The sequence below is a fragment of the Schistocerca americana genome, chromosome 3 (assembly GCF_021461395.2).
Source record: "Schistocerca americana isolate TAMUIC-IGC-003095 chromosome 3, iqSchAmer2.1, whole genome shotgun sequence".
NCBI lineage: Eukaryota > Metazoa > Arthropoda > Insecta > Orthoptera > Acrididae > Schistocerca > Schistocerca americana.
In genome coordinates, this window is record NC_060121.1 from 600,875,610 (window position 1) to 601,019,788 (window position 144,179).

Sequence of the window (144,179 nt, forward strand, 5' to 3'; positions counted from 1 at the left end):
AAGAGGTTCCCAGTGAATGATCATATATAATTTCAAGTGCACGCTTAGATGCGTAAACGTGTGAAGTGATGCGTTTAGGCAGTGAATCATGAGTGACGGTTAACGCCGCAAAGATAATTTCCCGCGCAAAACAATTGACGTCGGCGCGAGAGTTAGAATCGATATAGACGACACAGATATGCTTTGTAAGAGACTCGCATCAAACGCGAGGGGAAACTGATTGATGTTGAACTTCAAAAAAGTGTCATAATTAGACGTTAAGAGTTCTTGATTTATTGTTGAATGTCAAAAGAAACTAAGATTCATGGAATTAGTAGTTATTTAATGGGTCTTGTTCACTTTGGAATTTTGTTTGAAAATCCATTTCCATATATGTGCATGTATGAATGCCGGATGAATCAGAGAATAAATGAAAGAAGTGAATCCACATTCCTCACTACTAATAACTTTTACATTACAACAATCAAGCGGAGAAATATATGTATTTAGGATAAAAATTTTATGAGTATAGATAAATGATATGACATTTCAAGGAAATGATGGATTATGTCTTTGTGTAAAATGAACCACACTTTCCATTATTCGATGATTTGAATCCAAAATCTACTGCAAGTTGCATGAATCCTTTAAATTACGAAGAATAAATCATTGACAGAAAATGTGTCAAAATTTTTGGACTTACAACCACAAGTGGTGATGCGAAGTCCAAAAGAAAATTCAAACTAGAGTAAACATTATGATGTTTTCGGCAACAGCATTAGTCAATCGATAAATGGAAACCTTAAGTCAATGGCTAAATTCCTTGCAGTACATCGTAAGAAAAATGATGCATGAAGCCATAGTGATTTTGTTTTCAAAAGGGAGAATCTTGGACGGTGCAACCTAACCAGTTCTTTTACAGGAAGAGTTTCCCTTTCGGTCATTGCTAATTCTTTAGGAATGAATGTTGCATGTGAAATCTGGTATCCTTGTCCCTTCTACTCTTCCCATTGTGGGCCGCGTAGAAGACCGACTACAAATGTGGACGTCGGGGACATGCAAGATCCGGGGGAGTTTCAGCACCGCAAGATATTGTGCTGGGAACAAGATTGAAAAAAAAAAAAAAAAAAAAAAAAAAAAAAAAAAATAAAAATAAAAAACTCGAGTTATTTATTGTAAAATTTTTTTTAGCTAGAGGCACAAATCACTCTTCTCCACATCGTTATATAAATCGATACCTGTCTTTCATTTAGAGATCAATTTCAAAATTATTTTTTCTCTTCTGTAGGCTTTCCTATCTTCTATGTACCGTAGGCTGGGGGTCTAGGCTTAAGAGGTTTTCCAAGGCTTCCCTGCTTAAGAAAGTTACCGAATGGGTAGACCCCGATAACAGTTTCATGAAAGATCATCTCCCTTGGTTGTGCACAGCAAACATAACACCTTGATGCACGTAAAAGCAATACAGCCGCGGTACCTGTCCCTTCATTTCTTCTGTTTTCAATGTTTCTTTTCTTCGTCTGTCTTAAACATAATTAATTTTTTTCAGTCGGAGGACAGACACTCATCACTTCCGGGTTACCCACACTAATAGATAGCTCGCGAAGTGTGTTCGGTAAATCAAAATTAGGCTCACAAACTTCGCTCGCTGTGATGGGCATCGTAATGTCCCCACAAAAAATACCGTCTACCACGCACCAGTTAATCATTGTCAATCAAACCATCCACATTCATTCACTTTGGAAAAGTATCTAATCTGATTTTCTCGTAACATATGCGGCGACAGCTCGACGACGCCAAAGTATTTTCTAGCGCGTTTATTCTTTGAAATAACAGAGATGCATATATGCATTCTCCATGGTTGTTAGAGGGGTAACTAAGACAGGTTCTGGAGTATCTGTTGAGGGATTGACGTGTTTCTGAGAGATACATATTGTGCTTTTCTTCTCGCTAAAGCGATCCAATTAACATTTGTGCCGCTAGCGGTTTGTTTGAAGAGAAAGACACTGTAAACGGAAAATAATTAAGACGTGGAATCACCGGAGATCTGGACATGTAATGGAGATGGATTGACTTTTTTGTTCTGGAGTGAATGAGCGAATGAGTTTTTTCTGAATCATTTGATGATCACGTTGGCCCTGTAATTAGTGGGGAAGTTTCCGCTGTGTCGAAGAGAGCCTGCAATCACTGAGTCTGTGTTAAATCGTCCAAAAACGCTTCGCACACATCTGGAATTCGCAATCTTTCGTAAAAGGAACAAATTGTCCACACGATTGATCCTCCCGACTGAATGCAGTGTTTAACAGTAATAATAAAAAGTTAAAAGTTGTTTCCCGTTCCTGTTGGCCTCCATATCCTCTCCAAATTTACCCATAACCTTTTCATGCCCTTCTGTTCGATTTCCAATCCTGGCGTTAAAATCACCCATGAGCAGAACACTGTCCTTGTCCTTTACTCTAACAACTACATCACTGAGTGCCTCATAAAAACTATCCATCCTATCTTGATCTGTCCCTTCACAATACGAATATACTGACACAATCCTAATTTTCTTGCTAGACACTGTCAAATCTATCCACATCAGTCGTTCGTTTACATACCTTATTGCAACTACTCTGGGTTCCATTTCTTTCCTGATATAAAGCCCTACACCCTATTGTGCTACTCCTGCTTTGACTCCTGACAGGCAGACCTTGTATTCTCCCACTTCCTCTTCTTTCTCACCCCTTACCCGAATGTCACTAACAGCTAAAACGTCCAGTCCCATCTTACTTGCAGCCTCTGGCAGCTCTACCTTATTCCCAGAGAAGCCCCCACTGATATTAATAGCTCCCCATCTCATTACCATTTGTTTGCCAAGTCGTATCTTTGGAGTCCCTGGGCAATACAGTCATAAAGATCAAATTAAAAACTCGTCTGAATGCATAAAAGTGTAAAACAGTATTTCATCTGAGGTTTCTGAGTGATAATTATTTTTTTAAAAAGTTTGTCAAAGAAGATGGTGCAGGTAGGTGCGGACATTATTTTCTTATACCAAGGAATGTAACGTAGCTAGAAATACAAGGTATAAATATAATTTATTGGATGAAAGAACAATGAAAATATACTGCTACTCTGGTAAGAAGTATATTTATTACTAAATGTAGCAGTAAAGAAGTATAATGTTAAGGTACACACGAATAATGTTGATGACTCACGTTAGACATCAGGTATATCTCCTTCCACCGACAACCGATCCGCCAAGGAATTGCGCGCAGTAACTAAGGCGGTCAGCATGTTTATTCTTGACTAAAACTGGTCGTAAACAGTATAGTACCTCTCTTTTAATCCAACAGATCACTTTCCAGACTCCATAACATGAACTAAAACAAGCTTGATATAGACTTGAAGTCATCCATATTGGTCCAGATAGGTGCCCATAAATCAAGAATACACTTTTTCAATAGCTGCCAGCAACCATAAGACACTTATTTTCGAATAGAGTACAGCGTAAGGGGACATTTACTGGTGGCCAACTTCTCCTACACCACTGATGAAATTCTCAGCAGCAAAAATGTTGATATATTACCATATTATCATACACTGTAATATGTATTCTGTGTAATACCTGCCTTCGGCGCAGCTTAAGCTCAGTATTGTTATCTGGATAAGTAAGTCTTGTAAACTGCTTTTGTTTGGACAATGCCACACTATCGTAAGAATAACGTTGGTATGTACACCCTTAATGTTTGCTCTAATCTTTTCAATTAATGTGAAAATGATTTTTTCCAGATACTTGACTACTATCACACTTAGGATATTCATCTGAAATTTTAGATGGTGAATTTTTATTTTCATTTTTTATTTATTTAGTTGTTTATTTTGACATGGTCTACATTGTCTAAGATAATTTCTGTATGAGTCCACGTAGAGAATAGTGGATCTGATGTAAACTTCAAAAACACTAACAGACAGCAATGGTACAAATATATGGAAAGAGAGCTCAAAGAATTGGAGCAATCAAATCCACAGGAAAGCATGGAAAGACAAAGCGTCGAAATAAGAAACAGGAAAGACCATTGGAATTACAGGAACATGTCGCGTTCCCCTAAATGATCCATTCGAAAACAGTATAGAGAAGTCTAAACGCTTCAAATTTGTGACGAAACATAGGAAGACCTGTAAAGTATGTATGCTTGGTGCAGGAAGTGGAACAGAAAGGTTCAGGAGTGGAATGGTCTGTTAAATGGAATTAATAGTCTAATGAGTGCAGAATATGGATTCAGAGTAAATTGAAGAAAGACGAAAGTAATGAAATGTAACGCACCCGAATGCACAGACAGAAAGACCCCTTCATGACAATCGGTTGGAAATATAATCCATCAACAAAGAAAGTAGCTTACAAAACGCCCGTTCGATTAATATCGGAATATTGCTCATCAGTCTGGGGTCCGAACCAGATAATATCGATAGAAGAAACAGAGGGGAAGAAGAGCAGCAAGTTTCGTCACAGGTTCATTTAGTAAGCAGAAAAGTGTCACAGAGATGATAACCAATTCTACTGGCAGAAGCTGCGAGAGAGGCGATCTCCGTCACGGGAAGGTCTAGTATTAAAATTCCGAGAGTATGCATTCCTAGAAGAGTCAACCAATATGTTGCTTCCTCCCACGTGTATCTCGCGGAAAGACCACGAAGATAAAATTAGAGATTCGAGCTTATAAGGAGACTTAGCAGCAGTCGTTCTTCTCCCGACTGGAGCATGTAAACGAAGAAGTGGCAGTGGCATACAATGTTCCCTTCGCCACACACCGTAAGGTGGCTTCGGGAGTATAGCTGTAGATGAAGAAATGTTAAGTCCACTCTTGAAACACTTCAGTAACATACAAGTGCTGTTCGAAACGTGGCAGTAGATGGTCATCTGCGCTATTAAGTAGACTTTCCCGTGGATATGACACATCAGTTAATATTATGATGCAGCGCTGCGCACACAGATAGAGAAAGAAAAAAACTCTATCTCAGTAGCCTCGCGCAATTTGTCAAATTAGTCAGCGCCATTTATCTGCTACCGTTTTCTACGCAAGACTATAGAGTATCAGTTATGCGAACTATTCATACACGTTGTGGCGTGGTAGACGCGTAATTTACCACTGGAACGGTGAAACAACTTTCCAATGCTCCAACACACACGTTTTCGCCTGAAGCATAGCTTTTGATAGTTTCACTGCGATAGTAATGTACCCTACCACTTTTTTGTCAATATACACGTAGAGGATATGATAAAGAGTTCCGCAGCAAAAGAAAATGCAGGTCAGAAATCACGTTGTTTGAAATTTTCTGATGATGATTCTCCTGCCAAACAATAAGATGTATTTTCAGAAATATTGATGGGAAGACTGTAATCTCAAGAAACTCATACATAAAAATCGTTGTATGGAAGACGAAAATTTTATAAAAGATCTGGTGAAAACTTGAAAATGAACTAGAACCGGGGAGAAAAAATTGGAGCGTGTTCGAGAATGCAAATGTCGAAGAAGAGTAATAAAGTGTGAAGAGAGGTGGGCAGCAAGGCAAAAGTCATGCAAACAGTAGAAGGAAAACAATGGTAAAAGGAATATTGTGGAAAGAGTACAGTGAAGGCCTCTTTGAGGGGGAAGATTTGTCTGATTTCATAGAAGAAGGAACAGGAGTCGATTTACAAGAGATAGGGGTTCTGTATTAGAATCAGAATTTAAGAGATCTTGGAGGACTTAAGATCAAATAAGGTAGGGATGGATAACATTCAATAAGAATTTCTAAAATCATAGTGGAAGTGGCAACAAAACGATTATTCACGTTGTTACGTAGAATATATGAATCTGACGACATAGCATCTGACTTTCGGAAAAATATCATCCACAAAATCCCGGAGACTGTAAGAGTTGACAAGTGCGAGAATTATCTCCACAATCAGCTTAACAGCTCATGCGTCCAAGCTACTGACAATAATAATATACAGAAGAATGGAAAACAAAATTGAGGATGTGCTATATGACGATCAGTTTGTCTTCAGGAAAGGCAAAGACACCAGAGAAGCAATTCTGACACTGTGGTTGATAATGGAAGCTAAATTAAAGAAAAATCAAAACACTTCAAAAGGATTTGTCGAAATAGAAAAAGCGTCAGACAATGTTAAATTCTGCAAGATGTTCGAAATTCTGAGAAAAATAGGGGTAAGCTACAGGGAGAGACGGGTAATATACAATATGTACAAGAGTCAAGAGGGAATAATGAGAGTGGGCGACCAAGAACGAAGTGCCCGAACTAAAAAGGGTGTTAGACAGGGATGTAGTCATTCGCTCTAGTGTTCAATCTGTATATCGAAGAAGCAATGATGGAAATAAAGCCGGCCGCGGTGGTCTAGCGGTTCTAGGCGCTCAGTCCGGAACCGCGCGACTGCTACGGTCGCAGGTTCGAATCCCGCCTTGGGCATGGATGTGTGTGATGTCCTTAGGTTAGTTAGGTTTAAGTAGTTCTAAGTTCTAGGGGACTGATGACCACAGATGTTAAGTCCCATAGTGCTCAGAGCCATTTTAACCATTTTTTTTTTTGATGGAAATAAAAGAAAGGTTCAGGAGTGAAATGGTCTGCTAAATGGAATGAATAGTCTAATGAGTGCAGAATATGGATTAAGAGTAAATTGAAGAAAGACAAAAGTAATGAAAAGCTGCAGAAATTAGGACAGTGATAAACTTAATATTAGGACTGATGGTCACGAAGTAGACGAAGTTAAGGAATTCCACTACCTAGGTAGCAAAATAACCAATGACGGACGGAGCAAGGAGGACATGTAAAGCAGACTAGCACTGGGGAAAACGGCATTCCTGATCAAGTGAAGTCTACCAATATGAAACATAGGCCATAATCTGAGAAAGAAATTTCTAAGAATGTACGTTTTGTGTACAGCATTATATGGTGGCGAAACTTGGACTGTGGGAAAACCGGAACAGAAGAGAATCAAAGCACTGGAGATGTGGTGCTACGGAAGAATGTTGAAAATTAGGTGAACTGATAAGAAGGAGGGGGCTCTACGCAGAATCGGCGAGGAAAGGAATATGTGGAAAACACTGACAACGGGAAGGGACTCTGTGATAGGACATATATTAAGCCATCAGGGAATGACTTCCATCGTATTAGAAGAAGCTGTTGAGGGCAAAAACTGTAGAGGAAGACAGAGGCTGGAATACATCCAGCAAATAATTGAGAACGTAGGTTGCATGTGCTACTCTAAGATGAAGAGGTTGGCACACGGGAGGAATTAGTGGCGGTCCGCATCAGCAGACTGATGACCCCCTCCCCCCCTTCCAAAAAAAAATTGAATACAGCATTAACGGACGTGTGCAGGAAATTTCAATGGCTAGATTGGCGTTGCACCGGGGGATATCTAGGAACAAATTAATCTGAGGAATCGACTGATAAAAATATTCTACAGGAACCACGGGAAAAGACGAAAGGGATTTTACTCCTTTTTTGTTTTTGCCATTATGCGTTATGGGGCTACGCTGCCTGCTTGAATTTCAGGAGTGACATTTCTTCGTTTGGTAACCCAAGAATGCACCTTTAGCTTGGTTAGGCAGTGAAGAAAACACTTTGTAATGATAGTGCTCCGGAGCTTTCACCAGTTTCTGGACGACATGGTGGACAAAATTAATAAGATCAATGAGTCTATCATTACATCTTTTTTTTGTATTCCTCAGTCTCTTAGTGATGCATTTAAGTTCGTTTGTAAGCAGCAACAAACTTTGTTCACAATATGTGGTCATTGCAGTTCCAGTGACGATAGGCTAAGCATGAAACGATTCAATAAAAAAAGTTTTTAACGCAACTGCGAGGTATTCTTTGATATAAGTGATCGTTCCTGATGACAACAAGACTACAATCAGACTGAAATGTGGAAGGACCGAAGGACAGAAACAATGAAATGGTGATACATGAAGCATTGCAAAGAAGGGTGAGATATCAAATTATTGACAGTAACAAAAACAAGAAAGAAGTACTGTACTAGATCAGACGTATTGTAAGAGGAAACCAGGAAATAAAAACATTTATTAAAGACGTGTAGGGGAGAGGAGACTAGCAAGATGACGAAATATTCGGCTCCTGCTACACATGTGTTTTATCGTCTTGCTGCAGCAGTTTTCTTCATTGCTTGTTTCAAGGACAACTAAAAAGTTAGAAAATTTCTGTCATCTAACGACATAAGTTTGATGTCAGCCTTGCATGAGTAGCCTCTTATCTCTTAACAACGTCTATTAGCCACCTGTTCTGTGGTATTTGAGCTAAAAGTAAATGAATCTGTTAGTTTTACCACTCCCATTTTCCACTTTGTTTTGCGGAATGAATCACTACCGGTATGTTTTTATCATTATAGTTTTCCTTTTATGGTTCTCGAACTTTAATGAAAATAATACCATCCATTTATTTTTGCAAGTGTAATTATTAATGAAGCTGGGTAGATAAACAAGTTACAAGAATGAACCACACATAAAAAATACTCACGTTTTTCTATACTGAGACTTGAAGAAACAGTTCCTCTACATACGGATCTGCTTATGGAAAAGCGTACCAATAAGTTGCAGGAGAGGGCAACTATCTTCCTACCCAGTATCTCCTACATAAATAAAACAGATAAATAAAACCGAAGTCGCGTGCTGCATACCTAGCAGAAGGAGTAGCGACTCCATTTTTGTGTGAAGAAAGTCAGAGCTTGTAACGGATATTGACAAGCAGAGTCATTTCATGTAAACTTACCTGTCTCCCTGCTCGACCATCACGGATTTTTTCAAATTTTATATGAACATTCACACATGTCTCCGAGGAACATTTTTAAAGTTTAACGTTCGTCGTAGCAAGATATAATCACTGGTTTGATTCCACACGCGACCTTGCACAGAGCGACGTGAATTTCTGGCGACTTTGAGCTGTTAAATTTCGACTGATATTTTGTTGAAAGAAATTAAATTCGCCCAACTTTTACGACTTCGTAGGTTCTCTCAAGTATAATAATCACGTGAATTTGACGAGCCATATTTATCTAGAAAATTTTAGGCAAAATCGCCCAAAAAAGTCGACACCTAAACAAATTTCAAAGTTTGGTTTCTTGTATATTAGGGAATAAAAGTATATCGACGGTGAAACTGGGCATGTAATAATGTAAGAAACAGAATGTTCTTAAATATATAGTTTCGTTTGTGTACCACTTTCTAATACTGAATAAATTAAGTGCAAATTTGAAGATTTTTCTAAAAAAGTAAAAAATACGGAACTCTCGACCTGATTTTGCAAAAACTATGTTGTATGAAAGCATATTTTATAAGACCATGGTGTTAACCACGAAGAAGTGTATTTGATTAGCCAATGCGTGCTAACAACGGTAAATAATGTGAATCAAGGCTGAGCGCGAAAATAGCTGCGCGGATATATATAAACTTCAGATGCTTGTATCTCATAGAATGAAAGCATGCTGAACATGAAACTTAATTCGCAATTGCTCGGTGGCATGAGAATCTGGAATAAAAAATTTCATTCATATACTACGTTCCAGTAATCTAAAAATTCGTCGAAAATATGACGATTTTTATGATAATCTGAAAATAGGCTATATTCGACACTTCTTTCACAAATACCGTTTTCTATGAAAGCTTCAAGATCAGCCTCATTCCAGAGAATGTGTTGTCCTCCGGAACGGTGGGCTTAATTTCCAGCACGAACTAAGAATCCTACATAAACTGAGACAACGTAGCCGGAAAAATAACAATTAAAATAAAGTTTTAACTTTTGACTCCTTATCTCGCTGGTTAAAGGCATGATAAACATGAAAATCTGGACACAACAGCTTAGTAAAGTAAGAATTTCCAACATAAGATACCATTCACGAATTGTTTTCCTAATTTCTACATAAACAGTTCAGACTCGTTTTTCGTAAAAATTACATGCAATTTGCTTGCACAGGATCTGTTTCCATCATTCATTTCAAACAACGGATGGTTGGCAAGAGCGTTCTTATATCTTTAGGAGTTTCTCACCATGGCGATAAGGAAAAATGTAATATCAATTTTTAATTTAAACTTCTAATCATTGTAATGTAGATATTTCGAAATTTTTTAGTCACTTTCTGCAGTTTATTTTCTAGAGATTGGTCAAGGCACAAACTGTAAACAATATCACCGTGGATCAAAGTGAGTTACTAGCTGTCAGTATACAAATAAAAAATACTTACAACAAAACACTGTCAACAAATTGTCTGAATTTAGCCTCTTGCCATGGTACATTCCCTTAAATTTCTCCATCATTTTCAGGTACTGTTAGCGCTCATCGGAAACTAGTACGTGATTTTCTGGATGCTTGTAAACATTCACTTTTCAAATGACATTAGTCTGAAATCAGTTATGGAAAATAGGTTTTATAAAAGTGGACATATAATCTGTTTTGTAGCTTTTACATATTTACGTTTGAACGGGTTTTGTAGAAATTTAGAAAGCAATACGTGAATGAAATTCTGTATTGGAAATTCCTGTGTTGCTAAATTATTGTTTCCAAAATTTCATATGTGTCGTGCCTTTAATCAACGAGATACAAGAAGCCAAAATTAAAACAACTTTATCGGCAGCACGATTTTTCCGATAGTTTGGTTAGGTTTATTTAGCATTTATAGATCGTGTTGGAAGTGAAACCTTATGTTTAGCGGAAAAGATGAGAAGGGGGGTGGAGGGAGGAGTTGGAAATTTGTGGTAAGATCTTATTGGGCCAAACTGCAGAGGTCATCAGTCCCTAAAGCTTACACACTACTTAATCTAACTTAAAGCTAACTTACGCTAAGGATAACACACATACCGATGCCCGAGGGAGGACTCGATCCTCCGACCGAAGCCTCAGGGACCGTGACAAGGCTGCCAAGACCGCGTGGATACCCCGGAGAGAGGGGTTAAAATACGTTGTTTCGAATGAGATTGGATTTGAAGCATCAACAGAAAACAGTATTTGTGAAAGAATTGTGGAATATATCCTACTTTCTACCGACAAAAATCCACATCTTATCGACAAATCTGGAACATTGGCTAGTAAAATATTGTTTTTTACGTACTTGTGCTACCTAATTATTGCGTACATACGACATGTGAAACCAGCAGTTAACCAAACTGAGCTTCGACTAGTAACTTAAAGGTACCATCCGTAAAAGGGGTAGACAGTTGCTTACTTGCTTCATTTCTCACACCGACAATGGGTTGTCTCATCGAGTCATTTAACAACATTTCTAAGGGGCGGACAATTTCACTCGAAGGGCCTTTCAGTGTGGCTGAAGCTAAGTGGAAAATTCTCTCAACAAAGAAGTGTCACACACCCAATATGAATCGGCACGTCAGTTAAGGACCCCGAGAGGAGTATTCTCGCCGTGAATGGCGATTATTTCTGTTAAGTCCAGAAGCCGGAACTGTTCATCACTTCCGTTCTTTGTCCGACCACTTGCTAGACGTTCTCCGCCGCGTGTGAGAGAATACTCGGACTTCCGGGTTACCAGAAAAGGGTGGGACTCGACACACTCGAAGAATCACAGCGCGCCGCGACAATCGCGGGGCTGTGGTGCTGGAAGAGGTCGGCTGTGGAAGCGTGGCCATCGGGCGCGCCGGCTGCGAGGTAATCCCGGACAGGGTGGGACGCCCGCTGCGTCTTTCTGGCGACTGCTGGCCGCAACAAAGGCGCGAGGCGGATAGGCAGCGCTCCCCTGGTGGTCCGCCTTTAGGGGCGAGTGCGGAGCGTGGGCGATTTATGCGGCAGCTCCGGCGCGGCCGCCCACGTGGCGCGCACGCCGCCGATGCTTATCTCTGGCGACACGGCCACGTACACGCCTCACTCCCACGCCGCGCACCGCCCCGGGCACGCTTCTGCTCCGCTGGCCCCGTCACTCCCAAATTTCCAGCGAAGGCGGCGCAGCACCCAAACTGATCGAGCAGCAACGATATCACCGAACAGCTTTATCAAACAAAGGCCCGAATGGGGATCGTCACTGTCATGTGAAACAAACTGTTCGTGATTCACAGCAGCGACAAGACTCAAATGTATTTTAGCTTAGTTTGTTCAAAAACTGCGAGTCCGGTTTCGAATTGATGCAATTTATCATCAGACGACATTCATGCTTTCTTCAGAACACATATTCCTCTCTTTCTTTCTTCCAAGGCTAAGGCCTATTTCCTTCAGTAACCCACACTCTTCCCTGATGTTGTCACCCTATCTTTTCCTTGGACGGCCAACACTTCTTTTACCAGCAGGTGATTTCTTTCTTATCATTATTCACAACCACGTGATTACCTCCTTTTTCGTGCTACATGTGTTGGTTTCCACCATCTTGGCAGTAGCTACGTACTGTTACGTTCAGCTTTTGTCAAGCCATACGCGATAGATCGCTCGTGGCTCATCAGTCGGCAATTAACATGCAAATACGCGATTTGCACCGTGGAAATCATCATTACGGATAAATCAACGTTAGAGCGAAGAACTTTTTCGCAGTCCTTCTGTCTGCGTCCACACATTACGTGCTCATTCGTGGCACATTAGTCTTGTTCACGATTCCAATTTCGAGATATTCGTCTCTTGCTTTCTGATGAATAAGGTAGTCCTGAGGTGCCGACACAGTAGCTCAGAATGTTCGATCAAAGGTCTGGCTGCACTCTTTCATAAACAAAATTGAGTGAAGTATTTAAAGAAATATTTGAAGGGGCGTCATGTGGCGTCCGTCGAGACCAGATGCAGAGAAAAATGACGAACAATAATGAATCGAAGGTAAACAAAACCTGGGACCCGGGCTCGAACCCAAAAACTGTTTAAAATCTGCATAAAAACCACCAGCAATGGCAGCTAAAGATTTCCAGCATAAGAGGCCACCTTCGCTCTGTCAACGGCCTTGCAAGAGAGGGCGGAGGAGCAGATAGAGATTCAGAACACTCTCTTGCCCTGGGTGCGTGAACTGTCCAAAAAGTGGGAAGAATCAGCAGTGATCAACGGCGTGAGGATTCAGATGGCAATGGAAGCCACTGCATGAAAGACAGATAATGTGTATATACAGGACATGAGACCTGTAATAGAAAAACTGTTATGATGAACTCTCCATTGGCAAAAGATTCCAGGTTAATCCTTCATTCAGATCTCCGGCATGGGACTGTCAACGGGCAGGTGACAATGAGAAAAAGATTCAGTAACTAACAGAGGAATAATAAGTACCAAGTCGGAGCATGGGACGTCAAAAGTTTTAGCGTAGTGGGAAAGCGAAAAATTCTGAAAAGGGTAATACTAAGATTCAGTCTGAATATAGTGGGTCAGTGAAGTGAATCGGAGAGAAGATAAGGATTTCTTGTCAGGCGAATATAGTGTAATCTCAACAGCAGCAGAAAATGTTATAACGGGAGTAGGATTCGTTATAGGTAGGTAGACTAGAGTGTGAGTTACTGTGAACATTTCAGCGATAGGGTTACACTCATCAGAACGACAGCAAACCAACGCCGTCAACAACAGTTTAGGAATACATACCGCTGCAGCCATCATAACATGAAGAGACAAGAAAAGTATATGAGGGTCTTGAAAGTGCACGTTAAGGAAGGTGAAACTCTAATAGCTGTGGAGGACTGGAGTGCAATTGTAGGGAAGGAGTAGAAGAAAGGGTTATGAGACAATATAGTCTTGGTAGTAGGAATGAGAGAGGAGAAAGGCTATTTGAGTTCTGCAACAAATTTCAGATGGTCATAGAGAATACTCTGTTAAAGACTCACAAGAAGAGAGAGAATACTTGCAAAGGACCACAGACACGGGAAGATTCCAGCTCGATTACATCATAGCGAGAGAGAAATTCGGAAGTCAGATACTGGCGTGTCCAGTAGCAGCTATAGGCTGAGACCATAATTTGATAATGATGAAGAGTAGACCGAACTTTAAAAAAATCATTCTGAAGAATCATTGCGAAAGGGATTGGGTTACTGAAGTACGAGAAATGATGAGACGCGTTTGAAGTTCGCGAAGGATGTGGATACTACAATAGGGAATATCACAGTAGGTAGTTCAGTCGAAGAGGAGTGGACACCTCCGCAAAAGTACAATCACATATGTTGGACAATTGGACAGTACTAGGGAGTTGGCTCTGAAGACACCTTGGATAACAGAAGAAATACTTCAATTGATCAACGCAAGGATGAAGTACTAAAATGTTGATTAAAAGACATGATCACATAATACGAATCAGTTGGAATGATATAAATAGGAAGTGCGGAGAAGCCAAGGCGGAATGGCTGAAGGAAAATTGGAAGAAATCTAAAAAGAAATGCTTGTCAGAATGACTGACTCAAGATATAGTCAAGTCGAAACAACCTTCGGTGAAGCTAAAAGCAAGGGTGGTAACATTTAGAGCGCAATGGGAATACCACTTTTCAAAGGCAGAGGAAATAGTGGATAGGTGGAAAGAGTACATCGAAGGCCTGTATGAGGGGGATGACTTGTCTGACGACATAATAGAAGGAGAAACTGGTGTCGATGTGGAAGACACAGAGGATCCAGTTTTAGATTTAGAACCTAAAAGAACTTTGTAAGACTTGGGATCAAATAAAGCAGAGGGGATAGATAACATTCCATCGGAATTTCTGAAGTCACGGGGGGAAATGGCAAGCTAAATGGTTATTAGTGAATGAATGGTTATCTGGAAAATGATTTGCAAAGAGAAACGGGGGGAAGTTAGTCACTGTGAAACTCTGCAGTCTACTGTAAGTTTCGTGTACCATAAAATTTTATTGGGTCTCCACCCAGTTTAATTCAAATTGGGAAAATTTAATATAAGAACTGAATTAGTCACTGAAGTGGTAAGCACAACTAATGCGTTAATATTAACGAAAAGATCGAAGTGAATATGTAGGAACAGATTAAGCACAAACGATAAATCAAATTATTCAGAGCAAGCAGAAGTTTAAGTCTCAACAAACAAATAATTATTTGTTATATAATATTATAATGACAATTAAAATTAGACAAAAGTCTACAAATATAAGGCCTGCCTTTGGCGCCAGGTAGCATGTATTAAAAATAACACTACACAAGGAGGCGGAGGGAGGTTGACTGAGAAAAAATTTTTGGAAATTTGTGGTAAGTTCCTATGGGTCCAAACTGCTGAGGTCATCGGCCCCCAGGCTTACACACTACTTAATCTAACTTAAACTAACTTACGCTAAGGGCAACACACACACCCATGCCCGAGGGAGGACTCGAACCTCCGACGGGGGAAGCCGCACGATCCGTGACAAAACGCCTTAGACTGCACGGCTACCCAGCGCGGCTCACTGACAAAAAGTCACCACAACTCAGCATAGTTTATTAAAATAAAACATCATATTAAAAATTGTCACAGTAATTCTAAATTATGATCTGTTACTTAATTAATTAACTCACTAATAAAGTTGAGTGCTTAGGTACTTGCGGTGATAAATGGAAAGGAAATCTTAGGCTTGCACTGGAGAAGTTCACACAAACATACACGATTCACACACACACAAGAATAGAGATAAAAACAGTCTTGGCCATCATAATAAGCTAAAGGCTGAGAGGTTCATCCCTGTCGCTATGACTGGCTTATTGTGGATAAGCACACTATGGAATACTTTCCGACAAAGATATATATCTTCGTCTCCTTGCATATTAAACTAAGATAAGGTACCCGCAAATGTCATGAATGTTCATGAACAAAACAGAATTACTAAGACTCGTGAAAACTTAAGAACACAAATGTAAACCCTGTAGACAAAATAGCAATATAATATCACGCGGAATTAAGAATAAAACTTATTCACGATGGCACTGAAATTACACACGGTGAAATCACCACCATATGGTATGAGAAAAAGAAAACTACACAATCTTAAAATTAAAACGAAATGAAAAGTAGAAGAAATAAGACACACACACACACGAGAAGAGTTCACACATGCATTCCAGTTAAAGGTGGAGTCAGGCAACTCAATTTTGAACCTGTGCTGGATTAACGAATTTCCTACATCAAGTGTTCTGGTTACACAAAGCAAGGACAAGTAAAACTTACTAAATACAGAATATGTACTCGTGACCACACTATGAAAAATATAAGGATTCGGCTACCGAACTTTAAAATTGCAAATCAAACGTGTACATCAGAATAGCTACACGCCATCACACATTAACACACTCACAAACACCAGGTCGCTCTTAAGACTACCACTTCACTCATCCATGGTCCAGTTCCGAGTGCCAATAGCACTCTCTCCCTGCAATGAACTTACCCCAGGTAGCCGAAAGAGAACAGAAGGGCCCTTTCTGCCACCAACTTAACTACCGAAAGAGTACAAATCTCTTTACCTTGACTGAGAAAGCCACGTTAGCTACTCTGTTGCTACGACACCAGACAACCAGATGTTGTACTGCTACCATATAAAAAAATAATGCAACATAGACACTCACTCACTCATTCATACAGATGATAAAGAGAGAAAGGAAATTTGGGAGCACAAAATGTAGGTAATGTACGTAGGATTAAGTGTTTATTGGAAAATTGATACTTTAATGAAATTGTGTGCCACTGAATTGGGACAAACAAGAAGTAAAAAATTAAGTTGCAAATAGCTGATCACGAAATACAAGTTAAATGGTGTGAAACAAATATAACAGAGACCTTCCATAACTCCCATGTCCAGTGAAAAAGGGGATGCATGGAATGTAATTGCCATGTTAGTGCATTATCAAGCAGTCTTTCAAAATAAAATAAAATCGCACCCTACAAACTAGACAATTAACGAATACGTTGACAAAAAGGAAGAAAAAAAAACAGTCTAAAGCTAAAGTGTATGTCTGTAATTTGAATTTGCTCTGTGAAACTGCAGTATACTGATTTAAACATGGACCTCTTCTGTTCACCAAGATAAATGCAATGTTCAGTCGACGAGTTGCCCAAGAGCCAAGAGAAAATACAAGTATTTTATATGTACAAGATGAGAACACAATGAGTTAAAAGTGAATATACTAGCGTCACAAAAAAAAATGATTTTAGACAGAACATGAATGGAAATTATAATGCATTACATAGTGCAACATATCAAAATATATCAGAATAAAAACTTAGCCTAGGAAAAGACATAAACAAATCGGTTGTGTACGTATATACTGGATAAAGAGAACAATAACATAAAAAATACCACAACATTATTTAAATTCAATGGGTATCAAGAGAATTATGAAAATAAGAATAAAAAAGAAAGTAGTTCATGGCACCATTGTGTACAGTTCCATACTTCAACGAAGGTAATACATTACACATGAGAAATAATAATAGTGTAAAAAAATTTGAAAAAAATGTTAAAATTGAAAATGTAATCTATTACTGAAATGTTATTCCGTTGTCGCGTTTTGCTGAGTATGTTTGTGAGACAGCAGGTAGCCACGACCCTTAAGCAATATATATACCAAGAGCACTATAATACGTAAAAATAAAATTATTCGTCCATTATCATATTCTCTCCCACGTTTTCGGCACTTATCACTCAGTAAATGGTTTAATATAATGTGATGGAAGCCTTTCGACTTTCGTGTCCGAAGCGTCTCCACTACCACTTTCCACAAGGGATGCGATTCACGCGATATGGTCCACCGCACAAATTGAAAAATTTTTTGCACAGGGCAAACTGCTTATTGGACAGTTTCGGTTCCGGATCCAAACCTTTTGCCCAATATGAAACTAAATCTTTCTAATGTTCTTTCTGTAAGCTTTGATTCTTGTGCCGGCTGTACGTTTGATGTTTCGGTTGCAAAGTCCACAATTTCAGTACGCCTTCCTCGGTTCAGTAGACCAAGGAACCAAGTCCTTTACTTTACTTGGCGACACTTTGTTTTTGAGTACCAAAACAGGAGGGAGCATAGTCATCCAGTTACGAAAATCATCCAGTATGTCCTAAAATTGGGTTATGTGTGCGTCCCACGACCGGTGTCCACGATTGCAGTATATACGACGAAGCTTCCCAATTTCCTTCATCCAGCGTTCCCTACGATTAAAGGAAGCACGATATAGATATACACTGATTTAATTTTTCTCCTGGAAATCATATGCTCCCAGAACTTCTACCTAAATAGTGGTGCGTTATCAGAAACGACTTTCTTCACTGAACCCATCTCTCGCAGAAAATGGTTGGAGAAAGTAGCTGCAACTGCCTTCTCCGTGGCTTGCGTAGTGGAGTCAGGCGCACAAATTTCGATGTGGGCTTCACTGAGACAATGACATACTTAAAAACTGTCCCAGAGCGTACTAGAGGACCGAAAAATCCAGTGCAGATAGATCTCGGAATTTACTCGGAATAATGAGATGCAGAGATGCAGTATTCGACTCCGTGGGCGGTTTCGCTTGCTGACAGGGCCCGCATTCTCTAGTTACTTTCGGAATACGATATAGCATATCGTTAAAGTAACGGGTTTCCCCCAACTTCAGAAAACACTTACGTGATCCGAAATGGCCGTAGCTTAAATGCACCTACCAAACCAGTTTATTCACGAGTTCCTCCGGAATTATAAGCAGCCACCTGGAGTTTTCCGGACTCGTTGTTTAAACAAAGTCCCGATCTTAGCTAAATACTACAGACGAATCACCGCATTATCTCTATTGTACCATTTCTCCTTTATGTTTTTCAACACACTGTCCTTATCCTGTTCCTCTCCGACGTTACTGAAGGATGTGAACATGAAGTTTTCGAAAGCAACATTCTTCAAGTATAAAACACTGAAGTTGTTTTCGCCAAGACCGTCCTCTTCCGCATGGTCAAATCCCATCGGCACGTCGACAGCGCGTCTGCGACCACGCTCTTTTCCCCAGGAATATACTCGATAATAAAATCAAACTCTTGGAGAAATAAAGTCCAGTATGACAATCTCCCGTACCCCAGTTTTGTTGTCATTAAAAGTTGCAGAGCGCTGTGGTCCAGGAACACTCTAGTCGTTCGACCAGAAAAAAAATATCGAAATTTCTTGAACGTCCAGACGATTGCAACTGCTTCGAGTTCCGTGACAGAGTGGCTTTTCTCCGAGCAATGGAATGCCAAAGGAAACTGTCTTCCAAGATGGTGGGCCATCTTCATCCTCTGTTTCAAAGGGAGTTGCGCCTAAGCCAGACAAAGAATTGTCCGCCATGAGACAAAATTCCTTCGTCAGATCAGGAGCCGGCCGAAGTGGCCGTGCGGTTAAAGGCGCTGCAGTCTCGAACCGCAAGACCGCTACGGTCGCAGGTTCGAATCCTGCCTCGGGCATGGATGTTTGTGATGTCCTTAGGTTAGTTAGGTTTAACTAGTTCTCAGCTCTAGGGGACTAATGACCTCAGCAGTTGAGTCCCATAGTACTCAGAGCCATTTCAGATCAGGATGTGACAGAAGGGATGCATTGATTAGTGCATTCTTTATCTTGTTAAATTCCTCTCGTGCCCCTTGGTCCCACTCACACACGGTGTTTGTGCCCGTCAAGGTGCACAGACGAGGGGTGGCAAGTACGCTCATGTTTAGAAATCGCTTATAGAAGTTGCAGCGGCCTAAATGTGCTTCTTATTTGTTGGCGTTGCACAGTCCGCTATCGCTTCAGTTTTCTCAGGATCTGGTCGTATTCCATCGGCCGATACAGTATACCCTAGGAACTTTATTTCTTTCTGTCCAGATTGACACTTATCTAAATTCACAGTAACACCTGCATTTTTGAAAGCCTCCAACAGTCTACGTAACACGTTATTATGTTATTCCCACGACTTTTCTGCGATGATGACATCATTGACATAAAGTGTTACTCGCGCCCATAAATCGTCAGGTAAAATGCTGTTTAGCCCCCTAATAAATGCGGCCGAATATAGGTTCCGCCCTAACGGAAGGCGCTGGAACTGGTACCGATTACCGTATCAGGGAAAGGCCTTGTACTGTCTACAAGAAGGATCCAAAACGATCTGCCAGACGCTGGCTCGAAGATCGATCTATGACAAAAATTTTACACTGTGGAAGCGCTGCAACATTTTGTCGAGGCTGCCCAGTCTGCCCGTCTCTGTTATGATGACAGTATTTATCTGTGTGGAATCCAAAACAAGGCGAACATCACCATCACGTTTTCGTACTGCAAAGAGTGAAGAATTGTAAGAACTTACGCCATGCTCTATTACACCATCATCCAGCATTTTATTTAGTTCATGGTCAACCGGCTTCTTATGTGCTAAGGGGATCGGATACGGGCGATCGAAAAACTTCTGATGTTCTGTACCCTAAATCTGTAGACAGATCTTTATTGCACCTGGTGTTTCGGAGAGAACCCACTCGTGTTCCCCCAAGATCCGAAACAATTCCTTTCGGGCTCCGACTGTGGTACCCATGTAGACAACATTCCAACACAAATTACCAACAAGGATGGCATTCCTCTCGGTGTTCGTTATTCGGGCAACTCGACCAGTTAATGCAGCAAACTACGACCTCTTGACCCATTCGAGCCTCAGCAGCGGACTTCAGATTCGCGACGGAATAAGCATTCCTTAAATACAATATTCACATATTTACCACCAACCTGGACCATCATAGTTCCACGAGCCACGTCAATCACTGCGTGGTGATTATACATAAAGTCTGTTCCCAATATAACAGCCACATTTAATGTGGGGGACAATATAAAAATTCAACTCAACCTCTTTCAAGTTTGTTTGTATGGCCATCCTCCGCAGCAAGCATGTAAGTATTTGATTTGTAAATAAAGCTGCCTTTTCCTGGTGTTAGTTACTTTATTTATCCCATACGCGTTACGCCTTCTCCTGCTCTAAGGCATCATCAGAGGGTTCTATAACGATACAGTTTAGTTAGTTATAGATTATCAAACAGTTCACTTCGCGATTTTTTGTAAAAAATATTAATTACTTACGATTTGTTGGTCTGCGTTTCCTCACATCTGGTCTAGAGGTCGCACTACCACGTTTATCACTACCACATAGTCACATCTTTGTGTTCTCGCCTTCCACACACTGTTCACCATGTTTCTCACTTTTTTGTGGTGGAATATTGTTCTTTTGTCACTCGATACAACTATTTCGTCGTACACCGCTTTTCACAGCGTAAATATTGCCACTCCATTACGTGTTTCATCTTCTTTGGTATGTTTATCTATTTGTTGCCAACCTAAAGAAGTATATATTCGATACCAACTTCTATTTATGATGTTTATACCGTGTGTGTGTGTGTGTGTGTGTGTGTGCGTGTGTGTGTATGTGTGTATGTGTGTGTGTGTGTGAGTGAGAGAGAGAGGGGGATAGAGCCCACTTTTCTTTTGTTTTTTGGGGGGGGGGGGGGCGGGTGTACTAATACTTCTTGTGAGCGTTATTCTATTATTTTATCTGTTAGTGTAAATAATGAATTGCCTGGCATGTGCACTTGGTCATTCAACAAGATTTTCCCTTCTGCTTTGGCTTTATGTATGTGGTAATTTTCTTACATGGTCAGGAGGTGGTTTTTATTGTTGATTTTAATTATTTTCATGTCATCTTCTCTAGTGGTTGATTTGTGGTCATTTTCTCTTGGGTGTTCTGCAAATGTGGAGTGGTCTGTCCCATATTTCCAGGCTCTCATGTGTTCCTTGCATCTGACATCAAATGTTCTCCTTGTTTGCCCTATGTATGTGCCTTCTTTCCCCTGACATGTAAAAGTTAGTCGAGCCTGCCAGCGTATTTCAATGATCTCTCCATGTAACGCTCCCTTTACTTTCGTTCCCCTCAACCGAAAAATAGTCCAAGCACTGTCTTCCTTACATTTCCGAAATGCCACCACTCTGATAATTGAGAAAGGGCTATCGGTGTCGATAATACACTCAAGATGCACTGACCTTCCGCAATTGTAGTTACCGGGCTGATTGCCGTAACATTCCCGCTAGAGACTTCCTGCAAAAATTCCTCCCTAATGGAATCCTTTGATGCACATATAATACATGCCCGTGCGGCCTTGCCACGGTCTGCTCCAGAGCCTCGTCCTCCGCATTTGCTAATCAACATTGCTGATTGTGACCGCTGGTTCACAGCTGGCTGTGGCTGGGGTTTGCTGGCCTGATCTCGACTCCAGGAGGAGGATCTCGGTACACCGTTGTTAGCACATCTTTCACCACGAGATCGGTCACGGTTCTCGTGGTAAGTACATTAATTCCGGTTTCCGAGATTGTCATGGTTGCTGTAATTTTCTTGGTACCCGAAATGCAGTCTGTTTCAGTAACTTTGCCAGTTAACGTAATTTTTTTTAATTACCGTAACGACACCTGTGTTCCCTGTTGTTATTACGCCCGCTCTGATACGTCTTACGTGTTTCATTCTCGTACCGGCCTCGCTTCCGCTTACAGTCACGTCTCCTGTTTTAGCTGCGGCCGTGACTACGGTCGCGACGCCTCTGTCCACGCGTATATGATACGCTATACTGCATGGCATCACCTACAATGTACTGCAGTTCCAGAAGGATCGTTCTAAATCCCTCTATGTCATCTGTACATCTTCCTGCAATGATGACGTGGCGCAGGTTCATTGGTACCTTCATAATGAAAATGCGAATTAGTTCTGCCTATCCGAAAGGATCGTACTAGAACTGATTTATATATACATTATCTTCGAATAACTGAGGCGGGCTTCAGAAACCTGAATGATGCAAGTTCGCCATCACAATTAACCCCGTGCCTGACGCGGTCTTGAGCCGCTTGGGGCCAGTAAGCCGATAGAAAAATGTGTTGGAACTCCTTGATGGAGTCGTAGTCGCGTGCTGCTGCTCTCGTGCCAATAGCTGGCTCACTCTCGAGGTACCCACACATGTGTTCAACCTTGTGCGTGTCCGCCAGCCAGGAGGAAGGGAATATCCCGTCTGGAGCTTTCGGAAACACTTAGAACTTTCTCATCGAGAGGAAATGTTCAAAATCAAATCTGTGCATTTCCTCCCGTGCAGATCGCTAGCGAGTACCCCCAATTCGCTTTCTTCTGCCCCTATCCTCGTCCAAATCGGCATCGTATCCAGAGTACCGATCTGTACTCTCCCGGCTGTGTTTACGGACACCGTCGCTAGCCTCTGCATTGTCCTCAAGATTCTCTCAGTGCTCCAAATGCTCACACAATTCGGTCGTAATGTCCGTTTGTCGCTCATTTGCTTCCCACTGACCCCAAAGAGTTTTCAGTGGTGAGGTTCTAGCTACGCTGATCGTTACAGTCTTGTCGCAATTTTCGTCAAAAGACAAGTCCCCTAACTTTCTGGCCATGGTTGCGACCTCAGCCTTCCAGTATCTGGATCGCTCCGCTTCCACTCGGCCGCTAATGCGCTCCCGTATCTCTGCCACCGGACTTCCCACAAGCGTTCGCGGCTTCGTGTGTTGGTGCTTACACGATTCAGCTAGCACACGGCAAATCCCCGTAAGACGCTCTTAGTGCAGCTTAAGTTACTCGCTAGGGTGCAGCTGCTCCTCTTCCAAAGTGCAAACGCGCTGGTCGAGAATTTGGACCTACTCCTTAAATTCCGCAACTATATCGTTATTCATCTTTATTGCGAGACCCGCCAGCTTCTGATCCATGTCCTCATTTTCTCACATAATTTTTTATTCCTTTCTTCTAACGCCTTACGGTTCTCCTAAGATAATTTTTATCACTTTCTTCTAAAGCTTTTAGATTCTGCTCAGATATCATTCTTACTAGCTCTCTCATATCAAACTGATGGTTTCCTAAAAGGTTGATTTGGGACTCAGCCGTATTTCCAGTACTATTACTTAAGGTCTTTCCTGCACTTTCCGACACGAAAGCAAAAGGCGTCATGTCTGAAAGAAGAGACACCACGCATTCATATAGCTGAGGCGCCTAGTTGGGCAATGGATCCACCTCCAATGAGGATGCAAAAACACGTCCGATCTACTGTGGGAATCTCAGAGTAGCGAACAGTGAGTTAATGGACAGGAACGGAGGATAGGTGGCGTTCAGTGGGACTGTGGATCGGCCGTGAGGCGTAATGGGGTTACTCAGCGCACTTCTGTAACCGAGAGAAGTTTTTCTGTCGCTATGGTCCAAGAGAAATACTATTGATTTCATCCTCGTTGGTAATTAAACCTGCTGAGACATTGAAAAACATTCCGAAATAGCCCCCATTCGGATCTCCGGGATGAGACTGCCAAGTGGGAGGTTACCATGAGAAAAAGATTGGATAATCAACGAAAAGGTAAAGTTCTACGAGTCGCGGCGTAGAATGTCAGAAGCTTGAACGTGGTAGGGAAACTAAAAAATCTGAAAAAATGCAAAGGCTCGATCTAGATACAGTAGGGGTCAGCAAAGTGAAGTGATAAGAAGACATGGATTTCTGGTCAGATCAGTATAGGGTAATATCAACAGCAGCAGAAAATGGCATAACAGCAGTAGGATTCGTTATGAATAGGAAGGTAGGGCAGAGAGTGTGTTACTGTGAACAGTTCAGTGACAGGCTTGTTCTTATCAGAATCGACAGCAAACCAACACCGTCAACGATAGTTCGGGTATACATGCCGACGTCGCAAGCTGAAGATGAAGAGATAGAGAAAGTATATGGGCATATTGAAAGGGAATGTAAAGGGGATGAAAATCTAATAGTCACGGAGACTGGAACGCAGTGGAAAGGGAAGGAGTAGAAGAAAAGGTTACAGGAGAATATGGACTTGGGACAAGGAATGAGAGAGGTGAAAGACTAATTGAGTTCTGTAACAAGTTTCAGCTAGTCATAGCGAATACTCTGTTCAAGAATCACAAAAGGAGGAGGTATATTTGGAAAATGCCGGGTGATAGGGGAAGATTTCAGTTAGATTACATCATGGTCAGACAGAGATTCCGAAATCAGATACTTGATTGTAAGATGTACCCAGGAGCAGATACAGACTCAGATCACAATATGATAGTGATGAACAGTAGGCTGAAGTTTAAGATATTAGTCAGGAAGACTCAATACGGAAAGAAGTGGGATACGGAAGTACTAAGGAATGGCGAGATATGCTTGAAGTTCTCTAAGGCTATAGATACAGCAATAAGGAATAGCGCAGTAGAAAGTACAGTTGAAGAAAAACGGACATCCATAAAAAGGGCCATCACAGAAGTTGGGAAGTAAAACATAGGTACAAAGAAGGTAACTGCGAAGAAACGATAGGCAATAGAAAAAATACTTGAACTGTTTGTTGAAAGGATGAAGTACAAAAATGTTCAGGGAAACTCAGGAATACAGAAATACAAGTCGCTGAGGAATGAAATAAATAGGAAGTGCAGGGAAGCTAAGATGAAATGGCTGCAAGAAAAAATGCGAAGAGATCTAAAAAGACATGACTGTCAGAAGGGCACACTCAGCATAGAGGTAAGTCAAAACAAACTTCTGTAACATTAAAATCAAGGGTGATAACATTAGGAGTGCAATGGGATTTCAACTTTTAAATGCAGAGGAGAGAGCGGATAGGTGGAAACAATACATTGAAAGCCTCTGTGACGGGGAAGATTTGTCTGATGTAATAGAAGAAGAAACAGGAGTCAATTTAGAAGAGATAGGGGATCCAGTATTACAATCAAAATTTAAAAGAGCTTTGGAAGACTTAAGGTCAAAAAGGCAGATGGGACAGATAACATTCAATCAGAATCTCTAAAATTATTGGGGGCAGTGGCAACAAAACAACTATTCACTTTGGTGTGTAGAATATATGAGTTCGGCGACATACCATCTGACTTTCGGTAAAACCTCATCCACACATTTCCGAAGACGGCAAGAGCTGACAAGTGCGAGGATTACCGTACGTTCAGCTTAACAGCTCATGCATCCAAGTTGCCTACAAGAATAATATAGAAAAGAATGGAAAAGAAAATTGAGGGTACGTTAGATGACGATCAGTTTGGCTTTAGGGAAGGTAAAGGCACGAGAGAAGCAATTCTGACGTTGCGGTTAAAAATCTAAGCAAGAGTAAAGAAAAATCAAAACACGTTCATAGGATTTGTCGACCAGGAAAAAGGTTTGGACAATGTAAAATGGAGCAAGATGTCCGAAGTTCTGAAAAAATTAGGGGTAAGCTATAGGGAGAGACGTGTCACATACAGTATGTACAACAACCAAGAGGGAATAATAAGAGTGGACGACCAAGAACGAAGTGTTCGTATTAAAAAGGGTGTAAGGCAATGATGTAGCCTTTCGCCCCTACTGTTCAATCTGTACATCGAGGAAGCAATGATGGAAATAAAAGAAAGGTTCAGGAGTGGAATTAAAATACAAGGTGAAAGGATATCAATGATAAGATTTGCTGATGACAGTGATAGCTTGAGTGAAACTGATGAAGAATTACATGATCTAATCTGCTGAACGGAATAAACACTCAAATGAGTACAGAGTATGGACTGAGAGTAAATCGAAGAAAGACGAAGGTAATGAGAGGTAGTAGAAATGAGAACAGCGAGAAACTTATCATCAGGACTGATGGTCACAAAGTAAATCAAGTTAAGGAATTCTGCTACCTAGGCATTAAAATAACCAATGACACGGAGTACGGAGGACATCAAAAGCAGACTAGCAACGACAAGAAGGGCATTCGTGGCCAAGACAAGTCTACTGATATCAAATATCGGCTCTAATTTGGGGAAGAAATTTCTCGGAATGTACGTATGGACTACTGCCATGTATGGTAGTAAAACATGGACTGTGAGAAAACCGGAACAGAAAAGAATCGAAGCATTTGAGATATGGTGCTACAGACGATTGTTGAAAATCAGGTGGACCGATAAGGCAAGAAATGAGGAGGTTCTGCGCAGAATTGGAGAGGAAAGAAACATGTGGAAAACACTGATAAGGAGGAGGGTCAGGATTATAGGACGTATGTTAAGACATGAGGGAATGACTTAGCTGGTACTAGAGGGAGCTGTAGAGGGTAAAAACAGTTGAGGAAGACTGAGATTGGAATACATCCAGCAAATAATTGTGGATGTAGGTTGCAGGTGCTACTCTTAGATGAAGAGGTTAGCACAGGAGTGGAATTCGTGGCGAACCGCATCAAACCAGACAGAAGACTCATGCAAAAAACAAAAGGGACATTGCAACATTTAGTAGGCCAGCGCCACTAACCGTTTCCATTCGCGAATGGTTAAGGGGAAAGACGACTGCTGGTAAGCATCTACGTGAGGTCAGATCTCTCTGACCTTACCTTCGTGGTCCTTTCGCGCAACGTATATAAGAGGAAGTAATATATTGGTTGACTTTTCCATGAATGTACCCTCTTGAAATTTTAATAGTAACCCACGCCGTGATGCACAGGCCTTCTGTTGTATCATCTGCCACTGGAGTCAGCATTTCCATGACATGAGACGAGACATGCCACGGTTCTTAGGATATTGTCCACTTCATTTGTCAGGCCTATATGTTAATGGTCCTAGACGGCGGAGCAAAATACGAGGGTTTGCTGAAAGGTAATGCTAATTTCTATTGAGTTATCAATATCGGTAGTGGTGTTAGATGTCAAGCAAAGTACGTGGTCGACTTCCCCATTTCGCTGGCGCAAGTTGCAACTGTCTGCTGCTAGAGGGCTCAAAACTGAGCGGTAATATGGCGGTGTGTAGCATGACCACGTCGGTGTGTGTGAAATAGGGTGCTGTGATCTAGCTGCTAACCGCAGGAAATGTGCCGAAGAGTTCGTCCACACATAGAGCAGCCTCTCCTTCAGCATGACAATGCCAGACGACACACGAGTTCTGCAACATCTGCAACTATCCGACACTTTGGCATAATTGTCATCGATCTTCCTACACACATTCCCGGCTTCGCCAAGATAGATTTTCGTCTGTTCCGAAAACTTAAAGAACATATCCGATGACTCCGCTTCGATAGTGATGAAGCGGTGAAAGCAAAGGTGAGGTTGTGACTCCGTCGACGAAGTCAGACATTCCGCAGGCACGGTATCAACAGACTGGTCTGCGTCGCCAGGGTGACTATGTTGAGAAATAAATATGGAGATTTGAAGACTAAATATGTAGAATGTTAATAAAGTTTGTTTTGAAACTTCCTGGCAGATTAAAACTGTGTACCGGACGGAGACTCGAACTCGGGACCTTTGCCTTCCGCGAGCTAGTGCTCTACCAACTGAGCTACGCAAGCGCGACTCACGCCCCGTCCTCACAGCTGTACTTCTGCCAGTACCTCGTCCCCTACCTTCCAAACTTTACAGAAGCTCTCCTGCGCACCTTGCAGAACTAGCACTTTTGAAAGAATTCTGGAAAGTTTGTTTTATTTAAAAAGCTGTTACAGATTTCACACAAGAATTCGGAGACATCACTTTTCAGCACTTCCTAGTATTAGTTCTTCACTCGAAACTCAGCCTGGCATCTGCGTTTCCTACGGTTAGTTTTATGTGATTGTTCCCCGTTAATTCAGGCCGTTCGCGTATTCTCACATTTTTAATGGATACGACTGCTTCTAATGACTTCTGGATCTAGTGAACAAACAGAGCGAAGTGGGTTTCATACCATCGTCTTTCTTTATTCCTACACAAAGAATTTTGGTCTCCGTGAAGGTCATAATGTGAGAATATAAAATGTTTTTCGAAATCCTACAACAGACAGACATCAGTTTGGAAACTAGTTTATGGAGACTCACAAATATTTCGTCAATATTCAGTCACAGTTGTCTGTATCTACACTGATCGAAAACAAAAAGTGAAGCTGTTCACAGAATGAAGGCTTTCACGGCAGGTGTTGTCATCACTTAACACTTCCGGGCTGAAATACCGTGGTCCATACATAAGACTCTCCCCTGACGTTTCGCCTTCGACTGCGGAAGGCATCCTCCGAGGACAATCGGCGAACTGCGACGAGAGCGCGAGTGAGCGCCGTACATGTAAGACATCCAGAGGGCGCCACTGTCAATAGCCTGACGTCGGCTGTGCTATGATCTCTGGTGCTGCCAACTCTCTCAATTGAAATTAATCGATTGTCACACTGTTGGTGTAATGTTGACATCCATATTTTATCCAACTTAATGCCTTCATCTTTTCTATTAAAATTATTGCAGTGTTTGGCAATCTCAATGGCCTCTCTGTACATTCGCGCATAATAATGCGACGTCTTTGCTGTGACGGCCGTCTCACTAAACTTTATTTCATGATCACCTTCCTGAAACACATGTTCCGCTACAGCCGATTTATCAATATGTTCGAGGCGGCAGTTCCTTTTATGTCACTAGGAACAAAGTCCACTATACATGTGATCGCTTCATTCACCGGAATGACCCCACATCAATGTCGGACATTGTTCCTAGTGATATTTTGGCGTAATTCAGACATTGCCTTACAGCAACTTATTTCCAGTATAATAATGTTTTTTTATGAACAGGTTGACGGGGTGGCTATGTGAAGTCCTCTTGGTCCAGCTGTGGCAAACTTGTTCATGGAGAACTTTGAACAACGGGTGCTGCAAACAGCTAAAAAAAAGACCAGGCAGATGGTATCGTTATGTAGACGACACATTTGTTATATAGCCCCATCGGGAAGAGGAACTGGATGCCTTCCTGTTACATCTGAACAGTATTAATCCAAGAATTCAAATCACTATGGAAAAGGAAATCGATGGTCGCCTGAACTTCTTAGATGTGACCGTAATAAAATGGGAGGACGGATCATTGGATCATAAGGTTTTCAGAAAAGACACACACACTGATCGTTATCTGCAGAAAGATTCCAACCACCACCCAAGACATAAAAGAGGGGTGATTAAAACATTAATAGACAGCGCGCACAAAATATGTAAACCAGTTCACTTAGATGATGAGATTGAACACCTTAAAGCGACCTTCAAGAGGAATAGGTATTCTAACAGAGAGATAGATCGTGCACTGCGCCCTAGACTGACTACCAGGACGGTCGAGGATCGACACCAACCCAAGGGGAAAGTGTTCTTACCATTCATCAGTAAGGTTTAAACCTTCTCGTCTCCTCTATATCTCTGTTGTTACGCAACCTTCGCTTTTACAATAACCTGTGGAACCTTCCCTTAGGATTTCTATCTCTTGCTTAATAATAACAAATGAAATCTTCCCTTTTAAATTTATTCTCTTTCTCAATCTTCGCATACAAATTTAAATGCTGCTTATTAGAAGTGATTTTCTGATTATTTCGACGAAACGTAGAATGCGTCGTCGTCGTGGCCCTCAGTCGTTACCTGCAATAACCCAAAACTGTTCCTTACCTTTTTTACTGTTACTGGATCGCCATCTGACTGCTACATCGAACTGCGACATTAATATACTTACTCTGTTTTACTATACTCTATTAGCTGCTGGTGGGCTGTTATAATAAGAGGCTGACGTTATTCTTTAATAGCAAAGCTGACGTTATTCTTTAATTAATTTGACTGAAGTTACGTAATTCATAGTTAAACTTTTTCTTGACAACAATAAAATTTTGCAAAGTTTTACGTTGATGGTTTTTGAGATGGATTATAATCAGTAATGCAATATTGCTGGCAAAAAATAATTATATTCTTAATGGAATTATTTTACAAACGTTCAAATGGGACTTACTTTTCACAGTAATCTTACAACTAGCAATGCGCAAACATACCTTCAGTAGTCTTGAGTTTCCCAAAAAATTAATTCAATAATATTAGTTCCTTTTATGATAATAGTTAGCTGATGTCTCTGTACATCCGTTTATAATCTCTTGTAAATCATAGCTAGTGGCTGGCAGGCACACCGCTCCTCTCAACCTCTCGCTTCAGACCTGCTACCGACTCGCTTCACATCTCGCTTTCTACTGACTTCCTACGAACGCTAAAGTGCGATCTCTACTGCCAACAATGCTTTCTGGTGCAGACAATCCCTGCTACCATTACAAAATGTATCAATGCGCGGTCTTTCTCGCTCTTTTCTTAAAATGTATCCATACGCGGTCTCTCCCGCCCTTTTAAAAATTATATCAATTTGCGGTCTCTCTTGCCAACAATACTTTGGTGCAGACATTCCCTGCTACCACAATTATGACAAATATTAATTATTCCTACTTAGTCCTATTAGTAAAATATAAACATCTTTCATAAATTGTGGTTTGACAATAGACAATAGAAATACACACATCTTACAAGGTCACTGACCGCATTGGAAAAATTTTAAGTAAGTACGATGTGGAAACTGTCTTCATACTCACCACGAAAATAAAAGAATGTTTAACATCCGCAAAAGATAAACGACATCCTCTAGCTACACCCGGCGTCTATAAAATTCGGTGCAGTTGTGGAAAGGTCTATATAGGCACAAGAAAAAGAAGTGTCAACACCCGTCTGGGTGAACATAAAAGGAACAGCCGCCTCGGACATATTGATAAATCGGCTGTAGCGGAACATGTGTTTCAGGAAGGTGATCACGAAATAAAGTTTAGTGAGACGGCCGTCATAGCAAAGACGTCGCATTATTATGCGCGAATGTACAGAGGGGCCATAGAGATTGCTAAACACTGCAATAATTTTAATAGAAAAGATGAAGTTAGTAAGCTGGATAAGATATGGATGCCAACATTGCAGCAACAGCTTCACAATCGATTAATTTCAATTGAGAGAGTTGGCAATATCAGAGATCATAGCACAGCCGACGTCACGTGATTGACAGTGGCACTCTCTGGATGTCTTATACAGGGTGAATCACCTAACATTACCGCTGGATATATTTCGTAAATCACATCAAATACTGACGAATCGATTCCATAGACCGAACGTGAGGAGAGGGGCTAGTGTAATAGTTTAATACAAACCATACAAAAATGCACGGAAGTATTTTTTAACACAAACCTACGTTTTTTTTAAATGGAACCACGTTAGTTTTGTTAGCACATCTGCACATATAAACAAATACGTAATCAGTGCCGTTTGTTGCATTGTAAAATGTTAATTACATCCGGAGGTATTGTAATCTAAAGTTGACGCTTGAGTACCACTCCTCCGCTGTTCGGTCGTGTGTTATCGGAGAGCACCGAATTACGTAGGGATCCAAAGGGAACGGTGATGGACCTTAGGTACAGAAGAGACTGGAACAGCACATTACGTCCACATGATAACACCTTTTTACTGGTCTTTTTCACTGACGCACATGTACATTACCATGAACGGTGAGGTACACGTACACACGTGGTTTCCGTTTTCAATTACGGAGTGGAATAGAGTGTGTCCCGACATGTCAGGTCAATAGATGTTCAATGTGGTGGCCATCATTTGCTGCACACAATTGCAATCTCTGGCGTGATGAATGTCGTACACGCCGCAGTACATCTGGTGTAATGTCGCCGCAGGCTGCCACAATACGTTGTTTCATATCCTCTGGGGTTGTAGGCGCATCACGGTACACATTCTCCTTTAACGTACCGCACAGAAAGAAGTCAAGAGGTGTAAGATCAGGAGAACGGGCTGGACAATTTATGCGTCCTCCACGTCCTATGAAACGCCCGTCAAACATCCTGTCAAGGGTCAGCCTAGTGTTAATTGCGGAATGTGCAGGTGCACCATCATGTTGATACCACATACGTTGACACGTTTCCAGTGGGACATTTTCGAGCAACGTCCCTGCAGATGTTGCTCACCGACCGTGGCCCGTGTTTGTTGCAACACGCAACTGAACGTCGGAGGTTTCAAGCGTCATCTTTAGGTTACAATATCTCCGGATGTAATTAACATTTTACAGTGCAACAAACGGCACTGATTACGTATTTGCTTATATGTTCAGATGTGCTAACAAAACTAACGTGGATCCATTTAAAAAAGCGTAGGTTTGTGTTAAAAAAATACTTCCGTGCATTTTTGTATGGTTTGTATTAAACAATTACACTAGCCCCTCTCCTCACGTTCGGTCTGTGGAATCGGTTCGTCAGTATTTGATGTGGTTTATGAAATATATCCAGCGGTACCGTTAGGTGACTCACCCTGTATATACGGCGCTCACTCGCGCTCTCGTCGTAGTTCGCCGATTGTCCTCGGAGGATGCCTTCCGCAGTCGAGAAGGGGAAACTTCAGGGGAGAGTCTTATGTATGGACCACTTCGTCCACATTTTTTTTTTTCGAGCAGTGTATATATGCCGATATTATGTAAGTGTACGAAGTTACGAAGTCCGTCTATGTCTTCCTGGAGTGGCAGTTCCCTGTTACAGAACGGCCATCAGCGCTCACTAGTGTTACTAGGCATGGCAGAGACGTGAACAGTGTCAGGGGTTGAGTGATCGCCATGAAGAAGAAGGAGACGCCGGGTAGAGAGTTAGCACTTGACAGATTTGGAAAGGGGTCTCGTTGTGGGTACCCATGTGGTCAGCTGGTCGAATCACGGATTATCCCGATTTGTGGGGCATTCCGATGTGACAATGGCCCGATGTTGAAAAGCGTGGGTACTTGAGGACAGTCATACTCGTCGTCAGCGCTCCGATGGACAGCGTCTGGCCTCTCGTTTCGGTGACCACCTCTGACCACCACAAGGGAGGATGGTTGTATCGTGCATCAAGCGCATCGTAACCTCTTCTCATCTGCGCCTTCCATCCAAGAACAAGTAATGGTCTTCCTGCAACATTCTGTATCATGCCGCACCATTAGTCGGAGACTTTCTACAGACGTACTGCGGAATTACTCGTCCAGTTTCTAGGTTACTGTTAACACCACAACACAAACGGTTGCGTTTGGAGTGCTGCCATGGCCGGGATGGATGAAATGCTGATGAGTGACGTCACGGCAGAGAGTATGCAGGCGACCTCGGAAGACGTCCTATTCTTGGGTAAACACACAGCAGTGTTATTAGTGGCGTCATGGTGTGGGGAGCCATCGGGTATGACTTCACCTCATGGCTGGTAGTGATTTAAGGAACTCGTACTGCACGACTGTAAGTTACAGAGATCCTGTATCGTCATGTGCTGCCTCCCACGCAGCACTGTAGCGGTGCTCTTTTTCAAAAGGATAGTGCTCGTCCATACATGACACATCTCTCTATGAAATGTCTGCTTAATGTTGATGTACTCCTGTGAACAGTAAGATCTTCAGATCGGTTTCCGATGGAACAGCCGGCCGAAGTGGCCGTGCGGTTAAAGGCGCTGCAGTCTGGAACCGCAAGACCGCTACGGTCGCAGGTTCGAATCCTGCCTCGGGCATGGATGTTTGTGATGTCCTTAGGTTAGTTAGGTTTAACTAGTTCTAAGTTCTAGGGGACTAATGACCTCAGCAGTTGAGTCCCATAGTGCTCAGAGCCATTTTTTTTCCGATGGAACATGTGTGGGACCAAATCGGACATCAACTCAGTGACAGTGTGAGTAACCGGGATATCAAGAACCATTTACAACAGCCGTGAACCAGCTTGCCCATGAGAGGAAACAACTGCTTTATTCTACACTTGCCGACCGAATCAGTGGCATGCATCCGGAACAGAGGGGGGAAGACGTGATTCTGATCAATGGGCTGATACTGCCATGGATTTTGTAAATTTGACTCGATTTTGTAATAATTGAAATTACATTGATTGGCGACTCCATAGTGTCCTGTGCACAACGACCGGATAATGGGTATACTTGAAAGGAGAGACAGCATTGGTCGTATGTTTTTGTTTATTATCGCAAAATCGATTTTCGGTCACTTAGTCTATGTGATCGCCGTAAGCTTATTGACAGCAATGCTTACTAATTTAAGTTATATATTACAGCACTGAAGATGGTCACTAAGTGACCGAAAATCGATTTTGCGATAATAAACAAAAACATACGACCAATGCTGTCTCTCCTTTCAAATTGAAATGACATCACCCCATCAATCCGTGAACTTTCGTTTCATTTCTTCCTCCTCATCATCTGGGGTGTTTCCGCCTTAAGTGAGGTGGAGGGATGTGACTCAGTACAGGTAACCAGTGGCATGGGGTTGATTTGATGGAACCAGTAATGCAGCGCATTGTGTCGTAAACCAGACAGGTGCACAGTACTAGGCAGTAGAGTACACAAGACTGATGCCAGTTAAACGCAGGCAGTCAGCAGAGGTTCCCCAGGTGGTACCACTGAGCTTATGTAGTATGTTGTTCCTTGCAGCAACTTTATGAGAAAGCTTGGTGATGTGCTCTTTGTAGCTCAGGGTTCTATCTAGAGTGATAGAGGGAGGCCAAGAAAATCTATGGATCACCTTCTCTACCACTGCACCAGGAATTCTGTCATCCTCCACAGCAACGATTGCGCTCAAGAAGACCAGCAAGTGTTACTGCAGGACAGCTCTTCGCGGACGGTTTTGATCTAAATGAAAGCTGGAAGCATGAATGGTCAACAAAAACATTGGGAACAAGAGCCCATCACCTTGATCCCACAAAGAAGCCAAAAGGTTTTGATCTACCGAGGAAACTTTGGTGCCGCCTCAACAGGTTAAGGACTGAACATGGTTGTCGTAGCTACTTCAGATACAAGTGAGGCTGGATCAGTTCACCAATGTGCGAATGTAATCAAGAAGAGCAGACAATTGAACATTTAGTCCAACGCTGTCCACTTCAATCATACCGTGTAATTCCCGATGACTTGTTCAATCTCACACCCAGCTTAAATAACTGGTTGAAAAACACGGACTTTAAGGTTTAATATTGTCTTTTATCATACGTATATTGTATAAAATCATTTGCCTTATATCAACTGTATATCGTATAAAATCACCACACGATTAAATACATAAATCTGGGGTGTTCACTTCTTTTTTGTCAGGCAGTGTATATTCAGCACCATGGAGCCTCACTGATCTCGAGATGTGCTCGGCGGTACGTACAGCAGGGTGTCCTCTTCATGCTGCTTTGTCGTATGATGCTTCCCGCGATAAGCAGGTACGAGGAGATAGTTATCTGTTCCTCCTGAGGTTTACCACCACTTAGCAGTGCGCGTTCTCCGGCAGCATTTAAAAGCGGAGGAATGCGGCTGGCTGGTCAGTGGTCAGCTTGCGGGGAACGTGCGAGGGAGAGGGCGATAGTTATCGAGTGTCGGCGAGCGCCCACCCCGAGCCGCGAGCTGCTAAGTGGTGCTCGTTACGGCACCTGCCGGGAAGCGGGAAGGCCCACCCCGCTCATTTGGCCTGGTCGCCTCCCCTCCCCATTAGCCGCAAAGCCAGGGGGTGAAGATCATAGAGCACGCCGCGCCGCTCTGCGGACAGGTGCAGCCCACTCGCACAGCTGTGACTCACGCCGCCAGTGTAGGATGCCGCGAGAGGGAGGAAATTTTTTTTACACTCACATCTCTTTTTAATTAGAAAAATTCGTAATTATACAATTTTTTTCTTTTCTTCCTCCTCTTCGTCAAATATGGACGAGTCGTGTAATTATTCCTTAAGAAAGTAAATTGTAAATGAGTAAAGAGATTAGTAAGGGTTTCAGAAATGACTGCAAAAAGTCGCCTATCGTGATGGTAGAACTGTTATTTTCTCATTATGAATCTCAAAACGCCTACTGAAACATCAGTAGATGGTACAGTTCTTACTGATGGTTCTCAGCACTACTGAAGTCATTTTGTAGCTGTGGCAGGGCAGATTAAAATAGGAGCAAGTGGACAGGTTTCTAGAGTTATGTACATCATAAAAGCGTTAGGTCGACTTGATGGTATTACTTAAAAGTTGTCTGATTTCATAGGATTATTTCTGGCGCACAAATCACTTTGGGAAAATTTTTTTTGGTTTCTCCAGTTACAGTAATGCCGTAACACTACACACACACACACACACACACACACACACGCACGCTTTGGCACTGGTAACAACTCCTATGTGCTTTACAGTTTGTAAAGAGCCCAGAGTGTGTTTCTTAAACCACTGTTCAAAGATCCTGTGAAAGAGAAGATATTTTTATCGGTCAACACTTGCATTTTCGAAAGACGTTTATGATTTTCGGCATTCCTATTACAGCCTTATAGGGGTTGTACAGAGAACATAGTAGACAACGTTTTGAAACAGAATTTACAAATATGTCCAAAAATGTACAGTTTGGATGTAAAACAACAATGTGCACACGGCGCAGACAACGAGCTCTGCCGTACGTGCTCCGCAAGAACCCACAGCTTGAGCGGTGTGGCGAGTACTCATCGTCGGGTTCTCTTCTGCGTGCCAAAGTAGGTCGTCTTCAAAGACGGGCGAGCGTCACGTTCGTGGCGCACCATAGTCAAGCCTCCTAGTTACGAACGTACCAGTTTCTCGCGGCAGTAGTAGTAGTCGGACGAAACTGGTATGTGATGTATCTACAACACTGATAGACACCCGTGCGCTCTTCTCGGTTTGTGTGTGTACCCGGAAACATGAGATTTGAAAGTGATCCAGTTTTCAAACCTTTATACGAGCGATAGATTTCCATTCATGGGTTCACTATGAATACTTTATCCATCAAGTCTTCTCTATAACCACTAGAAGTGGGCAACAGGGAGCATGAAACACCTTAATATACACAAATGGTGAAGAAAATGCGCTGCGTCATATGACGACATAGGACGTTTATCGTGTCCTCCAAAGTGGTCGACCCCAGGACATCATAGAGGCGAAACATCCACACTCCAATGGAAGGTCGTGTGTAAATCGATACGGACGGGTCTGACACATACTGATATTCAGTCCACGCGGTACGTAATGGTCAGTTGCAAACAAGTGACATAATCAAGATTTCACCAGATCAGCATGGCAGACTCCCCCTTCTGAACAGCCTGCAGAACGTCGGACACCAATGCACATCGTCTTTGCTGTGGAGCAGCAGGCAGCATATGGCAATTTGCTCGAAAAATCCTGGCCTGCTTTCTCTGAGTGATGCCGGCACATATTAATCCATCTGCTCTCCTTCTGCCGGACGATACGTACTACCCTTGTATGAACGCAGTCGCCTGGATGAGAGGACACGTGGTTCATTACCTATTTCAGAATTATACGAACGTTGTCTTGTACTTCTGGAATTACTTATAAGAAAGCAATACCAAAATTGTTTGTAACCCGAAGTATCAGCAGTTCTTCTCAAATTACCTAGGCAGTGCACTCTGCGACCCTCCGTACAGCTGAAGCCTGTCTTCCACGAACTGAAGACCCCGAACATACAGAACGACACTCTGGGGATCTAATACATCTTGCCATGAAGACGTGCCAGCCGGCCGTGGTGGCCGTGCGGTTCTAGGCGTTCCAGTCCGGAGCCGCGCTGCTGCTACGGTCGCAGTTTCGAATCCTGCCTCGGGCATCCTTAGGTTAGTTAGGTTTAAGTAGTTCTAAGTTGTAGGGGACTTATGACCACAGCAGTTGAGTCCCATAGTGCTCAGAGCCATTTGAATCATTTTTGAAGACGTCCCCGTTAGGCCCAGCGCCGGATCTGAGACGCTATAGGGATCGCCGTAAATTACTGACTGTGCTGTGTGCAGTCTGTGGCTGGTTTGCATTGTTGGAATTTGCTATTGTAGTGTTGGGCAGTTGGCTGTTAACAGTGCGTAGCGTTGCGCAGTTGGAGGTGAGCCGCCAGCAGAGGATGATCTGGACGTGTGTCCATCAGAGACAGTAAATTTGTGAGACTGGATGTCATGAACTGATATATATATATATATATATATATATACAATGACTTTTGAACACTATTAATGTAAATACATTGTTTGTTCTCTATCAAAATCTTTCATTTGCTAACTATGCCTATCAGTAGTTAGTGCCTTCAGTAGTTAGAATCTTTTATTCAGCTGGCAGTATTGGCGCACTCTGTATTGCAGTAGTTTGAGTAACGAAGATTTTTGTGAGGTAAGTGATTCATGAAAGGTATAGGTTATTGTTAGTCAGGGCCATTCTTTTGTAGGGATTTTTGAAAGTCAGATTGCATTGCGCTAAAAATATTGTGTGTCAGTTTAAGCACAGTCATTTATAATTTCTCTAAGGGGACGTTTCAACTTCCATTGTTTATTTCTCATTCATTTCATAGTAGACTTCTTCAGCTTTACTTCTCATTATTTTCATACGCTTTACCCATCCTTCGTTCCAAAAGTCGGTCCTGGCAGTTGGTGGTGCGTGGTGCACCAAGCCTAGGCCTCGATAACCGAGATCTGTCCACTCTGCACCCCAAACCATAGACACCGAAAAAAGTTGCTGGCGTTCGAGTTGCGTTCGAGCGAAACATTTTTTTTCGGTTAAGGTAAATAACCACACTGTTTCGTCCATGACGCAAGTAACCAATATAAAATAATAGTGGATACAATAACATCAGATGTATCCAGTAAGGTTACAAAAAAGACAACAGGTACCCTACACTAGATTGCACATAATGCTACGCACAGTAACTTCATTCCATACGTTTGACGTCGAGACTGATCTTCACAAAGCCGGCACGTACACGTACAAATAACGTTCACTTTAGAGAAGATATTCAAAGCGACCGCCTTTCATTTGCTAACACTTCGCCACTCCCTGGATCATACTTTGTCGGACCCTATGCAACATACTTCCATCTACCATTGCCAAAGCGTCATACATGCGAGCTATTAGATCGTGTACATCCATGGTAGGAGTACTGTAAACTTGTTCTCTTAAGTGTCCCCACAAACAAAAATCTGGATTAGGGTCCAGCGAACGTGGAGACCAGAATATTGAACCTCCACAACCAATCCATTTCCCTGGAAACGCTTCATTTAAACAGCTGTGCACATTCATTACCAAGTGTTGCGGTGCATCATCATTCTCAAACCAAAGCTGTCACCGAACACCAAGTGGAACATTTTCTAATGCCTCACGCAAAGATTAGAAAAAAAACGTACGAAACAGGGGTGCATTCAACTTGTCCGGCAATAGGTAAGGGCCCAAAGCGCTCCTCCCACGATTCCAGCCCACAGATTTAAGTTAAAGCGCGCCTAAAAGCCTCGTTCACTGGTGACACGTGGGTTGTGTTCTGAACAATAATGGCTGCTGTGGAGGTTGAAAATACGCTCACGAGTGAAGCTAGATTCGTCAGTCCGTATCGCGTTATATATATACATATTTTTTTTTTCTTCCACGTGGCGCAAATGCAATTCTTCTTGAGCTGATGTTAAGTTGACACATCATGATATGGATGCAGTTCTTAATTGTGCTATACTTTCACAACCAGTCTGTGACATCTCTGGAATTGACTTGCAATGTCACGGTACTTCGCCGAGGTGATTGGTGAACTGCCTCAAGCATCGCATCGTCTCTTTGCACAGTACGTCTAATACTTGAACGATCTCTGTCCATTACTTGTGGACGAAGATTACCGGCTTCCTGACGGCATTGCTCCAGGAGGCGAGAACAATTCTTATCGGGATGACACCTTTGAAGTACAGTGCAACATACATACGAGAAGCAGCAGCATCTTGGTTATCCGATTTACCCAGCTCCAAAAGCAAATCGACGTATTCATCATTTGAGTACACGCGGGAGACGGCCACACAGATAGCAGGGGCTGTGTGTGGTATGGACTTGGTGGTTTTTTGCTTAGAGGGTCTCGGGGAAAAACAAAAGGACCTACAGTCTCAAATGATGCAGGTCGCACACAGGAAGAACATAGATTTAGGAACCATCGGTATAACAGTTGTAAATTTTCGTAGCTATGTTGGGAAAGTAACAGAGCTCCAAGCGCCAAAAGAAAGCGGATTATGCTGAAATCGTTATAGGCACTGAAAGCTGGCTACAGCCAGGGATAAGTTCCGTCGAAATTTTTGTGAAATCCTAACGGATAGGCTAAACACAGTTGGCTGTAAAGTGTCTGTTGCTGATAGAAGTAGTTTTTCTTGCAGCTAAATTGAAGTAGATATTTCCTGTTAGTATGGGTAGAGGTAATTCTTGGCAACCGGAATAAAATAATAACTCCCTCCTTTTCCGATCTCTCAATTCAGATACTACGGTTGCTGAAAGGTTCGAAGAAAACTTGAGTCTAATTTCAAACACACAGACCTACCCGTCTCATACAATTACAGTTGGTGGTGACTTCCATTTAGCATCAATATGTTGCTACAAGTTTAAATCCGAAGGTACGCATAAGACATCATCTGAAATCATCCTAAACACATTCTCTGAAAAATTATTTCGAGCAGCTAGTTCATGAGCCCACTCGAATAGTAAACGGTTGTGAAAATACACTTGACCTCTTAGCAAAATATAATCCTGAGCTGACAACGAGCATCAAAACAGATAGAGGGGTCGGTGAACACGGGGTTGTCGTAGCGAGACTGAATACTGTTAGCTACTCGCAAATCCCCCAAATATAAACGAAAAATATACCTATTTAAAAAAACAGATAAAAATTAACTTGAGACCTTCCAGAGAGACAATCTCCGCTCCCTCCAAATTAACAATGTAAGTGTAGGTCAGATGTGGCTTGAATTCAAAGAAATAGTAAGGGCAGCAATTGAGAGATTAATACTAAATAAATTAACAAACGACGGAGCTGATCCTCCGTCGTACACAAAGCGTATCAGAACACTGTTGCAGAAACAACGAAACAAACATGCCAAATTTAAACGGACGCAAAATCCCCAAGATAGGCGATCTTTTACAGAAGCTCCAAATTTAGCGCGGACTTCAATGCGAGATGCTTATAATAGTTTCCACACCAAAACTTTGTTTCGAGACGTTCAGAAAATCCAGAGATTCTGGACGTATGTGAAGTATGTTAGCGGCAAGAAACAATTAGTGCCTTCTCTGCACGATAGCAGCGGAGTTACTATCAAAGACAGTGCCGCCAAAGCAGAGCAACTAAATACAGCCTTCCGAAATGCCTTCACAATAGAAGACGAAGTAAATATTCCAGAATTCGAATCAAAAACAGCTGACAACATGAGTAACATAGAAGTAAATATCCTCGGAGTAGTGAAGCAACTTAAATCAGGTCATAAAAGCACGTCTTCTGGTCCAGACTGTACACCAGTTAGGTTCCTTTCAGAGTATGCTGATGCATTAGCTCCACACTTAACAATCATATTTGCTGGACGAAAGATCCGTACGTAAAGACTGGAAATTTGCACAGGTCACACCAATATTCAGGAAAGGTAGTAGAAGTAATCCACTAAATTACAGGCCCATGTCATTAGCGTCGATATGCAGCGGGATTGTGGAACATATATTGTGTCGAACATTATGAATTACTTCGAAGAAAAGGGTCTATTGACACACAGTCAGCATGGATTTAGAAAACATCGTTCTTGTGAAACGCAACTAGCTCTTTATTAGCATGGAAACTAGAGTGCTATTGACAAAAGGATTTCAGACTGATTCAGTATTTCTGGGCCCGCCTTTGCGGCCGAGCGGTTCTTGGCGCTTCAGTCCGGAATCGCGCTACTGCTACAGTCGCAGGTTCGAATCCTGCCTCGGGCATGGATGTGTACGATGTCTTTAAGTTAGTTAGGTTTGAGTAGTTCTAAGTCTAGGGGACTGATGACCTCAGATGTAAAGTCCCATAGTGCCATTTTTAGTATTTCTGGATTTCCGGGAGGCTTTTGACGCCACACAAGCGCCTTGTAGTGAAATTGCGTGCTTATGGAATATCGTCTCAGTTATGTAACTGGATTTGTGGTTTCCTGTCAGAGAGGCTGACAGAAAGTCATCGAGTAAAACAGAACTGATTTCTGGCATTCCCCAAGGGAGTGTTATAGACCCTTTGCTGTTCCTATCTATATAAACGACTTGGGAGACAATCTAAGTAGCCGTCTTAGGTGTTTTGCAGATGACGCTGTCGTGTATCGACTAATAAAGCCATCAGAAGATCAAAAAAATTGGAAAACGATTTAGAAAATATATCTGAATGGTCCGAAAATAGGCAATTGACCCTAAATAAAGAAAAGTTTGAGGTCATCCACATGAGTGCTAAAAGTAATCCGTTAAACTTCAGTTAGACGATAAATCAGTCAAATGTAAAAGCCGTAAATTCAACTGAATAACTTGGAATTACAATTGCGAACAACTTAAATTGGATGGACCACATAGAGAATGTTGTGGGGAAGGCTAACCAAAGACTGCGTTTTATTGGCAGGACACTTAGAAAATGTAACAGATCTTCTACGGAGACTGCCTACACTACCATTGTCCGTCCTCTTTTAAAATACTGCTGCGCGGTGTGCGACCCTTACCAGATAGGACTGACGGAGTACACAGAAAAAGTTCAAAGAAGGGCAGCACGTTTTGTATTATCGCGAAATATTGAAGAGAGTGTCACTGAAATGATACAGGATTTGGCTTGGGCATCATTAAAACAAAGGCGTTCTCACGAAATGCTAATCACTAATTCTCCTCCGAATGCGAAAACATTTTGCTGACATCGACCTACATAGAGAGAAACGATGACCACGATAAAACAAGGGAAATTAGAGCTCGTACGGAAAGATATAGGTGTTCGTTCTTTACGCCCGCTGTACGAGATTGGAATAATAGAGAATTGTGAAGGTAGTTCGATGAACCTTCTGCCAGGCACTTAAATGTGATTTACAGAGTATCCATGTAGATGTAAACAATTTATTTGGTGTTGTTGGTGTTGTGGTCTTCAGTCCTGAGACTGGTTTGATGCAGCTCTCCACACTACTCTATCCTGTGCAAGCTTCTTCATCTCCCAGTACTTACTGCAACCTATATCCTTCTGAATCTGCTTATTGTATTCATCTCTTGGTCTCCCTCTACGATTTTTACCCTCCACGCTGCCCTCCAATGCTAAATTTGTGATCCCTTCATGCTTCAGAACATGTCCTATCATCCGGTCCCTTCTTCTTGTCAAGTTGTGTCACAAACTCCTCTTCTTCCCAATTCTATTCAATACCTCCTCATTAGTTATGTGATCTACACATCTAATCTTCAGCATTCTTCTGTAGCACCACATTTAGAAAGTTTCTATTCTCTTCTTGTCCAAACTATTTATCGACCATGTTTCACTTCCATACATGGCTACACTCCATACAAATACTTTGAGAAACGACTTCCTGACACTTAAATCTGTACTCGATGTTAACAAATTTCTCTTCTTCAGAAACGCTTTCCTTGCCATTGAAAGTATACATTTTATATCCTCTCTACTTCGACCACCATCAGTTATTTTGCTCCCCAAATAGCAAAACTCCTTTACTACTTTAAGTGTCTCATTTCCTAATCTAATTCCCTCAACATCACGCGACTTCATTCGACTACATTCCATTACCCTCGTTTTGCTTTTGTTGATGTTCATCTTATATCCTCCTTTCAAGACACTGTCCATTCCGTTCAACTGCTCTTCCAAGTCCTTTGCTGTCCCTGACAGAATTACAATGTCATCGGCGAACCTCAACATTTTTATTTCTTCTCGGTGGATTTTAATACCTACTCCGAATTTTTCTTTTGTTTCCTTTACTGCTTGCTCAATATACAGATTGAATAACATCGGGGACAGGCTACAACCCTGTCTCACTGCCTTCCCAACCACTGCCTCCCTTTCATGTCCCTCGACTCTTATAACTGCCATCTGATTTCTGTACAAATTGTAATTAGCCTTTCGCTCCCTGTATTTTACTCCTGCCACCTTTAGAATCCAGTCAACATTGTCAAAAGCTTTCTCTAAGTCTACAAATGCAAGAAACGTAGGTTTCCCTTTCCTTAATCTTCTTCTAAGATAAGTCGTAAGGTCAGTATTGCCTCTCGTGTTCCAATATTTCTACGGAATCCAAACTTTTCTTCCCCGAGGTCGGCTTCTACTAGTTTTTCCATTCGTCTGTAAGGAATTCGTGTTAGTATTTTGCAGCTGTGACTTATTAAACTGATAGTTCGGTAATTTACACATCTGTCAACACCTGATTTCTTTGGGATTGGAATTTTTATATTCTTCTTGAAGTCTGAGGGTATTTCGCCTGTCTCATACATCTTGCTCACCAGATGGTTGAGTTTTGTCAAGACTGGCTCTCCCAAGGCCGTCAGTAGGTCTGATGTTGTCTACTCCCGGGTCCTTGTTTCGACTCAGGTCTTTCAGTGCTCTGTCAAACTCTTCACGCAGTATCGTATCTCCCATTTCATCATCATCTACATCCTCTTCCATTTCAATAATATTGTCCTCAAGTACATCGCCCTTGTATAGACCCTCCATATACTCCTTCCACCTTTCTGCTTTCCCTTCTTTGCTTAGAACTGGGTTTCCATCTGAGCTCTTGATATTCATACAAGTGGTTCTCCTTTCTCCAAAGGTCTCTTTAACTTTCATGTAGGCAGTATCTATCTTACCCCTAGTGAGATAAGCCTCTACATCCTTACATTTGTCCTCTATCCATCTCTGCTTAGCCATTTTGCACTTCCTGTCGATCTCATTTTTGAGAAGGGTAGTGAAAATGAACTATTGCTCGCTATTTCTGACATCCAAATTGCGTCAGCACTTATAAAGTGTTTGACATGAGACTACAAGAAAGTTTAAGTTGTTCTTTGGCTAATCAGCATGGTTTCACCAGGTTAAAACCTCCAATAAAATCGTGTTTCCGATCCTGTGAAGAGTGTTTGCACGTATTGGATGGCAACAAACAATATTTACAATGTGTTCCACCTTACCCTGTTGAGCTTGCTTCCATGTGGCGTCAATTAACAGATAACGTACATAACAGCAGTTGTACTGAGTTTAATAACGTTCTGCAGTTTCTGTACTGGGGTAACAAGAATATCCGAAAACTGACAGGTGTACAAGTAAGTCTTCCATTTAATCTAAACCGAGAAAAGCTCATCAGCTATGTTCTGTCTGGACACGGTTTTTATCGTCTACCTGTATACTACCTACAGATCTTAATTCTAACTTAAGCATTATACAGAAATGTTATGTTAAAGTGGGAGAAACTTATTTTTCTAATTCGTATTGGGACTGGTTCCTACAAATATTGTCACACACGAGTCTTAAGGAAAAGAATCAATGTATAAAACAGACTTAAATCATCCCCCATTAAAGAAATTACTCCTTTTAGTGCAGTTACTGTATTATGTGTATCGGAAAGGAAACTGGAAATGGAGGACCTCGAAGTAAAGAAAAGAAAACTGGAATATATGGAGAAGACAACTCCAATAAAGGGAGAATACAGGATCCAACTGGAAAAGGAAGAAGCTATTGCGGATGTGCAGACCAGGTTTACATATGGATTTAAGCACACTGTATAGAGAAACCTGACTAAGAAGGGAAATATAAAATATTGGCATTTACAGTAAATAGCAATTTTAACTGATCACATGTTGCAGCACTGGCCGAAATCATGGAATCGAGAATGGTTGCTATACTAATGGATACACGAAAAATGTGTTTATTAAGCTCTAATCCCATTTGGGTAGCCTTTAAAATGATGGTTATAGTCTATCTAAGTGGGGCGAGCAGGGTGTTGTCCGCCTAGCAACAGAACAGCCATTCACCTAGTTCAAAATTGATGGAATAACTACATGTAATGGACACTCGTTTGCAAAAGCTGGGAACATAAAGTGCTATGCAGAAGAGTTGCCAGCGTACAAACAGAACGATGTGGAACGCTTTAATAATACCGTCATGGAGAAGACAAGAGGAAAAATTAAAATCCGCGAATGCTCTCGCCTAGAAGAACTGCAGGACGGAACTGAGCTAATAGCTAAAGCAATACATCTACATCTACATCTACATCTATACTCCGCGAGCCACCTTACGGTGTGTGGCGGAGGGTACTTATTGTACCACTATCTGATCCCCCCTTCCCTGTTCCATTCACGAATTGTGCGTGGGAAGAACGACTGCTTGTAAGTCTCCGTATTTGCTCTAATTTCTCGGATCTTTTCGTTGTGATCATTACGCGAGATATATGTGGGCGGTAGTAATATGTTGCCCATCTCTTCCCGGAATGTGCTCTCTCGTAATTTCGATAATAAACCTCTCCGTATTGCGTAACGCCTTTCTTGAAGTGTCCGCCACTGGAGCTTGTTCAGCATCTCCGTAACGCTCTCGCGCTGACTAAATGTCCCCATGACGAATCGCGCTGCTTTTCGCTGGATCATGTCTATCTCTTCTATTAATCCAACCTGGTAAGGGTCCCATACTGATGAGCAATACTCAAGAATCGGACGAACAAGCGTTTTGTAAGCTACTTCTTTCGTCGATGAGTCACATTTTACAGGAAGGAAAAGAGATACATATTAAAATTCGAGAATACACCTTCTCTGAACTTGTCAAATTACTGGTTGGAGAAAGAAATAGATGACTGAGATGTGGATTTAAGCTATAAGTTAAGAATTAAACTGGATATTGTTAAAACTATACCTAACAAAAATAAGGAAAGAGTTGTTTTCTGTGTGTAAATGTATATGCAAAAGTTAATAATGATATTGCGCAAGAATATTTACCTGCCTTATTCGCTAACCTACCAAAGATCCCAAATTTCGTATGTATAATGATCTATCTGCATATATTTAGGATGGGGAAAGTTGGTGGCTGGATGACCTAGAAAAGTAGTTGAAACTAGGCAACTGAAGGCGTAGAGACCCCCTTTTTCTTACCTAAATGAACGTAAGAGTTACTGTGACTTCTGTTGCTACATTTTCAAAGAAAATGACTATTTGCAGTCGTAAGGGAAGTACGGATTTGACGTGGGACATTGGTAATATCTATGCATTGGTAGATGTAAGGGTATGAGAGATTTTACGCGGAAAATTATGACCAGTCATCTAAAGGATATAGATATTGATATTTCCAGAGCTATAGTCGTCAGGTGGAGCTATTTTCGATATTCACTCATTGTTGAATCTCAACAGATTGGTACTGCAGTCGTAATATTTGATTATAATAACACTGATAAATGTGCGACTTGTTTCTTAGGATGATTCTGCCGGGAATCCAGGCATGTAGCGGGCGTAGCCAGTAGCCGGAACCAATGAACTTTTCCGGCTTAAGTTGCGAGCCTCCCAAACTGGGCAGTTGGGGAACAGGGATGCAGGTGACATTACCATGTCGCACTATGGGCAGGTGGATAGCAAACTAATACTCAGTATGTATTGGGCAACCTTCACGATCAAGCATGTTGAGAGTATTCTCCGTTTTTTACATGGATGATTGAGAAGATTCAATATGGCAAGTGTTGGCGCCTCATTCTTCGTCCTGGTGTAGCTGAGAGAACCAATTTGGAGATTATACAGTGCTTTAAAAAACAAATCACAATATCAAATTCCCGATTGGTCAGTTTATTGTTTCTGATGTGGTACTGCTAAGACACACATCAGTCCAACCCCTCCGCAGATAGCTTAAGGACATAGCATGCAGTTGAGCTGAAATTCGAAATTCTCAGCTACCTCCAGTGTAATGGACTTCCTAGCAAATGACCTAACTGTGCCATTACCAACAATAGGAGGCAAGGGGTAAAAAATCCAGCAGACTTTAGAAGCCAGGTGGTTGGCGGATTGGATCCGCCAAATATACCAGTCCTAGTACGTACCAGTAGGATGTAAGGAAAAATTGCCTGCATACAAAGGGTATCAATTTTATAAATTAAATAGTCAGTCAATCTGTTGGAGTGAGGGAATATTTCCAGGACAAGCAGTGTGTGGAATATTGTTGAAACAATTTCTGGTAGACAAGTCAATCTGTGGAATATGCATATTTAAACAATTTATGGGGCAAAAGCGTAGTGTATGGAACACAGCTTATTTATTTACTTATAGAATTTGTTGGGAAACTGCCACCTTGCATTTTTGGAAGGACTGAGGATTTCCCTCGCGTATGCTGTTTTGTTCAGGACAAAGGAGGGGTTAGTGTGACACATGACACATGATACCTACTTCTTCTCGAATGCCTTTGTTCCATTTACTAGAAGTTTCCATAGCAGTGGCAGTTTGAGAAAAAAGGGATATACTGACTACCACTCTGCATGAATGGCGAGGGAGGCAGGGGGGGGGGGGGGGATGGAAGGGAGGAAATGTGTTTGCGTATGTTGGTTCGTACAATCAGAAAGTAACCACTTGACACAGAGTGAGGGAGAGAGACAGAGGGAGAGAGAGGGAGGAAGGAAGTGAGTCTGGCATCAAATTTCAAAGACAGCCACTACCTGATGCTTTGTTTTTGGAGGATTGATGCAGTCCAGCAGTTGCCGTTTTTTGTTTAAATAAACGGTATTCCATACAGTGCAGTAATTTTATAACAAATTCTTTAAGTAAATAAATAAGCTAATTTCCATACATTGCCTTGTGCCTCATATATTGTTTAAATATGCATACTCCACACATTGACTTGTCTAACAGAAATTACATAAACAATATTCCATACACTGCATTCAGCTTCCAACCAAATTGCCAATCAATCAATATTTGCAGAAGGGGGGCAGTGTCCACCAAGGAAAACTGTCCCACACAAAAGGTTTTGATTTAATTAATTAGTCAGTCAAACTGATAGAGCGAAAGGGTGCTATTCAAATAACTCAGGTGCGACCTGATGTAGGTCGTGTCCAATGACAGAATATTAGGAGTGGAAAAATGGACTAGAACTGAACGGTAGATTATGGGAAGGCAAGGGGGCATGCAAAATTCAAAAGGTGCACTCATATCACCAGGGGGGAGTGGGAGGGGAGATGGGGAGGTGGAGCCGGCCGAAGTGGCCGTGCGGTTAAAGGCGCTGCAGTCTGGAACCGCAAGGCCGCTACGGTCGCAGGTTCGAATCCTGCCTCGGGCATGGATGTTTGTGTTGTCCTTAGGTTAGTTAGGTTTAACTAGTTCTAAGTTCTAGGGGACTAATGACCTCAGCAGTTGAGTCCCATAGTGCTCAGAGCCATTTGAACCATTTTTTTTGGAGGTGGTTGTGACTTCCCAGGGGGGAGGGTGATATGTAGTTGCTGGACAGGGTAATACTTACACCTTCCACACCAACAGCTCTGCACAGACTGAGCACTTTTCCCACCAATTTTTTTTTTGTGGGTGAGGAGAAGAGGATTGGGGAAGTGGAGGGAAGGGCTTGGAAATTTCCCAAGAAGGGGAGGGGGTAGTTAATTTAATAGTTTAATTAATTAGTCCATTAATTTGATATCAAAAGTGAAAAAGTGTGCTCCTATTGGCATGAGGGAAGGGTGAGGGATGGGGATTTCCCAGAGTTGGGGAGGAGGGGAGGGAGTGGTGGGGGGTTTCTCAGAAGGACAGATCATCCACAGCGGGTTGTAAATGGACCGGCAGGAGTTCATAAATCGATTTTCACAACAGTAGTAGATCATAAATCAGTCAAGTTTACCCCTGAATGTATGCCTTCCACTGAATGTATGCAACACGCTTCGTGGAGGGACAGCCCTGTTGCTCTACTACTGCTGTTTCCTAGTATACTTCCTCCTTTTGTGATTCTTGAACAGAGTATTGGAGTGTTCGCTACTACTTGCTGAAATTCATTGCATAACTTAGTAAGTCTTTCTCCTCTCTGATTCCTACATATTGTGCCGTAACCCCTTCTTCTGCTGCTTCCCTCACAACTGTAGCCGTCTTAGGTTGTTTCCAGATGATGCCGTCATTTATTGTCTTGTAAAGTCATCAAGTGATCAAAACTACTTGCAAAATGATTTAGATAAGATATCTGTATGATGCGAAAAGTGGCAATTGACCCTGAATAAAGAAAAGTGTGAAGTTATTCACATGAATACTAAAAGAACTCAGCTAAATTTCGATTTCGCGATAAGTCACACAAATCTGAAGGCTGTAAATTCAACTAAATACTTAGGGATTACCATTACAAATAACTTAAATTGGAACGATAACATAGATAATATTGTGGGTAGAGCAAACCAAGGACTGCGATTCATTGACAGAACACTTAGAATGTGCAACAGGTCCACTGAAGAGACTGCTTACATCACGCTTGTCCGCCCTATTCTGGAGTATTGCTGTGCGGTGTGGGATCCGCATCAGATGGGACTGGTGGATGACATGGAAAAAGTACAAAGAAGGGCAGCTCGTTTTGTATTATCGCGAAATAGGGGAGATAGTGTCACAGACATGTTACGTGAATTGGAGTGGCAATCATTAGAACAAAGACGTTTTTCGTTGCGACAGGGTCTTCTCACGAAATTTCAATCACCAGTTTTCTCCTCCGATTGCGAAAACATTCTGTTGTCACCCACCTACATAGGGAGAAATGAACATCATTAAAAATAAGAAAAATCAGGGTCCGCACAGAAAAATTTAAGTGCTCATTTTTCCCGCGTGCCCTTCGGGAGTGGAACCGTAGAGAGACAGCTTGAAGGTGGTTCCTTGAACCCCCTGCCAGGCACTTTACTGTGAATAGCAGAGTAATCACGTAGCTCTAGATGTAGATGAACCACATTCCAATCTCCCATGACTACTAGATTTTTGTCTCCCTTTACATACTGAACTACCTGCTCAGAATCCTCATATACTTTCTCTATCTCCTCATCCTCTGCTTGTGATGTTGGCACGTATACCTAATCTATTGTTGTTGGTCTTGATTTGCTGTCGATTATGATGAGAACAACCCTATTACTGAATTGTTCGCAGTAGCTTATTCTCTACCCTACTCCTGTTTATCATTATCTGCTGCTGTTCATATTACCCTATACTCCTTATAAAATAAATAAAATAAAATATTAATTATTTTATCTGTATGATAGTGATTGGTTATAATTAATATTTGCTTATCTGGAACGTGGACGTTTAATTATTTGGTATCAGACGCTTGACAATGGCTTTTTCGTAAATGCAATGTTATTCGTAGTTGACCGTGAAATAAGACTCAAATAATCGGACTTCGTATTTAAATCGTTTCCAAAGACTGCTGCGGTAGGTGCGGACTCAAATCTAAATTCTCAATATTAGAGTAATTTTTGCCAGCCATGTCAATACGTCGTACAGAGGTGACTGTCTACTAAACATAAAAAGTTTACACAGTTAGTTAAATCAGATATATTCAACCAATAAGCCTACAGTTAAATAATTCTACTTACTTTCATAAATATAAATTCTTTACAGAATCGAGTGCCTAGTAAGATTGCAACTCGCAGTGTTCTTATATAACATCAAATATGGCGGTGTGCCAGTCAATGAAATATACGTGCTTCCCGCACCACTTATCCAAGACCTCTCTCTTCTTAATGAAACATAAGAGTATCGTAATTGTGTTTTTTGTTTTATCAGCGACATAGCGCTGCAGTTCTGTGCCATAGGCTTTATTTATTTGTCAGAGATTAATTATTTAATTAAGATTTCGCGTTTCCGAGGAAACTCACGCACGGCATGCAAATGTGCCTTTATATCCTCTGATCATATGTCCTGGTCTTATTTCTATTTCAGTTCACTGACGACCACTATATCTAGATTGAGTCTCAGCGTTACCCCTTTCAGCTTATCTAGCTTCCCTACCACGTTCAAACTTCTGACATTCCACGCTCCGACTTGTAGAACATTACCCTTTCGTTGACTATTCAATACGTTTCCCGTGGTCACCTCTTCCTTGGCAGTCCACTCCTCGATATCTGAATGGGGGATTAGTCCTGAAAGTTTTGCCAATGGTAAGATTGACAAGATACTTTTTGAACTACAGGCATACGTATTACGTCGCTCTAATTGCCCTCTGCATCCACATGCCGTTCATTTTTGTTGGTTCTTCAGCATTCTAGTGACAGTTTCCCGTCCCAAGGACAAGAGGGTGTCCTGAACCTCTGTCTACTCCTCTGCTTTCTTTGACAAGGGCGTTGGCAGACCGAGGATGACTTCTCATACCGAAAGTCTTTGGCAGCCATTGCTGATGATTTTCATAAGATTGAAGCATTGGCGAGTTTCGAAAGCGGGACCTAGTTCGTTTTGATTACTAGTCAAAGAAGCTACCCCTCTTTTTTCAGTTTGGTAGTCCAAACTTTGAACCCCTGCGCCGCGGGTTCTGTCCATCTAATATTCAGTGTATTTATGTAGCATCACATTTCAAAACCTCCTACTTCTCGTCTGAAATGCTTATCGTACACGTTTCACTTCTGTGCAAGGTAAAGTTCAGACCAACATGATCAGTGAATATGTCATAACACTTAAACTACGCCGGCCGGTGTGGCCATGCGGTTCTAGGCGCTTCAGTCTGGAACTGCGCGACCGCTACGGTCGCAGGTTCGAATCCTGCCTCGGACATGGATGTGTGTGATGTCCTTAGGTTAGTTAGGTTTAAGTAGTTCTAAGTTCTAGGGGACTGATGACCACAGATGTTAAGTCCCATAGTGCTCAGAGCCATTTGAACCATTTTTGAACTTAAACTACGTACGATGTGAACTAATATATCTTCGCCAGAAAGACTCTTCTTACAACTAACGACCTGAATTTTACATCCTATATGCTTCGCCCGTTGTCAGATATTTTGCTGTCGAAGTGGCAAAATTCTTGGACTACTTTTAGTGTCTCATTTCCTAATCTAATTCCTTCAGCGTCACCTAATTTAATTCTATTTCATCCATAACTCTTCTTTTATTTTTATTCATATTCACCTTATAACTTCTTTTCAAGGCACTTTCCATTCTGGGCAACTGATCTTACAAGTGCTTTGCCGTCTCTGATAGAACTACAAGATCGACAAAACTCAAATTCTCTTTTCAAGTTTTTCCTTGGTTTCTTTTATTGTTTACCCAAGTATGGGTTAAATAACTTCAGGGATAGGATGGCAGTCTGTCCCACTCTCTTCTCAAGTACTACTTTACTTTTATGCTCTTCGACTCTTACAACTGGTTTCTGTACAAGTCGCGGACAATCTTCAGAATTTCGACTTCGGTGACAAATCACAGCAATTCTCTGACAGTCACCTTTGTTTCCTTCCAAGACGTGTTTTGGGACTTACGTCTTCGTCTTCAGGTGGATCAGCCGATTACTTCATAATTTTGTAAAATTTAATCGACTCAGATAAGTACTTTATTTTTTTATTTCATAAACAGTCGTAGTTTGCAAACCATAGTTTAGCATGGACGACGTAAGACCAGTCGACATTGTTAAAAGCTATAGTAACTACCGAAATTTAAACTCCTTCTTTTTGTAAATTCAGTTTGCATTGAGAGGCACCCACATGCCTTGCTCATACTGTGGCATCAAGCAGTCAGGTCTGCAAGATGAGTGGTCTGCCAAGCGAGTGGATTCATTCTTATTTATCGAGTAACATGCACTCTCGTACTCACAATTAAGTCACTAATCAACCTCCTGTACGAATAATACGCAACGGAAATGCACATCTGACTATCAGAAATTTACAGAACTCTGACTGTTCACTACATACTAGCAATACCACATTTTCTTTTTTCTTTTATTTAACGGCTTTTATCAATACGTGGGCACCGCACTTAATATGAATGGCGCACACATTATAAATTCGGGACATCATGACAACATACGATTCGAAGGAAAAGTCCACCAATCTTTTTCTTTTCACTATCTTATTTATTCCGATAAATTCTATAACCTAAACACACAAATTCTATAACCTACAACAATAACACATGAGAAATTCCGCCCAGTGGGCATGGCTTTACATTGGTGATTCTCTACCTTATGGTCTCGTAATTATTTAACGCTACAGTGCACTTTCTGGATAGGATGGTGGATCTTTTATTATATCTCACACTTCGACTCTCACAATCATCATCACGAAACTTTCCTCCAGACCGAGCGGTACCGAAGGAACAAGCATAACCCACTAATCTTTTGAAACTACCTTGCTACTCTCCCATGCAACCACACATACCCACACATACACCACACTACAACATGGTATACAATACAATAAATAGTCACAACACTATCACTTTCAGCTTTCCCACTTCAATTGGTATTTATCCCAGTTTCACACGACACTGCCCCACTTTGTAATTCTACTTTCCTACTATAAACTCTGGAGACATATGCACGTCTTCCTGCGCAATGTTAGCCAAGTGGCGTTGCTGGATAGACGGCCGACTCACCTTGCTTCTCTCTCAGAGTTTGAATCTAGCGTCACACGGAATCATATCACGCAAAGTAATATTAAGAACATATTCATCACACACGCGAGTCCTCAACTGATACCGTGGACGAGTACTTCTCTTTATCCTTTGTCTCATACACAGATTGAGACTCACACAGTACTCACCACGTGGAAGTACTCGTCTCTAATTTCAAGTCCCGCACACGCCATTTCTTAAATATTTCAACTTATGGTACACACGCTACTTCTTAAATATTTCAACTTATTGCACATTCGCTAGTAATTCAGCTTAACTTAAGCACACGGAAGTATTTCAACTTATTGCTACACGTGGTTTCATTGTGACCGTTGGTCACTTCCGAAGATTACTACGATCCCATTAATATTACCTGCCTGACATTTAATTCTCCCCACGAAAGTTCCTGAAATAGAGAAATTATTATTTCAAACTACTCTTAAATATTCCACGTGTATGCCATGTCTCCACTCTTTTGTCTTTACGGAGCACAACTGAGACAGGTCTTAACAGCACAAGATCCAGCAGCAGAGTGCTGAAACATGGCCGTTCTTCAGGTCATCTCGCACCTCTGTCGAGGTGGGAGAAGGCCATGCTACCGTATTGGTCAGCCACATTTCAGGCGCTCAAAGCTCCGGTACGTTTCATCTCTTTGGTTCCACCAAAGGTGGCCAAAGGATCGTCTCAAAGATGATCATATATTCACATTCACTATCTGCGGTTAGCAGACGACCATACATTCATTCATTTCACAGATCTCACCAAACTGGATGTAGGGATTTATTTTGTGGGAGTGCACATGTGATCAATTAAATAAATAAATTGTTATTCTTTCTCACACTGGTATCTGGCTTCGCTGTATTAATTGAAATTGAGTTATTTTTTTAAAAAAATGTGTTGTTCTGACAAGAATAACGAAGTATGTTGTACCTATTTTCAATGTCGGGCGGTACTGTACCCTTTCAGCATGTCTTCACACATAAGGTTACTGCGCCTTTAATCAGCCCAAAGTTAAAATCCTTGTAGCACTAGAGCAGTAGTCTGAGACCATTTCCCGTGAAGGAGATTAAAATTGATGCTGTACCCTAAGCAAAGTTTGAGAATAATTAAATATTAGAACACTACAGTCTTTACACTCCTACCTTTAGAGTGAGAAATTGTTTGTAAAAATTAGTTAATGTTCAAGCTCACGCATTTTCTAAAGAAAAAATTAGTCAATGTGGTGTTTTGTTCTACTTATTTTTAACAATCCTCTATGTTATTTGGATTGGTCCGCCACTGCGCACCAACAGTCACGTATCAAGTTCACGCAATTATTTACTTTTGTTTTCATTGCTACCGTGCCTGAAGTCCGCTTTCACACCTGTAAGTTGTGGTGATTGGAATTGGTATTCAGAACAGTTCTTCCAATAATAATTGCTACTAACAACACACCGCTCGTTAAAACAATCGGTTCTGTTATATGAAAATCTGTTTATAGTGTGTTGCCTCTTCGGGACCCAAGAAATTGAACTCTGCCTACAGTTTAATTACCTGAAAATTCTTCTTCGTGCACTGAAACTGTACTTAGAAGCCAAGTTAATTTTCAAAATCTGAAAGAATGATTAGTATTGGAATATATTACTGATGACTGGCAATTACTACCACTGGTTGAACAACAAAAGCAATAAAGAAGGCAGTAAAGCTCGCAAGAGTTGGTAAACTAAATAAGTTTTCAGGATGAAGCTTTTAATGTGTATGAAACTGAATATTGGCAAACTGCTCATTGCAGTGAGACGTGATCTTTTAACACTAAAATCATTCAGAATTTGAGGGTGGTTCATCGTCTGATGTAGAATGATTTGTGTTGCACAGTTGTTGAGAGAGTCAGGAATGCAGATAAATGGATTATGGAACGATTTAGAATGGAGTCGCCTGTAACAGTCATTCAGAAATATAGAAAGTGGACTGGGGAGGATCCAGGAAGATGGATGGTGGACGGCCAAAGGAATATCTCTTCTGAATTCGAAGAAATAAGGAAAGACTGAGAAGACAAACTTCAGGAAGATAGGCAGATGTATTCAAGAAATGCAGGAGCAAAATTCATTCGTATCGCTGAAGATCGCAGTGCATCGGAATACCTAGACGAGGCATTTACTCAGCAGTAGATATCAGACGATTGCTGCTGTTGCTGATGTGAAGATCATGCATCAACCTGATGATGTTGCTCCATAGGTGGTGATCTTGTGCACTTTCAATCCATTTCTCATGGACACCCAACTGCAGTTCATCCTCCCATCGCTTCCTTGGTGTACCAGTTGGATGAGTTCCATCAGGTTTTCCTGTAAGCTCACCTTTGGCCTTGCATGTGTGTAGCCTCCTGTCAGTGTGCCCTGCCAGGCTTATTCTCCGTGCTTTCATTTTCTGCACGATGTTCAGTTGCTTCACTAGGTCGTACAGTTCCTGGTTCTTTCTAGGTGTCCGTGTGTTCTTTCCTTGGATTGGTCCAAAGATAATTTTCATGGTTTTCTTTCAAAAGATCTGCAGTTTCTCTTCATCTTTTTTGCGGTATTTAACATTTCTGTTCCGTGTAATAGCATCGGTACTGTCACCACATTGTAGACGTTAACTCTGGTCTTAACTGACAGATTTTTTGATGCCATTATTTGCTTCTGACTGAAATACGTTTTAGGCCCAATGGCAATAAGTTGATTAATTCCTTGTTTTAGATTATTATGCCTATTGAACCAAGTGCCAAGGTATTTAAAATTTTCCACTCCAATTATATTCCATATTCCAACCTACAAGGGGGGACAATTAGAGGCTTGTCTAGAGCCGGCCAGTGTGGACGTGCGGTTCTAGGCGCTTCACTCTGGAACCGCGTGACCGCTACGGTCGCAGGTTCGAATCCTGCCTCGGGCATGGATGTGTGTGATGTCCTTAGGTTAGTTAGGTTTAAGTAGTTCTAAGTTCTAGGGGACTGGTGACCTCAGATGTTAAGTCCCATAGTGCTCAGAGCCATTTGAGCTTGTCTAGATAGTTCCATCATTCAGTCTTCTCTATAATAATCGTCAATCCATTCTTCATGGCATTCTTTGCTGAGGCATCAACGAATTCTGCCATATCTTCCTCTGATTCCACTGTGGTTGCCGTGTCGTATGCATGTCCCAATAACTGTGTTCTTCCATTTTGATTCGCTCTTTATTTTCTCTTTTCATTACCCGAATGGCTTTCTCCGGGACCATATTAAAAAGCAATGATGTTCTGATGATGGATTTCTTGGATAGATCCCGCTGGTATTTCACTTTCGCATTTATGTCTGCTGCCCACACCCTCAACAAGTTGATATCTTCAAAATGGTTCAAATGGCTCTGAGCACCACGGGACTTAACATCTGAGGTCATCAGTCCCCTAGAACTGAGAACTACGTAAACCTAACTAACCTAAGGACATCACACACATCCATGCCCGAGGCAGGATTCGAACCTGCGACCGTAGCAGTAGCGGGGTTCCGGAATGAAGCGCCCAGAACCGCTCGGCCACCAAGGCCGGCTTAGTATCTTCCTCAGTATGTCGGGCTCCATCAGGATTTTTGATAATAGGAACTACTTTTTTGCAAATTAAATCTTCATCGATCGCATTTTGGTTTTACCCCTCAAAAGTTGTTACTTTACCTCTCAGGGGGGAGTTACCCGCAGGTTGACGAACACCGCACTAACGCATTACAAGCGTGTAGCGGAAACGTGATTCACCAGTCGACGCGCTACCTGAAGATCGCTTCGTCTGAGGGACAGACGAGGCGAGATAACGGCGACGTCCGAGGGGAGCGCCTCCGGGATTCCAGACGGGCAGTGTCGGCGGCCGCCTGAGGCGAGTAGCAGGAAGCGCCGCGGGGCCATTACCGGGGACAATGGTCCGCCACCGGCTCACACCTGCCACCTGCCGGCGACCCCGGAAGTGAAGGCGCGCGCCGCCCACGTGACGTGCATGCCGCGCCCCAGCGGCACCGCCAGCTGCTTCCAACTCTTCACAAACACGACTCGCCTCACAAAGCCGATCGTGACACCAGCAGGGTGAGCCCGATCTGCCTCAAGAACCCGCATTACTCGCACAATGACGAAATCTAGAACCTTCAGCGATTGTAAATTATGAGCTTCTATGTTTCTCAGTTTAATTTCATTCTAATGGTCTTCATTTTTAAGAGCACTTAAAACCACCATACGCATTTCAGTACACCAGTGATATTTTCTGTCTACTTGTTATTCTTTCTGATTGTGCATGGTTTGGCTCTGAGCACTATGGGACTTAACATCTATCGTCATCAGTCCCGTAGAACTTAGAACTACTTAAACCTAACTATCCTAAGGACATCACACAACACCCAGTCATCACGAAAGTGTGCGTGGTTTATTTGCTGATATTGTGCGGTAAATCTTCTGTATCAGTCCAATTGTCTCCGATATCCCGTGTTTGGATTAACGTTTGGCGGACGGGCTGGGGGCGGGTTTCTCCCTCCCAATAAATAATTTTTGCGGCTCGCTGAAAAAGAATTCCTTCCCTGGAGGGAAGTAATTTTTTCTTTTTGCTATATGTAATGTGAAAATATCAGAAGACACGGAACGCTTCCGATGCAGACTGTACATGGTACGAGTGCGAATTGTAAGCAAAGTAAGTTCACTGGACAAAAAGTTATGGAAATCGTAGCAAGTATAGCTAACAGCGTAGCTCCGCCCCTCGGTTTGATAACCGCCTGGGCTCAGTTAGAAAGTGAATGCACAAGGTTGTGCAGGTACGTCCCATCCAGGTTAAGCCTCTCGCTGAGGATTTGATCGTGCAATTCCTTCAAATTGCGGGGATGTTAGTGTCGGCGTTTTAACTGCTGTTCGAACACGTCCCACAGATTTTTTTTTTTTTTTTTTTGCCCAAATCAGGCGATTCCACAGACCAATCGAGATGTAATAGGGTGGGGGAGTGTTCAGAAACCAGCCACATATTATACCTGGTCCATGAACTTCACTGTTGTTATCTTTATGTGCCTGTGTGAGCAATGGCCTCTTGCAAGGTAATCTACTTAAAATGTTCATTGCATGTTGTTCCAGTAGCGATGTTGTCTCGCTAACAGTTTGGGATGACCCTCATTCTCCACCTGCAGCAGTCCCTGTCGGGTTTGAAACCGATTTTGATTCTCAAACCGGGAAATGCGTCTCCGGTCTCTATGTCAGCACCATTTTCCGACGACAATTACGACATCGTGCCGGCCGAGGGGGAGGTGGGAGGGCGAGCGGTTCTAGGCGCTTTAGTCTGGAACCGCGCGACCGCTACGGTCGCAGATTCAAGTCCTGCCTCGGGCATGGATGTGTGTGATGTCCTTAGGTTAGTTAGGTTTAAGTAGTTCTAAGTTCTACGGGACTGATGACCTCAGCTGCTAAGTCCCTTAGTGCTCAGAGCTATTTTTTATGACAACGTGTTTTGTGCCACGTATGTTACACTGCTGGTTGTAGACCAACATATCCAACATATCCAGTGCGAATTTCAGGCTTCACCTTAAGTAATATTAGTATTAAAGCTGCTCAGTCAAAAACTGCAGCAATGGAAGTGACATGTTAGGAAAACAGTGAGAGTAAGGGCATTACATCCAATATAGCTACTCTAATCCACTACTTCCTGAAAATACTGCTTTCACGAGCACAGGAAAATCAACGTTATATTCGCCAAAAACACTGGTCTTCCAGTAATTTGTTACGAATTGGGAGAACCAGCCATTTCTATGGTATCGATGTTCGAACTGTAAATAGGGAAGTACTTACCATGGGTAAGTCATCGTCTCAGCAAACTGGAGCGTGTGTACCAACAGAACCGTGAATGCGAATATGACAGGCGACAGGAGAAGAGCTGACAGTCCTCCCATTCTATATGTGCAGGGATCTATTTGACTCCTACAAATGATTAAACAATTAATTTGATAGGGTAGTCCCAATAGACTATTTCACTCTATTTTTGATAAGAAAGTTGCGTCAGCTCTCCCTTTGTCCCCATCATTAATCATTAGGAACATAGTGTTCTGAGGAGAAATGAAAAACTCTTTGTGTTTGGAGACGTTGGTCCACACACAAAGAAGGAAGTAGCCACTTGAGAGAAACAGAGAGGAAGCATGTCTGGAGTCGGGGAAGAGCATAGACTGAGTCTTTTTCCTGCCAATTTTTTCTGGTATTTGGGGGAATGGGTGAGGGGTGGGCACGTCCTTTAGTGCTGGCATTGTGTACTGACTCAGTCGTTCACTGCATGTGAAGGTGAGTACACATGCAAAAACTTTCCAACAAGATAACACCTCAAATCTGCATCTAATTACGTAATTATGGCATTAGTTGCTGGAAAAGGTAACGTTTTCACTTTGCACACCAACATCTCTGCACCAACAATTTTTTTCTTGGTGCAGGGGGGGGGGGGGGAGAAGTGGGGTTGGGTGAGGACGGCTGGGCATTTCCTACCAATTTCCAATGGGGTAGTACCCAAAATAAAGGAAAAAACTACCTTATGTCTTTTCTCTCCAGCAGCTTAGCACAGATTGAGTCTTTTTCCCCCCAGTTTCCAAATGGGGAGAGGGAGTGGGAGAGGGGGCTGGGATATTTCCCAGGAGGGGAAGGGGGAAATTAATCGATAAATTTATATAATTAGACAATTAATTTGATATCATAATTGTGCTTATATCAGTGAGGAGGAAGAGGGAGGCTTGAGGATATCCCAGTGGCATTGGGGAGGAGGAGGAGGAGGAGGAGGAGAAGGAGGAGGAGGAGGGGAGGTGGGTGGTGGTTTCTCAGAAGGATGGATTATCCCCAGGGGGTCATAAGTGAATGCCTAAGATGTTGTAAATCAATTAGTGTTACAATAGTTTTGCCTCTGAATATACGCTTACCCCTGTTTGTATGCAACCCATGCTAACAATATGCACCAGACGAACCTTACCCTGCTACTGTCACGAGTATCCATAAAAAAAACAACTGAAGAATGATGGAACCACGAGTAGGCTACAATGTGTTGGATGTACATACCTCATCACAGAATGTAGTTTTAGAGGATTTCTCGCTTTGTAAAGAAGAATTGACCGACATCTGTGGCAGATCTGACGACAATGTATAATGGTGGTGCAAGCACAAACCTTTCAAAGCACACTGTTCATCGTACATTGTTGAACATAGGGCTTTGCTGACGACGAAGTCAACGTTTTCCATGTTGACGAAATAAAATCATATGTTACAACTGCAGTGGGTTTGGTATCATCGAGAGTGGACAGTGGATTAATGGAAACATGTCTGCTAGTCGGATGAATCACGTTTCTGATTATAGCAGGTCGATGGTCTTCTCTGGATACGCTGTCACCCTGCGAATGGCTGCTCAAATTTCAACTCAGACGCATATTGGTGGTAGTATGCTATGGGGGACATTCATCCGGGCTTACATGGCCCCTGTGGTCACAGGGCCGGTCAGAGTCGTTCTAAAATGGTTTGAGGAGTGTTATTGTGAACTTGTCTTGGGAACCATGTCTTGGGCAGCAAATTCTCCTGACAGAACACACTAGGACGCTGTCGGGCGCGAACTTCCGGCCCACAAACCACCGGCCCGTAATTTACGGAAAGTGATGACTTGTGCGTTGGCATCTGGTCTTAAATACTTCGTGGTTATAATTGATGTGCAGCTGCTCATAGAGGTCCAGAAGGTTCCAATTATGACCACCAGGTACAAATCTGGCGCTGTACACCTTTTGTGACATCCACACTGTCATTTGACGAGCCATAACATGAGTGAACAATATGTCAATTGAGAAGAGAGGTCGTGTGCTGTTAGTGAAATTTTTTGTGTGAATGGCAGTAATTACAGTGTTGCATTGAAGGGATATCGCCGACAGAAACGTCTAACGAGAGACCCGGAAGAGAGACCTGGAAGAGGAAGGCGGCTTATCCCAGCGGAAGTTACTGACGAGGTCGCTTTTGCTGTAACTGACCATGCAGCGTATGCCCCGGGTAGTGCTACTGCTCGTGCAGTGTCGCGAGGATTGTTCATCCTACGGTCAACAGTATGGATTTTTGCCGTCTGGTTTACATTGGTAACTGTAAAAGACACAGAGGGTGCAGCAACTGAAACCTCATGATTCATCGCAGTGTTCTGACTTTGTTCTTCAGTTTCCTGCACGGATTCAGGTCGATGACAAGTGGCCGGACGATATTCTATGGAGTGTCGAGGCACGTTTTGCACTACAGGGTGCAGTGAATACACAGAACTAAGGAATCCAGGATACTACTAAGCTGTGTGTTGTGCAAGAAGAGCCGCTGTACTCACCGTATGTGACTGCGTGGTGTGGATTCACAAGCACGTTTATTCTCGTTCGTTCTTCTTTGAAGAGAATACTCCCAGAGGGCCCGTCAGGTGCGCCGTGAAATTTTGTGGTAAGGTCTTATGGGACCAAACTGCTGAGGTCATCGGCCCCTGTACCGTGACATCTGTGCGTTATCGAGATCTCATTGTACAGCGAGCGCAACTTTGTGGAAATCACTGATTTCATGTAAGATGCGGCAACACCTCAAGTCGCTCGCTGAGCGAAAGATCTGCGTTATTCAACCTTCGACGAACTCATTATCTCCAGAAGTTTTGCAGCTGCATGGCCTGCAAGATCATCTGATCTGAATCCATGACCCTTCTGACTCTGAGGACATCTAAAAAGAACGCGTTTACTAGGGACACATTAGATCCTGACCTGATATGAAGGCCAGTGTACAGGAAAACGTTGCTCAAATTCCACCGGAATTCCTTTTACGGATGCAGCATCTCATTGACATCTCCGTAGCTAATACTGAACAAATTTTGTAAACAGCGGTTAACAGTAAAATCAACAATACGCCTTTCTCACTTGTTTGACCTGATGCGCCCACGTCACGTTCCTAATCAATTACAAATGGAAACATTTATTAACTATTTCTTGGATTGACAGTGCACCTAGTGGCCAAAATTGGAACTGATTTTTTCCAGCATAAATCGATTTCACATTAACGCATTAGCATATCTACCAAGTTTCATTGTTATAGCAGTCATTACGGCCCACACTGAACCTTTGTGTGGAGCTGCGCTTCAATTACAAATACTTCACACGTCCAGAAAACTGCTAAGAATTTGTCGAATCCATGTTACGAAAACTCGCTGCTGTACTGCTTCTCAAAGATGGCCCCACACACTATCAAGAAGGTGGTCATAATGTTTTGGCTCACCTGTGTATTTATTCACATTCAGGATTGGCTGAAATTTGGCAAAGATATGACATTACTACAATTTTTAATTAGAGTTCATAAAAAATAACCACACTATCTCCTTAAGAGTTTCTTTCTTCGTTAACCCTTTGACTAGCAAGGGCAGAGTTTATTGAAGAAAATATTCCCCCATCGTCGATTTAGTGATTCCTACTGTTTTGTTTTTGCGACCTGATGCCTTCCCTTTCATGAAAGTTTGTATGAAAGTTTGTTACCTCAATAATGCCCTCGTGACAGTCCTTCAAATATTTTGCACTATCGTACGTTTGCTCTACGTCTAGTAACAGCTCTATTCGTGAAGTGTTCTAAGCATTCAGACAATGTGGTAAAAATTCGAGCTCTATTCTGGACTTCCCTAGAAAAGAGTTATTACAGACTCTGTAGCGACTACCTATGTTGGTTGTTGTGGTCTTCAGTCCAAAGTCTAGCTTGATGCAGCTCTCCTTGCTACTCTATCCTGTGCAAGATTCTTCATCTCCGAGTAACTACTGCAACATACATCCTTTTGAATTTGCTTAGTGTATTCATCTCTTGGTCTTCCTCTACGATGTTTACCCTCCAAGCTTCCATCTAATACTAAATTGGTGATCTCTTCGTATCTCAGAACGTGTCCTATCAACCGACCCCTTCTGCTAGTCAAGTTGTGCCCCAAATTCCTCTTCTTCCGGAATCTCTTCAGTACCTCCTCATTAGCTACATGATCTACCCACCTGATCTTCAGAATTCTTCTGTAACAAAACATTTCAAAAGCTTCTGCTCTCTTCTTGTCTAAACTGTTCATCGTCCATACATGTTTCACTTCCATACATGACTGCACTCCATACAAATACTTTCAGAAAAGAATTCCTGACACTTAAATCTATACATGGTATCAACAAAATTTCTCTTCTTCAGAAATGCTTTCCTTGCCATCGCCAGGCTACATTTTATATCCTCTCTGCTTCGACAGTCATCAATTATTTTGCTGCCCAAATAGCAAAACTCCTGCTTTAAGTGTCTCATTTCCTAACGTAATTCCCTCAACATCGCCTGATTTCATTCGACTACATTCCATTATCCTTGTTTGACTTTTGTAGGTGTTCATCTTATATCCTGCTTTCAAGACGCTATCCAACACGTCCAACTGTTCTTATGAGACCTTTGCTGACTCTAACAGAATTGCAATGTCATCAGAAAACCTCAAGCTTTTTATTTCTTCACCCGGTATTTTAATTTCTACTCTAAAATTTTCTTTTTTTCCTTTACTGCTTGCTCAATATAACAGCGAGGATAGGCTTCAGCCCTGTCTCACACCCTTCCCAACCACTGCTTCCCTTTCGTGCCCTTCGACTCTTATAGCTGCCATCTTGTTTCTGTACAGATTATAAATAGCCTTTCGCTCCCTGTATTTTACTCCCGCCACCTTCAGAATTTGAAAGAGAGTATTTTCCTGTCAACATTGCGAAAGTTTTCTCAAAGTCTAAAAATGCTATAAACGTAGGTTTGCCTTTCCTTAACCTATCTTCTACAGGATGTCGAAGTGCCCGTATTGCCTCCCGTGTTTCTACATTTCTCCTGAGTCCAGACTGATCTTCCTCGAGGTCGCTCTTACCACTTTTTCCACTAGTCTGTATAGAATTCGTGTTACTATTTTGCAACTGTATAGTCTACCTAAACATTAGTAATACTAGCCATGGTCTAGGGGTAGCATCTTTGACTAGCTCACAAACCATCCAGAGTCCTGCAATCGAATCTCGCCACTGCTGAAATTTCGAAAAAAAAAAAAAAAATCAGCAGCAACCGCGCTCGAAGCCTTCCGACAGAAGTCACCTTCATCCTTCCAACGGTCTTGTCAAACAGGGAGGAGGAGAGAACTGATGTTCAGTGCATTCTCTTGCCCGTGGTGTGGAAACGTCCTCCAATTGGGGGAAGAACCAGAAATGATCAACGGCATGAGGATCCAGGAGACAGCGGAAACCAAGCATTTAAGACATATACTGTAGATCCACAAGACATGTGCCAGTAATTGAAAAAGTGTCATGATGATCTCTCCACTGGCTAAAGATTCCGAGCAAGTTTCCGAGTCGGATCTCCGCGAGGGGACGGTCAGAGAGGAGGTGACCCTGAGAAAATGACTAAATAACCAACGAATGGGTAACGTTCTGCCAGCAGGGCGAGGAATGTCAAAATTTTCAACGTGGTAGGGAAGCAAGAAAATCTAAAAAAGGAAATGCGAAGACTCGATCTAGAGAAATAGGGGGGCTGGGGTCAGTGAAGTGAAATGGATATGGGAAAAAGACAAGGATTTCTGGTCAGACTAGTATAGTGTAATATCAACAGAAGCAGAAAAAGAAATAGCGGGTGTACGTTTCATGAAGAATAGGAAGGAAGGGCAGAGAGTGAGTTACTGTGAACAGTTCAGTGATGATCGCATCAGAATCAACAGCAAACCAACACCGAAAACAGTAGTTCAGCTATAAATGCTGATGTCGCAAGCAGAAGATGAAGAGATAGGGAAGGAATATGACGATGTTGAAAGGGGAATTCAGTATGTAAAGGGGGATGAAAATCGAATAATTATGGGGGATTGGAATGCGGCGTTAGAGGAATGAGGAGGGGAAATGGTTACGGGAGGATATGGGCTTGGTGGTAGGAATGAGAGAGGAGAAAGAATAATTGAGTTCCACAATAAATTATAGCTAGTAATAGCGAATATTCTGTTCAAGAATCACAAGAGGAGGGGGTATACTGGGAAAAGGCTGGGAGATACGGGAAAATTACAGTTAGATTATATCATCGACAGGCAGTGATTCCAAAATCAGATATTGGATTGTAAGGTGGACCCAAGATCACAATATACTAATGAAGAAGAGTAGGCTTGAAGAATCAGTGCACAAAGAAGTTGGATACGGAAGCACAAAGAAATTATGAGGTACGTTTGAAGCTCAGTTCAGGTTGAAGAGGAATGGATATACCTAAAAACGGCAGTCACAGAATCTGGAAAGAAAAACAGATTTACAAGGAAGGAAACTGCGAGGAAATAATGGATAACAGAAGAAACACTTCAGTTGTTGGCCCAAAAAGGCAGTACAAAAACGCTCAGGGAAATTCAGACGTACAGAAATAAAAGTCACTTAGGAAAGGAATAAGTAGGAAGTCTTCGTATTGTGAAATAATTTGAAACTGGTTGTTGTTGCACCTTGCCGCAATGGAAAGGAATGAGTTTGAAGCAGAAATAATTGTCGAAAGGACTGACCCAGCACATAGCAGAGTAGGTGAAACAAAAAACAAGGGCGGTAACATTAACAGTGCAATGGGAATTCCACTGTTAAATGAGGAGGAGAGAGCGGATAAGTGGAAAGAGTTCTTTGAAGACCTTTATGAGGAGGACTTGTACGATGACGCGATGGAAGAAGAAAAAAGGAAGTCGACGGAGAAGACATGGGGGATCTAGTGTTAGAATCAGAAATTAAAAGAGCTTAGTACGAATTAAGATCAAATAAGGCAGAAGGGACAGACAATGTTCCATAGGAATTTCTAAAACATAGGGGAAGTAGGAACAACAAGGCTATTTACACCGGTGTGTACAATGTATGAGAGTGGCGGTATACCACGAGACATTCGGAAATACATCACCCATACAAGAGCCGACAAGTGCGAGAATTATCGCGCAATCAACTTAACAGTTCAGGCATCCAAGTTGCTGACAAGAATATATACAGAAGAATGGAAATGAAAATTAAGGATCCGTTAGGTGACAATTAGTTCGGCTTTAGGACAGGTAAAGGTACAAGAGAGGAACTTCTCCTGTTGGAAGCAAGGCTGAATAAAAATAAAAACACGTTCACAATATCTGTCGACCTGCAAAAAGCGTTCTATAGTGCAAGATGGTGCAAGATGCCTGAAAGTCTAAGAAAAACAGGGGTATGGTATAGCGTAAGACGGGTAAAATACAATATGTACAAGAATCAAGAGGGAACAGAAACAGTGGGATACCAGGAACGAAGCGTTCGGATTAGAAAGGGTGTAAGACAGTGATGTAGTCTTTGGCTCCTAGTGTTCAATATACGGGTCGAAGAAGCTATCACGGAAATAAAAGAAAGGCTCAAGAGTGGGATTAAATTACAAGGTAAAAGGATGTCAGTCATAAGATTTGCTGATAACAGTGCTATCCTCAATAAGGCTGAAGAAGTTGAGAGCAAATCGAAGAAAGACGAAAGTAATCGGAGGTAGCTGAAATGAGAATAGCGGGATCCTTGGCATCAGAATTGGTGTTTTGGAAGTAGACGAAGTTAAGGAATTCTGCTACTTAGGCAGTAAAATAACCGATTACGGATGGAGCAATGATGATTTTAAAAAGCACTACAGGAAAGGGCATTCCTGGACAAGTCTGCTAGTGTCAAGCATATACCTTAATTTGAGAAAGTAATTGCTGAGAATGTTCGTTGGATCTTCTCTCTCTATCAGTCCTACCTGATAGGGATCCCAGATGGATCAACAATACTCAAGAATCGGGCGAACAAGCGCCGTATAAGCCACTTCTCTTATTTCCCTGTTTTTCCGCAGTCGATTATTCACTTCCCTATAATGCTGTGTTCCAAGCGGCACATTCTCAGATTTTTCTTCCTCAAATTAAGCTCCATATATGGATTGAAGAGTTCCAAGATAACAGAACGCAGCTTGACATTCTCAATGGAGGGAAGTGTTCCGATTTCAGGTGTGCAGCAGGGGATGTCGTAGGACCGTAGCTATTCACAATATATATAAATGACCTTGTGGATAGCATCGAAAGATCACTGAGGCTTTTTGCGGGTGATGCTGTGGTATATCGAGAGTTTGTAACATTGGAAAATTGTACTGAAATGGAGGAGGATCTGCGATGAATTGACGCATGGTGCAGGGAATGGCAACTGAATCTCAATGCAGACAAGTGTAACGTGCTGCGAATACACAGAAAGAAAGATCTTTTATCATTTAGCCACAATATAGCAGGTCAGCAACTGGAAACAGTTAATTCCATAAATTATCTGGGAGTAGGCATTAGGAGTGATTTAAAATGGAATGACCATATAAAATTAATCGTCGGTAATCAGATGCCAGACTGAGATTCATTGGAAGAATCCTAAGGAAATGCAATCCGAAAACAAAGGAAGTAGGTTATAGTACACCTGATCGCCCACTGCTTGAATACTGCTCACCGGTGTGGGATCCGTACCAGATAGGGTTGATAGAAGAGATAGAGAAGATCCGATGGAGAGCAGCGCGCTTCGTTACAGGATCATTTAGTAATCTCGAAAACGTTGCGCATATGATAAACTCCAGTGGAAGACTCTGCAAGAGAGACGCTCAGTAGCTCGGTACAGGCTTTTGTTGACGTTTCGAGAACATACCTTCACCGAGGAGTCAAGCAGTATATTGCTCCCTCCTACGTATATCTCGCGAAGAGATCATGAAGATAAAATCAGAGAGATTAGAGCCCACACAGAGGCATACCGACAATCTTTCCTTCCACTAACAATACGAGACTGGAATAGAAGGGAGAACCGATAGAGGTACTCAATGTACCCTTCACCACACACCGTCAGGTGGCTTGCGGAGTATGGATATAGATGTAGATGTATTTCTTTCAGGAATGAATGTCTTCTTAACCTGTGCTAGTCTGCTTCTTATATCCCCCTTTCCTCGTTTGTCATGCCTTAATGGGGTTGAAGGGTAGCAGAATTCCTTTACTTCGTTTGCTGCGTGTTTCCCAATTTCAATGTTAAGTTTGTCACTAATGTCATTTCTGCTGCTCGTGAACACAGTCGTGTTTCTTTGGCTTACTCTCAGTCCATATTCTGTGTTAAGTAGACTGTTCTGTTCAACAGTTCTTGTAATTTGTTTTAATTTTCACTGAAGGTACCAGTGGTACCAACGAATTAGTGTCCTTTTATTCCGGTCACTGCCACTTTAGTATACCGATGGGACAGTAGAGACGAAAAACTGTAACCGTACCTTGTGCCCTTTTTAATGTCAGCACTTCTCTCTCGATATTCTGCACTTATTGTTAGCTGATGGTTCTTGAACTTTATCTCAATTACCGGTACTTCCATATAATGCATACCCATTTCTCTAAGCATATGAAGAACCCATGTGCATTTTTGTAGTTAAAAGTTCGGAGAATGGATTATCGTATTCTTTCGAGATCGAGAGAAAGCGCGAGAAAAGAGATGCTCCGAATGCGACGTTCTTGGAATTTATGTTAAACGATTTGCGTTTTTGCTGCCGACTTCGCCTGTAAGAGAGGCGTACACGACGCCGTCAGAAGCCACCGACTGGCAAAGAAAGCAGCGCGTCGGGGTCGGCGGCGCGCGGCTAATTTCGCGGGAGATTGCGGTGGGCCCGCGACGATCACGCCTGCTGACGTGGGGCCGCCGCTGCCGCCGCCACCGCCGCCGCCGCCACGCCGCCTTCTCACAGACGCGCAGGATTATCATTTAACGCTAGGTGCGGCGCGTCTGTAATTTCCCTCATCAGCGTGGGGCCTGCTCGCCGCCTCCTTTTGCGTGTGATTCGCCGCTGAGCTCCTGACAGCGAGCAGCGACCCTCGCTTCTGATTACTTCCCTATTATGCGCCTTAGTACGCTTTTTAGGGAATTACAGCGACGTCTATCACCGCGGCTCATCATCGCGCATAGGCCGGGTAAAGGCAGCAGACTTGGCCCCCACCCCCTCCCAAACCCCCTCACCCCACCAAGCCACCACCATTAAGTGCTTCCTCACACAAAAAAAGAGATCCTGCCATAGCCTCTCACCAGTTTGCAGTCCTTCACTGTCCATTGCGTTACCTCCTCAACTACACTACTGGCCATTAAAATTGCTACACCACGGAGATGACGTGCTACAGACGCGAAATTTAACCGACAGGAAGAAGATGCTGTGATATGCAAATGATTAGCTTTTCAGAAGCTGTACCTGTACACGTCATCCAAGCTCTGTTTGATCAATGCCCACGCGTATCAAGGCCGTTATTACGGCCAGAGGTGGTTGTTCTGGGTACTGATTTCTCTGGATCTATGCACCCAAACTGCGTGAAAATGTTATCACATATCAGTTCTAGTATAATATATTTGTCCAACGAATACCCGTTTATCACCTTCATTTGTTCTTGATGTAGCAATTTTAATGGCCAGTAGTGTATTAAAACTTGTTTTTGCGGGGTTTAAGTGAAGAATGGAACGTAACTAGCTCCTAAATGAAATCTCCCATTCTCAGGTGAGTCTTTTTGGATGCTGGACGATGGCCGGTCAGATATGCACTAAAGAAAAATCACGAAACAACCATCTGTTTTCTGAAGTTGTTATTATGTTTATACGACCAGTTTCTTCACCTCATTAATGTCATCTTCAGGTTGCCATGCACTACATGTGTGTATTTGATACTCTGTACATGGAGTGCATAGGTACCTGAAGATGGCATTTATGAGATGACGAAAGTGATAGTGTAAATAAAATAACAACTTCGTAAAATATACGTCTGTTTGTTGATTTTTCTTAGGGAAAAATCGCATATTTATCCGGATACTAAAAGCGCACTGTATCTCTCTTTGAACATAATATATATTAAACAAAAAATCTGATAATGTGTGCTGACGCAACAAAATTATGCTGTTCACCGCATCACAGTAAAAAATAAGAGAGAGAAAAGTCACAAAACAAATTCTTAATTAAGAAGTTCCAAGTGCCATCCCAGGAAAACTGACTGGTTCTAGGTGCAAATAAGAGTACTTCTCCAAGTCGATTTTCGCAGTGAAGAAAACAGTAACCAGCCACTGGCAATTACGAGTGGAGAGGAATTCCGCCTAATGCAAGATACCGTTTTTTTGTTTTCACCCAGGTATGTTTCAAAACTTTTTGTGCTAGCTTCTGTGGATTTATTAGTTTATTTTCGTTCTCGCATAAAGCTACTGGTTGTTTATGCTGATAGCATGAAATCTACCACGCATATACAGCTTGTCATAGTCCTTGATGTTGGGATATTCTTTCCCCTTGTTTGTGTAGAGATAATACGGTTAGTTCTTTCCCTGTTGACGTTACACATGCATTTGATTACATTTACTCGGCAAGCATAGAGTTTATTGAGAAGAGGGAAAGAAATAAGAGTGTTACCTCGACGCAAACAAGGAAACAAACACTATAACATCAAATACTATGACAAGTTTAGATCATGTAGTAGATTATAGCTACCAACGTAAACATTCTATAGCTTCACGTGAGAAAGAAAATAAACAAATGAACCCACTGCAGATAGCACAGAAAGTGCTGGAAGATGTCTGCGTGAAAACAAATCTAGCAAATGGTCTTTTGCATAAAGCGGAATTCCCCTCCAACTTGTCTTAGCAAGCGTGGAAATAGGAACTGCAACATTCACAGAACGATTACTGGTAGTAACAGTAATTATCTACATCAAAGCGCCACTAAAGGATTCGAACTGACAAGTTCATCCTCAGCCAGCTGATCACGTTTTTATTACACTCATTATTCTTTACATTAATCGTTTGCTGTTCTTTTTCAACAACTGATGTACTTAACAATAAAAGTAATATAGATGTGAACAGCTGTGTGATTATGAATCTGTCGTTTCGAAACTGGTAACGACGTTAGTTGTGTACACAAACATCGTTGTTAACAGTGGCTATTTGCTGTTTTCTTCTTTGTGAGAGTCAAATTGTATTTTTTACACAGCCATACTCTCAAAAATTCCTGTATTCAGTTAGAACATTCTCTGTATTTGTCTTATGTCAGGCGACTGGTCTGCGGCAGCTCTTCACACTAGCATATCCTTTGCAAACTTCTTTATCTCAGCAGAACGACTGCAGTCAACATTCATTAGAGCCGGCTTATTGTAGTCACGTCTACACGTCTCTCTAGAATGAGGGTGTGCTGAAGAGTACGAGTAATAACTTCGATTCTTTTATGTGAATACTCTTGAGGCTCTTTAAATAAAGTAACATTATTATAATTCTAGATCTTTATGCTTCATGTCTACATATTTATTTCTCAACGTAGACTAACGTAGTTCTCACAACAAGAGAATGTTTGACTTCTTTGACGAAGTCTCAAATTCACGTCTGCTTGCAACGCTTCATCACTTTAAAAGTGAAGTCATCGAAGGTGTTCTTTAACTTCTGAAAACAGGTGAAATCGGATCTAACGAAATCGGGAGTGTATGATGGATGATCGATGACAATGAAACTAGACCACGAATGGAGTGTTGCAAATGTCGCAAGGCTCGTGGGTGGTTTCAGTACTATCATGCTGAAGAAGAGGGTGGTCCAAGTGTGGACTAACTCTTCGAAATCGAAACTCGATTTCGGCATGCAATTTCTAATTCACCGACATAGTTACATTACACACCGCTATGTTACACGCTGAACTTCGGGATTATTGCTCACCAGTGTGGGACCCGTACCAGATAGGGTTGATAGAAGAGATAGAGATGATCCAACGGAGAGCAGCGCGCTTCGTTACAGGATCATTTAGTAATCGCGAAAGCGTTAAGGAGATGATAGATAAACTCCAGTGGAAGACTCTGCACGAGAGACGCTCAGTAGCTCGGTACAGGCTCTTGTTGAAGTTTCGAGAAAATACCTTCACCGAGGAGTAAGGCAGTATGGGTTTCCGGATTCGATTCCCGGCGGGGTCAGGGAGTTTCTCTGCCTCGTGATGACTGGGTGTTGTTTGATGTCCTTAGGTTAGTTAGGTTTAAGTAGTTCTAAGTTCTAGGGGACTGATGACCATAGATGTTAAGTCCCACAGTGCTCAGAGTCATTTTTCGTAAAGCAGTATATTGCTCCCTCCTACGTATATCTCGCGAAGAGATCATGAGGATAAAATCAGAGAGATTAGAGCCCACACAGAGGCATACCGACAATCTTTCTTTCCACGAACAGTACGAGACTGGAATAGAAGGGAGAACCGATAGAGGTACTCAAGGTACCCTCCGCCACACACCGTCAGGTGGCTTGCGAAGTATGGATGTAGATGTAGATGTAGATTAACCGACCTTACAAGTGTCCCTAACGCAATAAGTAAAATTACGTATGACATATTTTTTTATATATTATCCCAAACTGAAAAAGTAATACTTGAAGAGTTTGTGTGAAAAAAGGTGGAAAAGTAATATTGAAAGTATTTTGAGATATGTTATTTAAAGAAAAACAAGCAATATTGTATGTTTTTAAGTAAGCTCTTTAGTGGTAGCGTATAAGCCAGAACTTAGAACGGTACTATAGATAACTTGCCTTGTAAGTGTGGATTCCTTTAAAGTGTAAAATATACGTATGAAGAGCACTTTTTACTATTCTTTCATAATAATTAATCACCTATGTACGACCTTGAGATGCTCATTTTTAATGCACATAACGCTGACTAGCCTTGTTGTTATATAAGAAAAAAGGAGACTGAACTTACTACGACATTTTAAGCGAGGAAGTTGATTAATGTTTTCACGCGGTAAAAAAAAAGGAATAATTTTGAGCTCTGAATACCAGTGAAAATGTAGAAAACCTTCCACTAAAGTGCAGTAAAATAGTTAAAGTAAGATTATTCGACGAGAGACTACTGTTCTCGCAGCCAAGACAACAAAAATTTGTACTCCCTTTGGTCCTACTCGTTGCAGATTTAAATATTATTTTTGAACTTTAGTTTTTTTAATTGTCTGTCGGTGGTAATTAAACATTCGGGACCTTTCATAATAAGGTGGGTAATAAGTTACCAAAATGGACAATTAAACATAGGTGCCCTCCTATTTTATGAGGTTTCTCCAAACGTGGCACTATATTGCAATAAGAAAAAGTTTTGCGCAACCACCCAAGAGAAATCGTAACAGCAGTGAATAAATTACAATAACACGAGATAACTTTATACGAAGCCCTCCAGAGACAGAGGGCTGATATTTGTAGACATGACGAGTAAGGAAGTAGAATGTTAACAAAGCTTACTTTATTTAAAAAGCCTGAAGAATTTTCAGATAAAAATTCAGGTGAAAGCCCTCGCAGATAAATTTTCAAAGAGAATATTTCAGTTAACATCGTCGAAAACTTCGTCTAAATCTACTAGTGCTGTAAACTAAGTTTATCTTTCTTCAATCTATCGTGTAAGTAGCAGGATCAGTATTACCAATCATGTTCTTACGTTTCTCCAGGACTCAAACTGATCTTTCTCGACTTCGGCTTTTACCATTATTTCTATTCTTCTGTTAAATAACGCATGTCAATATTTTGTAGCCATGACTTATTGAAGTGATGGTTCGGTAGCATTCCCAAAAATATGGTTCAAATGGCTCTGAGCACTATGGGATTTAACATCTCAGGTCATCAGTCCCCTAGAACTTAGAACTACTTAAACCTAACTAACCTAAGGACATCACACACATCCATGCCCGAGGCAGGATTCGAACCGGCGACCGTAGCGGTCACGCGGTTCCAGACCGAAGCGCCTAAAACCGCTCTGACACCAGCGGCCGGCGTAGCATTCACACCTGTCAGCACATGCCTTCTTCGGAATCGGAATTATTACATTCACCTTGAAGTCTGGGGCTATTTTGCATTTCGCGCCTGTCTTGCTATCGCCACTAAGTTACTTCATGTCAAATAGTTTGGTTATAATTCCCATAGGGGAGCAGATTTCAGGATAAATTAAGGAGATTATTACATTATTCTCTAAATTTAGTCAAAGACAAGAGCATGACACAACTAGTGACGTACAAAAATATTGTTCCATCTGGTGTCAACGGGTAATAACTCTTTTGATAATAATTTCTGCCAGACGTTGTATTATGTTAATCTAAGCAAAAGACGTTTCGTTGTGTACTGAAATTAAGATGGCGAAAAGATAATGCTGGAACGAATCGACATTTATCAATCATTTTTCCTGCCCTCCAATGTTCACGGAGCTATCGATGGTTTTATGCATCTCGAAAGGAAAAGTCGAAGAACATAAAACGAACTAATTGATACCTAAAATGTTCACATTCTGAAGATTTCACGAGGGTACTTCGTCTAAACAGAGCACGTCAATCGCAAAAAGCACTAGAACGTTTAGCAGTGGATTAGTAAGACAAATGAATATTGCTTACAGCTTCGGAAATATCTCACTATTTTCAGTGAGTAACAATACCGCTTAGTGGTTGTTTATCTGAAGGCTGGGCTGTAGCAACGACCATTGGGTCCACATGAATCATACAAAACTCGGCAGTGTTCATATATTCTTCTTGCAGGCCCGCTGCTTTGCGTGATTGAATGACCCCCATGGTGAATGAAGTCAAGTTAGGATAGTCTGTTACTTGTGGTCTTGGTTGGCGAAGTCCCTCCCTCCCCCCCCCCCCCCCCCCCCTGCATTTATGTTACCTTTGTGAGACCTCAATACTATTTGATGATTTCCTCTGTTCCATGACACATAGGTGGGGGGGGGGGGGGGAGGGGAGGACAGTGAGAGAGAACGAGTAACTCTCTCACTTAATTTCATATTCAAGGCTGGTCCTTAACATTGTTATTTCACCCTAACTATCATTTTTGTGAGACAACAGGAAGTTATCAGTATGAGTGGGCATTGATGGGGGAATGTACATTGTTATTGCATGCGGGTTCTTTATGGTGGTTCTCCTTCGAAGAGTACTTTCTGGAGGTGAGAACAAGCAGGCAGTTTGATTATTAACAGTAAATCTTGCAGTTGATATCTGAGGCTTGGAAGCCAGGAGAGCAACATCTCGAGGCACTTACACTCAGTCTGGAAACGCGCGACCGCTACGGTCGCAGGTTAGAATCCTGTCTCGGGCATGATGTCCTTAGGTTAGTTAGGTTTACGTGGTTCTTAGTGTGATGACCTCAGATGTTGTCCTATAGTGCTCAGAGCCATTTCAACCGTTTGAAGCATTTACACGGGGACAGAACGCTGGTTGCAAGAATTTCTTGCGCCGTTGTGCAGACAATGCTTTCGGCCTAAGTGACAAAAAAAAAAAAAAAAAAAAAAAAACGCCTTCATTGATGCACCTATCGGGCGCCTCTGGCCATGGCAAGGACAGAGACGCTAGAGAGAAGTAGGTCACCAGGCCGAAGCATTTCGACAGTGACGTAAATGTCCATTCTGTAAAGGGATGGTGGCCATAAAAATTCGCAAGTTTCCATGTTCACCTTTAACCGGACGCTATTGAGGGAGCCTTCGTCACTGCCGAGTTTTTTGGGAAGCCTCAAGCCTTCAAAAGAATTTTAGAATTGAGCGCAACATTTATGGCGGCCTTGAAATGGTCTGTGTTGGACCACAAAAGCAGTTCCCTAAGTTTAGCCGAGACCACTGGTTGGACGTCCTGTAGCGCTATGCACTTCCAGATAATGATCTCTGTGATAAATGTATTGTTCAAACGGAAACTCAAAACACGCTGCCTAAAGTGGCCGTGGGAAACAACAGTCGTGAGTGTAACATCTTCTCCTCCCTGCGCGGAAATTTACAATTCAGGCATTTGCTGCTTACCAGCACGGAAAACAATATTATTGACTTTGATTAAGACTGGCTGGTGGGAAGTGCAGACGAGTTAGACCGGAGACAAGGAGCTCGTGGCGTCTTGTGATCGGTACAAAACACTTCTGGGGGCGCTTGCGTGAGACTTTTTTTTCTTCTTTTTTTCGGGTTCACCGAGATCTGATGGAAAGGGAGGAGTGGAGAAACGTGGTCCTGTGATTCAGTATCCAGTACGGAGAAGAGATTCTGGTCTTGACTCTTGCTTTGAGTGGGTTGCTCTTGGGACACTCACTCTGCGCGTGACTTCAAACTGTCACTGGTCTTGACTGGGGAGTATGTGGCGAAGTCTTAGTTGTACCGACACTTAAGACCTCATCTCGGACAACTCGCTGTGCAGAGGGTAACCTTATTTCTATCAGGTCAGTCGTCCTGACGTTTGATCATTTTGTGCACACTGTGGTATGTTGTTGTTGTGGTCTTCATTCCTGAGACTGATTTGATGCAGCTCTCCATGCTACTCTATCTTGTGCAAGCTTCTCCGTTTGCAAGCAACTACTACAGCCTACATCCTTCTAATCTGCTTGGTGCATTTATCTCTTGGTCTCCCTCTACGGTTTTTACCCTCCACGCTGTCCTCCAATACTAAATGATCACCCCTGCATGCCTCAGAACATATCCTATCAACCGATGCCTTCTTCTAGTCAAGTTGTGCCACAAATTCCTCTTCTCCTCAGTTCAGTACCTTGTCATTAGTTATGTGATCTACGCCTCTAATTCTAATCACGTTTCGAAAGCTTCTATTCTCTTCTTTTCTAATCTGTTTATCGTTTATTTAATGAACTTTTGCCAAAATTTTTATAAAAGATTAATCCTTTTTTGATATAATAATCACCCACCAATAACTGACTAGAATAATGACAGTGCCATCACTACATTAAATTATTTCAGCATTCAAGTTTCCTTTAAATTCTGGTAAAAGTTGGAAGGTCTCTGTTGGATTCCTTTCATGTTAATTTCTTAAATCTGTTGTCATTTACGGCATAAATTCCTCTTCTAAATTTACTGTGGTGTTTCTGACTATCTGGGAGGAGACTGAGCAGTGAAACGTGTTACTTTTACACATAAACAAGAACGATCTGTCACACTACTACACTTTAAAACACATTTTATATGTAATTCGTGCCACAAAGTCTCATAGGGAACCTACATCCGCTTTCTTTTACATACTGTATATGATAAGATACTGTCATCCCCCTTCCCTTCTGTGTGAGAGGATGAATGAGCAAATGTATTTCTAGTTGCATGCTTGAGGGTAGCAGACAAGCCTGTCTGCTAGAGAACAGTAGGACCAACGTCGGAACAGGTAGCTATGCTTTCTAAAAGCAGAGAGGTTTCTATTCTTAGTATGGTTCTGTCCGTCCCTTGTCATGTTGGTATAGGAAGCTGCCCCTCTGGCCACTTCCGTTGGTATTTGTGAGCCACCCTCAGGAAGGGACCACGGCAGTCTGTCCGCGGCGAGCGTCTGAAGTGGTAAGATCTCCGGCTAAGCGCGTGTCTGCTAAGTCCGTAGGACAATGGATTTCTTTAGATCAGCCTAACTGAAAATTTAATTACCTTTATTTCAGGTTTAGCTCTAAAATATCTAATGTTATCTTAAATTGCTACGCAGTGTAATTCGAGTGTGACGTTCAGAATATATTCCGGTAGTTGCTTTGTCACTACTTTGAGAGTAAAGTGGAACCACGTGTTGATCAGTAACTCTAACTAAGATCATCAATCTTAAATGCGAATGTGCGTGAGATTATAACGTCTCGTCTTGACAATATTTTTCAATATACCAACTTTTCTTTATGTTCAACCCACGTGGGGTGTACTTTGTGAGACCAATACCACGTGCTTATACAATTGTTTGACCCATCAGGTTAATAGTAAGCCGATAGTAACCAGTTCCAGGTTTTTCTTTTGTAAATTGCTTTTCGATCTAATTTATTTTAATTATCAAAATTATTGTGGAGTTACTCTCTTTGTGTAAACCAAGTTGACCACGTGAAGCATGTGGTGTAATCATCAAAGTAGCCCTCAGCTATTCTTTTCGGGAAATTTCACAGAGAGTTAGTATGAATTTAGTATACCAGTGTGTGGTAATTACATGACGGACAAAACTGCGGTACGAACGTAACTTCTTTGGGTGAAAATTGAATCGGTTGGTTGTGGTTAATTTCCTCTTGCATGTGTTTCAACGTTCTTCGTGTGTTATTTTATGAATGCAGTGTTGTATGCAGTCTCCCAGTCTTGGCTCCGTATTTGATGTGTTCCGTAAGATTACAATCTCACATTTTCACAATCCTAAATAAGGCACCAGTTTAGTTATGAGTCATGTTTAATATGCTGAAATTTCAGTGATCAATGTTAAAATAAATTTCCAAATATAACTGATTTATTTCTTTTTATTTAAATTCTCTTTTATATATATATATCACCAGTTGTCGTGTGACTATTAAAAGATTATAATTAATGTTAGTTTGGTTGGGAATTTGGTAAGCTAGACTAGATACCTGGTGACACAGTTGCACAGTAATGCAAGGTTAACTTCCTCAGATAGCTCACAGCTTTTAACCCACTTTCATGGTCTTGAATAGCAGCACCGCTTGCAGAACAAATTAAAGCAACAACATTACAAAGTGATAACTTCCAATGTAGACTATCAACAACATCCACCGTCAAAAGACAGAATAAATTTCACAGATTCTTGACCAGGTAGACAAATGGAAGGCTAGGAAGTGAAAGTTGTTGCTATCACGGAGTAAACTTGTCTGTAGATTTTCAAATTAGTCCGCATTACCAGGGTAGTCTTGCACTGTACCTGTGCCGTTTCAGGGTGGTAGCATAAAACCGCCATTTATTTGTTACTCGATGGTTCGTCTAATCGCTGCTGCAATCCGCGACAGTTGACGGTGAATCCTGCCACCGACACGCCATTACTCTCGGCAATACACCAAAATCGACGTTCAGTACCCAGTGCCTTCTAAAACTCGAAATACGTTGTGTACCCATTATGTCTGCGTCAGAAGATGCGTTGACATCCTCCCCGGCCCTCTTGCACTCGACTGTTCATCCCAGTCACATGTTGACTTCAAATTGCATGTATCTGCAAGAGTGCTTCCTGTCTCCATTGTATCTGTAACTAGTTTTTCTCGTGCTATTAGATGAGTTAGTATCGCACTTCGGAAAAAGTCAACTGTTCGGCATTACGCTGCTCAGCACAAATAACTTTTGGTGGCGTTTCACGATCTCCGTTCCTGTCATTCATACTTTACTCTCTGGTCTTTTCCTTACTGTTCACCTCCGTTGCTCTGCCTCTGCCATAGTACCTTTCTCGGACAAAAATCTATTCAGTTACCGTCATACACATTCAGAAGTTATCTCGGTTACCGCTTTGATATATGTGATGGCCTTCCCGGCCTCCATGTGTTTATTTAGGTGAAGCCGGTGTGGGGAACAGGTAAGTACAGTTAAGCACTTCCGGCGACCGTATACGGGAATAATGTGGAGGCGGCGGTAACAGCATTGGAGCGCGAGGGGTCTCGGTAGCACGTGGCAGCCAAATTTATGGAGGCGTCGCCGCAGCGCCCCATCTTAACGAGATATGTCCCAAGGCCTCGGACGGCGCGCCGTGTAACGGGAGGAGCCGCCACCGGTACGGTAAGTCGACACTTGGTCGTTCGCGCTCCCATACAACGCGGCCAGGTCGCATCACGAGACTGCCGCAGGTGTCACCACGAAGCAGTATCTGAACGTCTGTTTATCGTAAATCAGCTATTTCAATAAAAACAGAATTTTCTCCTAGTTAATTCTGACTATAAGACAAATGTTGATGGTGTTAGGACAGCAACCAGCCACAAATTTACTTCCAGTTCCTTTATTCAAAGGGTCCCGTACCGGTTTCGAATCGTTGTGATTCACCCTCAGACGGTTTACATGCTTGGTGTGTTTTTTACAGATTAAAGAAACCATGTAAGCCGTCTGAGGATGAATCACAACGATTCGAAACCGGTAACGGTACCCTTTGAATAAAGGAACTGAAAGTAAATTTGTGGCTGGTTGCTGTCCTAGCAGCATCAACATTTGTCTTAAAACAACAGCTACGGTCTCGATCATGTCATCATATGACAAAAATGCAATTCTGATTATTTTCTGTATATTCGCGTCCACACTCCTGCAATATTTTAGAAAGGGCAAAATTTTCCGCCCCTGAAGCGTTATTAAATACATTTATACGCCATCACAATTTCGGGTTATTATGCCATTCTCAAGTGTGAGTTCACTGTAAAGTGTGTCAGTGCACCGTTTCTTTTAAGAGGACACTGCCCTCAAATAACCATGTCTAAACACGATCTGTAAAAAGTCACACAGTGAAAATTAGGTGCGCAGACAACATGAATTCGAGAATGAAACTTCCTGGCAGATTAAAACTGTGTGCCGCACAGAGACTCGAACTCGGGACCTTTGCCTTTCGCGGGCAAGTGCTCTACCAACTGAGCTACCGTAGCACGACTCACGCCCCGTTCTCACAGCTGTACTTCTGCCAGTACCTCGTCTCCTTTTTTAACATGAATTCGGTTGTGCAAGGAACGTTCAATAAGTAATGCATTGTTTTTCCTGAAAGTAGATCTGTTTTATTCAGGATACAATACACCCCACCCTTTTGGCTACAAAAGCTTATTTTTCAACATAATCTCCGTTCAGCGCGACGGTCTTAGGTCACCTTACTGCGAGAGCCGGTATACCTCTATATTACCATTCTACTGATCGACGTCTTGTTCCAACAATAACCTCTCCATCATCCATGTACTGTTTGCCGCGCAGTGCATCCTCCGTTGGGCTAATCAGATGGAGGTCGAAAGGTGAGAGATCCGGGCTGGCAGATGAGACAGAACAGTCCAATGAAGTTTTGTGACCTCCTCTCGGGTGTGCAAACTTGTGTGAAACCGTGCGTTGTCAGGGAAAAGGACAAGTTCGTTTGCATTTGTGTGGCGAAGACACGCTGAAATTGTTTCTTCTGTTTCCTGAGGGTATCACAGTACATTTCGGAGTCGATCGTTGCACCATGAGGGAGGACATCAAACAGAATAACCCCTTCAGAGTCCCAGTCAAGTTGCGCAGCGAGGGGTTTTATTGCGATCCGTCGATCAGGTCGAGTGAGAGTGTCCACTCTTTCCAGTATTGCAGGAGTTAACGCTGTGTGTAGCCGGCTGGCACGCTGGAGATGGGACAGGTCTGCGCAACCTTGTTGGGATAGACGCCTCTCCCAATGAGCCACCGTTCTTTTGTCCCTTGCCAGATGTCCGTAGAAATCTCTGCTTGAAACGCACCTCCTCTACAGAAACCACTTTGAATGCTACGTGAAGCATCGCCACCTGTCGAGACTTCATGAAACGTAAGGGCTAAGCGCGAATATTCCACGATGTCCCACAACATATTCCGCGTTCTTTTCAAATGAAACTGGCCGAGAAAAAATCTGTTGATTACTTACTGAATGCCCCTTGTAATCATATTATGAAGTGCTACGTTCTTTTGTATAAATATCGAAGACACCTATCTTATTAAGCACATGACATGAGGACAGAGTCCTCATAAAGTGAAAGATCGAGCATTAACGTTCATCATAGTGAGTTGTGACTGACGTAACAGGCCGAAATCCGATCGATAGTAAATACGTTTGATAAGTCCATGCAGAAAAGTAGCACAAACATTTTATTGAAATGGGCTTTAGTTGCTAAACTGTAAGCTCTTATATTCCATCGTGCATTTTCCTTAGTTGAGAAAAGTAAATTCTTGTTATTTTTTGTCCAACGTTCTTCGCATTTCTGACATAAGTCACAGTCTGTTAAGTAAGATCGTGAACAGGTTAACCAGCAGAAAAATGTATTTGACAACAAACTGAAACTTATACATACATCATATACGAACAAGAGAAAAATTAATAATACGTCCAGTGGAGAGCAGTGTCGATAATTGCTTGGCATGACCGGGGCATGCTTGAAACCAAGTTTTCCGCGTATTCACTTGGAAGAGACCTCCGAATGCGACGCATTTGCGTTGACAGCTGTTTCAGATTAAAGATCTTTTTTCCTTGTAACTTCTTGATGTAAGAGCCTACATTTTCAATAGGGTGAGCGTCAGACGACTGTGAGGCAAATGTAGTTCCTACACACCTTTCTCCACTCACTGCAGTGCTGCTATCGTGCTTCGGATCATTGTCCTCCTGCGTATCCAATCTTCAGTTTTGTCGTTGAACCAACGTCTGGCAGTCAGCATCAAACATCTTTGATAAATGGGACGCGTAAGCTTCATTCATGTTTCTTCTTGTGTATCTCAGTCAAGTTTCGAATTAAACAAATGCATTATGGACGTTGCACGAAGGACAAAGGTTCCCTCTGTTGGGCTGTGAAAGAATTAAGGCGATTTCTTTTACCATCTGTATGTGATGACGATCACGCTGTTACTTATCAGACTGTATATTTTCATGGCCGGCGTGTTGTAGTTGTACAGAATCGACCACTCGATAACAGCTTAGGGGCCGAAATTGTTCGTGGAAACTAAGAAGTTTCTATACAAATGGACCTGTTATTTCATCAAATATGTGCTTTCGACACTTTATAGAAGTTTTCGAGGCGACACTCTGGTATAGAATCTCAGACAGCGTCAAATACGAAGCAAAGCTCGAACTTTCAACTAAGCGAGGTGGCGCAGTGGATAGCACACAACACATGCATTCGGGAGGACGACGGTTCAAATACACGTCCCACCATCCTGAGTTATGTTTTCCGTGGATTCCCTAAATCGCTCCAGGCAAGTGGCGGAATGGTTCCTTTCAATGGGAACGGCCTATTTCCTTCTCCATCCTTGAAACAGTCAGAATTTGTGCTTGTGTAGACAGGAGATTAAACCCTAATCCTCCTTCCTTGGCCGGCCGCTGGTGGCCGAGCGGTTCTAGGCGCTTCAGTCTGGACTGCGCGACCGCTACGGTCGCAGTTTCGAATCCTGCCTCGGGCATGGATGTGTGTGATGTCCTTAGGTTAGTTAGGTTAAGTAGTTCTAAGTTCTAGGGGCTGATGACCTCAGAACTTAAGTCCCATAGTGCTCAGAGCCATTTTAACCATTTGAAGAAGGTGCCAGACTGAGATTCATAGGAAGAATCTTAAGGAAATGCGGTAACCCCATGAACGAATTGACTTGCAAATCACTGGTTCGACCGATTATTGAGTACTGCTAATCAGTCTGGGACTCTTACCAGTTTCGATTAACAGAAGACATAGAGAAGATTCAACGAAAAGCGGCGCTTTACGTCACGGGATTGATTACTCGGCGCGGGAGCGTTATGGAAATGTTCAACAAACTGCAGCGCCAGACGGCACGAGACAGGCTGTGAGCGTCACGGAAAGATTAACTACTGTAGTTCCGAGGCGGTACGTTTCGAGACGAGTTGGAAAATCTGTCAGTTCCTCCTGCACACATCTCGTGAAACGATCACCGTCAGAAAATTCAAGAAATCGGAGCTAATAAAGAGATCTACCTAGAATCATTCTTCCCACGCACAGTACACGTACGGGGAACGGGGAAGGGGGGATCAGACAATGGTACCAGAAGTACTCTACCGCACTCCTCATGAGATGTCTTACGGAGCGCACATGTAGGTTGAAACGTCTCTGTGAAGTCGTTTCATAAGACACTTCTCGAATGCGGTACAACTTATTCACTTTACTACCTGATTTTAGCTCAAGTCGTGAACTCTTCCAGAAAGACTGAGCACTCAAATAAAGCCTATTGAATATTATATGTGTGTTTCGGTTTTGTTTTGTGGGAAACGCTGAGTAGGTCATCGTCTGCTGGGAGCAGACGATGTTGCTTCTCGTTCGAAGGAGAGCACAGGATGACCAACTTAGGTTTCCAATACCTGAACAGGGAGGTTTACCCATCTTAGTCGAAGGATGTGTCGAAGGCTATTTTTGTGTGTGAGGTTGGTGACGGAGGGCTACCCATCTGGTAGCTTCCGCTGCACGGGGAGCTAGCTAATCTCGAAAGAGAAAGGGGCAATCCTCGGTGAACGCTTGGAGAGTACGGATCGTAGCTCTTAAGGAGAGTTTCAGGTGATAGGAAGCAGGTTGAGTTAGGACTTCGTTATGTTTAACTGTTGAAATACTTAAGAACTTCAGCTTAACTGAAGCGTGTGAACTGAGCTATTTTTCCGAATGTACCATAATTATATTGCTTTAAATAGGCGATTGTGGGGTGTTTGAGTTAAAAGTGTGGAAATTACTTTTTTCATTTTGAACAACGATGAAGCAGAATTTGAAACGGTAAATCTGATTAGGAAAAGCTGGTTAGGATCACTTCAACCGTAAGTGAGAGTAATACTATGTCGAAGCGAGTCGATTTTAATGATTTTTAATCTTATATTTTGTGGAAGTTGCTTTTTTCTTTGTGTGTCGTTTTTGTGCCACGTGTTTGGTAATCAACGACCTTTCTGATCCACCACAGCACCGCAATAGGCTTTATTTTAACAGTTTGCTTGTTTAATGAGATACAATTTCTGCAAGAATATCTGTTCTTTCGTGCTTTTTCTACAACGTAGCACAACAGTTTGCTTCGGAATGCACCACGTGCTCTAGTTGGGCCGTTTGCAAGCAGCAGACGCAGTTAATATGTTAAATAAGTATCGCACAGCCTCGTGCATTGGTTAAACCTCTGTCCAGAATAGTGCATGCGTAGAATCGTAATGCAAATCTCACTGAGATATTTTTATGGTATTAATGCAAAGGAGAGGACATCATAATTATCTCCCACCCCCGTTTTCTGTGTTTCTTCTTGCTGTAGTTAAATTGTACTCTGTTACATTCTCATATAATTCTTACTTAAATATTTCTAGTCAGGCACCAGTCATGTGTAGTGAGGATATACAACCAAATACACTACAAGTCATTAAAATTGCTACACCACGAAGATGACATGCTACAGACGCGAAATTTAACCGACAGGAAGAAGATGCTGTTATATGCAAATGATTAGCTTTTCAGAGCATTCACACAAGATTGGCGCCGGTGGCGACACCTACAACGTGCTGACATGAGGAAACTTTCCAACCGATTTCTCATACACAAACAGCAGTTCACCGGCGTTAACTGGTGAAACGTTGTTGTGATGCCTCGTATAAGGAGGAGAAATGCGTTCCACCACGTTTCCGGCTTTGATAAAGGTCGGATTGTAGCCCATTCCGATTGCGGTTTATCGTATTGCGACATTGCTGCTCGCGTTGGTTGCGAACCAATGACTGTTAGCAGAATATGGAATCGGTGGGTTCAGGAGGGTAATACGGAACGCCGTGCTGGATCCCAACGGCCTCGTATCACTAGCAGTCGAGATGACAGGCATCATGTCCGCATGGCTGTAACGGAACGTGCAGCCACGTCTCGATCCCTGCGTCAACAGATGGGGACGTTTGCAAGACAACTACCATCTGCACAAACAGTTCGACGACGTTTGCAGCAGAGTGGACTATCAGCTCGGAGACCGTGGCTTTGGTTACCCTTGACGCTGCATCACAGGAGCACCTGCGATGGTGTACTCAACGATGAACCTGGGTGCACGAATGGCAAAACGTCATTTTTTAGGATGGATCCAAATTCTGTTTACAGCATCATGAAGGTGGCATTCGTGTTTTGCGACATCGCGCTGAACGCACATTGGAAGCGTGTATTCGTCATCGCCATACTGGTGTATCACCCTGAGTGATGGTATGGGGTGCCACTGGTTACACGTCTTGGTCACATATTGTTCGCATTGATGGCACTTTGAACAGTGGACGTTACATTTCAGATGTGTTACGACCGGTGGCTGTACCCTTCACTCGATCCTTGCGAAACTCTACATTTCAGCAGGATAATGCTCGACCGCATGTTGCAGGTCCTGTACGGACCTTTCTGGATAATGAAAATGTTCGACTGCTGCCCTGGCCAGCACATTCTCCAGATCTCTCGCCCATTGAAAACGTCTGGTCAATGGTGGCCGAGCAACTGGCTCGTCACGATACGCCAGTCACTACTCTCGATGAACTGTGGTATCGTGTTGAAGCTGCATGGGCAGCTGTACCTGTACACGCCATCCAAGCTCTGTTTGATCAATGCCCAGGCGTATCAACGCCGTTATTACGGCCAGAGGTGGTTGTTCTGGGTACTGATTTCTCAGGATCTGTGCACCCAAATTGCGTGAAAATGTAATCACATGTCAGTTCTAGTATAATATATTTGTCCAATGAATACCCGTTTATCATCTGCATTTCTTCTTGGTGTAGCAATTTTAATGGCCAGTAGTGTAGTTAGATATAATAAATAATCTACGTGAAAGATAAATTCTGTGGTGTTGATCTTACCCACTTACTCCAATTACCAATCCTGAATTAATCAAGTTGCTTCATGCACGACATGGATTGCTATTTATCTGGCTACTTAAAGAAATTTGCGTACTTGTATTTAAATTATTAAAGTAATTGAACTAATAATTTTCCAGCTCCGTTTTTTTTCTAAATGATTAGGAAGGGCTTGTGCTGATGGCGACCCTGAATTTCTGAATTTTTACCATTATTTGTGTGAGAGAAGCAGCGAGAAATGCGAGATAACGTATATGGCTCGATGAGAAACGTCGTAAAGATAGTAATACGTTACCAGGTATAGATGGATTAAAAAGTTGCATTAGTGCCAATATTAACGAAGGGACTCCTTGCACTAACATGTTTCGACTGCCCCGTTATATTTCTACACGAATTCCCAATTTACGAAGGCAGTGCTCTACGAATCAGGTATAATGCCCGCCCAAAATCCCCATAATCGGGGGTCGATCCTCTGTCACGTCACACCCGCAGTGAAAGCTCCCGCGGTGCCTGTCTGATATCAGAGCACGCCAATCAGAAATGAAAGAAAGGGGAGAGGAGGGTACAAGGTTCTGAATGAGAACGGTGGGCTCAGGTGCGGCGGCGGCGCATTGAAAGCGAAGGTGAGGGGCTGGCCGAGAGAAGGCGCGCCACAAAAAGGCGCCGGCCCGGGAGTTAATGGTAGATCACGGGCGAGCCTGCAATTAGAGGCAGCACCTGCGCCTAAACACAGGGTGCGCGCAGGCCTCGGTTAGGCGCTGGCTGCTCCCCTTCCCACCCTGCCACCGCCATCATCTTCCTGTGGCGAAATGTGCTCGACCCGGCCCTCCAACAGCTAGGCCTGCCGACGCAGCCGCAACCACACCGGAACACAGCATTCGGCGTGCCTCGACTGCGGCGGCGCCGAGCTGCTCGTTGGAAACGAGGCGCGAAATGAACACAGACGCCTGCGCAGGTGTTTCTACACTCCCTGCCCCACAAACTCTGAGGCTTCTACGACGTGCTAGTGCTGCAATTACTTGTATGTATGTGGGGAAATAGAGATCGTCCAGTAAACAATGCAGCTCTTTCTATTGGCATATTTAAAATATATCCAGTGAGGTGAAATGATCGTATGGCGTTCATTGATAGCCAGGAGTCACCACCTGGGGAAGTTGGGCAATTGAGTTGCAAGTATTTTCATGGGACGCCACGTTCGGAGGCTTGCGTGTCGATGATGATGAAATGATGATGAGGACAACACAACACCCACTCCACGAGTGGAAAAAATATCCTACGCAGCGGGGAATCGAACCCGGGACCGTCAGACGTGCTAAACACTCAGCTAAGTAGGCGGACATAAACTGACGGGAAAAAAAAATCGCAACGCTTAACATAATTAATGCAAAGTAATGAAATTTCGCGAATATATTTGTCTAGGTAACATATTTAAGTGACTGTCATTGCAAGAACACAGGTAACGTAAGCGCGAGACAAGCCATTGGAAATGTGAAATGCTTGAACATTAACAGCTAGTGTAAACATCAGAAAGTTAAATGTAAGCTCGGAAATGCGCATGCATTGTGTTGTACAATTGCCGATGTCAGTTTGTGGGGTGGAGTTCGATGCCTGTTGCATTTGTCGGTTGATACAGGCACGATTAATGGTGCTAATGGACGACGCTAGAGTTGCCGTCTGTTGATGTCATGTATGTGCTCGACAGAGGTCTTGTGGTTGAGCAGGCCAAGGCAACATGTCGACAGTCTGTGGAGCATGTTGGGTTACAAAAGCGGTATGTGCAATAGCGTTATGCTGTTGGAAAACACCCCCTGGAATGCTCTTCATGAATACCAGCACAACAGATCGAGTCACCCAACTGACGTACAAATTTGCAGTAAATGTGCGTGAGACAACAACGGGAGCGCTCCTACTATCATACGAAATAGCACCACAAACCATAACTCCAGGTGTAAGTCCGGTGTGTCTAGCAAGCAGACAGGTTGGTTGCAGGCCCACAACTGCCCTTCTTCTGAACCAGCTTTCATCAGAAAACACAACCGTCCTCCACTCTGGTCTCTAATGAACTCTCGCATGACACCACTTAAGTCACAAAATACGGTGGCTTGGGGTCAATGGGATGCACGTTATAGGACGTCTGGCTCGGAGCTGTCCATGAAGTAACCTATCTGTAACAATTCATTGTGTCATTGTGGTGTCCACTGCCGCTCAGATTGCAGCTGCACACTCAGTACGATACTCCAGTGCCATATGCCGAACACCATGATCTTTCCCCTCCGTAGTGCCACGTCGCCATCCGGAGTCCGGTCTTCTTGCAACCGTGCAATCTCGTAACCACCACTGCTAGCAATCATGTACAGTGACTACAGCCGGCCGGAGTGGCCGTGCGGTTCTAGCCGCTACAGTCTGGAGCCGAGCGACCGCTACGGTCGCAGGTTCGAATCCTGCCTCGGGCATGGATGTGTGTGATGTCCTTAGGTTAGTTAGGTTTAATTAGTTCTAAGTTCTAAGCGACTGATGACCTCAGAAGTTAAGTCGCATAGTGCTCAGAGACATTTGAACCATTTGAATAGTGCCTATAGTCATGCATGATCTGTTTTAAAATGTTCCCGTGATGCTCTCTAGCGAGTCCAGTTCCTTTCCAGACATCGTGTCAGGCACGGCAAAGAAATTTTTTTCCGAGATTTCACAACAGCATTGGGGGTAAACTACGCAGTTTGTTAAGTAAAGGACTAGCAGATCGTTAACGAATACTCGATTTCTAGATACGGATAAAGTTGCTTCTGTTGTTACGCTGTGAACTCCAAGATGGCATGTTGGGCAATGTGGAATACTTCCGTGGTATTTCGTCAGACCCCCCTTGACAGTGCAGGTGCTGGATAAGTTGGTTTGACTTGTGACTTATGCAGACAGCCTAATGTAAAACGAATCACCTCTGCTAAATAAATATATAATTGTTTCAGAACTTTATTTTGAAGTTAATAAACTGAACTGATTCATATAGAATGTGTCTCTCTTTCTGCTAAGTAATTTTCTTAATCGTTTAAATTAAGAGCAAACTCAGAATTGTATTTTCTGTACATAAAATACGCTTTTTTCAAATTTGTATGATCATATTTTTTTTATAACCCGATTCCGGCGGCCGTCGTGGTCGAGCGGTTCTGGGCGCTTCAGTCCGGAACCGCGCGGCTGCTACGGTCGCAGGTTCGAATCCTGCCGCGGGCATGGATGTGTGTGATGTCCTTAGGTTAGTTAGGTTTAAGTAGTTCTAAGTTCTAGAGGACTGATGACCTCAGAAGTTAACTCCCATAGTGCTCAGTGCCATTTGAACCATTTGAACATTATTTCATTGTTCACGATTATTCCATATTAGCCTCCAGCTGCAACGTCTTTTTAAAGAGTTTTCATCGCTGAAGTTTCTTGAAATTTTACGAAGAGGAACACTAATACTTATTGCCAAATAGTTGGAGTTTACTATAAACTGTGTTTGAGAGCAAAGACTGAGTTAAAGTTGGGGATACAACTACATAAGCAAATGGTTTCATAATGTTCTAATTTCATCTACGGGGTGGATCACTTACCACGTAACACCTCTTTTGTTTTCTGAAGACACAAGGGTATCGAAACTAGATTTTTCACAATTTATGGTACGGAGAGGGACACGTAATCCTGTTCCATAGGATCATTGAAGTGAAACACGGAGCAAATAAGGGTGTTTGGTCAGACGAATATAGTGAATTATATCAACACCAACGAAATTATAATTCGTCATGAATAGGGAGGTAGGGTCAAAAGTGAATTACCGTGAACAGATCAGTGGTAGGGTTTCCTCATCAGAATGGACGACACACCAACACCAACAGCAATGATTCAGGTATAGGCACCGGCATCACCAGCAGAAAACGAGGAGACAGGGTGTGTATGTGAAGGATCCAACAGGTAACTCATTTTGTAAAGGGAGAAGATAATGTAATAATTATGGGAGACTGGGACGCTGCAGTAGGGAAACAAACAGAGAGGATGTTACGGGAGAATATGGGCTCGTTACGAGGAGAACGACTAATTGAGTTCGACGACGAATTTCATCTAGTAATTGCTAGTAGCTATCCGAAAATTCAGAAATGGGGGACCTATACTTCGAAATCTAGTAGAGACACACGAAGGTTACAATTGCTTTTATTGTAGTATGTTGTTATGTTTATATGCGATAATGAATACCTCTTAGGCAACTCATCTGAAGAGGAATGAGCATATCTAGAAACAGCAGCCACAGAAGTTGGACAGAAAGATTTAGACACAAGGAAAGTAAACGTGAAGAAAACTTGAACAACAGGAGCAATACTTCAGTTGATTGACGGAACAAAGAAGTACAAAAATGCCAAGGAAAAGACAAGAATAGAGCAATATAAGTCACTTAGGAATGGCACAAAATGGAAGTTCAGGGAAGTCAAGGCCTAATGGCTGCAGCAACAATGTGAAGAAATCGAAACAGAAATGATCGCCGGAAGAACAGTGACTTATGCAAGTGCGCAGGATCGACAATGTGTGTGTGACTGTATCTTTGATAGACTGAAGGATTTCGAGTTTACCTTCCTTTAACAGAAAGGGGCAACCGACTTTAAGTGCAGCGGTCGTGCTCTACGAACAGTCGCGTGCTAGATGAATTGCAAACAGTGCCTCCGCTCTTGGCTTACATGTGTTACTTCTCATGTCGGTCCCTGCTGTGGCCAGGCTGGAGGCTTCTGCTTTGGTTCTTTGTTTCCGGTGCGTTTACTGCAGTCTACGAGTGGCTGTTAACTTCGAGAAGCGCCTTAAGAAGGAAGTGAGCCCAAGGGCATTAACACTGGCACGTGACAATGGCGGCTTTGACATTGTTGACCCAGGACGATCAACGAAGAAATTTGTTTTTGGACGGTGTCTGCTTTGAGTAAAACACAATTTTCATTTTTGTTTTTATTCCACAGAGACGTTTCACTGAAGTTTCTGCATCATCAGCGGGTATTTTCTTATCTTGTGTAGGTCAATAAAACTCCTCTTTACTATTTGTACACATGTAAACTTGAGTTCTTGAGACAGTATTTACACATTTGAAAACAGTCAAAATTTTGTATATACACCTTGTTACCAGATGCTGTAGATTTCCTGGATTTTATGTAATTTAACGCGGTTGTTTTGTTTCAAAGTTTGTCATCTATAACCGTATAGAACTTAATGTAAACGACATTCCATGTTATGGTTATTTATTTATTTATTGTGTCTCACTCTTTAGAGGCACAAAACTCGTAGGTGTTTTCAGCTCGTTACTAAATGCCAATAAGTAGGAGGCCGAGTTGATAGGAGCTGAAGGAGTCCAGGTTGCAATAATATGCGGTACGGCAAACTATTAGAGAGAAGGATTATTATTCAAGAAACACTTAGTACAATGAAATTACTTGTCTTCCGTAGTTTGTAGGACTGCAGCTGCGGCTATGAACTGACAATCTCGTAATATGGAATACCATGAACTGTTTGTTGTTGTGGTCTTCAGTCCTGAGACTGGTTTGATGCAGCTCTCCATGCTACTCTATCCTGTGCAAGTTTCTTCATCTCCCAGTACCTACTGCAACCTACATCCTTCTGAATCTGCTTAGTGTATTCATCTCTTGGTCTCCCTCTACGATTTATACCCTCCACGCTGCCCTCCAATGCTAAATTTGTGATCCCTTGATGCCTCAGAACATGTCCTGCCAACCGATCCCTTCTTCTGGTCAAGCTGTGCCACAAACTTCTCTTCTCCCCAATCCTATTCAATACCTCCTCATTAGTTATGTGATCTACCCATCTAATCTTCAGCATTCTTCTGTAGCACCACATTTCGAAAGCTTCTATTCTCCTCCTGTCCGAACTATTTATCGTCCATGTTTCACTTCCATACATGGCTACACTCCATACAAATACTTTCAGAAACGACTTCCTGACACTTAAATTTATACTCGATGTTAACAAATTTCTCTTCTTCAGAAACGCTTTCCTTTCCATTTCCGGTCTACATTTTATATCTTCTCTACTTCGACCATCATCAGTTATTTTGCCCCCCAAATAGCAAAACTCCTTTATTACTTTAAGTGTCTCGTTTCCTAATCTAATTCCCTCGGCATTACCCGACTTAATGCGACTACACTCCATTATCTTCGTTTTGCTTTTGTTGATGTTCATCGTATATCCTCCTTTCAAGACACTGTCCATTCCGTTCAACTGCTCTTCCAAGTCCTTTGCCATCTGTGACAGAATTACATTGTCATCGGCGAACCTCAAAGTTTTTATTTCTTTTCCATGGATTTTAATACCTACTCCGAATTTTTCTTTCGTTTCCTTTACTGCTTGCTCAATATACAGATTGAATAACATCGGGGAGAGGCTACAACCCTGTCTCACTCCCTTCCCAACCACTGCTTCCCTTTCATGTCCCTCGACTCTAATAACTGCCATCTGGTTTCTGTACAAATTGTAAATAGCCTTTCGCTCCCTGTATTTTATCCCTGCCACCTTCAGAATTTGGAAGAGAGTATTCCAGTCAATATTGTCAAAAGCTTTCTCCAAGTCTACAAATGCTAGAAACGTAGGTTTGCCTTTCCTTAATCTTTCTTCTAAGAACCATGAACTAATACAACATATTCTCAGGGACTAAGCCTGATGGGCCCTCCTCAGAGAATCAGTGCAAACATTACAGAACTGGCTGAGGGCCGATTATGGAAGTGCGTCTGCCTAGGTTGAAATCTAGCTAAGAAGTGAACGAGGCACACTCCAGTTCCGTCGAGCTGCACAGCCCGCTAGAGTGCGCTGTGCTCGGCAGACGACGGGCTGCCAACCTTGTGTTGGAGCGGCATTGTAGTAGTATCTGTGGCAATGATACTACAGCATTAACTAATACTACGTGCAAGAGTTTGTGTGTGTATGTATGTTTGCAATATGTTTCACTTACTTTTGTTGGTTTCCCCATTATCTCCACAGTGAAGGTCTGCACTAACAAGGGAACCTCCCCATCGCACCCCCCTCAGATTTAGTTATAAGTTGGCACAGTGGATAAGCTTTTAAAAACGGAACACAGATCAATTGAGAAAACAGGAAGAAGTTGTGTGGAACTATAAAAAAATAAGCAAAATAGACAAACTGAGTAGCCCACGTGCAAGATAGGTCACATCAAGGAGAGTGTGAGCTCACGAGCGCCGTGGTCCAGTGGTTAGCGTGAGCAGCTGCAGAACGAGAAGTCCTTGGTTCAAGTCTTCCCTCGAGTGAAAAGTTTACTTTCTTTATTTTCGCAAAGTTATGATCTGTCCGTTCATTCATTGACGTCTCTGTTCACTGTAATAAGTTTAGTGTCTGTGTTTTGCGACCGCACCGCAAAACCGTGCGATTAGTAAACGAAAGGACGTGCCTCTCCAATGGGAACCGAAAACATTTGATCGCAAGCTCATAGGTTAACCGATTCCTCCACAGGAAAACACGTCTGATATATTCTATATGACACTGGTGACGGCATGTGCGTCTCATGACAGGAATATGTTGTCGACCCACCTAACTTTTACACTTGGCGAATGGGTATAAAGATTCTTCCGCCTTACCCGATTTAGGTTTTCTTGTGGATGTGATAATCAATCCCAAAAAAGTGATGAAAACATAAGAGTTTGTCACATAAACTGCAACAAATGAATGCAACAGTTTCACAGTTTTCCCTGTGCTCTGTCGCTGTAGTCGACTGACGTTGTGTGTTTCGATGTTTGTTTAGGTGTAGCGTCCCCATACTGCCGCGTAGTTTACCTCGCATCGGACGGACGGACGTACAGATAATAACTGTCTGAAAATAAAAAATTTAATTTCTCACTCGAGGGAAGACTCGAACCAAAGACCTCTCGCTCCGCAGTTGCTCACGCTAACCACGGGACCACGGCGTGCCTGAGCTCACACTATTCTTGATGTTGCCTGTCCTGCGCATGGGCTACTTAGTTTGTTTATTTTGCTTATTTTTTTCATAGTTCCACACAACTTCTTCCTATTTTCTCGACTGATCTGTGTTCAGTTTTTCAAGGCCTATCCACTGTGCCAACTTATAACTAAACCTGAGGGGGGTGCGATGGGGAGGTTCCCTTTGTAAGTAACGTCTCATGTCACTAATTACGAATTACGGAAACAAGATGGCGGACTGCTGAACAGTTGATTGTTTCCAGAACGGGAGTCTTGAATCTCTCTCTCTCTCTCTGTGTGTGTGTGTGTGTGTGTGTGTGTGTGTGTGTGTGTGTGTGTTTGACAGTGGGCAGGGCGCGCGGGGGGGTGGAGTGTTCATGGGTTGGCGTTATCTGACAGTTCTTTGAAGGCAGAAAGCAGAGTTCCGTTGCAGAGAACTGTGTATTCAGTTATTACTTGTTTTCCTTGTATTATGGCTTTTTGTATTTGATAGTTTTCTTCAGTTATTAGTTTTTGTGGCTAGCTACTGCTGCATTTGAGAATTTTCAATTAAGTCTTGATGTTTGTTGGGCTGTGTTTCATTGTCCATAATGTGTTCAGCAAATGTGGAATGACAGCTGTTACTTGTTAATGCTCTTCCGTGTACTGTGTATTTGGTATTAAAAATTTCTGCTTGTCTGTCCTGTATAAATTGATTTGCAATCTTGGCATGTCAGTTGGTAAATATCAGAGTGTTGTATTTGTGTGTGCTTGTGTTGGTTGCTCTTAGTTTTCTCCGTATTTCGTTGTCTGTCCTGTAGGCTATTTTTAGTTCTTGTTTTTTAAATGTGTTGCCTATTCTATGGGCTACTTTGTCGTCGTAAGTGAGAGTGTACCAATTCCTTGTTGTTATGGGTGTTTCTTGTTGATGAGCGCAAGTATATATGTGATATGAATTTCTGATATGTGTCTTTATGTTCTGTGCGTTTGTGTTTGCTAGTTGGTGAAAGGTTGTTTGTTTTTGCGTGCTAGGTGACCCCTTTGTTTTTGTTTTTATTTTGTGACTCAGTTTCTATATAATATATAATGTTTGTATCATATCCACTCTTTGTAGCTATTTGTCTGAGTTTCAATAATTAATTTTTGTATCTCTCTTCACTGAAAAATACTGTAGCAAAGTAAACGAAATCTTGTAAAATTCCCGTTGCTTTAATTTTGGACATCAGTATGTATATACATATACATATGTGTATGTATGTGTATGTATGTATATACACTCCTGGAAATGGAAAAAAGAACACATTGACACCGGTGTGTCAGACCCACCATACTTGCTCCGGACACTGCGAGAGGGCTGTACAAGCAATGATCACACGCACGGCACAGCGGACACACCAGGAACCGCGGTGTTGGCCGTCGAATGGCGCTAGCTGCGCAGCATTTGTGCACCGCCGCCGTCAGTGTCAGCCAGTTTGCCGTGGCATACGGAGCTCCATCGCAGTCTTTAACACTGGTAGCATGCCGCGACAGCGTGGACGTGAACCGTATGTGCAATTGACGGACTTTGAGCGAGGGCGTATAGTGGGCATGCGGGAGGCCGGGTGGACGTACCGCCGAATTGCTCAACACGTGGGGCGTGAGGTCTCCACAGTACATCGATGTTGTCGCCAGTGGTCGGCGGAAGGTGCACGTGCCCGTCGACCTGGGACCGGACCGCAGCGACGCACGTATGCACGCCAAGACCGTAGGATCCTACGCAGTGCCGTAGGGGACCGCACCGCCACTTCCCAGCAAATTAGGGACACTGTTGCTCCTGGGGTATCGGCGAGGACCATTCGCAACCGTCTCCATGAAGCTGGGCTATGGTCCCGCACACCGTTAGGCCGTCTTCCGCTCGCGCCCCAACGTCGTGCAGCCCGCCTCCAGTGGTGTCGCGACAGGCGTGAATGGAGGGACGAATGGAGACGTGTCGTCTTCAGCGATGAGAGTCGCTTCTGCCTTGGTGCCAATGATGGTCGTATGCGTGTTTGGCGCCGTGCAGGTGAGCGCCACAATCAGGACTGCATACGACCGAGGCACACAGGGCCAACACCCGGCATCATGGTGTGGGGAGCGATCTCCTACACTGGCCGTACACCACTGGTGATCGTCGAGGAGACACTGAATAGTGCACTGTACATCCAAACCGTCATCGAACCCATCGTTCTACCATTCCTAGACCGGCAAGGGAACTTGCTGTTCCAACAGGACAATGCACGTCCGCATGTATCCCGTGCCACCCAACGTGCTCTAGAAGGTGTAAGTCAACTTCTCTGGCCAGCAAGATCTCCGGATCTGTTCCCCATTGAGCATGTTTGGGACTGGATGAAGCGTCGTCTCACGCGGTCTGCACGTCCAGCACGAACGCTGGTCCAACTGAGGCGCCAGGTGGAAATGGCATGGCAAGCCGTTCCACAGGACTACATCCAGCATCTCTACGATCGTCTCCATGGAAGAATAGCAGCCTGCATTGCTGCGAAAGGTGGATATACACTGTACTAGTGCCGACATTGTGCATGCTCTGTTGCCTGTGTCTATGTGCCTGTGGTTCTGTCAGTGTGATCATGTGATGTATCTGACCCCAGGAATGTGTCAATAAAGTTTCCCCTTCCTGGGACAATGAATTCACGGTGTTCTTATTTCAATTTCCAGGGGTGTATATGCACATACTGGTGTCCAAATTTAAGCAATGGAAATTTTTCAAGATTTCGTTTATTTTGCTACAGTACAATATAAACAGCTAACAGTAAAGTAGAAATAATGTAGAAAACACAGAACATAAAAAAATCTACAACTTGGCAGAAATGTTCTTCGTTTCTTCCAACTTAACGGATCTGCACACAGATTCCGACAACTGTTTACTATGCTCAGTATGAGGTGTGACCACTTCTGGCAACAATACAGGCCTGACAACGACGGAAAATGCTGTGAATGTTGTCATCAATCTCATGGTGAGGTACTAACGCCCGTTCTTCCTGAAGAGCTGCTAACAAGTCTTGGAGGTTGGGTTACGTGCCTAGTGCATCCCAGACATGTTTTATTGCATTCATATTGGGAGTGCGAGCAGGCCATGCCATGCGTGCAATATCTTCCAAGAAAACATCAACCGCCTTTGGTCTATGAGGTCGAGTATTACCGTCCATCAGTACGAAGACTGGAGAGATAGCACTTCGCAACAATCACACATGAGGTCCCAATATCTTGTCACGATACCTGATAGCAATTAAACCTTGTCGATTCACCCGCACAGTTTCATGAAGAGGAGTTTGGGTGACCAACATAATCCCTGCGCACACCTTTAGGGATCCTTCTCGATATCATTCTCGTTCCACAGTGTTTGGGTGTCAAAATCTGTTAAACGTTCCCTCCGGAGGGTAATCCGTCGAGAATCATTCTTCAGCCAAAATCTGGGCTCATCTGTGAGAAGAATACTTTCCCACTCTTAGACCATCCAGGTGGCATGTTGACGACTCCGCTCTAAACGTTCCCTTCTGTGAGATTGCCTCTGATGTACACATACAGCAGGTCTCTGACAATGAAGGCCACTCTGGCGAAGCCTTCTGTACACCGTTTGCCTCGCTACAACCCGTCCAGTGAATGCTGGGTGGTCAGATGCCAGTTGCCGTGCTGTACTAAGGCGGTACCTGACGTGCCTTTACAGCCGAAGAACACTCGCTTCTGATGTGACACGTGGTGGGTCATGTGCTGGTATTTGGGATATAGTTTCGTCACTATAAACTGTCACCACATCCGATAACAGAACAATTCACATTAAGCCATCTGGTCACGTCAGTTTGAGACTGTCCTGCTTCCATTCTTCCTATCGCTCTTCACCGCAGAGAGTCTGGTAGGCGTCTTCTCTGTGCCACACTGCACCGACTTTGGCGATGTACACAGCTGTTGTGAATGTGAGACTACCTTGCAAACACTACCCCGTTTGATAGGTGCCTTGACGTAATCGTTTGCGTGCCGAATGCCGTCTTGTGTGTAAACACGATCGTACGGACATCTGTTGATAGTTTGTATGGTTATATCGTGAATTAGACACAGAACGAGGAAACAGATTTTTTGTGTTAATTTAAAGCTATCTTGCACATAGGATTAGTTAATGGTGAGCATAACAACAACACGCCCTGTCTTAAATTCTCGAAGTAATGGTTCAAATGGCTCTGAGCACTACGGGACTTAACTTCTAAGGTCATCAGTCCCCTAGAACTTAGAACTACTTAAACCTAACTAATCTAAGGACATCACACACATCCATGCCCGAGGCAGGATTCGAACCTGCGACCGTAGTGGTAGCGCGGTTCCAGACTGTAGCGCCTACAACCGCTCGGCCACCTGGCCGGATAATTCTCGAAGTAAATAACTGCTCTACATGAAGTAGTAAATGGTTCTGGACGACAAACTTTGAACCAAAACAACTGCATTAGATTACATAAAATACAGGAAATCCACAGCATGTGGTAACGAGGTATACAGGGTGTTACAGAAAGGTACGGCCAAACTTTCAGGAAACATTCCTCACACACAAATAAAGAAAAGATGTTATGTGGACATGTGTCCGGAAACGCTTAATTTCCATGTTAGAGCTCATTGTAGTTTCGTCCACCTACGCTCAATGGAGCACGTTATCATGATTTCATACGGGATACTCTACCTGTGCTGCTAGAACATGTGCCTTACAAGTACGACACAACATGTGGTTCATGCACGATGGAGCTCCTGCACATTTCAGTCGAAGTGTTCGTACGCTTCTCAACAACAGATTCGGTGACCGATGGATTGGTAGAGGCGGACCAATTCCATGGCCTCCACGCTCTCCTGACCTCAAACCTCTTGACTTTCATTTATGGGGGCATTTGAAAGCTCTTGTCTACGCAACCCCGGTACCAAATGTAGAGACTCTTCGTGCTCGTATTGTGGACGGCTGTGATACAATATGCCATTCCCCGTCCGCAGCTCGCGGACGTGCGGTAGCGTTCTCGCTTCTCACGCCCGGGTTCCCGGGTTCGATTACCGCCGTGGTCAGGGATTTTCTCTGCCTCATGATGACTGGGTGTTGTGTGATGTCCTTAGGTTAGTTAAGTTTAAGTAGTTCTATGTTCTAGGGGACTGATGACCATAGATGTTAAGTCCCATAGTGCTCAGAGCCATTTGAACCATTTTACGGCATTCTCCAGGGCTGCACCAGCGCATCAGGGATTCCATGCGACGGAGGGTGGATGCATGTATCCTCGCTAACGGAGGACATTTTGAACATTTCCTGTAACAAAGTGTTTAAAGTCACGCTGGTACGTTCTGTTGCTGTGTGTTTCGATTCCATGATTAATGTGATTTGAAGAGAAGTAATAAAATGAGCTCTAACATGGAAAGTAAGCGTTTCCAGATACATGTCCACATAACATATTTTCTTTCTTTGTGTGTGAGGAATGTTTCCTGAAAGGTTGGCCGTACCTTTTTGTAACGCCCTGTATATACAAAATATTGTCCGTTTTTCAGCTATGTAAATACTGTCTTAAAAACTCAAATTTACTTGTGTGCAAGTAGTAAAAACCATTTTTCCTCTCTTACGGACGGTAAAAAAAACTCTTTGATTGTGCTGATACTTCAGCGAAACATGTTTGGGGAATAAAAAGAAAAAGAAAAATTTTGCTTAAGATGGCTATTTTTTGATGATGTTATTGGATGTGTTAATATTTGAAAAGAAAAATTATACATTAGAAGAATTTTGGTCAGAGAAAGAGTTGTTAGGCAAGAGTACCTGTGTCTGCGATTGCAGCGCTGTGGAGTCATAGAATCTTTGACAATCAGCAGTAGATAGCTGTAGTGTGTAGCAGGCGCTGGTTTGTTGAGTGTACAGTGTAATGCTTGGATGCACTTTCGGAACTATGTGAGTTGCAGATTTATTACGAGGAGTAATGATTACTCGGAACAATGGTTGGATACCATATGGATGTGAAAGAGTTTCTGAAATGAAGAAGGAGGTATTATTTGGTGAGGTAAAAAGTTTATTTTTGTTTTTGTAGACTTGTATTGTTGGTCCACTTCACCCTCGTCACAGTTGAATTTTTATGATTATTGTATTGATTGATCTACTGAGTTAATATACTGTACCATGGAATTTATTAGATTAAATGAATTTTCGTATCAAGAGTGTAAAGTGCTGCGTCACTTACTGAACGCCCCTCGTGGGTCTGGTGGTCAAAATTATGAAAAGAGCACGGAGTCCAGTAGAATTTCTCTCTCTCTCTCTCTCTCTCTCTCTCTCTCTCCCTGTGTGTGTGTGTGTGTGTGTGTGTGTATGTGTGTGTGCGTGTGCGCGTGCATGTGCGTGTGTGTGTGTGTGTGTGTGTGTGTGTGTGACAGTAGCTGTCGGAGCGCGTCTCATAATTAATGAGTGAGGCGTGCAGTGTTTGGAGAGGCGCGGGAGGGGTATGAAAGTCGGCCGGCGTATGTGAGCCGGCAGCGGCGCATACATTAGGCGCGATAGCATCCGCAGCGCGAGTCCGCCCATCACTGGAATCCCTCAGAAGGCGCCGACGCGAGGCTGCTGGCTGAGAACCGTGGGCAGCAGGCGTGAGCCGAGCGTGCCGCCGCACCTCTGCCGGGCACTCTGCCTACGGTTGCTGCCGGAAGAGTGGGGGCAGCGGAAACCCCAATAACGCGAGGCTGCCTTTCCTTTGTTGTGTGTGGCAATAGTGTTAATTACTCCAAAGTGCAGAGTAAAATACGCTTTACATCTGTTACGTTAAACGGAATACTCACTTGGCGTAAACACAATAAATACCAAAGATCAGAGCGCATCTGATCAAAAGTATCCAGACACTTGTTAATGAACTTCAGTATGGGATGTGTCCGCCCTTTCCCTTAACTCTGTATTTACTTAATTGTAAAACACATAAAATCAGGGTCCAAAATTTTTACCTTAATATCTGGTGGATTGTTATTTAATTAATAGCAAATTGTTTTACGTAAAAAATGATACAACGTCATTAAAACGCTTAAAATGTTCAGAGGACTTGAAAATGTCGATAGGATTATGCAGGTGAAGTGCACCAAGGGACTGAGAAGTCCCAAAAGAATCATACAACTCTGATTACTGCTTCTGCTGATACTTATAATAAAAACAGTTCCATTTCCATTAAAATATAAAAATATTTTATGCTCTGAACACTTTGAAAGTGAGTCCAGGCTCCACCTCTGTAGATGAGCAAAGTTCACATCTGTTTCGTTAAATGACAAATGTTGGCCAATGAGAAACTGTATTTAGAAAGCGTACGTCATTTGGAACTGGAAATGTTGCCTTTCTTCTTCTCGGAGTTGAAAGAGCAGAATTTGGATCAGTTTTGGTCTTTCCCCTCCTTTTGGACATTTTCTTTCCAAGTGTGAGTAGAACAGGTGTAGCTCTACGTTTGAAATCAATCAGTGGAATTGTCCCTTTTACTGTACAGTAGGAAATATAGGAGCACACTAGGGTCATTTCCACGGTTACAGCCGGCCGTTGTGGCCGAGCGGTTCTAGGCGCTTTAGTCCGGAACCGCGCTGCTGCTACTGTCGCAGGTTCGAATCCTGCCTCGGGCGTGGATGTGTGTGATGTCCTCAAGTTAGTTAGGTTTAAGTAGTTCTAAGTCTACGGGAGTGATGACCTCAGATGTTAAGTCCCATAGTACTCAGAGCCATTTCACCCATTTGAATCCACCGTTACACAAAACAGACTGTGCCAGTACCTTTTACATTTTCTGCCTATTTCATAAGGAGATCTCGCCATGTCAGCTTGACCTACGCCAAAAGTTTCTTCATTATAATCTTCAGTCTCTGTTCCATCTTTTTGCGTTCTGGACATATTGCATACTTCATTTCCATGATAATTTGAAATAAAGTGCACTGTATGGCTGTCAATCCATATTCTGCCCAGTTTTAACACATACTTGAAGAGATACAGTTTGAATATTTTCTTCATTGTCTGTCTCCTCCTCATCAGCACTTAGTTCAGGTTCTGTAAGATTTTGTGAAGTACTAGCATATCTCTGAAGAGTTATTGCGCTATTATTTCGCAGTGTACCACGCACCATTTCATCATAACTGTCAATACTACATACATAGCATATCAGCATCATCTGGACAATTTTGTGGTTGAGTAAGAACTTCGTCTGTTGGATCTTTTGTATAATAGGTAGTCAAAGCGCGAAACAAAAAAACGTTACTTAGTTCACAGATGTTTTAGAAGTCATGCATTATTCATAATGTTTTTAGAAAATGAAATGCGGTATTATCGCCAGCAAGGATATCTTTTAATTTGCAAAAGCGGAAAAGGCTATAAATGTCAAAACAAAGCAACCAAAGGACAACGTAATCTTAACATGTGAAGTCCCAGTCATATTTTACGTTGTGACTGAATATAACATAGGTACTACGAGGGTAAGTCAATTACTATCCGCGATTTACATATATTTTTATTTATTTTGGTAGTACTGTCGTTTTACGTTTATGACGCAGGCTTTGTTTATTTGTTGTTATATCTTTGCAATGTTCAAGCAGCTGGGTTAATTTCGTTATCACTGCCGTGCTGTTAATCATGGTTGCTCCGCTGTCTATTTACACCAAAGAAGAGCAACGTTCAGTGATCCGTTTTTTGTGGTCGGAAGGCGTATCAGGGGCCGAAATTCATCGAATACTTTCGGTACAGAACGGGAACAGTGTTTTGCCACACGGAGTGTCTACGATTGGATTGAAGAATTCCGAAATAGTCGTACAAGTGTTAAGCACGATGAAAGAGGCAGACGACCGTTTACCGCCACAAATAAAGAAACCATTGAGCGATCACGTGAAATGATTCTGTTAGACAGACGATTAACTGTTGACGAAGTGGCACATCGTCTGAAAATTAGTCACGGTTCTGCCTACAAAAGCACCCACAACACACTTGGGTTTCATAAAGTTTGTGCAGGATGGGTCCCAGAACAATTCACACAGTTGCATAAACAAACGCGCTTGGTCATCTGCAAAAAGACATTTGGATCGCTATGGTGACGAAGGGGTCAACTTCTTAGACAGGATCACTACTGGTGACGAAACATGGATCCATCATTACGAGCCGGAGAGCAAACGGCAGAGCATGGAATGGAAACATCCAAATTCGCCGTGCAAGAAAATGTTAAAGACCCAACCGTCCGTAAGTCCAGTAATGTAACATTACGGGGAAAGAGCACAACAACAAACTGTGTACGTTACAGTGAGATGCTTACTGCAAGGTTAAAGCCTGCAATTCGCAGCAAACGCCGAGGACTGCTGTCAAAAGGTGTTGTGTTGTTGCACGACAATGCTCGTCCGCATACTGCTGCCCACTCTGCTGAAACGCTCCAGAAACTCAAATTTGAAGAACTGGATCATCCTCCGTATAGTCCCCATCTTGCACCTTCTGACTATCACTTGTTCGGTCCACTCAAACAGGCACTCAGGGGCCGTCGATTTGCCTCGGACGAGGAAGTCAAAGGTCAAAGAAGTGGTGCATTCCTGGCTCGCAGCTCAACTGAGAACCCTCTTTTATGAGGGCATCAGGAAGCTTGTACAACGATGGACCAAGTGCGTTGAAACGCAAGGAAACTATGTCGAAAAATGATGTTCTTGTAAGTTTCCTATTTGGTTACAATTGAATTTTATAACTACTTTGCCGATAATAATTGTCTTACCCTCGTATATTGGTATTTTATGCAATCTAACATTGAAACTTCCCCTTAGAACAATTATACATGACTGTGCTTAAACTGACACACAATATTTTTAGCGCAACGCAATCTGACTTTCAATAATCCCTACAAAAGAATGGCCCTGACTAACACTAACCTATACCTTTCACAAATCACTTACCTCACAAAAATCTTCGTTACTCGAACTACTGCAATACAGCGAGCACCACTACTGCCAGCTAAATAAAAGATTCAAACTACGGAAGGAACTAAGTACTGATAGGCATAGTTAGCAAATGAAAGATTTTGATAGAGAACAAACAATGTATTTACCTTAATAGTCATAATATATATAGCAGTTCATGACATCCAGTCTTATAAATTTCAAAACTCCGCCATCTCTTTCCCCACATCCACCACTGCTGGCGGCTCACCTCCAACTGCGCAATGCTACGCGCTGTTAACATCCAGCTGCCCAACACTACAATAGCAGACAACAAAGCAAACTAGCCACAGACCGCACACAGCACAGCCAGTGATTTTCATACAGAGCGCTACGTAACGTTGGCAATAAGAAAACATAAACAGCCTACTTACAACATTAATATGTATAAACGAAATTATATAGAAATTACCACTCACCTTAATTAAGACACAAACTTTACTTTCATTTCCAGAATGAAATTTTCACTCTGCAACGGAGTGTGCGCTGACATGAAACTTCCTGGCAGATTAAAAATGTGTGCCCTACCGAGACTCAAACTCGGGGCCTCTGCCTTTCACGGACAAGTGCTCTACCATCTTCATTTACATAACCACGCAGCGTTGTTTCACACACCAAGCATCCATTTGCAAAACAGCTTCGAAATGGTGTGCAGGCTGCACTGACATCCAGCGTAGCAATCACGAACTCTATGGAACGGCACATTTCGGTCCCTACAGGTCTAACAGGCTGTTGAGTAACCCAGTTCACACAGAATTTGCTGGTAAATGATGGGTTAATCTCGGCTAGAATATTGCTGCTGATACTTTCACCAAGAGCCGAATCAACATGATGCTGGACGCTCGGGTCTGGAGCGAAGCGGACGTTCTAACTTATCCCAAAGGTAGTTGGTGAATGACGCAAGCATTAGTGGCTGGTTGCGTCATTCACCAACCAGCCACTAATGGTTGCGTCATCCACCAACTATCGTTAACGGCCGTGGAGTTCACCTGATCGAAAATGAATGAAATAACATCTCAAAGGTGTTACGTTGTCTTCAGGTAAGGAATGCAAAGTACTTATGGTAAATTCTGATAGCGCCTTTCGACTTATGTTACATAGTTCTCATGTAATATGAGACACTGAGATAGCAGTATAGCATTCCTTGACTCCAGGAATGCTGCACTTCACGTAATTAACAACTTAACGTTGCATCATGAGCTACAGCGACCAATACTGCGATGAGAGAGACTTGCTTCAAACAGCGTCTCGTCATCTCAGTGGTTTAGTACTTGTCTTGTGGTTCGAGTACGTTATCGATTGTCAGTTTAATTGAGGTGCGGATCAATGCACTCTAGGTTCTTATTTTAGGTTTTATTTAATGGAGATGCAAATTGCTGTAAGAAATTCTTTAATAAAATCTGAAGAAAACCTTTACACAGAAAGTCTTCTCACAAGCTCTGCTCAGTAATCTGTGTTAACGATAATAGATATCTGCTTTATGTCTTCCAAGCTTCATCACAAGATGCAGATGTCAAGCCTTCTAAAGTGCTACTAATGGATCGTTAACGATACAAATTTGAGTTTTGTTGTTCGTATAGGACCTATACGCCAGGGCTATAGAGTTATGAAGACATAACACTGATAAATATAGTTTCACTGTGTTAAATCTCTGTGATAATAGTTAGGCACCCCTGAAAAAGTTTGCTGACATGTACATCTACACTACATCATACTCCGCAAGTCACCTAATGGTGTGTGGCGGAGGGTACTTTCGGCACCACTATCTAATCCCTCCACTCGCGAATAGTGCGTGGGCAGAACGAGTGTCGGTAAGCCTCTGTATTGGCTCTAATTTCTCTAATTTTCTCCTCGTGGTCTATACACGAGATGTATGTATGTGTGTGTGTGTGTGTGTGTGTGTGTGTGTGTGTGTGTGTGTGTAGGTGGGGGGGAAATATGTTGTCCGACTCCTCCTGAAAAGTGCTGTCCCGAAATTTCAATAGTAAATCTCTCCGTGATGCACAACGCCTCTTTTTTAACGTCTGCCAGTGGATTTTGTTTAGCAACTCCGTAACTCTCTCTCGCCAGCTACGCGATCTCGTGACGAAACCCGCCACTCTTCGGTGTATCTTCTCTGTCAGTCCTACCTGTTGGGGCCTCAGATAGATGAACAATACTCAAGAATAGGCCGAACAAGAGCCTTATAAGCCACTTCTTTCACGGATGAGTTACATTTCCTTAATATTCTTCCTATGAATCTGAGTCTGGTGTCTACTTTTCCATCTATCTATTTTATATGGTCATTCCACTCTCTAAGCACTATGGGACTTAACATCTGAGATTGTCAGTCCCCTAGACTTAGAACTATTTAAACCTAACTAACACAAGGACATCACACACATCCATGCTCGAGGCAGGTTTCGAACCTGCGACCATAGCAACAGCGCAGTTCCAGACTGAAGCGCCTAGAATAGCTCGGCCACAGCGGCTGGCCCACTTAAGGTCGCTCTGGATAGTTACGCCTAGATATTTTACGACAGACGCTGTCTCCAGCTGTTTGTCATCAATAGTGTAGCTGTAGAGTAGTGGATTCCTGTAATATATATGGGCAATATGTTACGCTTATTTACGTTCACGGTCAACTGCTAGAGTCTGCACCATACATGAGTTCTCTGTAGGTCGTTCTGCATATTCTTACTATCTTCTGTCGTTGCAATTTGGGTATAGACAACTGCATCACCTGCGCTTTCTACTAGATCATTTATATATATTGTAAACAGCAACCGTCCGATCACACTTCCTTGTGGTACTCCGGATATTACCTTTACATCTGTCGATTTACTTCCCTTAAGATCGACGTGTTGAGTTCTGTTGTTGTTGTGGTCTTCAGTCCTGAGACTGGTTTGATGCAGCTCTCCCTGCTACTCTATCCTGAGCAAGCTTCTTCATCTCCCAGAACCTACTGCAACCTACATACTTCTGAATCTGTTTAGTGTATTCATCTCTTGGTCTCCCTCTGCAATTTTTACCCTCCACGCTGCCCTCCAATACTAAATTGGTGATCCCTTGATGCCTCAGAACAAGTCCTACCAACCGATCCCTTCTTCTAGACAAGTTGTGCCACAAACGTCTCTTCTCCCCAATCCTATTCAATACCTCCTCATTAGTCATATGATCTACCCATCTAATCTTCAGCATTCTTCTGTAGCACCACATTTCAAAAGCTTCTATTCCCTTCTTGTCCAAACTAGTTATTGTCCATGTTTCACTTTCATACATGGCTACACTCCATAGAAATACTTTCAGAAACGACTTCCTGACACTTAAATCTATACTCGATGTTAACAAATTTTTCTTATTCAGAAACGCTTTCCTTGCCATTGCCAGTCTACATTTTATATCCTCTCTACTTCGACCATCATAAGTTATTTTGCCCCCCAAATAGCAAAACTCCTTTATTACTTTAAGTGTCTCGTTTCCTAATCTAATTCCCTCAGCACCACCCGACTTAATTCGACTACATTCCATTATCTTCGTTCTGCTTTTGTTGATGTTCATTTTATATCCTCCTTTCAAGACACTATCCATTCCGTTTAACTGCTCTTCTAAGTCCTTTGCTGTCTCTGACAGAATTACAATGTCATCGGCGAACCTCAAAGTTCTTATTTCTTCTCCATGGATTTTAATACCTACTCCGAACTTTTCTTTCGTTTCCTTCACTGCTTGCTCAATATACAGATTGAATAACATCGGGGATAGGCTACAACCCTGTCTCACTCCCTTCCCAACCACTGCTTTCCTTTCGTGCCCCTCGATTCTTATAACTGCCATCTGGTTTCTGTACAAATTGTAAATAGCCTTTCGCTCCCTGTACTTTACCCCTGCCACCTTCAGAATTTGGAAGAGAGTATTCCAGTCAACATTGTCAAAAGCTTTCTCTAAGTCTACAAATGCCAGAAACGTAGGTTTGTCTTTCCTTAATCTAGCTTCTAAGATAAGTCGTATGGTCAGTATTGCCTCACGTGTTCCAATATTTCACGCAATCCAAACTGATCTTCCCCGAGGTCCGCTTCCACCAGTTTTTCCATTCGTCTGTACAAAATTCGCGTTAGTATTTTGCATCCGTGACTTATTAAACTGATTGTTCGGTAATTTTCACATCTGTGAGCACCTGCTTTCTTTGGGATCGGAATTATTATATTCTTCTTGAAGTCTGGGGGTATTTCGCCTGTCTCATACAGCTTGCTCACCATGACTAGCTCTCCCAAGGCCGTCAGTAGTTCTAATGGAATGTTGTCTACTCCCGGGGCCTTGTTTCGACTCAGGTCTTTCAGTGCTCTGTCAAACTCTTCACGCAGTATCGTATCTCCCATTTCATCTTCATCTACATCTTCTTCCATTTCCATAATATTGTCCTCAAGTACATCGCCCTTGTATAGACTCTCTACATACTCTTTCCACCTTTCTGCTTTCCCTTATTTTGTTCGAACTGGGTTTCCATCTCAGCTTTTGATATTTACACAAGTGATTCTCTTTTCTCCAAAGGTCTCTTTAATTTTCCTGTAGGCAGTATCTATCTTACCCCTAGTGAGATAAGCCTCTACATCCATACATTTGTCCTCTAGCCATGCCTGCTCAGCCATTTTGCGCTTCTTGTCGATCTCATTTTTGAGACGTTTGTATTCCTTTTTGCCTGCTTCATTTACTGCATTTTTATATTTTCTCCTTTCATCAATTAAATTCAGCTTTTTTTCTGTTACCCAAGGATTTATACTTGCCCTCGTCTTTTTACCTACTAGATCCTCTGCTGCCTTCACTACTTCATCTCTCAAAGCTACCCATTCTTCTTCTACTGTATTTCTTTTCCCCATTCCTGTCAATTGTTCCCCTATGCTCTCCCTGAAACTCTGTACAACCTCTGGTTTAGTCAGTTTATCCAGGTTCCATCTCCTTAAAGTCCCACCTTTTTGCAGTTTCTTCAGTTTTAATCTACGGGTCATAACCAATAGATTGAGGTCAGAGTTCACATCTGCCCCTGGAAATGTCTTACAATTTAAAACCTGGTTCCTAAATTTCTGCCTTACCATTATATAATATATCTGAAACCTGTCAGTATCTCCAGGCTTCTTCCATGTATACACCGTTCTTTTATGATTCTTGAACCAGGTGTTAGCTACGATTAAGTTGTGCTCTGTGCAAAATTCTATCTGGCGGCTTCCTCTTTCATTTCTTAGCCCCGATCCATAATCACCTACAACGTTTCCTTCTCTCCCTTTTCCTACTACCGAATTCCAGTCACCCATGACTATTAAATTTTCGTCACCCTTTACTATCTGAATAATTTCTTTTATTTCATCATACATTTCTTCAATTTCTTCGTCATCTGCAGAGCTAGTTGGCATGTAAACTTGTATTACTGTAGTAGGCGTGGGCTTCGTGTCTATCTTGGGCACAGTAATGCGTTCACTATGTTGTTTGTGGTAGCTTACCCGCACTCCTATTTTTTTTATTCGTTATTAAACCGACTCCAGCATTATCCCTATTTTATTTTGTATTCATAACCCTGTATTCACCTGACCAATAGTCTTGTTCCTCCTGCCAGCGAACTTCACTAATTCCTACTATATCTAACTTTAACCTATCCATTTCCCTTTTTAAATTTTCTAACCTACCTGTTCGATTATGGGATCTGACATTCCATGCTCCGATCCGTAGAACGCCAGTTTTCTTTCTCCTGATAACGACGTCCTCCTGAGTAGTCCCCGCCCGGAGATCCGGATGGGGGACTATTTTACCTCCGGAATATTTTACCCAAGAGGACGCCATCATCATTTAACCATACAGTAAAGCTACATGCCCTCGGGAAAAATTACGGCTGTAGTTTCCCCTTGCTTTCAGCCGTTCGCAGTAGCAGCACAGCAAGGCCGTTTTGGTTAGTGTTACAAGGCCAGATCAGTCAATCATCCAGACTGTTGCCCCTGCAACTGCTGAAAAGGCTGCTGCCCCTGTTCAGGAACCACACGTTTGTCTGGCCTCTCAAAAGATACCCCTCCGTTGTGGTTGCACCTACCGTACGGCAATCTGTATCGCTGAGGCACGCAATCATCCCCACCAACGGCAAGGTCCATGGTTCTTGGGAGTTCTACTGCAAGAAAGTCTTGAATCCAATAGCAGGTCTGCTCCGACCCTCCGTTAGCTCGTATTTTTTTCATTAAATGGCAGTGTGTGATGGCGTCAAATGCCTTACTGAAAAGAACGAAATTGGCATCAACCTGAGCGCCGTTGTCAACTGGGCTGTGGATCTTGTGGAGGAACAGAGTGAGCTGAGTTTCGCAGGGTCTCTGTTTGCGGGATCCATGTTGATTTTTATAGAGGAGATATTCATTTTCCAAGAACGTCATAATTCTTGAGCATGAAACATGTTCCATAATTCTACAGCAGATGGACGTAAACGATATAGGTGTATAATTGTGTGGATCTGTCTTATGGTCTTTCTTGAAAACGAGAATGACCTGCGCTTATTTCTATATGTATCTCATCTGGTCCTGTGGCCTTTCGGCTACTATGCGATTGTAGCTGCTTTCCTATTCCGCGATCGGTTATCTCAATATCTGCCATTTCGATGTTCATACGACGATTGAAAGTGGGGACAGTTTTACGATTTTCCGCCGTGAAACAGCTTCGGAAGACCGAATTCAGTATTTCGGCCTTCTCTCTGTTATCCTCCGTTTCGGTGCTGGTGTTGTCGCTGAGAGAATGAATAGATGATTTTGACCCACTTACTGATTTTACATACGACCAAAATCTCATAGGTTTTCATTCAGGTCAGTTGACAACATCTTACTTTCAAAATCATTGAACGCTTCTCTTAATATTCTCCTTACGCTCATTTTCACTTCGTTCAGCTTTTGTTTGTCAGCTAGGTTCTTACTTTTTTTGAAACTGAGATGAAGTGCTCTTTGTTTTCGTAGCGCTTTTCTAACACGGCTATAAAACAATGGTGGGTCTTTCCCATCTCTTAGAAGCTTGCTCGAAACATACTTGTCTAGGGCATATTGAACGATGCCTTTGATTTTTTTTTCCATTTGTTCTCCACATCTTCGTCTTCATCGCCGAATATTTGATGCTGACTGCTGAGATATTCTGAAATTTGTGTCGTGTCACCCTTTCTGAGGAAATGTATCTTCCTCCCTTTCTTAACATTCCTTGTAGGACCAGTAGTCACAGATGCTGTCACAGCCTTATCATCTCTGGTACTCTCCTCTACGTTAACTGATTCGGTAAGTTCAGGTCTGTTTGTTGCCAGGAGGTCTAAGGCGTTGCTCTCACGAGTTGGTTCTCCGTCTGCTCAAGGTAATTTTCGGACAAGACATCCAGAACAATGCTACAGAATTCCCTGTCTCTGGAACCAGTTTTGATGCCGTAACACTCCCAATCTATACCTGACAAGTTGAAGTCACCCCTTATTACAACGGCATGATCAGGAAAATTACTAATGATATTCTGCAAGTTCTGTCTGAAGCGCTCTACAACTACAGGTCCTGACCGAGGTGGTCCTTAAAAGCATCAGACACCATTTTTTGCTGTTCTTCGATACTCAATTTCAACCAGATCAATTCACATTCGGAATCCGTGATAATCTCGCTAGATTTTATCGAATTTTTTACTGCAGTAAACACGCCGCCACCATTGGCGACTAACCTACCCTTATGATAAACATTCCAGTTCAAATGGTTCAAATGGCTCTGAGCACTATGGGACTCAACTGCTGTGGTCTTCTGTCCCCTAGAACTTAGAACTACTTAAACCTAATTAACCTAAGGACATCACACACACCCATGCCCGAGGCAGGATTCGAACCTGCGACCGTAGCAGCAGCGCGGCTCCGGACTGGAGCGCCTAGAACCGCTCGGCCACCACGACCGGCCTAAAAATTCCAGTCTGAACTTGGATTTAGTTGTCATTGACGTCTTGTTTCAACCAGCTTTCTGTTCCCAATACTGTCAGTGCACTATAACCTTCAGTAAGAGATACAAATTCTGAGCCTTTCCTTGGATGCTCCTGCAGTTTGCTAAACTCATATTAATCTTTTCTATATCTGATCTGCGAGGACCAAGATTCTCTGACTTAGCTGTGGCAAATTTAACAGGCAAATCGTCTTTGCTCCCAAGGCAGGGGTTCTCTAACCTAATAAAGCTCCACGTGCACGCCACACATACTCCACTACCCTAGTAGGCGCTTCCTGCGTGTAGGGCACGCCTGACCTATTAAGGGGAACCCTACAATTGTGCACCCGATAGCGTAGGTCGAAAAATTCGCATATCAGCGTTAGCAACTTCCTACTACGGGTAGCTGCAAAGATGGACATTTTTGTTGATTTAAATGTAATTAAATATCACTTTGAACCAGCGTTAAGTTCTCCATGAATCCATACATGGACCTTAAAATGTGCAGTGCAATTGTGTCGCTGTAGAGCATGAACTGGAAGTTATTCACAACAGTTTATCTCATACATTTACCACATGGAATCTAATAACCCCAGTAAAACTCGTTACACCTTAGTTACACATGAATTCCTGGCGAAAAATTGCATGAAGAATCGCTTCTAAAAGGAACAGAAACGAGATACAAAGCATTAATAATAGCATTAAACAACGAAGCGACGTATTGAATCACAAACTATAAAATTAATTTTAAGCCACACTCATGTCTCGTATGTTACCCATCGTATAAAAATGAGTCATCTGCCTCCGTTGATATCGGGCGTGAAATACAAACCATTAATTTTTTTGTGGAGCATCACTCATCAACAGTAACGGATTTTATATTCTCCAAAGCGAGAGCTATGGCTGACACTTCCGACATCTTGCGAGGGAACACAACGTTACAGCGGCAGCCCCTGCTGGTTGCCAGAAAGTGGGTACTGGGGAGGCCTGACGCATGGTGCTTTCAAAGGCAGACAATCTGCCAAGAAATCTGTTGTCATTCGACGGAAATGTTGTCACCGCTGGGTCAGAAACTGAAACACGTTGCAGCTGTGCATCCATTACGCTCATGGCTTCAGTATTCAGGCAAATAGTGCTATGAAAGTTTTCTCAACAAGTTGTCTCGTCCGTCAGTCTTCTTCAGACCGCCCCAGCCTACTCATATCCTCTCTGACCTGATCAGTCCATCGAAGTCGTGGTCTTACTCGTGGTCTTTTGCCTCTGATATCTTCCTCCACTACCTGCCTGACGATCTGGTCTTCTCGATGCATTACGTGTCCTTAACACTTCAGTCTTCTTCGCTTGATCACTGCCACGATGTTCGTCGACTTGTATAGCTCCTGCAACTCGCAGTTCTTTCTTTTCCTTCAATCATCTCCATCCTTATCTGGCCCAAAAATCTGTCTGAGAATGGCATTCTCAAATGTCAGGATTTTATTTTCCATCTTTTGGGTGATGGTCCAAGTCTCTGTTCCATGTAAGACTACACGTTGTATAATTGTCTTGTAGATCTTGGTCTTTGCTTGTATTCGTGCCGTAATTTCCTGGTCTATCTCGTTCCTTTCTTTGAGTATACCCCAAAGATATTTAGTCTTTTACCCTTTCAAAGACTTCGTCCTCCACCTTCAGAGGTCTGTCATCATTTTATGTGCTAGCTACGAGGTATTTTGTCATATTCATATTCAACTTCAGGCCTGCTTTCATTGCCTCTTTCGTTGATGTTCTTGTCATCTGAACCAGGTCTTGCTCTTTCTTTGCTAGGCCAGACTGTCGATCTTTCTTCCCAGCTGTTTTCCTGTCTCTAGGCTTGCTACTTCTCTCACGGCTCTCTTCAGTACCAAGTTAAACAGAAGAGGGAGAGGCAGTCTCCTTGTCGCACTCCAGTATTCACCTTGAACTTCTTTGATATGTTTCCATTTACTTTCACCATGCATGTTGTTCCTGGGTGCATGTCTGTGTCGGTTTTATGCATTTTCTGGGAACTTGAGCTCTTTCGAGTTTTTGCCATATTGCTTGTCTATTCATAGTATCATATACTTTTTGGAAGTCCATAAAAAGGCAGTGAACATTTTTGCGGAATTCCCAGCTCTTTGCTAGCACTTGCCGTATTGTATGTAAATGGTCTACAGTTGACTTTCCCTTTCTGAAACCTGTTTGTTGAAATACCAGTAGCCAGCCGTTGTGGACGAGCGGTTCTAGGCGCTACAATCTGGAACTGCGCGACCCCTACGGTCGCAGGTTCGAATCCTGCCTCGGGCATGGATGTGTGTGATGTCCTTAGGTTGGTTAGGTTTAAGTAGTTCTAAGTCTAGGGGACTGATGACCTCAGATTTTAAGGCCCTCAGTGCTTAGAGCCATTTGAACCATTTTTTGAAAGCGTGCAATCACACTGCCAATATAAGACTCGTAAATGAAATCTGGAGAGGGAAATGAACGCGACCAACATGTTATTTCCTAAACATTCTGTGTGTGGAGAGTGTTATCGGTCCATTACTTTTCACAATATATGTACAATGAAGAGCCAAAGAAACTGGTACACCTGCCTAATATCGTGTAGGGCCCCAGCGAGCACGCAGAAGTGCCGCAACACGACGTGGCATGGACACGACCAACGTCTGAAGTAGTGCTGGAGGCAATTGACTCCATGAATCCTGCAGGGCTGTCCATAAATCCGTAAGAGTACAAGGGGGTGGAAATCTCTTCTGAACAGCATCCCAGATATGCTCAATAATGCTCATGTCTGGGGAGTTTGGTGATCAGCGGAAGCGGTTAAGCTCAGAAGAGTGCTCCTGGAGCCACTCTGGACGGGTGGGGTGCAAATTGTCCTGCTGGAATTGCAAAATCCGTCAAAATGCACAATGGACATGATGGATTCAGGTGCTCAGACAGGATGCTTACGTACGTGTCACTTGTCAGAGTCGTGTCTAGACGTATCAGGGGTCCCATATTACACCAACTGCAAACGCCCCACCAGGTTGAACAGTCCCCTGCTGACATTCAAGGTCCATGGATTCATGAGGTTGCCTCCATTCCCGTACACGTCCACCCACTCGATACTATTTGAAACGAGACTCGTCCGGCCAGGCAACATATTTCCAGCCATCAACAGTGGAATGTCGGTGTTGACGGGCCCAGGCGAGGCATAAAGCTTTGTGTCGTGCTCCGAAAGCCCATATCGGTGATGTCTCGTTGAATGCTTCGCACACTGACACTTGTTGATGGCCTAGCATTGAAATCAGCAGTAAATTGCGGAAGGGTTGCTGTTCTGACACGCTGAACGATTGTCTTCAGTCGTCGTTGGTCCCGTTCTTGCAGGATCCTTCTCCGGCCGCAGCGATTTCGGAGATTCTATATTTTACCAGACTTTACGCGGATGATGCTGTTGTATACAGAGAAGTCGTAACGCTAGAAAATTGTGGCGAAATGCAGGAATAAATACAGAGGCTCGGCGTTTGATGGAAGGAGTGGCAAATGACCCTGAATATAAACAAATGTACCGTATCGCGAATACGTGGACAGAAAGTCTGCTTTATTATACGACTGCAAAACGGCAGAACAATCACTAGAAGCAGTGCATTCCACAAAATATCTATGAGTATGCGCAGGAAACGATCTGAAGTGGAAAGACTCCATATAATAAATTGCGAGTAAGGCGGATGCTAGACTGATAGTCAGTGGAAGAATCCTCAACAAAAATCAGTCCATTGAGAGGCACCCTCATGCCTTGCTCATACTGTGGCATCAAGCAGTCAGGCCTGCAAGATGAGTGGTCCGCCAAGCGAGTGGATTTATTCTTATTTATCGAGTAACATCAATGACTGATTATGGGCCCTAGTACTCACAATTAAGCTACAAATTATTCTCCTGTTTGAATATTACGCAACGGAAACGGATAACGCAAACCTGACTATTAGTAATTTACGCAACTCTGATTGTTCACTACGAACTGGCAATACTACATATTCTTTCTTACCCAACGGTTTTGATCAACACGTGGCCATCGCACTGAATATGAATGGCCCACACATTATAAATTCTGGATATCATGACTACACACTATTCGAAGAACAAGGCCACCAATCTTTTTCTTTTCACTATCTTTTTTATTCCGATAAATTCTATTATGATTCAAAGATAACCTAAACACACCATTACATTTAATACAACAATTACAAATGAGAAACTCCGTCCAGTGGGAATGGCTTTACATTAGTGATTCTCTATCTTATGGTCTCGTAATTATCTAACGCTACAGTGCACTTTCTGGATAGGATGGTGGATCTTTTGCTATATCTCACACTTCGACTCTCACACCCAACAGCACAAAAATTTACTCCAGACCGAGCGGTACAAAAAGGAACATGCATAACCCACTGCCTCTGAACCTATCTTGCTACTCTCCCATTCAAACCACACGTACTTAAATTACATGAAATACATCACACTGGGAACATAGAATACAACACAAAGAATAGTCACAACGTTAGAATCACATCACTTCAATTAGTATTCATTCCAGTTTCACACGACACTGCCCCACTTCGTAACTTTTCTTTCCTACTACGAACTCTGGAGGATATATGCACGTCTTCCTGTGCATTTCAAGCCAAGTGGCGTTGCTGGATAGACGGCTGACTCACCTTGCTTCTCTCTCAGAGTATTAGAGTTTGAAACATAACACGGAAACATAACACGCAAAGGTAATATTAAGATCATATTCGTCACACACGCGAGTCCTCAACTGATACCATGGACGAGTACTTCTGTTTATCCTTTGTCTCATACACAGATTGAGACTCACACGGTACTCACCACGTGGAAGTACTCGTCTCTAATTTCAAGTCCCGCACACCCCATTTCTTAAATATTTCCAACTTATAGTACACACGCCAGTAATTCAGCTTAACTTTAGCACTCGCAAGTATTTCAACTTATTGCTACACGTGGTTTCATTGTGACCGTTGGTCACTTCCGAAGATTACTACGATCCCCTTAATATTACCTGCCTGTCATTTAATACTCCCCCCAAAAGTTCCCGAAATAGAGAAATAATTATTCCAAACTACTCTTAAGTATTTCACATGCATACCATGTCACCACTCATTTGTCTTTACGGAGCACACCTAAGACAGGTCTTACCAACACAAGATCCAGCGGCAGAGTGCTGCAACATGGCCGTTCTTCAGGTCATCTCGCACCTCGGCCGAGGTGGGGGAGCACCTTGCTACCGTATTGGTCAGCCACATTTCAGGCGCTCAAAGCTCCGGTAAATTTCATCTCTTTGGTCCCACCAAAGGTGGCCAAAGAACCGTCTCAAAGATGATCATATATGGCACATTCACTGTCTGCAGTTAGCAGACGACCATACATTCATTCACTTCGCAGATCTCACCAGATTGGATATAGGGATTTATTTTGTGGGAGTGCACAGGTGATCAATTAAATAAATAAATTGTCCTTCTTTCTTACACTCGTATCCGCCTTCGATGTATTAAGTGAAATTGAGTTATTATTACAAAAAATATGTTGTTTTGACAAGAATAACGAAGAATGTTGTACCTATTTTCAATGTCGGACGGTACTGTACCCTTTCACCATCAACAAAGGAAGTGGCTTACAAAACACCCACTCGACCAGTATCTGAAAATTGCTCCTAGGCCTGGGATCCGTGCGAGATAGGATTTATAGAGGAAAGAGAGAAGATGCAAAGAAGAGCAGCACGTTTTTTTACAGGTTCATTTAGTTAGCGCGAAGGCGTCACGGAGCTGCCCAGCCAATTCAAATGGCAGGCGCTGTAAAAGAGACTTTCTGTATGACGGTGTGGCCAACAGTTAAAGTTCCGAGACTGTACCACCCTAGAAGAGGCAGCCTATACATTACTTCTGTTCCGGCGTAACCACAAGCGCCGGCACGAAATGAAGAAAGCAAGAGCAGAGAGGACTGTGAGACGACGTCAGCCAATAGTTCGCTGACTGGGACCGCCGACACCACGACAGGAGCGGCCTCTGTAAGAAGAGAATATAAGCGCCGCTTCTGCCAGCCTCGGCCGTACAGTAGAAGACGGACACTAGCATGCCCGGATTAGAAGAGAGCACTAGAAGAGCAGTTTCTATACCCATTACTTGCATGGACATTCTACATAGCGAAAGGCATTGATTACTTGCATGTCGCCAATAGCTTGCGACACGACGTTGTAAACCAATGTTAAGTATTGAAAATCTACTTTATTGTAAAATCATTCATGTGATTTGCTTGAATTGTTGTATAGCTATCTGAGAAAGCAGCATCCTTTAGACACTCTAGAAGAGACGAATGGGTAGGAACCCACAACTTCCTCCTAATCATATCATGCGAAAATATCAAGAAGACAAAATGAAATTTATTCGCGCCCATATAGAGAATTATGAGTAACCGTTGTTACCGCGAACAACATGCGATCGGAACAGGAAAAGGAGGAGGTGACAATGGTACAAAAGTACCCTACGCCACACCATAAGTTGGTTTGCGAGTTGTGTATGTAGAAGTGATAGGTTCCACGGTGAAAATACTCGCTTTAGACGCCATCGCAGAAAAGAGTGCTATTACCCTCATGTAGGGCACGTCCGGAAGGGTTCGACCATTTATTTTCTTCAGCATAAAATTTGTGTCTTTTTCAAGTTTTTTCACTACTCTCAGCATGTTCTTATAGAGTTCCGTATTAACATAGATACAATATACAACTGAGGTACTTCCATTTAAAATTCAAGAGATAAGATGAAATGAAAATATACATGAGTGGTGCATCTCAACCTTGGCTGTATGGATGAGGCGGTCCACTGTACGGGGACAGATGGACCATATAGAAATGGCAATACGTTGTAAGTTAACGAGCTTGCGCTGTCATTTAAATATATGGCCGAAAGAGTCAGCCTAGAGGAATTGTGAAACGAACTCTGTCGTCCAAGACCACGTGCCACAAAGGGCGCAGATTCACCACGAGATGGGGAAATTCGCAGGTGTCTATTGTCTATTGAGGCTTAAGCACTGTAGTGTGCGAGTGAGACAGACGAGAACCTACGTCATAGGGAAACCCAGTAGAATCTTTTGGTGGCCAAGGAGACGTAGCAATCTTAAATATGGCGGACCTAAGATCAGCCATAAAGGGAAACATTTATTAAAATTATTTAATTCTGTAGTAGTGAAGGGAATGAAGCCACAGTAATTATAATCAACTATCCTCCAAAAAATTTCAAGGTGACCCCAGTAAAACTTGAATATTGATCATATCTATAATAGTTCAGGATTTACTGTTAAGGTGAAATCCACAACTTTTCTAACGAAAACTTGAATGCTAAAGTGTGAACGCTTTAGCCGGTCTTAACGATCAACGTTTCATATAGAAGTGCATCATTAAAATGATAAACGTTGTAAATACCAATTCTGTAACTTTGTTTGTTTAAAAGATATTGTTGGTGTTGTGGTCTTCAGTCCTGAGACTGGTTTGATGCAGCTCTCCATGCTACTCTATCCTGTGCAAGCCTCTTCATCTCCCAGTACCTACTGCAGCCTATATCCTTCTGAAACTGCTTAGTGTATTCATCTCTTGCTCTCCCTCTACGATTTTTACCCTCCACGCTTCCCTCCAGTACTAAATTGGTGATCCCTTGATGCCTCAGAACATGTCCTACCAACCGATCCCTTCTTCTAGTCAAGTTGTGCCACAAACTCCTCCCCAATTCTACTCAGTACCTCCTCATTAGTTATGTGATCTACCCATCTAATATTCAGCATTCTTCCGTAGCACCACATTTCGAAAGCTTCTACTCTCTTCTTGTCTAAACTATTTATCGTCCATGTTTCACTTCCATACATAGCTACACTCCATACAAATATTTTCAGAAACGACTTCCTGACACTTAAATCTATACTCGATGTTAACAAATTTTTCTTATTCAGAAACGCTTTCCTTGCCCTTGCCAGTCTACATTTTATATCCTCTCTACTTCGACCATCATCAGTTATTTTGCTCCCCAAATAGCAAAACTCCTTTACTACTTTAAGTGTCTCATTTCCTAATCTAATTCCCTCAGCATCACCCGACTTAATTCGACTACATTCCATTAGCTTCGTTTTGCTTTTGCTGATGTTCATTTTATATCCTTCTTTCAAGACACTGTCCATTCCGTTCAACTGCTCTTCCAACTCCTTTGCTGTCTCTGATAGAATTACAATGCCATCGGCGAACATCAAAGTTTTTATTTCTTCTCCATGGATTTTAATACCTACTCCGAATTTTTCTTCCGTTTCCTTTACTGCTTGCTCAATATACAGATTGAATAGCATCGGGGATAGGCTACAACCCTGTCTCAATCCCTTCCCAACCACTGCTTCCCTTCCATGTCCCTCGACTCTTATAACTGCCATCTGGTTTCTATACAAATTGTAAATAGCCTGCCGGCCGCGGTGGTCTCACGGTTGTAGGCGCGCAGTCCGGAACCGTGCGACTGCTACGGTCGCAGATTCGAATCCTGCCTCGGGCATGGATGTGTGTGATGTCCTTAGGTTAGTTAGGTTTAAGTAGTTCTAAGTTCTAGGCGACTAATGACCACAGCAGTTGAGTCCCATAGTGCACAGAGCCAGCCATGTAAATAGCCTTTCGCTCCCTGTATTTTACCCCTGCCACCTTCAGAATTTGAAAGAGAGTATTCCAGTCAACATTGTCAAAAGCTTTCTCTAAATCTACAATTGCTAGAAACGTAGGTTTGCCTTTCCTTAATCTTTCTTCTAAGATAAGTCGTAGGATCAGTATTGCCTCACGGGTTCCAACATTTCTACGGAATCCAAACTGATCTTCCCCCGAGGTCGGCTTCTACCAGTTTTTCCATTCGTCTGTAAATAATTCGCGTTAGTATTTTGCAGCTGTGACTTATTAAACCGATAGTTCGGTAATTTTCAAATCTGTCAACACCTACTTTCTTTGGGATTGGAATTGTTATATTCTTCTTGAAGTCTGAGCGAATTTCGCCTGTCTCATACATCTTGCTCACCAGATGGTATAGTTTTGTCGGGACTGGCTCTCCCAAGGCTGTCAGTAGTTCTAATGGAATGTTGTCTACTCCCGGGGCTTTGTTTCGACTTAGGTCTGTCAGTTGTCTGTCAAACTCTTCACGCAGTATCATATCTCCCATTTCATCTTCATATACCTCGTCTTCCATTTCCATAATACTATCCTCAAGAACATCGCCCCTGTATAGACCTTCTATATACTCCTTCCACCTTTCTGCTTTCCCTTCTTTGTTTGGAACTGAGTTTCCATTTGAGCTTTTGATATTCATACAAGTGGTTCTCTTTTCTCCAAAGGTCTCTTTAATTTTCCTGTAGGCAGTATCCAACTTACCCCTCATGAGATAAGCCTCTACATCCTTACATTCGTCCTCTAGCCATCCCTGCTTAGCCATTTTCACTTCCTGTCGATCTCATTTTTGAGACGTTTGTATTCCTTTTTTAAAAGATGTAGTAAATTTAAATTATCAGGATTTTCATTTAAGCATCAGATCATCATTTCCTCCACACGAAACACATTGAACGATGACAGCATGACACCTTATTGAATCATTAGGCAATAAAATATCTGTTTTAAAGTTTAGTGCATAAAAGTTACTTTTGTTCTTTATTTATTTATCAGAAAGCACACTGGTGCAAGGCTACTGGCCGTGGCATTCAAAGCTAAGAAGGAAATTGTATTGGTTTTATGTAAAAGAATTTGACGTTTATTATGTAATGGATATTATTTTTACTTTATTTAGAACGTGAAAGTGGTCAAGATTTGATTATTTAAATATGTTGAAATGTAAAATAATGTATCATAAGCTGTAGCCAATCAGATGGACGATTTCAGGAGAGGGAACTGCCCTAGTCATTTGAGGGAGGGTATTCGGAGCGCGGGAAACGCGGCAGGGAACGGGCAGAAGGACAGTGCTGTGGTGCCGACGCCAAAGCGGACAGTTCGGCTGGAGACAGTTCGGATTGAGACGCGAAAGCGCGCAGTCGCCGCTAGGAGGTGAAACGACTTAGAAAACTTCGCGTTGCGTGGTATAACGGGACTTAGTCTACGAGTGGTGAGCAGCCGCGCGCTTGATGTGAGCTCTTAACTTTTCGTGTAAATATCGAGGTGGAGTATTGGACTTGTGTTTCTCGAGGAGATCGTGAAAGATGAACTGTGTCAAATTGATATGCGCTCGAGAGTAACAGTAATTCAAAATACGACCACTATCGCTATTAGTTTTCTTTATGAATAAACATAATTCTAACCAAATCGCAACTGTGTGGCCTACATCGTTTGTGGGTCGTTAATTTAGCTCCGGATATTATTATTACCGTTATTATATGTTGTATTAACTTTGTATTTCGCAAACTTGCCATCAGCCAGACAATTTAACTAAAGGGTCAGAAGTGGCTAATTTAGGGCGTGTAATGCGACACGTGCGGTTCTATCGACGAAGAGGACCCACACGTGAGCCTGTACATCATTGGGATGTTAGCTCGCAACGTGAAGAAAAGGGTTAATTAATATTTCATATTTTTGTTTGGAATATATTGTAATGGATAAATAATTATACTGCTAAATATTTTGGTCCAAAAAGTTTATCGGTTTATAATAAATCTTGATTAAACATTGGATTTATAATGAGCTGTTTGCTTTTTTCAACCATTACCCTGTCTTTCTCTCATCACAGCAATTACACATATTGTCAAATGTTGACCATCGCGAACAGGCAATACAATAATGCAATCGCAACGTTTATTAGTTTTGTGATAGGTTTCACCATTGCCAATACATTCATCCTCATCTGATTCGTCAAAGTTATTCTTACTGAACTTCTGCAGTCTGCTTTTTGCTTCACTAGTATTTCCTTTGGTGTACCTTTTTTGTGCCTTTTTTCTGTTTCCTTTGTTTTCCTACCCCTCTTTTTGTTTCAGTTTCAGTATTTTCAGCTTAGTTTGGTTCTTTAGATACAGTTGATGCCTTCCTCTTAAGATTCATGCTTTTATCAATAGAAAGGATAGGTGATTTTTCTTCCAAAGTTTTGTCTGTGATGGCTTAGAAATCATCAGTTTTGAGGTGGTAATCTTAAAAATTTCGGGTTTAGTGTGACTGGTGACCGAAGGTGCGTCAGTGAAGGGAGTCGGCTTGTGCAGATTACTCCGCTCTTTTGGTGTGTGTGTCCGCAGCTCGTGGACTAGTGGCCGCCGGCGCGGTAGCTCGGATAGCTGCCCTCTGTCATGAAAAAAAGGAACAAAAAAATGAACTGAGAGAACGAATGAACGATGAAATTGAACAGGTGTCATGGGACATCTGCCCTGAACAAATGCAGCGAACAATAACAAACAAAATAAGATCAGAAAAAAAGTGGCTAGCGTTGCTGCCTCTGGAACACGGGGTCCCGTGTTCGATTCGCGGCCGGGTTGGGGATTTTCTCTGCCCGGGGACTGGGTATTTGTGTTGTCTTCATCATTTCATCATCACCATCATCATCATTATTCGCGACAGTGGCTCGAGTAGACTGTGTAAGAACTGGGACTTTGTACGGGCGCTGATGACCGCGCAGTTGAGCGCCCCACGAACCAGACATCATCATCTTCTGGTATGTTTGGGATCAGTTGGTCTTTTGATGAACTTCGATGTTGTTGGTTGTCCTGTGTACAAGGTTCTGCTATTCCACCTATTGATTCGTTGACAAAGAATATCTTCCGACAAATAAGTATAGGCAGATACTGTCGCAATTTTCAGTGGGATTAGTGCACATCCCTTGCAGGTCAGTTTAATTGTGCTCCAGATCTCTCAAATGAAAACATTGGACGCCTATATGTTCGTCAAGCTCACAGCAAAAGAAAATTATTGCAAACTAAGCCTTAATACTAAAATTATGTAAATACGCGATAAAAATACTTGGCCTCGCAGAATAGAGAATGTGATTTTTCTCCAGAACTAACACGAAAATGACAGCAACACTTATGCACCACGTTTGTCCACAAAACAACTCGCTTGCAAATAGCGGGAACTGCTCTCCAGCGACCCATTTGCGAAATATGGTACTGGTCCGTCTCACTCAGTGGTCCAGCTCTCCCGGTCTTACTCTACATCATTCAGGTTTTTGTGATCTGCATTGCACACACTCATTGCCGAAATTTGAAATTTAGCAACATTTAGTGATTCGGGCTCGCTTCTTAAGAACTACTTGAAACTGCTCGATATCGAATTACTGATTTACAGGGAATGAGACAAGGACACATTTTGTGTACATCTAAGCGACAGAAAAACTTCGGAAATTAAAATTATCTAAAACGATGTCCCTTAGCCTCGACTTCCTATCTCTTTTAAATCTTTCTGCTTAACTGCGCCTGTCTAGAAAACCGACAGGAAACAGTTATGTATAAAACATGACCTAAATGCTCGAGCCGTAGCAACGCTTCCTCGCTTCGTTAATGCAGGAAGTTATAGCTTAATTTCAGCCTGGCCTTGTTCGTATTTCACCTCAACGTCCTCCAGCCTTAATTTAATAACGAAGACACAATTTACATTCTCCAGAATGTGTAGTGATTACAATATAAAAAGGTCTCTCTTGCAATAACGTGTGAATTTTGAAGAGGTCGCTTCATTCACCACTACTGTAATTAGATGACGAACTTGATGGTCACAGCCCTTATGTTTGACACGTTGATTACCGTAACTGGATCAGCTCGCAGTTTACATAAATTTCTCACTTTACGGTTTAACGTAGGCGCCCAGTATTCCTACTTTTCCCATAAAAAAGGTCAAGTTTCTCAGTGTAAGCAAGTGGGGCGACGCTGGTCAGGACGTTATTTTTTTGAGCCTTTTGGTTCCCCTGCTAAACAGTTTTTTCAAAGAGTTTACAAAACACTATTTAATTTGTTAACATTTATTACAAAATCATTGGAAGTCTTTTTCTGAACCTTGTGGCCACAGGGGGCTGGTCTACTGCGTCAGTTATCATGACAACGACACAGTGTAAGTGTCCACCTGAGTTTTAAGGATGAGGTAACAATGAAAATGTTTATATGAGTGGTGTTAATTTTTTTGAAAACTATAACTGTGTGTTTTGTTTGTTTCTTAGGTTTCATGAAGTTTACAGAAGCTAACAGGCAGCCGAAGGGATCTTCACCCTCGCCCGGGATGTTGACGTCGTTGAACGTAAACTTCAGAGAGCTGACGGGCGCGAGCAAGAAGAAGAAGACGCCGAACGTTTACCTTACCGTATTCTACGGACTGTAAGACGCACTTTTTTCTTCGAAAACTTGTCTACAAAATTTGGGTGCGTCTTATACTTGAAATTGCTATAAAAATGTCCAGTGTTTGATTTAAAATTGCCGCTAGTGTTAAAAGTGGCCACATATTCGTTGCCGCAGGAAATCTATCTCTATCTGGCAACATTGGATTCAACTGGCAGCAGCTGAGAAGCAGCTAGAAGTGACGGACATGGGTTGTGGGTTTCGCAATCTCGCTAACACTGTCTCCCTCCCGCACCGCCATCACAAACACAAACACTGTCTACCTTATAATGCGTCATTGCAGTCTGCGGTGCCAGTGAAATTGAAATGAAAGTGAGTTTTGTTATAGGTAACAGCACAATATTTTTCTTAGTAGCTCGTTTCGTAATGGAAAAAAATAAAAGGTATTCGTATGATGCTGCCTGTAAATTGAAATTAATAGCATATGAAGAAGAACATGGAAACAGAGCAACTGAGTGGCATTTCGGCCCTCCATCAACAGAAAAAACCATACACAATTGCCGGACTAGTAAAGAAGAACTGAGAAAAAGATGGAGACTAAACTTATAAATAGGGAACTGAATTCAAAATGGCCAAAACTAGAAGATGACGCATTGGAATGGATTCAAGGACACCGTCAAAATCGCACTGGAATTAATACAAAAATGATTCAAATACCCGCTTGTAAGCTAGCGCTACAGTGGAACGTAGCAGACTTTAAGTGTGGAGTTGGCTGGTGCTACAGGTTTATGAAGTGCCAAGGACTTTGCTTGTGAACCAAAACCAAAATATCTCAGAAAATGCCACAAGAGTATCAAGAGAAAATATTATCTATCCATCCCTTTATTATTCAACATCTAAAGAAAACCAGTATAGAACTAAGACAAATAGCGAATATGGTCGAAACTTCTCTGACGTTTGATGTGCCGGTTCAAGTCACTGTTGCCAAGAAGGTGCTAAAACTGTATCTATAAAAACAAATAAAAACGAATAAATTTATTACACTGTTGTCCTTTCCTGTTGTGCTGACGCTACTAATCTTAATCCAGTGATCATTTTCAAGCGCAAAACAATGCTAAAAGCTTGTGAAATACCACCAGGTGATATTGTTGTCGTACATGTCGGTTGGGCGAGACTCTATGGAGTAACAGAGTGTGGGAGAGAAGGAAAGGTGCTTTATTGAAGAGGAGAGACAGGGAAATGTACAGCTTGCTGTTATTCCGGGAGAACTTACTTCACAACTGCAACCTCTTGATGCCTCGGCAAATAAATCTTTTAAAGTGTATGTGAGACAGGAACGGAACAAATGGATGATGGATGAAACCCAATACGAATTCACGCTAAAGTGAGTTTTGAAATCGCCTATAATCAAGCAAGTGTGTCAGTGGATAAAACAGTCGTGGTCGAGAGTGAGAGAAGGCATTATTGTTAAAAGGACATTATTGTTAAAGGTTTCAAGAAGTGTGGCATAAGTAACGCTCTCGATGGCTTTGGAGACCATCTTATATATGAAGGGGACAACAAAGACGACGAAAAGGAAGAAGAATAAGATAGTTGAGATCGCGATTTTCAGGGATTTTAAAGGTCAGTTCGGTCTTGCAAACTAAGAATTTTAGAGTCGGACTTTGCGCCCTAATAATAAAAATGGTGAAAATTTTACTTTTTTGAAAAGTTGATTGAGAACTAAGATTCGTCTTGTAGTCCATAGCGTCTTATAATCCGTAAAATATGGTATATGTTGCGGCCTACGTTGTAAAAACATGTAAATGTGTTTCAGGACGAAAAATTAGATTATGTAAGTTCAGATCTATGAGCGCCACGCTTGCTAACAGATGTACATCTAAGTACTTCCGAGACAGTGCCCTCTTTATGTTCATCTACATCTACATTTATACTCCGCAATCCACCCAACGGTGTGTGGCGGAGGCAAACTACGTGCCACTGTCTTTACCTCCCTTTCCTGTTCAACTCGCGTTTAGTTCGCGGGAAGAACGACTGCCGGAAAGCCTCCGTGCGGGCTCGAATCTCTCTAATTTTACATTTGTGATCTCCTCGGGAGGTATAAGTAGGGGGACGCAATATATTCGATACCTCATCCAGAAACGCACCCTCTCGAAACCTGGACAGCAAGCTACACCGCGATGCAGAGCGCCTCTCTTGCAAAGTCTGCCACTTGAGTTTGCTAACATCTCCGTAACGCTATCACGCTTACCAAATAACTCTGTGTTGTTATGGAATAAAATGTTTTGTCTCTTCAGAGAACATGATAAAAGTCATTATGGAATTAAATACCTTGTTAGATAATAAATCCATTTATATATCCAGGATTGTGTCTGAAAATCATGAATACGTGTGACTTTTCTAATTGAATGGAAATTCAAATTTATTACAAAATCAAAGGGAAGTGATATTTAATCTCCGACTTCATGATATTACGCAAGAGTGATACAGACTGTGAATTCTTAAATATTTTCGAAACATAGGGACCTAATAGAGCATATCTATTAAAAATGATTGGTTTTCTTAGTCAGGAGGTGGCTAAACTGATCACAAATTAAGCAAAGTAATTTACTACAACTAAGATTTTTTCAGTACGCCAGCCACAGGTACTTGCACCCGCTGATCTTGGTGTTAACAGCGGTCATTGGTCGGCATAGCAACCGTAATAAACTGAGAGAGACAATATTTGACTCAACTCAAGTAATTATTGGGAGATAAGTATTACCTAAAGGCTTCCATCAAATTAGGCGACAATGGTTCACCCGATCAGAATGTGTTTGTGATACATGCTCTAAAGTGGTATGGAAGTGGTTTGTCATGCACAGAAAATTAACAAGATGGGTCTCCCTGACGAGATAGCAATAATCTTCGAAAACGATATCTTTACATTCTTGTGGCTGGTATTCCTAATACCTTTATAAAATTTGCAACTGCTGCACTAAAGTACAATTTAAGATATTGTGATTCATTTTTATTAACTACTAGCTCAGCACACAGCGTTTCCCGAGTATGTATTTATCCCAATCTTCTATTAATCCATCTCTTTCTTCCCCCTCTCTCTGTCAATCTCCTCCTGCACCTCTGTCCGTGCATCTCCCCTGGACTCTCCCCATCTGCTTCTCCCTCCTCTGTCCATTTCCTCCTCCTCCTCCTGCCCTGTCCCTCTACTCCTCTCTCCATTCTCTGAGTATCTCCTCCTCTCCTCTCTCTCTGTAAGTCTCCAGCTCTTCCTTTTCACTGTTCATTTCTTTCTCTGCTGTCTCTGTCACCTCCCTTTCTTTCCTTTCTGTGTCCACCCCCTCTTCCCCCCTGTGTCCATCTCCTCCTTTCCCATCACTGTCTGTCCATCTCCCCCTTCCCGTTCTCTCTCAACGTTACCATGCTCACCCCAATAGGAGACTGGTGGTTCTTACCCACACAGTACTCCTCTCCAGAACGTAATTAATATGTGTATCAAATTTGGTTGAAATCTGTCTGTAGGTTTAGGACGAGTTTTTTATCCGTATCCTTGCCCACGTATGCACATTTAAAATATGTTTCTCATACGTTTAATTTATATCGATCGGATTCGTGCACATACTTCACCTGTATTTCTAACGAATTACGCACTGCAATTTCATTTTCACGCAGCTTAATGTTTGTGACGTAGTATCTCCTGACCTATCTTCTGTACAGTGAGATAATGATAAACTTACATCCGCTGCAATATGTGGCAACGTTTGAGAAATTTGTTGTGAATAGAGTTAGTAGTAAAGAAGTGATAAATTAAAGCGTCATTCGTGATGCTGCAGTTTTCCACGCATCTCAGTATTTCACGTCCTACCTTCTGAACTATGTGTTATGCAATCATATAGTTTTGTAGGTGCACTTAACAGCAAATGTAGATACTGTTCCTGGAAAGTGTCGCGAATAGAGTTCGCAGTAAAGAGGTAATAAATTAAAACCTCTTGCTTCATGCGGCAGTTTTACTACACGGACTGCAAAAATATAGTAAGTCGTAAACTTTATTTTCTTTCATCATTTTGTGGGGACTGAAAGAGAGAAAATATTTCCTAAAGGTTTGAAATTACATATAAAGTGGGTTGCAAGTCATTAAGTGTTCTCATTCTCAAATACTGTATCACTGAAGTATGCATAACGACGCATCGAGGGCTTAAGTGCTTTTTTCAACGCCACCTCCACCTCTTTGATGGGTAGGTAGTTCTTACCCCCATAGCGGTTCTTTCCAGACAGTAAGTGATATATATACCAAGTTTCGTTGAAATCGGTCGTGTGGTTTAGAAGGAGGTGTGAAACATACATTCAGACACACACACACACACACACACACACACACACACATACACCTAAGCCCCATATACACTTTTGTAATATGGATGGATGCTAATGTCACACTTAAGTGCAGTTTAATATATACTGTAAAAATTCTCAATATAATTAAATGTTTATAGAATGTGTATGGGTGTGAAACTTGAATACCACAGAAATGAGTTAGTAGAAGCCTCTGAAATGTGGCATTACAGGACATTGTAGACCAAACTGATAGATGGAGTGAAGAATGAAGAGATACTGCAACGAATCGACGAACAAAGAAGTCTTATAAAGAAACAAAGAGACAGACTCACAGGACACGTATTGCCACTTGAGTCATTTTCATTGTCGAAGGAATGATAGAAGAAGTGTCACAGAAGCAAGAATGGACGTAAAGAAGATCATCGATGATATGGGATTCATCAGCTACGCCGAAACGAAGGAGATAGCAAGCAAGCTACAGGAATGGGCAACTGCGTCAAACCAAGGTAATGACTGACGAGCGAAACAACAACACTTTCAAACACGACTTTCCGCAAGTTAACAACTTCCCGAGGTCTATACGGACCACAGGTCATAAAATTTTTGTCTAGTAGTAGGACAGACTGAGACTACTGTCCTGCGTCTCTTGCCTCCACTGGGAGGAATCACTGTCCAGTGGGTTAGCTAGAAAGACGCGCTGGCTATCATTTTGTGGTGACAAGTCTACTTTGCTTTCTTTCGAGTTTAGGTGAAATGTAGCTAAGAAAAATGATCGATTAAAAATAACTAATCTAGTTCAAATGGCTCTGAGCACTGTGGGACTTAACATCTGAGGTCATCAGTCCCCTGGAACTTAGAACTACTTAAACCTATTTAACCTACGGACATCACACACATCCATGCCCGAGGCAGGATTCGATGCTGCGACCGTAGCAGTGGCGCGGTTCCGGACTGCAGCGCCTAGAACCGCTCAGCCACCGCCATCGGCAACAAATCCACTAATCCTGTGGGTGAATCGAGTCGTATAGGTCACAGGCATTACGATGTATACTTTACGACGTGCGTCATTTGTTGCTCGTTGTCTGTGTTAACCACCTGTAGACACAGGAATCCGCGACAACCAATATCGACAGAGCCGTTTGTTTAATTAGCCCGCCGTTAACAACTTCTACGTTACCGAGTAAGTTCTTGTTCGTATGTTACAAATCTATTGCTTTTAGGACCATGACTATTAGATTCTGGTAATGAATGTAAGTCAATCATCTACGCATTGTGTCCTAACAACTGTAACTGTGTAAAAGTACAAAGAAGCATTATTCAAGGAAAAATTGCGGAAGCAATGAAACAACCCTAAGGCAAACATAGTTCTTAACAAGACTTCCCAGTACCGGCATGTATTGTTCAAAACGGTCTCTCTTACAGATAATTATTCAAAATTTGGTGAGACGACACTTTATTTGTCTTGTACTATGTAAAATCTCAGGCGATTGGTATTAAAATACGTCAGCTTCATCGATCCCAGCAAACACCTAAACGCGAAATTCGAGTGGGTTATCGAAACATAGCTCCAGCGGAGGTATATCATTATCATCTCTAGTGATATATCACTTGATGATATAGGACATCTGTGACCAGATCATCATTGTCAAAAATTTTACCAAAAAGCTAGTAACCAACATTACATGCAAACTGTTTCGGCGTCTCATTTTCTGTGCAGGTTGAGCCGCGCTGGCTCCAGCTTATGCGTTGGTTTAAACCTTGACTGTTACTCTGCGTTTGGTTTCCCGCAGTTATTGCGGTTATGCCGTAGTTCTGTGGTTCTTCCTCTTTCTACGTGTATCGATATTCGCACCTTGTACTGCCTTTGGTCTGTCGCTTATAGTTTCCGGCTAACCGGTGTGCGGCAGTCGGTCGGTTGGTTTGGATCAGCCAGGGAAATCTCCACGCTGCGCATTGGGCTGGGCCCGCTGGCGGTCTCTACGCAGTGTCCGAGTGTGTGGGAGCTGTTCCAATTCCTACGAGGCTCGTGGCTCACCGACCCAGCACATCAAAGTTGAGTGGTGATTTAATTACCGAAGCCATTCTGTTCACATTGTGCTGTTGGTTTTCATGGTTGGCTATTGGGGGTATTCCCGTAAGCAACAGCGAGTGTTGGAATTCGGGAAAGTTTGGCCACCATCTGGTGGAGTTTAACTGTATTTTGCTTATTTGAAGTCCAAGTGCACCATCGGAATTTTCTGCCTTGTGGTCGTTAGAGTCCCGGTTATCTGCCCTGGCTGCTGACGTAAAATTCAGGCAGTGTCCTTTCCTCACCGTGTTGTTGCTGTCCAACATGTGTGTGTAGTTTTCATAGTTTGTGCATACTTGGTTGTGGGCGGTTACGCCTTTTACGTTTTGGCTTTGGAGTTCCTTGTGTACTGATCGGGTAGAAAGCAAGTCGTCTTGGCAGTGGTTCCATTGAGTGTCTCTTGGTTGGGTTGCCAGCGGATCGCATATAGTTGAGCCGACTACCTGTCTCCCCTAAGCGAGCGTTAATATTTCAAGTGCAGATCGGCTCCCGGAAACGTCTGAGCTCCGCTGGCTGTACTGCCTTTTCTTATTGGTATTTGATTGTGTATTTTAATGGCTCCTAGCCGATGGTTTGAATATGTATGCTTTTAGTTGGGTTTTAAATAATGGGTCTTCAGCCGTTTTAAAATTGAAAGTTCCTTACTTGTCAACTCTTGCATTGTTTGGGCATTCAGCCTCATTTAAAATATTTTTTTATAGAGCTTTGGGCCTTCTGCCTTTTGAAAATTCATTGTAGTTGTGTTTTCAAACATCGGTTTTCAGCCGTCTTAAAATTAAAATTCCGTACTTGTTAAGTCTTAGATTGTTTGGGCCTTCAGCCTCATTTAAAATATTTTTTTCTGGATAAAGCTTTGGGCCTTCTGCCTATTGAAACTTTATTGTGGTTGTGTTTTTCAATCATGGGCCTTCAGCCATCTTAAAATTTAAATTCCTTACTTGTTAAATCTTAGATTGTTTGGGCCTTCAGCCTCATTTTAAAAAAAATTATTTAAGGATAAAGCCTTGGACTTTCTGCCTTGTAAATATTTATTGTAGTTGTGTTTTGAATCATGGGCCTTTAACCGTTTTAAAAATGAAAGAGGTTGTGCCCTTAAGCTATAAGATTGCGTGACATATTCAGCTGATAGTTAAGCTCGGAAATTTGCGCTTGTAATGTTTGGGCAACTAAATAAAGTGATATGTGTTCGAGTGTAACTGACAGCCTTTCATTTTTGGCCCTTGCCCACAATTTCAGCTACCTGTTCTGTCCTGCGGATTTAACCAGGCATTTCACAGCTCTACAAACTATTATTTATATATCCACAAGGACATGTTTGAAGACGGAGAGCCGGTAACAAGAAGATGTAGTTGTCTCCGAGCAGACTTTCAAGAACTGCAATTAATCAGTAACCAATCAGTGGAGATCATGAGACTATTTAGAACATTGGATTTCGTCCAGGATCATACGTTATGAGACTTCATTGTGAGGGTGGGGTAGTTAGATGGAGAGGGAGTGGTGGTGTTTCTACGACAATCTGCAACTCTTGTTCATCACAAGCATGAAGAGGGAACTGTCGTCTGGTGACGACATTAATTTGTCTACAAAAAGATGTAATCACAAGGCATATGCTTGCCATTAATTGGAATGTAATGGGGCCTCTGTGGAGTGAGGGGTTACAAGGGAGCATTTGCTCTTCATATGGTTGAGCATTTCTTGCACTGTCAGAAATTAGGTCCGCTTTATATTGCGGCTGACAACGACTGTTGTTCAAAAGGTCCATGAGAAACGTGCGAAGATTATTAGCAAATTCTGTTACTGTTTCATTTGCTGAAATCACGCAGGTCGTCTTTCACTGCCATGATAATTATCTTAGAATTTTTATTTTCTGCGGGTTATTGTTTTATAATAGATGAGATTGTTGCCATTTCTGTCCTTTCACATGTTTAGTGGATTCAATAGTAACAGTGTATTTTTACTATTTATGGTTATTAATGCAAAGTCCACTTTAAATGTGAGAATGGCTTTTAGGTAAGCAAATTGTAATCGTTTGCCAGTTCCTTCACTAGTGGTCACAGCTGAAACGCATCTGAAAAATAATTACTGACTTCGTGCCAGTCCACTTCCCAGAGAATTTCTAGATCATGTGGTATGCAGCTACTATGAGGTTTAATTGCAAACGTCTGTAGGGAAATGAGGCTGCACCTCCACTTTGCTTAGCAGTCGTTACGACAGGCTCAAGGTTCAAGACATGGCGGCTGCAGGAGAACGTAAATTTCATCTGTCGCGGTTAATAGAAGTTGCTCGTTAGCATGCCCTCGTCAGGACAGTCTCTCATTCGGGAGCAGCAGTGCTCCCGGAGACGCCTGCGGGGCTCATTTCTAGCGGGCAGGCTGCTACTTGCTGTCCGCCTCTTAAATAAACAACCCGGCCGTCCGTGACGTCTTCATACCTCAGCGCACATAATCACCTGTCCGGTGTCCGGCACTCGCTCCTGAGAACAAGTGAACGCTTTCCGCGGCACGCGTGAAATATAACCACAACGGGGGCACCTCGGCAGTAATTATTCCACAGTGGGAAATCAGAGAAGACCGCCGAAATTGCGCCGTGATGTGTTTCACCCTGCGATGATGTGAATCGAGGTGGACTGTAAAGTGTCCATGTGTGTTGTTATCTCGTGACTAATGTTCACTTCTTAAGTGACGCATGCGTGATGACAGCTTTCAGTAGGTATGGCCACCGGTGAAGGAGTGGCGTCATTAATTCTTGGCTAATTGCCGTGCCCCGCGCATTAACCCTCTGTTCTCAGGAGGCTACTCAGTACGTTCTCTCGATGAGGGCCCGAAACGGACGTGTTAGGGTACACAAACAGCAGAGCTACATTTCTCAGGCGGGTGGTGAGTAATGGTTGGCAGGCTGCATCCCTAGTGATGTGTCAATAATTTCTTCGTGAAATTCATTAAATAACGAAACGGGAAGGGGTGTCCTGTCACAGCATTTCGCACCGTCGTGGCCCCGGCTTGACACACTCGCAGCAAAAGTCGCTGTATTCCTAAAGGACGAATCCTTCCAGTCTTTGAGGCATAACACACCTTTTATCATCAGGCGACACAAGAGGGCAGTCTAACTGTTTTTGGCAGGGTCGAAAAGAGTTATGAGTCAAGGGGCATGAAAGGGAAGCAGTGGTTAAGGGTGTGAGACAGGGTCGTAGCCTATCTCCGTTGTCATTCAATCTGTATATTGAGCAAGCAGTAAAGGAAACAAAAGGAAAAATTTGGAGTCGGAATTAAAATCCATGCAGAAGAAATAAAAACTTTGAGGTTTGTTGCCGACATTGTAATTCTGTCAGAGCCAGCAAAGGATCTGGAAGAGTAGCTGAACGGAATGGACATTGTCTTGAAAGAAGGATATAAGATGAACATCAACAAAAGCAAAATGAGGATAATGGAATGTAGTCGAATTAAATCAGGTGATGCTGAGGGAATTAGATTAGGAATTGGGCCACTTAAAGTAGTAAATGAGTTTTATTATTTGGGGAGCAAAATAACTGATGACTGACAAACAAAGTAGGGAGGATATAAAATGTAGATTGGCTATGGCAAAGAGTTTCTGAAGAAGAGAAATATAACAGCGAGTATAGATTTAAATGTCAGGAAGTCTTTTCTGAAAATATTTGAATGGAGTGTAGCCATGTATGGAAGTGAAATATAGACGACAACTAGCTTAGACAAGAAGAGAATAGAAGCTTTCGAAATGTGGTGCTGCAGAAGAATGCTGAAGATTAGATGGGTAGATCAAGTAACTAATGAGGAGGTACTGAATGGAATTGGGGAGAAGAGGAATTTGCGGCACAACTTGACTAGAAGAAGGTATTGGATGGTAGAACACATTCTGAGGCATCAAGGGATCACCAGTTTAGTATTTGAGGGGTGTGTGGAGGGTAAGAATCATAGAGGGAGACCAAGGAACTAATACACTAAGCAGATTCAGAAGGATGTAGGTTGCATGGAGATAAAGAGGCCTGCACAGGATAGAGTAGCATGGAGAGCTCCATCAAACCAGTCTCTGGACTGAAGACCACAACAACAACAACAACGCCACTCGAGATGACCGCCAAGATCAAAAAGTCTCAGCGCGAGCGCCCCTTCTGCTTCACTCGGAGTCTTGCACCAGAATGTTTGTTGTACATCTCATGTCGGTCTCACTTAATCTCTCCTAGGAAAAACTCATAGCTTATGAAACAAGTTGATCTGTTAAAGTCTTTCAATTAACTGGCCAACTGGTCTCATTTATTGGTTCTTAGGCTATCCTGGAAGGGAAATGATGAGAACAGTTATCACAAATGACAAACAATTGCACATGTTCGATGAATAACCCATTACAGCATTCCATTTTCTCTGAAGTTAAGATGAATTTCTGTGAAGCAATGGTTAAGCAGCTGTAATCGTTTCACCAACTCTTTTTTTTCCGAATGTGCGGAATCTGGCTGCGGGGAGATGTCTTCTTCTTTTCGACCCTGCCGAAAACAGTTAGACTGCCCTCTTGTGTCGCCTGATGATAAAAGGTGTGGGAGTAGAGACCGTCGGCTTCTGAAGCTGCCTCCACTCTACCATGGCGGGCGTTAAATTTCGTAAGCGTGGCACAGCCAGATAGGACACTAGGCGAATTGGCAAGCCTAGCGATTGCCACTTAGTTTTACTTCCTTCATTCAAACAGCTTCTTTTCTTCAGCTCATGAGTGGACGACAGATCCGTGATTGCTTATCCATTACCAAGCAGATGAAATTTCACTTCACGCCTGCGTAACTAAGATTTCTGCAGAACAGGGGGTCAACCACCAATGCACAACGAAAATTTCTTATGTTCTTTGAAGATTTTAATTGGTATTCAGATGTCTCTTTGAGCTGTAAATACCATTTACGATGAAACCCTTCTGACTCTGTGATATTCGTGAAAAATATTAAATAATGTAATGTATCCTGGATTCACAGTTTCCCTTAAGTAGTTAGAATGTGCAAACACGTCCCTTCTTCTGTCGACCTGCCCAGGAGTTTCGTTAGCGTGTTAATCTCCTGAAATGTATTCAGACTGCAACAAAATTTAGTCAGACTATGAAGTGTTGAAGCTTTAGAAATGATGGCGATCACGGTAGTGGTTTAGCAAGAAATTCCTCCAGTAGCAGCGACCTTCCGCATTCGCCGTAGGGTAATGAGTTTCCGACACTTGTTGTTTCCAAGCAGAAGGCAAGCAGTGATGTAAGAGGATTGGTCGAAAAGATGCACGACGAAAAAGCCAAGAGCAGACCGTTTTGCTTCCAGGCGCGTACAGAATTTCGTGTCAGATAATGCAGAGAGAATTCCAGTTCTTCAGTCTGGGTTAGGTATCGTGTAGACGCTATTAAAAATGCTCAGTATTTCAAAGCAGGACAATTAAAAGTCACGGCGGCATAATAAGGAAATGTTGAGTAGTTTAAAACAGTAAAATGAAAACGCACAGTGTCCAAGACCAATGAGGAAATGGCCAGAGGTGACCAAGAAATAGGAGTGAGTGTGAAAGGAATAGGTAATGGCGAGAACACGGGACAGCGCTTCTAAGTACTCTAAACAAACTACGGGATAGTTAGGAAATATAATTCATAAATGAGGAATCTGGATTTTTTTTTATTTCGTTCGTCTCAGTTGCACTGATTTATAATTTTTGCTACAGTGGTTACCCCTTTCCGGCTGACACACCCATTCACAGACAGCACACCGAAAAATACAAAGTACATTTACAATAATGTTCACACACAGTATTCATGTAGACATAGGCTACGTCGTCATTAGTGCAAGTGAGGCAGGTGAAATAAAAAATTATCCAATTTCCTCAGCGTAGAACAGTTACAAACCTGTCATTCCGCGGCGCCATGACCCAAATCAGCAAGAATTCAGAAAGTTGAAGAGGAATAGGAGTGGCAAGGTCATGCACATGAAGAATCGCACCAGCAGTTGCAAAAATGGATAGAGAACCTAGAAGCGAGGGCCAGGAATGATAAAGAAAAATTGTTACAAAAAGTGTCGGCTGTGGTGCAAGAGTAGCATTTGCGGGAAATTAAGGAACGGTTATTCCAGCGCAAAATCAATAGTGTGACGTGATAATCAACGAAAAGGATAGCTTGTGTGAAGAATGTGGGTAAGTCCTGCGAAATCAGCAGATCAGTAAAATAACAAAGAAATTTGCAGGGTGCATGATTACGTTAAAGTGAACTGCACTTCGGATCACACAGTATCGCTGGGTATAGTGAAATTGGACGAAATTAATTCTCGTCGACTGGCCCAGGATGGACGATGTGCAGTCTCTCGTTGTCGTGAGCAAGCGATCCATGATATGCAAGAAAGGAATGGTTGCATCTGAGGGCGTTGCATGGAGCATGATTCTAGTGACAGTTTCTCACGAGGACCCTGGTGAGACGATTACTGAACTATGCACGCTCGTAATTTAGGACAGAGTAGAACAGACAGGTTTAAAGAAACCGAGGAAGCTTGGTGGTGCACCAGACAACAGCGCGGTGTGAGTTAACGATCATTGCGCTCTCATTTAAATATATGGGCGGAAGAGTCAGCCTACAGGAATTGTGAAACGAAACCCGTCGTCCAGGACCGTGTGCCACAAAGGGCTCAGATTCACCACGAGATGGGGAAACTCACAGGCGTCTATTGTCTATTGATGCCTACGCACTGTAGTGTGCGAGTGAGACAGACGGAGAACCTATGTCACAGGGAAACCCAGTAGAAGACCATGGAGAAACAGCAGTGTTCAATACGGCGGACCCAAGATCGGCCATAAAGGAAAACATTTATGGAAACTACATCATTTATGGGTTCCCGATATTATTATTAGTGTTATTATATGTAACATTAACATTAACAAATTTCGCAAATTTGCCATCAGCCAGACAAGTTAATCAAAGGGTCACAAGTGCCTAATCTGGGGCGTGTAATGTGACACGGGCGGTTCAACCCCTAGACGAGTTTGAGCCAAGACATTTCGACGAAGAGTAACCGCACGTGAGCCCGAACATCTTTGGGATGTTACCTCGCAGTGGAAAGACTTTGATCATAAATATTTCTTATCCGTGAGAAAGGTCCATGTGCTTCGTAACGCTGCCAACGGAATTCTCTCTCGTGCACGGCTTGATGAATTTGAATTCTCTTTACCACTTACTTACCCAAATGGGAACAGGCTTCAGTACATGTGCGATTATCTAGAAGGAGAACTGGCCACGGGAATGTTTTTAGCAGCACGGGAATGCCACTCACGTGATGACTTTTGCTACGGGTTTCTCAGCAAGCAATTGGCCACAAGCTATGCAAGACAGAGTGAAACACAGTATAATAATATTAAAGAGCTTTGAGATTTCTGAATTACCCACTTGGACGACGTACTTTGAAACAACGGTTCGAAAAAACAGTTTCTCGAAAATCCGTACATTCCGACATAGTCGATCAGAATATATCTTCTGAAACCGCATGTTTTTCTGCAGCCCGTCATCCTAGCTGGAAAGTGCGAGGATGTCCTCTGTGTCTTTCAAGCTCTTTTACCTGAACTTGAGTATGAAAAGGTAGAAAGGCGGCCTCGCAATGGAGTAAGGGTAGCTGCAAGTTGGAATACGATCAGCAGCCTTGTAATAGCAATGGTTTCTGGCTTTGCAGAGATTATGGTAGAGAATGAAACAAGTTAAATTATGGGAACAAGAATCACTACAAGTGGAATCTAAGGAGCTTTAATGACCGAGACAAAATTTAGCGATATCTGATGAGAGCATCTGCACAAATTAAGAAAATCAGATCGCTCAACCCAAGAACTGACGACAGGGGCGCAGAACATCCACAACGATGACAGAACGTGAGATTACTGATGCGAGTAGTGAGATAGTGGAGTCAATGATGGCTAACTTTTATCTGATAAATTTAGAAAATATCAGGAGGGTGCTATTAGTTGAGGAAGGCAGCCCAGTTCTCCACTCAGTACAAAATGTTGTCAAGATTGGCAAGTTTCACACGTCATGCATCTTGGACGCAGGTTTTCCAGTTTCGGTTTTGAGTGAAGTAACCATTAGCAAGTGTGAACAGGAGACTGCATGGTCTGTACTGCTGCTGCTGAGAATGAAACTGAAGCGGGCGATTTCTGGTAAGAGTGTAGTAATCACGAAGTAATCTAGGATCGATTTTGAGTGACAAGAGCATGTGTTCAGTTTGAAGTTTCTAATAACATCTTTGCTGAACACATAAGCGATCATTTTGGGCTAAAATTCACGACTGCTTATCACGCAGTACCAAGAGGGAGTAGCGGAGAGGTAGTTCTAACGTTACAATGCAGTCTTGTGAGACTGACATTTGATGATTGTGTCGCTAAGCAACAGAATGAAGCTAGATGCCTGAGAATAATCAGTCAACCTGGAACTTGAGCAGAGCCTGAATTCCCATCTTCTAGCGTCAGAGAGGACAGAGTAGCTGACTCGGATTGCGATTAGGGATTTCTTTCCATCACATAATTAGAACAAGGTAGGTAGATTCCAATGTGAAGACATGCTGAATTGCGTGAAACCGTGACATGGTATACACAAGTGTTTTACCGACCCGAACTGAGTTGGACAAGTCTCGCGGAAATTATTGAAGCATATGCTTCGCTTGGTTCTCTTACGTTAACTGATCTAGCTGCTTTTCTTCAACTCTTGTGTGGACGACAAATTCATGTCTGCTTGTCCATTACAAGCAGATGAAATTTCACCTTATCCAAGCCTAAAATTTCTGTAGAAATATTGCATTCCGTCTTCTTAGTTTTTTCTAGGGCCCAGCCACCCATGTACCATGTTCATTTCATACGTATTTAGAATATATCGCAGTCAGATGTCCCTTTGACCTGTAAATGTACAATCCTCACTCCCATTCTGATATTTACCGCAAATACTTAATGTAATGTATCCTGGACTTGTAGTGTCCTGTAAATAGTTAGAATGAGCAAATAGACCCCTTTCGCATGTTTTAATTTGCTTTTAGTAAAGTACAGTATACTTCTCTACGATTCCTATCCAATGGCGGCGGTTCTACAGTTATTGGGTATGTTCAGGACTACTTTTTGCCACAGCTACTGGCAGTTGATGTGCGTGTATTATCTGCATGTAGCAGTTAGTTGGAATCCTAAAGTCCACCTTCTTAGAAGAGACTACCACAAAGCGGGTCCGAGTTAAATACCCGTCCGGATTCCAGATTTTCTAAATTCGTGGAGTAGAGGTTGTGTTCTCCTTACCATCATTTCAAAAAAATGTTCAAATGTGTGTGAAATCTTATGGGACTTAGCTGCTAAGGTCATCAGTCCCTAAGCTTATACACTACTTAACCTAAATTATCTCAAGGAAAACACACATACCCACGCCCGAGGGAGGACTCGAACCTCTGCAGGGACCAGCCGCACAGTCCATGACTGCAGAGCCTTAGACCGCTCGGCTAACCATCATTTCATCATCATCGACACGCAGGTCACCCACTATGGCGTCAACTGAAAATGCTTGCAAATCGGCGGCCAAATTTCCACAGGGGGGGACTCTGAGCCATCAATGCCATACCATCATTTTATTTTATTTTATTTATATATTTTTTTGTTCGAGTCAGTATTTACGTATTTAAGGGAGAATCGATAAAATTGTAATTAGTAATGGAGGGTTGAGATCTTCATCAGTGTATGCTTAAAGAAGGTACGATGAGATATGTATTTCTTGTTAAATAATGCGTTGCAGAAATCGACCAATTTGCTTAAAATAATGTGCTGCGGTACTTGTTTGTAGAAATGTGTTGTGAGTATACATATCTGGATTTTTCCATAGTTATCTAAGAACCTTATGATGACGTCGTTCACTAATAGTGTAAGGGTGTAGCAAGAGTTTATTTACTTAAATATCGTGTTGTGGTAGTTTAGTTGTAATTACATGCCCTTTTATTCTAACTGCGAACCCTGTCTGACCAAAAATTGCGTCGCCCACACATAAGTTCTTGCATTGAAAGTGGGATGGTTGGAGAGGAAAGGAAGCTTGTTTCTTATTGGTCCGGGAAGGAGAGGTGAGCGTTGGACGCTTGAACTGTTACTAACGATTATGTGCCAATCGCCCAGAAATTTCCATTGCTAAATGTGTAGTCAACTGCATGTTACAACAGATTTTCTGTTAATAACGTGGGCCGGATGCCACTCCCCGAATGTTTGATTTAGTATCTGTGCCTCTTCTGCCAGCAACAAAGTAGGTCGTTTTGAACATACATTGTTTAAATAATGCAAATTTCTCTACTATTGCCGGATAGGAACAGCAAGCGTAGTTTTAGCTGCTCGATTTGGTTCGGTCGCGGCCGGAATCCAAACACTTTAGGTGGTATAGGTCTCCTGTGTAGGTACATATTTTATAGCACTTTGCTAAATCTTATACATACTGTATTTACGCGCATTTTGGGTTGATGATCTTGGAAATCACTAAAACTGCAGTGCTCTTGCTATGATGTCAGACACTAGCTTCTTACGCCATACATTTCGTTGATAATCACTAAGATTTTGCAGAATATGCTGTGACTTCATTATTTGTACCAATAGGAGAACGCACTCGCGTTAATACATACATTATGGCGTCACACTACGCTACTGACGTAGGGATGACTTGGCAAGAACTTACTCT